The sequence below is a fragment of the Notolepis coatsorum genome (assembly GCF_963971535.1).
Source record: "Notolepis coatsorum genome assembly, chromosome: 2".
In the NCBI taxonomy this organism is placed as follows: domain Eukaryota; kingdom Metazoa; phylum Chordata; class Actinopteri; order Aulopiformes; family Paralepididae; genus Notolepis; species Notolepis coatsorum.
In genome coordinates, this window is record NC_140166.1 from 214093905 (window position 1) to 214238083 (window position 144179).

At 44.7% G+C, this 144179-nt stretch overlaps 2 protein-coding genes across 3 annotated transcripts; one reads left to right on the plus strand and one right to left on the minus strand.

The window, feature by feature from the left end:
- Positions 1–15502: 15502 nt before the first annotated feature.
- On the minus strand, positions 15503–45084 carry LOC311224374 (tetraspanin-3-like). Its single transcript, XM_084309342.1, has 7 exons — positions 45058–45084; positions 27150–27341; positions 21774–21848; positions 20664–20762; positions 18044–18196; positions 17288–17371; positions 15503–15795 (listed from the first exon to the last, which is right to left on the minus strand). Exons 2-7 carry the CDS (start codon positions 27339–27341, stop codon positions 15724–15726), a joined length of 675 nt encoding a protein of 224 aa, XP_084165468.1. The 5' UTR covers positions 45058–45084; the 3' UTR covers positions 15503–15723.
- Positions 44797–91589, plus strand: LOC311224375 (receptor expression-enhancing protein 6). Of its 2 annotated transcripts, none has more exons than XM_084309343.1 (6): positions 44797–44873; positions 44971–45112; positions 56335–56428; positions 65845–65983; positions 69639–69807; positions 91189–91589. In XM_084309343.1, exons 2-6 carry the CDS (start codon positions 44995–44997, stop codon positions 91224–91226), a joined length of 558 nt encoding a protein of 185 aa, XP_084165469.1. In that variant the 5' UTR covers positions 44797–44873; positions 44971–44994; the 3' UTR covers positions 91227–91589. The 2 variants fall into 2 exon arrangements, with proteins under 2 accessions (XP_084165469.1, XP_084165470.1); XM_084309344.1 differs by having other exon boundaries at positions 44798–44862.
- Positions 91590–144179: the final 52590 nt, after the last annotated feature.

A 144179-nucleotide genomic window follows, 5' to 3' on the forward strand; every position in this document is an offset into this window, starting at 1 on the left:
CAACCTGTGAGAGCGAGACACAGACAGAGGAGCCAGAGCTGGACACCAGAGCAAGGTGTGTAGAAACAGAGACACATCAACCCAGTGTACTTAGTACAGTCGTGCAGACAGACAGTCAGCAACCCCCAGAGGGGGCGATGACGAGGAGCACCCGAGGGTGACGTCAAGTGCCCCAAGCAGTGGGAGGTATCCCTCAAGGGAACACAAACCCCCAAAATATCTGACAGACTATGCCAGGAAAGGGAGTGACAAGGAGGACAGTACACCTGCCCCCGTTGAGTACTACTACAGGGTAGTCAGTGGGGTAAACCCGACCTTTAAAGAGGCCACATTGTCCCCTGAAGAGGGCAGACAGACAGTGGGAGGGAAATGGGTGTATTCAACCAAGTTACCAGAGGGCAGACAGACAGTGGGAGGAAAATGGGTGAATTCAATCCAGGAGGGTATTGAAGTCCACGGCAAATACAAAGTATGGTTCGTAGAAAATTGCTTAAATAATGAAGAAGGGTGACAAATTGCTTAAATGCTGAAGGAGGATACTCCAGGTTTAAATACGGGAGGAGTAGAATCCAGGTTTGAATACTGAAATAAATCCTATGTTTAATTCCACGTTTAAATACAGAAATGGGTCCCATGTTTAAGTACAGAGGTGGATGAGTTACCATGTTTAAAATACTGAAAATTGTGTGGAGGTATCCCAGAGGAGATATGTGGAAAAGCTCCTGAGATGTTTTGACTGAAGTAAGAGATGTATAGATAAACTGTGGGTAGCTTCATTTTGTTAGACCACCGGTACTCGCCCTGACTTATGTTTTTGTAGTGAGTAAGAGTGTCACAGTATTTTTGCTGACCCCACAGAGAAGCATTGAACTACGTCAAAAATATGTTTTTCGTTATACCAGAGGTGCAGCAGACGGACAGCTGTGTTTCATAAAAGACAGCAAAGGTTTAAGGCTTAAAGCCCACAGTGATACTATCAGCCTGTGAAGCTGAGTATATGTTTCTAGCTATGTCAATGCAAAATGTGTTTATCTAGAACAACTGTTCGAAGTGATGGAGAAAAGATTATGAATATATTGCTCAAAAATGTAGTAGGTAATTGAAATGTACCCTCTATGCTGAATATGGTGCTTTTGTAGATGATGGGCGTTCTGTCAACATCGTTTAAAATGATGGACATTGTGTATATATGGAGACTGTTGTTTATGAGGACAACCAGGGGACCATTGTGATTGCTAGGAACCCAATGTGTCAACATAGATGTAAACATGCCATTATAGAAAATATCATCTCATCAGGGATGTCATCAGAGAAGAAAGGATGACACTGGTTTACTGTCCAATGGACGACAGAGTAGCAGACACTATGAGGAAACCTGTTTCAAATAAAAATTGAAGGGATTTGCAAGGGTCATGTTTAATGTGAAGATATTGACTGTCATACCCTGTTGATGTCTTTGGGATTATATTATTTCCTTTGTAAAATGTTTTTCCAAGAAGTCAGCCAGTATGCTAAACCCTAAGTGGGAGTGTTGAAGGCAGAGGTGCTGTGTAGGATTGTTAGTAACTGTCTAACTGCATATATAACTGTTTACACTAGTATCTGTCTACCTGCATATATAACTGTTTCCACTAGAGGGCGCCCTAGGCAGAGACTCTCAGGAGTACTACCAGGTGGCGAGTATAAATAGCTTTGTCTCCTCCCACTTATTTCTCTCCCCCATGTCTCTCAGTGAGAGAAGACCTGTAGAACTGCTGCTCTTTATGTGAATAAATAAACCACGCCAGTTCAGGCTCAAGATAGAAACCATGCCTCTTGACCACATTATTGTCGCCCTATAGCCGAATTTTGTTAACAGGGATGCAGACCAGAGAAAGACTTTCGTCTTGTTTACATCAGGGTCCCCCATTTTCAATTCATCATAATCAGACTATAGTAGTAGTAAGTCATACTGACCAGCAGCATAACTAGTAAGAGTAGGTAAGGGTCTGCCTTATTGCAGTTTTGAACACGTTCTGATCAAACTGAGAGAGATGCATAAAAAAGTAGCAGCAAAGCCCTCCTCCAGTGACCTCTGATAATGTACTGCATAGGTTATGGGGTACTATAAAAAATGTAACCACACTATGCTCTTGACTTAAAATACATAATTCAAGAGCATGGTGCGTTTTCAGATAGTTCTTCCGGTGTTCAAACTATTCGATTTAAAGTGCTCTAAACAATCTCAGTTCAAATTAGATCCAGGGTCCATATTTACAAAGTTTCTCAATGTGGGAGTACTATCTAGAGTCAGCTACAGTCTGGTAGTTTATGTGCTCCTGGTCACTGACCCTACATCAGCCATAGACAATAAAGTAATGTCTATGGGTAAGATAATTGTAATGCTAGGTGACTATTGTTAGAATAAAGTTACACATGTTGCCATGTCTCCCATCAACACAGTTAAATTAGCGTAATAATTCCCGGGTTATAAACATAAACAATTGCCCTGTTGAGCTCCTAATCTACTGTAGCATCCTCGCTATTAAATTACTCACCGAGGCTGTTGTTGTTTCCCACTTTGTTTTTTTATTCAACAGGTCCCAGTACAAAAGACAGAGGGATGCATCACCTCTGCTTGTAATGTGTAGACTGAACTTGAACTCCCCAGTTCAGCCCTTGAACATGAACATGTTTTTGTGTACATTCAGAGCTTCTTTCGTAAAGTCCCAAACCTAAAAATATTTTTTCGGCCAGCCCTTCAACACAGAAAGATATTTCACCTTGTAGAAGAAACCTTGTTCCTGACATACAGACATGAGCAGACTCAGGAACAGCTTCTTTCCCTCAGAGGTCAACTCCCTAAACATTGCCTTTCTTTGTCTTTTCAAAAGGGCTGCCAACACAAAAGGCACATTGCACAAAAAAAAGAAAAGAAAGATAAGCATGATATTCATATTTAAAATGTTTTTGAATGTTATATTTTGATTGTTTTTAGTAAGTAAACACCCAACGAGCATTTTGAGAGTTGTCAGAGAAAAACATTAATTTATTAACGTACACTGTAGTGCACATCAGGACTTACTGTATGTTTGTTTCATATTTATTTAGTAGACAGCTATGTCAGAGTGTGAGAGACGGAAGACGAAGAGCCAGATGCAGTTGATGAAGACGAAGGGCCAGATGAAGTTGATGAAGACAAAGAGCCAGATGAAGTTGATGAAGACGAAGGGCCAGATGAAGTTGATGAAGACAAAGAGCCAGATGAAGTTGATAAAGACAAAGAGCCAGATGACATTGATGAAGACGAAGGGCCAGATGACGTTGATAAAGACGAAGAGCCAGATGAGGTTGATAAAGACGAAGAGCCAGATTACGTTGATAAAGACGAAGAGCCAGATGAGGTTGATGAAGACGAAGGGCCAGATGATGTTGACCTAGAAAGACGAAGAGCCAGATGAAGTTGATGAAGATGAAGAGCCAGCTGAAGTTGACCTAGATGAAGAGCCAGATAAATGGGAGCGTAATGTTAGATTACAGTGGAATTAGGCTGTTGTTGATCGTTATCCGCCTTCATCGCCCCTCTCCTGGCCATGTCTGCGTTGTGTGTTGTTAGTAGTTGCTTCTGTTTGCCTGGTGTGGTCGGTCTCGCTATCCCAACTCAACTGATCTCATCGGAAAAGCGCATAGCTTAAGAGTCGCTCTCTCTGTCTCTCTCTCTATGCTGAGGAATGCCGACCTAGACTGCCTAGGGCGGCGACCCGCACCACTATCTTTCTCGCTTTCGTTGTTTTGACTCCGTCCCTGGTTACTTGTTACCTATCTCGTCACCCTAGCAGCCGCTTTGACCCATATCTCTCTCCTCCTCACAGGCCCTGAACTCACACAGAACAGCTTGTCTTGAATTCTAAACACAATTAAAAGGAGTTTACCTACGTACTTTATGTACTTTCTCCTGTTATGATCATATAATGAAAACAAGTGATATCGTTCAGTAATGTGCTGAATGAACATGGTCTTGTTGTGTGCTCAAAACCAAATAAGTCACACCTAACACGTCAACATTATGGGAAATGCGATTACCGTCTTCTCCAGAGTCACACAAGGAGATAGATACCAATTACCTCTCTGTGCGTTAGCACAAATGAATGGAAGCGGATACCAGCTAGCCTAACTGTTGCCCAAAAACACCTATTTTTTCTTTTTAAATTAAGTGTATTTGAATAGGGACAGTGCACATTATTCAACAGTAATGAGACAAAGTACCACCACCGTAAATATGCCAGTGTTAGCTGGGTAGCTAGTTTTCAACTGCAGTCCCTAGAGGCAAGATGTTAAATGCCAGGTAAAAACAGAATAGAGAGAGACATTTTAAAAGCATAATTATAACAGTATTTGAATATAACAGCATAGTTAAAAGTAGTTAAGGCTATTAAATACACAATAATGTCTATTGGCAAAGTGGGGGAAATACAGAGTAGGATGGGAGAATACAATACAGAATACAGGAAAAATGCTGAGACAGAACAAGGTAAGACAGGGACAATGTAACATCAGCAACATGTAGGCATGCAAACAGGCAGACAGACATACATTAAGTGACACAGACTACGACTTAACTACTAACACACAAAGTAACACACAGACTAACAGGCACATAGAGATCAAGGCTTGAGAGGCTGGAAGTGGCAGGCTACATGCCTGGTTATCTAATAACCATGTTTTGAAAGTGTGCCTAAATTACCTGTATGGTTCGATATTGCGGATGTGCGGTGGTATGGAGGAGGTCAGCCCTATGTTCCCACAGCCCAAAGGTCCCACAGCCCTATGTTCACACATTTCTAAGATTCTTTTTCACCAAAAATTAGGCCCTATGTTCCCACAGCCCTATGTTCCCACATTTCTAAGATCTCTCTCAAAATGAGAACCTATGTTCCCACAGCCCTATGTTTCCACATTTCTAAGATTTTTCTCAAAATTAGGCCCTATGTTCCCACAGCCCAATGGTCCCACAGCCCTATGTTCCCGGACGAACCCTCTACTACCAGAGGACAATTGGATAATAGGTTGGGTGTAATTGGCTACAAAATTAAGAGAAAGGGGGATCAAATCAGATACAAATGTATGAAAAAAGGAAATGTGGGAACATATGGCTGTGGGAGCATTGGGCTGTGGGACCATTGGGCTGTGGCAACATAGAGCCTAATTTTGAGATTTTTTTTAGAAATGTGGGAACATAGGCATGCTCCTGTATGGCGATGTCGCCGCTCTGATAGAAAAGGCTTGGGGTCTCCATTCATTTGTGCTAAACTAGACTAGCTTGCAGGCGGATAACCCCCTACCGAACAAACAGAGAGGATAATAGTATCTATATTCTTTTGACTCTAGTGCAGAGCAGTCGTTCCCATAACGTAACGTAACGAGTGTTACTTTATCCCGCTTTAAAAACAGCTTCTTCCCCACTGCCATACGGACACTGAACTCCCTGTAGCACACATTGTGTATTTATGTATTTAACTGCATGTAGTATGTACGTAATGTAAGTGATGTTATATGTTCTATGTTGGAACAATGCTGTAACATGCTGCACTGAAATCAAATTCCACCAGCCTGGCTGGGTGGTCATTAAAGATAATTGAATTGAATTATAAAATAGAATAGAAGTACTTTATTAATCCCGAGGGAAATTCAGCACCACAGATGGCTCACAATAAACATTTAGGTATTCTAAAAAATAAAAATACACAGCCAAAGATATACATTCTAAAATATACAGTAAATAGATAATGTACAGGAGGATTTACAGTCCGGTGAAAGAAAAAAAATCACATTGATATGTTTGTTACTCTGACCTCTACTACTCAGTGAGGCACACTAACAATCTGATGGCTGTTGGTGTGAAGAACTTCCTGTGTCGTTCAGTGAGGCATCATGTAAAGAGCCTCAGTGTTAAAGTGGAGATGAAGCAGTGAGCAATGTGATCCTAGTTTGTTTGTTGTGTACCTTGTGTAAGACAGGGTTCTATAATCAAATGTGAAATCTATCTTATTTGTCTGAAAAATATAATATAATATCCCTGTTTTCAACATGGGCGCCGCCATTTTGTTGCTGACGTCATGGCTGACGTCATACCGTGGCTTGGGTGTATACACTCTGGTTAGCTGCCTATATTGAATGGGTCGGTCAGCAAATAAAATGTTGCCTACAAAACAACGGGACCGCGGTGGTTCTGTTTGTATTGCTCCTGGCTGTTCAAACTAATTTTACCATGTGAGAGAGAGGAAAGTTGGTTAATTTCCACAAACTACCAGTGAAAAAAACAGTGTTGTTGACATGTTGGCTCGGGCTGCCTGCACCCAGACGGCGCGACCAGCCTGTTGTACAGGGAAGGAGGATCTGCAGCGAACACTTCATTGCCTCGGATTATGTTGTTGGGGTGGGATGTTTGTCCAGAAGACCACTAATCAGCTGAAGCCGGACGCGGTTCCCTCGGTCTTCGACAGACAGACCGGCGTTAGCTCTCGGGAGCTAGTTGGCACCAGCCGGGGCCAGGCGTTAGCTCTCGCTAGCTAGCGTTAGCAACCGGAGCGTCGCGGAGCATTCAGCCTGCTGGCTACCTAGACCCACTTCAACCAGCGTCGCGGAGCATTCAGCCTGCTGGCTACCTAGACCCACTTCAACCAGCGTCGCGGAGCATTCAGCCTGCTGGCTACACAAGCTGTGTAGCCAGCAGGCTGAATGCTCCGCGACGCTCCGGTTGCTAACGCTAGCTAGCGAGAGCTAACGCCGGGCCCCGAGAGCTAACGCCGGTCTGTCTGTCGAAGACCGAGGGAACCGCGTCCGGCTTCAGCTGATTAGTGGTCTTCTGGACAAACATCCCACCCCAACAACATAATCCGAGGCAATGAAGTGTTCGCTGCAGATCCTCCTTCCCTGTACAACAGGCTGGTCGCGCCGTCTGGGTGCAGGCAGCCCGAGCCAACATGTCAACAACACTGTTTTTTTCACTGGTAGTTTGTGGAAATTAACCAACTTTCCTCTCTCTCACATGGTAAAATTAGTTTGAACAGCCAGGAGCAATACAAACAGAACCACCGCGGTCCCGTTGTTTTGTAGGCAACATTTTATTTGCTGACCGACCCATTCAATATAGGCAGCTAACCAGAGTGTATACACCCAAGCCACGGTATGACGTCAGCAACAAAATGGCCGCGCCCATAATGCTAAATGCTTCAGAAATGTACACAACAAATCGTTTTTTCTTAGAAACTGCTTATTTTTATAACGTGACTTCTTCTGTGGCTTATCTAAATACTAATGTCATGCTATGAATATGTATTTATGCTCACTGCTTCATTTCCACTTTAAAGGGAACGTGCTCCCTCTATCGGCCAAAGCCTAGATTTCTTTTTCACAATATATCAGGGGAGAGCGCGAACGCAGTCCCCCACTACCAGAAATTATGCAATCGAGATTTCTACATTTGAGAAATTCGCATAGGTCAGCACAGCCGGAGTGCAATGGCTGAGCCTCGCCATGGGTGAACCACCTTCATGATCATGGTATCTCCCTTGCCAGGTAAGTATGAGTTGTACACGTCGGGGAGAGGATAGTGCTTCGCGCACATATGAGTTTGGCTGATGGTCTTCACTATATACCGCTGGGCTATTACCATTGTTTTATTAACCCAGTGCTATAATAACCACCATTTCCCCCCTAATCAAGTCTAGATCAAATCATTTTCGTATCTTCGACATAACAGCACCAAAGATTACTAGTTGCTTTAACATGGCATTTACCCATCATGCATTGCTGCATTAGACCCACGTGACTCTGTATCATTTTTGTAAATCGCTAGTGCATTTAGGTGATATAATCTTTGTGATACATTTGATGGATTTACATTTAGCTGACGCTTTTATCCAAAGCGATTTATATGTTCTGTACGACAAGTCAGCAGGAAGGGTACAAGTCTTACAGCTGAGTAACAATGTTGATTGATTGATTGATTGATTGATTGATTGATTGATTGATTGATTGATTGATTGATTGAAAACTGTATTAACAGATTGCAGAATGGGTACAGTACAGTACAGCTCAATACACACAATTGTTAAGGGGATGCAGACCAGAGAAAGACTTTCATCTTGTTTACATCAGGGTCCCCCATTTTCAATTCATCATAACATATGACATACATGACATACAGATAGACAGTACTGCTACATCTATACATTTATGACATACCAGATTTACAAATACAGTACTGTTTGTAATACAAAAATAGTCTAAAAAAAGTTGTTCATCAAACAGTGCTGAAACTTGGGTGCTGAGTGCATAGTAGTAGAGACATAGTATACATATGTATGTATTAATAGTAAGAGTGCATGATATATAAGAAGGTTATTGTTAAAAAAGGATTGTGTGTTTTTAGTCCATGGCAAAAGATTGGTCGGGTTTCGGCTGTCCTAACTGTGGTGGGAAGTTCGTTCCACCATTGTGGAGCGAGGACCGAGAATAGCCTGCTTCTCTTTGATGACCCTCCCGGAGCTCGGATAGGAGTGGGTCTGACGGCCAGTGCATGTAGAGAGCATAGTCAATAGACCTGCCTACAACCCTCCTATATACCTACTTATACACCTGCATATAACCCATATAACTTTGTATGATAGCATGTACAATAATGCTCTATAATACGTATATATATATATATTTATTCTATACATACTTGCACATAATCATTTTACATATCTTTAGATACTATATCTATATCTGTACATATGATATGTCCCTTACCTATCTTACTAGTTATGCTGCTGGCCAGTATGACTACGACCATACTGTCTTTATACCTGTATCACTGTACATATTATACTACAACTCTGTACGTACATCTGATTAGCACTACACCCAGTAGTACTAATTTATATATTTTATATACCCAGTTTAATCACCTGTACATTGTATATTGCTGTTGCACTTTACTGCTATATTTGCACTCTGGTTAGATGTCAATGTCAAACCTCTTTTCGTTGTACTGTACTTGTGCTGAATAATAACAATACATTTTTATCTAATCTAATAAAGAAAATAAATAAAAGTCATGGAAATCCAATTGAACTGGCACAGTGGCCAGCTTCCTGCCTGATGCACAGATTCACCTGAAACATTATATTTTCATTGGCTTCCTATTGTGATTCTGTTTTATTACACGTATATGTAGATGCATACCAACTATTTCGCCTGTTTTATTCTCCACCCATCGATCATCCATAGCAACACTACTATCACCAACATCCAAGAAGGGGGATCCCTTTTATGATGAATTGAAAATGTGAGGATTGGTCCGTTGCCGCCGCACGCTTCAAGGTCAAGGTACCAATTACCGTTGCGCACCTGATGTGTGTTGTAATCAGCTCACTGGAGGCCTTCATATACTCTGGGTTTCCTAACGTTCATTGTCGGGTCGTTTTGGATTTCCACTGGCTGCTGCTTGTTTTCCCCGTGTTGTACCTCGCCTTTTTCTCTTCAGGACGTCTGTTGGAAGTCGCCGCTGTTGCTTGCTTGCCATTCTTTGGACCCCTGCCTCGTAGACCGCTTTGCGCAATTGCGCCTTGGTGAGTTTTTGGAACGTTCTTTTTTGGATACTGTTTTTCTCGTAAATTCCAGGACTCAGGACCTTTCTGTTTTTGTGTGTTTTGTTAAACACTGAAGAGGAGCCACTTGTTGTTATCACGGACTCAGCTAGTTAAACACTGAAGAGGAACCGCTTGTTGTTATCACGGACTCAGCTAAGACAATTCTGGACTGCTTGTAATCCTGTTTGCTCGTCTAGTGACATTTTCTCTCTCTCTGTTTCCCGAGTGGATCAAGGAGTAGCTGCAGAGCAGCAGAGGCAGAGGCGCCACGCCACGGTGCCTCTCAGCCCAGAAGACGCGCTGCAGAGCCGCGGACAACTCTGCCAAGAATATTCTCCCTTTGTGTTTTGTTGTTTATTAGCTCATTCCTATTTCAGAAATAAATACGCCCTAGTTTTTGGCTAACTCTGAACTACCTGTCTGTGCCGTGCTGTTGGGGTCGGTTTCAAACCATAACAGAAAATGGGGGACCCTGATGTAAACAAGACGAAAGTCTTTCTCTGGGCCCCATTCCTGGTTCAACTAAATTGATCAAAAGTCCCATTACCCAACTTAAATTAACCCGATGATCAAAGTACCAGAGCACCTCAAATAACCCCCTACCGAACGACCAGAGAGGATAATAGTATCTATATTCTTTTGACTGTAGTGCAGAGCAGTCGTTCCCATAATGTTGGAGTGTTACTTTATAGAATAGAAGTACTTTATTAATACCGAGGGAAATTCAGCACCACAGATCGCTCACAATAAACATTTAGGTATTCTAAAAAATACAAATACACAGCCAAAGATATACATTCTAAAATATACAGTAAATGGATAATGTACAGGAGGATTTACAGTCCGGTGAAAGAAAGAAAATCACATTGATATGTTTGTTACTCTGACCTCTGTACTCAGTGAGGCACACTAACAATCTGATGGCTGTTGGTGTGAAGAACTTCCCGTGTCGTTCAGTGTGGCATCATGTAAAGAGCCTCAGTGTTAAAGGGAACGTGCTCCCTCTAGCGGCCAAAGCCTAGATTTATTTTTCACAATATATCAGGGGAGAGCGCGAACGCAGTCCCCCACTACCAGAAATTATGCAATCGAGATTTCTACATTTGAGAAATTCGCATAGGTCAGCACAGCCGGAGTGCAATGGCTGAGCCTCGCCATGGGTGAACCACCTTCATGATCATGGTATCTCCCTTGCCAGGTAAGTATGAGTTGTACACGTCGGGGAGAGGATAGTGCTTCGCGCACATATGAGTTTGGCTGATGGTCTTTTTTCACTATATACCGCTGGGCTATTACCATTGTTTTATTAACCCAGTGCTATAATAACCACCATTTCCCCCCTAATCAAGTCTAGATCAAATCATTTTCGTATCTTCGACATAACAGTACCAAAGATTACTAGTTGCTTTAACATGGCATTTACCCATCATGCATTGCTGCATTAGACCCACGTGACTCTGTATCGTTTTTGTAAATCGCTAGTGCATTTAGGACAGCAGTGATATACTCTTTGGTAATACACCCAATTTGATGGATTTACATTTAGCTGATGCTTTTATCCAACGCGATTATATGTTCTGTACAACAAGTCAGCAGGAAGGGTACAAGTCTTACAGCCGACTAGCCGAGTAACAATGTTGATTGATTGATTGAAAACTTTATTAACAGATTGCAGAATGGGTACAATACAGTACAGCTCAATACACACAATTGTTAAGGGGATGCAGACCAGAGAAAGACTTTCATCTTGTTTACATCAGGGTCCCCCATTTTCAATTCCTCATAACATATGACATACACGACATACAGATAGACAGTACTGCTACATGATCTATACATTTATGACATACCATATTTACAAATACAGTACTGTTTGTAATACAGAAATAGTATAAAAAAGTTGTTCATCAAACAGTGCTGAAACTTGGGTGCTGCAGTGTTGAGTGCATAGTAGTAGAGACATAGTATACATATGTAGTAATAGTAAGAGTGCATGATATATAAGACAGTAAGAGAAGGTTATTGTTAAAAAAGGATTGTGTGTTTTTAGTCCATGGATTGGTCGGGTTTCGGCTGTCCTAACTGTGGTGGGAAGTTCGTTCCACCATTGTAGAGCGAGGACAGAGAATACCCGGCTTCTAAATTTGATGACCCTCCCGGAGCTCGGATAGGAGTGGGTCTGACGGCCAGTGCATGTAGAGAGCATAGTCAATAGACCTGCCTACAACCCTCCTATATACCTACTTATACACCTGCATATAACCCATATAACTTTGTATGATAGCATGTACAATAATGCTGTATATACGTATATATATATATATTTATTCTGTACATACCTGCACATAATCCTTTTACATATCTTTAGATACTATATCTGTACATATGTCCCTTACCTACTCTTACTAGTTATGCTGCTGGCCAGTATGACTACTACCATACTGTCTTTATACCTGTATCACTGTACATATTATACTACAACTCTGTACATCTGATTAGCACTACACCCAGTAGTACTAATTTATATATTTTATACCCAGTTTAATCATCTGTACATTTTATATTGCTGTTGCACTTTACTGCTACATTTGCACTCTGGTTAGATGTCAAACCTCTTTTTGTTGTACTGTACTTGTGCTGAATAATGACAATACATTTTAATCTAATCTAATAAAGAAAATAAATAAAAGTCATGGAAATCCAATTGAACTGTGTCGTGGCAAGTTAGGTACAGTGGCCAGCTTCCTGCCTGATGCACAGATTCGCCTGAAACATTATATTTTCATTGGCTTCCTATTGTGATTCTGTTTTATTACACGTTTATGTTTTATTACGCGTATATGTACATGCATACCAACTATTTCGCCTGTTTTATTCTCCACCCATCGATGGAGAAGAAGGGGGATCCCCCCTTGAACGGCCCTTCTAAGGTTTCTCTCCTCCACATTGCCTGTGGTGCTTTTTTCCTATTGCTAGGTTTTTAGTGAGTTTTTCCCTACCTTCGCTGGGGTATGTCTGGGAGTGTTGCATTTATTTATTTTACATTTTATTTTGGATTTCATGGTGGGTTTTTTGTTCTTGATTTATTGTGATGTTTCTTCTTGACTTGTTTAAAGAAGACTTGTCCGGCCCATGGGGACATTAACTTGTGATTGCGGGCTTTACAAATACTTTTGATTTGAGGTAGAATACAGTGCATGAACAATTATATATATATATTTTTTTTCTTTTTAATGAACTGGAGTTCATCGGTTGTGACACGCAGACTGACCTCCCATCTTGCAAAAAAATTATGTTGTGATGCAGCATCACGAAGCAAGTAAGAAATATGATGTATTGATATACCGATATTCCTAAAACCTTATTAATAAACCACCTGTGACAAGAAAGACATGTTGAATAATCTAAATTAATCTGAGTTTAAATTGGATCTCATTAGTCCTTTCTTAAATCAGTTTGAGTACAATTTACTCTGCGAAATGTACTGTGTGTATGCTAGCCATGTACAATAATACTGTATATACCATATATATATTCATCTACAACTGTTTGGACTGTTTAACTGTATACATACCTGTATATATTATATCTACGTATACCTGTGTATATATTATATCTGTATATATCCTATACTCTTAACACTGGTTAGTATCGCTTACTACCATAGGATATCTATACCTGTATCACCGTACCTAATTATACATACACCAGATTAGCATATTTACTCAATAGCTTGTTACTGTATATATATATCACATTTAATCACTTGTATATGCACTTTACTGATACATTTGCACTCTGGTTAGATGCTAACTTCCTTTCATTGTACTGCACTTGTGCTGTGCAATGACAATACATTTAAATCTAATCTATATATTTGTGGAAATTGCATTCAGGTGCTTGTTTAGGTCATATTGTCATTACTGATCAGATTAAACACTGCAAAATGAGAGACTATTATTGAACCATTCTTCTTGACGTGGTTTGATCACATTGTAAGAATCACAGGTGAATCATAATGTTTCATTATACAAAATGAGGCCTTGTTTGTCATTTTCCCAATGAGAAGCTGAAAGGTAAGTGATTCATTACAACTTGTAAACTCAGGTATCATGGAACTAGCCCCAGTTTGCCACTTATATTTATGGCTTAGTCTGCCATATGAATGCAATTTCCTGGTAGTAAATTCAGAAATGTCTGACTTTACAAATTGACGAGGACCGGCTGAACGCACCAGGTAGGCCACGCTGCCACCATTTTATAGCACGCTCCCAGGAATAAATGTTTGCTACCTAAATTTGCAATTGTTTTTACAGATCATGCCCCTACAATTCGTCCCTGTGCTCCTGTAAATATAAACGTGCTTCTTGGAAGAAATGTTGCCACAGAGCCCAGTGAAGAAGAAGAAGTCTTTATTTGTTGTGCTGATTTTTTAACACACACATGCGATGGGCGACCCACAGGGACACACACACATGCACTGAGTCGCTGATGAAATGTTCTCTGCATCGTCCTTCCCCCCAAGGGCAGCCGGGAGCAGACAAGGGCTGCAGCGTGCGCCGCGCCCGGGGACCAATCCAAGTGCTCCTGTCCGTCTTCGTCAGGGACGCGACAGCGTTAGCGATCTGTTGTGCATGTTTTTCCATTGGGTTTATCTTATCGGGAGGGGAAACCCTTGCGAGCACGGGGGGGAGAACACGCAAACTCCACACAGGAAGGCCCGGGAGATACCCCACCTGGGTACCTGGCAACACCGCAACCTGGTCCCCAAGCGGGAATCGAACCCAGGACCTTCTAGCTGTGAGGCGACAGTGTTAGCCACTACACAACCGTGCCGCCAGTGATAAGTTGACACAAGAGAAAACGCAGTGCATTACAGAGTCATCCCCTTCCTGTACCACCAGAACATCTGGAGCACATCTGTCACAGAGGTCAATTAAGAACACATTTATTATTTTCAATGATGGCCTGGCGAGAGGACAAAAGGTCCCCTCGAAGGGTAACAGGGAAAAAGGGACAAAACATTTTTTATAAAATAAAATAGAAAAGAGACAGATGGTATACATCACAGAGGTAAGGGAAATAATTAAAACACACATCAAACAAACAACCGAATAAAATTACAAGGTATGTAATACATGAAGCAGAACAGACAATTTACAGTTAAAAGGTTGGGTGACAGTTGCAGGTGCAGTGTAAACAACTCTGAGATACTGTAAGAGTCCTTAACACATTGTCTGCCAGGCATTGTGCCCATCTTATACCACTCTCTGCCACCGCTGTAAGCCTATGGAGTGGCTCACCTTCTTTGCAGGGCTATAACTTTTTAAATATTATAGCTATATCGACATTACTATGGCCCATTCAACATCGGTATCTATCGTTGTTTATAATTCCTTGATTGTCAGTAACGGCTTTTTTTAGTATGGGTTGATACGTTGATCAGATGAATTGCAGTGAAATAAATAAACAATCGAGCTGAAGATAACGTTAGATGAGTCTGGAGGAAATAAATTCCAATTATTCTATGTCGATCTGCTAGATCCATTTTCCGTTTGTATGACGCAATAAACGCCGAAATCATATTGATTCTTGCGTTTCGAAAGCGATCCAATGCACTCGAGTGTGTATTCTAGACCCACGTTACAATATATCTCTGGCGGAGGATTTTCCACGATGCACCGAGCACCACTTCCGGTTTGGCGTGGAGTGTAACTCGCCCGAAATCCACCAGGCGCCGGTATTGAGGCGTTGCAATATCAGACCAGGGTCCAGCTGCGTCCCGGAGGGAGGCTGGATGAATTATGAATGCCATGGCGAAAAAATTAAACATTGATCCCAAAAACGAGTTCCCTCGTTGTTGGCGCACAACGATTGGCGGGCAATAACGAGTATAGTCATTGTTGGCGCACAATGTGTTAAAAGTAGTGAGGGGGATCGATTTGTACATTTTCCAAGTATTTTGCATCTCGTTCCAACTGCTGGGAGCAGCAAATTGGAAGAAGGGTTGACCGAAGGAAGTGAACATCTAGCAAGATATGGTGAGCATCTCTGGTGTTATAGGGAGTAGAGGAGCATTTTAACAAGTGCATCAAAAAAGGAGGAGTCAGTCCAGTAGGCCATACTCCAGTAATGGCTGAACCTTCATCAGCTGGGCCACACTTGCAAACCCAACGATCTGTGTGAGAGGAATAACAAGAAAAAAGAAGGCTTAAAAAAAATGCTTTAAAATGCAGTTAAATAAGCATATAGCTGTAACATGGTTAATAAGTCACCTTTTATGAAGCTTGCCACTTCTACATGCACATTATTACTGGAAAGAATAGTTTCTCGTTGGGTTCCGGGTCATTTAATACTGTGAGGTACTGGTTGGGTTTTGGGTAATTTAATACTGTGAGGTACTGGTTTAAATTTTGGGCTCAGGCAGAAAATGTGGTCCCGATCAAAGTTCTAAAGCTCAGAGCAGAGCAGAAGGGCAAATGGGCTGCATTTATATAACAGCTTTTATCCAAAGCACTTACAACTTATGCCTCACATTCTCCCATTCACACACCAACGACAGAGGTGACCATGCAAGGTGCCAACCTGCTCATCAAGAGCAGTTAGAGGTCAAGTGTCTTGCTCACACTGCCGGGAGGAGCTAGAATCGAACCGGGAATGTTCAGATTACTAGACGACTGCTCTACCTCCTGAGCCACTGTCGCTCCCTTTGGAATGCCACACATGTTAAGAATTCACATAATGTTCTTCCTGTGCCCCAGGACAGTTCAGTCAGTATGTTCTTCCTGTGCCCCAGGACAGTTCAGTCAGTATGTTCTTCCTGTGCCCCAGGACAGTTCAGTCAGTATGTTCTTCCTGTGCCACAGGACAGTTCAGTCAGTATGTTCTTCCTGTGCCCCAGGACAGTTCAGTCAGTATGTTCTTCCTGTGCCCCAGGACAGTTCAATCAGTATGTTCTTCCTGTGCCCCAGGACAGTTCAGTCAGTATGTTGTTCTTCCTGTGCCACAGGACAGTTCAGTCAGTATGTTCTTCCTGTGCCCCAGGACAGTTCAGTCAGTATGTTGTTCTTCCTGTGCCCCAGGACAGTTCAGTCAGTATGTTGTTCTTCCTGTGCCCCAGGACAGTTCAGTCAGTAATTTTTGCGTTTAGTTTTCTTGCATTTTGTACATTTTAGTTTTGTATATTTTGTATAGTGTTTGGTCTCTTTACTATTTAATTTTTTTTTAAACTGTATGAAGCACAATCTTAGGAGGCTCATACAGAACCACGCGTCTCACTGTAATGTACATGTACCTTATATGTGACAAATAAAACCAAACTTGAATTTGAGTTTGTTGTATTATATAATCTGGTATATAATCCAAGAAATCCAAACAAGAAGACTCTTTTTTGTTAAATGCTCTCTTCCACGGTCTTCTTCTTTTGCAGAATTTTACAGCAAATGCACTGCCATGGAAACGGTCATCCGCTTCTCCATGCCGGCGTTATCAAATAAAAGTAGCTTGCATGAAGAAGAGGAGTTTTTTCTGAGATCTTCTGTGGCATCTTTCTAACCCCAAAACACGTACAGTAAACCCGAAAGGAATCAACCGGAGTGACCCACAACAAATGGCGTGATGCCAGCCGCCCCAAGAAGCCGTACGGGCACCATGTAGCCAGTGGTTCTCACCTCCACTGGTAGCACTATCAGAGAGGACCAGATGATGAGACTTAGCACAAACAGTAGAGCCTCCTCCAGCTTCACCTGGCAACCCTGAGAGAGAGAGAGAGAGAGAGAGAGAGAGAGAGAGTGAAAGAGATAAATAATTGGATTAGAATTGGAGAGCCAAGTTGTGTGTGTGTGTGTTGTGTCTGTCTGTCTGTCTGTCTGTCTGTCTGTCTGTCTGTCTGTCTGTCTGTCTGTCTGTCTGTGAATGTCTGTCTGTCTGTCTGTCTGTCTGTCTGTCTGTCTGTCTGTCTGTCTGTCTGTCTGTCTGTCTGTCTGTCTGTCTGTCTGTCTGTCTGTCTGTCTGTCTGTCTGTCTGTGTTGTGTCTGTGTGTTGTGTCTGTCTACCTGTGGATACAGCTGCCAGGGCTGGTCCAGGGTCTGTCCCTCATCTCTACATCTGTGTCTACCTGTGGATACAGCTGCCATGGCTGGTCCAGGATCTGTCCCTAATCTCTACATCTGTGTCTACCTGTGGATACAGCTGCCAGGGCTGGTCCAGGGTCTGTCCCTCATCTCTACATCTGTGTCTACCTGTGGATACAGCTGCCAGGGCTGGTCCAGGGTCTGTCCCTCATCTCTACATCTGTGTCTACCTGTGGATACAGCTGCCAGGGCTGGTCCAGGGTCTGTCCCTCATCTCTACATCTGTGTCTACCTGTGGATACAGCTGCCAGGGCTGGTCCAGGGTCTGTCCCTCATCTCTACACCTGTGTCTACCTGTGGATACAGCTGCCAGGGCTGGTCCAGGGTTCCGTTGCAGGACTGGAAGGTGGAGTTACAGCAGCTGTGAGGAACCCTGCGGCCCCCACTGTGGATAAACCAGGCGGTGCCCTGCCAGTCCCGGTAGTCATGGACACCACAGCACTGCAACTGGGGGGGGGGGGTTACACAAAGGTAAATGGAGCATTTATATAGTGCTTTTATCCAAAGCGCTTTTGGACAATTTTTGTTCCTCACATTTTACCCACTCACTCACACATTCACACACCGACGGCAGAGGCAGCCATGCAAGGTGCCAACCTGCTCATCAGGAGCAATGGACCTGTCTCAAAACCCTGCCCTCTTTTCTTGATCCTCCAATCACAGCTGTCGCTTACCTTGGACTTCCTCGTACGAGGAAGTCCAAGGTAAGCGACAGCTGTGATTGGAGGATCAAGAAAAGGGGCAGGGTTTGAGATAGGTCTATTAGGGGTTAAGTGTCTTTGCTCAAGGACACATCCGACACTTCGACCAGGAATCTTCCGATTACCAGACGACGGCTCTACCTCCTGGGCCACTGTCGCCCCCCCCCGTAGCATTATAGTACTGAAACATTAAAGCTGCTATAGACCTTTTCAATCACAACAACATACACGTAAATAAATAAATGGGCTACTAATCAAGGAACATGCTTTATATAGGCTTCTCCTTGTTGCTAATATCAACAGCTGGCAGGAAATAAACCTTAGCCCGAGCTGTTCCTTAGCAATGCAATTTTCCAAAACACATCTCAACACTTTGGACGCCGGAGCGATATGCGTGATGTGTTGTTAAAAGGCAGACGCTCTAAAGTATAGGAATACGTGGCGGTGTTTGCAGGGCTATAACTATATTCTATATTATAGCTATGGGTACAATACTATGGCCCATCACCTATCTATCGTTCAATATGAGAAAAAGAAATAATTTCTTCATCCATACATTCCCGTTTTATACCATGGTGAATGACTATAGTTTTAGAATAATCCTGTCTAATCCCAGAAAACGACGCTATGCAGCAATACGTGCAATTCACAAAAAATGTCTCGCCTGTACACGCTACTATTTTGAAATCACATCGATATTATCAGTATTATGTTTCATCATGAATGCATGACAGGGTGTGGGGGGTCGTTTTTTGATGCTTTGATCGTTACACACATATATTGTGATCGAAGTGAAATCATGGTTGGATCACAGCAGGATTGATACCATATAGGCCTTACCTTGTACCCCAAAAAGAATATTCCAATGATCTGATCGCGAGTCCCAGTATTGGTGTTGATCGTGTCGCCAACATAATCCGCCACACATCATGGACCGGGAGCAATTCAGGCTTCTCAATCCGATCGGGACAACCGGTCCCCTTGCCCGACCAATAGAAATCCGACCGGAGACCTCTGATCGACCCACAGGCCAAGATATCAAGTTTCAAAGGGTGCGCGATACTGCCACCTGGGTGGATGCGGCCGGTATTGCACATTGGCATTCTCAAAATGATTCCCCATGTTAACCCAGATGTCCGTGTGCCTGTAATGAATGGAAATATCGAATAAAAGAAATAACGATGAAAACCCGACTATACTCGGGTCTGGCGCTGAATGTTCGGCGAGTTAACCCGACTATCATCGGGTATGGCGTCCAAAGTGTTAATGTGGACACACCGACTCTCTACCGTCGTAGACGTAGACGTCGTCTACTGTGAGTGAAGTCTCAACGGCCAATGACATGTTCTTACTGAGTCTACATGGTCCTCATTTGAGAATCTTAGAATGTAGCAGCTTTGATACACATTCATTCACACACACACACACACACACACACACACACACACACACACACACACACACACACACACACACACACACACACACACACACACACACACACACACACACACACACACACACACACACACACACACACACACACACACACACACACACACACACACACACACACACACACACACACACACACACACACACACACACACACACACACACACACACACACACACACACACACACACACACACACACACACACACACACACACACTACCCGAAGCCTGTTTTTGGGATTCGAACTTCGTAATTTTTTTTTCTTTTTTTTGAACCTTCGTTTTTTATTTAAATCTTTTTTAATAATTCAAAAAAAAATTTAATCTTTTTATAATATATATATATATTTTATATCCTCAAACTAAATCCTCAATTTGAATAAAGTCATTAATCTGTTTTCTTTTTTATTAAATCAGCTTTCCAGCCCCAGCCCAGGGAGAAGCCCCAGCCAACTAAATCAATTAAATCAACTTTCTTTAATGAATATAACTCATCAGTTTCTTTTAATACTATAATATTAGTGTAGCCTAATCTTTATCTGCAACTGTGAAGAAAAACCCCATTGGTTTAAACAGAATTAATAGAAAAAAATATTTTAAAAAGAAAAAGAAAAAAACGTTTCTTTTTTTATAATTCTTTTTTAATTCGAATGTTGATTTAGAATTCGAATGCCAACGTAACGAACAAAGGTTCGAAGGTTCGAACGTTTGGGCTCAGCCCTAACACACACACACACACACACACACACACACAAACCTCCTCTTGTGTGGCATCCACTGCACTAGAGTCTGGGTCCTGCCTGCTGCCGGTGTATCTCTGAAACACACCTCTGAAGGGAGCTAGCTCCGAATGCACCTAAACGCACAGGGGACCAAACACACTGCATTGCCCATAATGCTTTACAATAACGGCATCACAGTATTATCGTATGGTTGTCATGACCCTTATGGAGAAAGAAATATCTATATTAATTCAAACCTTTATTTACACTCGAAAACAATTGAGGTTTCCCTCATTTTCAACTGTGTCGAGCTTAAAAGAACACGCCAACATTTGGGGAAATTAGCTTATGGTCTTCTGCAGAGAGAGAGACAAGAAGATAGATACCAGTTTTCTCTTTGTGTGTTCAGTAGAAAGCTATTTTGGGAAATTAGCTTACTTAGAGAGACAAGTAGATAGATACCAGTTTTCTCTCTGTGTGTTCAGTAGAAAGCTCTCTGGCTGCACGGTAGCCTATAGCTTAGCAATGAATGGAAGCAGACATGGTCGGTTAGCCTTCGAGAGAGGTGTTAGTTGGACAATGCCTAGGCTAACCGGCCATGTCCGCTTCCTCCCGCGTTTACACACTCACTTTAAACATTCACCTTTAACATTCACGTTACACTTTTGAACACTACCATATTTTATCTATTTATTACTAAAATATTTGCACTACATCTCTACTTTTGCATTTGATTAGCATTTTGTACTTTGTACTTTAGTTTTGTATATTGTATAGTTTGTATAGTTTTTGATCTTTATTCTTTTAACTTTTTCTACTGTATGAAGCACAATCTATATTAAATCAATATTTTATTTCATAATTATATTCTATTCTATTGTGCTTAACTGAGTTCATATTTCAATGTATTTTACTCCACCTCTTTATTGTATTATATGTCTGTTAATGTCTGTACACTAATGTCGCACCAAAAACGACCAAAGCAAATTCCTTGCATGTGAAAACGACTTCACATACAAGACCTTTCTGATTCTGATTCTGATCTCAGGAGGGTCATACAGAACCAAGCATTTCACTGTAAAGTACCTTACTGTATATATGTGACAAATAAAACACAACTTGAACTTGAAACTTGAAGTCCTTACCTTTCCAGAGTGGAACACGGCCAGAGCTGAGGCACTGCCCTGCAGGCAGAAGACCACAACCAGCATGTACACAAACTGTGGAGGGAAACACACCCATTAGCTACACCAGGGGTCAGCAACCTTTACTATCAAAAGAGCAATTTTTCCCCCTCCCACAAAATTGAATTCCTCTGGAGCCGCAAAACCAATTTACCCTTAAAATGAAGATAACACAGTGTATAACATTTTATAGTTATCCCCAAGCATACCCCACATTTAGCATAAAACGCCTGGCAATTGCATACCCAAAGTAATTTGCGATTTATTATACTTTATACTTTTACTTTTTATTGCTGTTTTTACCTGTTATAACAAAGGAAAACCTCAAACTCTTATGAAGAGGAGAAAAAATACTGGCTGTGTAGACCTATTTTTAAATTAAACACAGAAGAGGAGACAAAACACTGGTGTCTGTAGACCGACTTTGAAATAAAACCCTGAACTATTCAGGTATATTTGAGTCCTTCCCTTATTTGTGGAACATTTATAAAATAAGAAGTAGTCCACTTTGAAAAAAGACTACCATGTGTAGACCTACTTTGAAATAAAACACAGAAGAGGAGAAAAAACTAGAGGTGGGCATAGATTAATTTTTTTAATATAGATTAATCTATCTGCAATCCTGGAGTTAATCTAGATTAATCTAGATTAAAATGGCTCATTTGAAGTCTGCCGAAGGCATTCAAAATATGTGTGTTCTACCTAGGGATGGGTATCGTTAGGATTTTATCGATACTACTACTCTTATCGATACTGCTTAACGGTTCGGTACTTTATTGACATTGCTTTATTATTTATAACTTTATAAATAAATATTATTTCTTCAGCAACAGCAGCAGCAATGTTCTTTATATAACTTTATAAATAAATATAATAAATAAATATAATTTCTTCAGCAACAGCAGCAACAATGTTTTAAATGTGTCTGAATTATAGACTGTTTATAATAAACAACAAATGTAAGATTAAAAAAAAAGGATATACACTGAATGATTAGTTGTTACCTAAAGCCCTTGGACTCCACTGTAGAGAAGGGGTGCAGGCCTTTGACAACAAACTGGGTCCTGTGACACTCGTCCGCCCCCCCCCCCCCCCCCCCTACCTCTGTCATCCTTCCTAGCTGCTATAGGGTGAAGGGACTTGGTTTGGCTGTATTCGGTGGTGGAGGGAGAGGGAGGAGGCGTGGGCTATCATCTTTCAAATATATTTGTAGCTAAACAATTATATTTTATTTATTAGCCTATTCGTAATAATTCGTTATTAGCCTAGCTAACTCTGTATTATCTTGGCTTACCTGCAGTGGACGTGCATGGAGATGGAACACTGTGAGCAAAGCAGTCGAAAATGGCGCATTTCTGCAGACTAATGTTATGTTTTGACAACAGATGTTTTGACAAATTGCTTGTATTGCCACCCATACTTGCAAATGTTTTATTGCACTTGTGGCAATGTGCGTTGTCGGCATCGACTTTTGTAAAGTGTACCCAGACTTTCGTTTTGTTCTCTCCGCCATGATAATAATAATAATAATGAGCGCAGAGCTCGGTCTGTGTCCTCAGCGCTTCAACACTGAGCCACAAATAGGCCCGCCCTTAAGTACCCGTATGCAGGCCCGGACTGGCCATCGGGAGCACCGGGAGTTTTCCCGGTGGCCTGGCCTGCACAGATTTATGTTTTGACAACAGATGTTTTGACAAATTGCTTGTATTGCCACCCATACTTGCAAATGTTTTATTGCACTTGTGGCAATGTGCGTTGTCAGCATCGACTTTCGTAAAGTGTACCCAGACTTTTGTTTTGTTCTCTCCACCATGATAATAATAATAATAATGAGCGCAGAGCTCGGTCTGTGTCCTCAGCGCTTCAACACTGAGCCACAAATAGGCCCCGCCCTTAAGTACCCGTATCCGTATGTGTATGTGTGAGTGAGTGAGCGGCTCGCTTCTCGTGCAGACAGAGAGAGGAGAGGAGACCCAAGTTTGAGAAATAGATTAACGGCGTCAATTGTATTATCGCGCGATTACAGTCCGGCGTTAACGCAGCACGTTAACGCCGTTAACGGCCCAGCTCTAGAAACAACACTGCCATCTGTAGACCTACTTTGAAATAAAACCCTGAACTATGCAGGTATATTTGAGTCTTTCCCTTATTTGTGGAACATTTATAAAAAAAAATTAGTCCAATTTGAAAAAAGACTACCATGTGTAGACCTACTTTGAAATAAAACCCTGAACTATGCAGCTCTATTTGAGTCCTTCCCTTATTTGTGGAAAATCTATAAAATAAAAAGTAAATTTTTTGTTGTTCGCTAATTTCTCACCACATATCAGGCATACAGGTCAGCCTGCATCGTTAGTCATGAAAGCAAATTAATCTGTCCACGCTGAATTAAACCCTCTATTTTCCTCAGACTTTCCTTTTTTTGGATGTATCCATGGTTAGCTTACTGGGGGGGTCGCAAACTCAAGATTAGCCACTTGCAGACGGCAGGGAGAGGCGCGGGGTGTGACGTACTGTATTTTAGTTGATGAAATATTTTAGTTGATGAAATATTTTTTCATTTGAGTGTCACAGTATGACATCGATCTCCAAAATAAAAAAATACAAAATAAAGTTAAAAAAATTAATAAATAAAAACGATTATATTTTTTTTGACCAGGGAGCCGCAGCTGATTGGCTAAAGAGCCGCTTGCGGCTCCGGAGCCGCAGGTTGCCGACCCCTGAGCTACACACACCCACATACCTTTACAGTCAGTCATGCAGTCATTCATCTGACACTTTGATCCAAAACCACAACTGAGCAGGAGGGGTACATCGCTGGTGGCTAAGGGTCTGTAACATTGTTCGTCAAATAGTGTTGAACTTGAGTGCTACACTCTGAGTGCATATAGTAGTATAGACATATTACTGTAGCATGGTAGGTATTAGTAGTATAGGGATAGTAGCATAGTAGATAGTAGTATAGGCATAGTTGCATAGTACATACATAGTAGATAGTAGTATAGACATATAGCATGGTACATAGTAGTATAGGGATAGTAGCATAATACATAGTAGATAGTAGTAGAGCTGCCGCGATAACCGCATTACCGCGGTATCGCTGTTGCATCACGCTCACCGCAGAGTTAGGCTGAATACCGCGTCACCACGCTGTTTTTTATCATAATAATAAAGTTGGCTTGCGGCTCTGCAGATATACCCTACTCGGTTCCAAGCGACCCTATTGGTCCAGCCTGGCTCTGCGGCTCTGCAGATACCCCCTACTCGACGCGTCACACTTTGTAGCCTCTGAACGAAAACAGAACGCCGCGCCGCCATCTTTACTGCCTCGCTAAGGATGCATTTCATTCAGGATTTGTTTGCGAGAGAACCAAGTGCAATAAACAAAAAAGAATGGATTCACTGTGTATTCTGCCTTATTTATTGATGAAACAAAACCGACATCAACCCAATTTACCACCGAGCGGAGAGTTTAGTGTCACAACAAGATCGCTGATGTGTTAAGTTTGTTGTTGTTATTAGCCTAATGCTACCGTCAGCCGATATGTACACGAGAGGTAGCGTTAAACCCGGGTTTGCTTGGTAGAATACACAATGAGAGGTAACGTTAGCTTTGGCAGAATAGACGCAACGAGAGTCTGGTTAATGTTGTTATTGATTGATTGATTGATTGATTGAAACTGTGTTAAACTCTGGCTTGCTGCAAGCCCTCGGACATCTATGCCCAGTGCCCACGGAGCTTTCAGTGTACACAAGCGGCGCCGCCTGCGTCCCCACACGGAGACAAACGGAGTAGTATCTGGCTGCAGTGGAAAAGGAACGAAGTACCAGGTGCCTAAAGCGGGTCGAGTCGAGTAGGTACTATGCAGTGGAAAAGCGCCATTAGACTAGAGGCAGGCTATAAGAGTAGACTACTAAAAAAAAAAAAAATGCATTCAAATTTTTTTTTTTTTGTGCGCACTGTGCGGTAATACCGCGGCGGTAGAAAATATTTCGCAAATTCGTGCGGTAAGGAAAATATCAATACCGCGGCAGCTCTAGATAGTAGTAAGCATGGTAGGTAGTAGTATAGATAATTATTTTTAATTATTGATTGAAGAGGTGTGTTTTTAGTTGACAGAGGGAAATTGGGCGGGTTTCAGCTGTCCTGACTGTGATGGTTTCAGCTGTCCTGACTGTGATGGTTTCAGCTGTCCTGACTGTGATGGTTTCAGCTGTCCTGACTGTGATGGTTTCAGCTGTCCTGACTGTGATGGTTTCAGCTGTCCTGACTGTGATGGTTTCAGCTGTCCTGACTGTGATGGTTTCAGCTGTCCTGACTGTGATGGTTTCAGCTGTCCTGACTGTGATGGTTTCAGCTGTCCTGACTATGGTGGTTTCAGCTGTCCTGACTGCGATGGTTTCAGCTGTCCTGACTATGGTGGTTTCAGCTGTCCTGACTGCGATGGTTTCAGCTGTCCTGACTGTGATGGTTTCAGCTGTCCTGACTGCGATGGTTTCAGCTGTCCTGACTGTGATGGTTTACTTTCAGCTGTCCTGACTGTGATGGTTTCAGCTGTCCTGACTGCGATGGTTTCAGCTGTCCTGACTGTGATGGTTTACTTTCAGCTGTCCTGACTATGGTGGTTTCAGCTGTCCTGACTGTGATAGTTCCACCAGTTCGTTCCACCATTGTGAAGCCAGGACAGAGAATAGCCTGATTAAGTTTTGGTTTACTGTAGACTAGTTTAGCTTTTTGTAATTCACTGTAGTTTTGTTTACTGTAGTTTACTGTAGTCTACTCTAGTTTACTGTAGTTCAGCTTACTGTAGTTTAGTTTACTGTAGTTCACCGTAGTTTAGTTCACTGTAGTTAAGTTTACTGTAGTTTAGAGTTTAGTTTCAAGAGTCCCTGGTTTATTGACCAAGAGGTCATTATTGAGACTATAAATAAATATTATTGAGACTATTACGTTATCATTGACAATTAGCAGGCTCAATGTCGAGTCAATGTAACATAATAAGGAGACGGTAGCCAAAGTAATCACAACGAATATTTAATGAATAATTACCATGGATTGAACAAAGGAAAATATAAAGTAATGACAAACAAGAACACGTACTGCACAGACAGGATCAGCATCAGACAAAAGGGAAGACAGAATACTTATACATGAGGGAATGACGAAACAAGACACACCTGGGTTAATTACAAATGGGCACAGCTGGAGGGGAGAACGATAAGGACTACAAAACCACGACAGGGAACTACAGCTAGACACGACACATCACACTAGGAGCGCCTGATCAGGGCACAAAACACATAACAGAGACTAATAATAATAAAGAATTGTCTTACCACGGCCTGTAGGAGGGCAGACTCTCTAATGGACACCCAGCAGCCGATGCCTCCGCTGGCCAATAGGAATGCAGCGCTGGTGAGGGCGAGGATCGCTGGGAGGAGGATGTAGGTTTGAAGGGAGAACAGACTGCTCTGTCTGTAGTTCAACAGCAGGTAAACTCCACTCAGCCCCACCACCAACCCTACCATCTGAGAGAGAGAAACAGCACATTAAGTCCCACCATCAACCCTGCCGTCTGAGAGAGAGAAACAGCACATTAAGTCCCACCATCAACCCTGCCGTCTGAGACAGAGAAACAGCACATTAAGCCCCACCCTCAACCCTGCCGTCTGAGAGAGAGAAACAGCACATTAAGTCCCACCATCAACCCTGCCGTCTGAGACAGAGAAACAGCACATTAAGTCCCACCATCAACCCTGCCGTCTGAGAGAGAGAAACAGCACATTAAGTCCCACCATCAACCCTGCCGTCTGAGAGAGAGAAACAGCACATTAAGTCCCACCATCAACCCTGCCGTCTGAGACAGAGAAACAGCACATTAAGCCCCACCCTCAACCCTGCCGTCTGAGAGAGAGAAACAGCACATTAAGCCCCACCCTCAACCCTGCCGTCTGAGAGAGAGAAACAGCACATTAAGCCCCACCCTCAACCCTGCCGTCTGAGAGAGAGAAACAGCACATTAAGTCCCACCATCAACCCTGCCGTCTGAGACAGAGAAACAGCACATTAAGCCCCACCCTCAACCCTGCCGTCTGAGAGAGAGAAACAGCACATTAAGTCCCACCATCAACCCTGCCGTCTGAGACAGAGAAACAGCACATTAAGTCCCACCATCAACCCTGCCGTCTGAGAGAGAGAAACAGCACATTAAGTCCCACCATCAACCCTGCCGTCTGAGAGAGAAACAGCACATTAAGTCCCACCATCAACCCTGCCGTCTGAGACAGAGAAACAGCACATTAAGCCCCACCCTCAACCCTGCCGTCTGAGAGAGAGAAACAGCACATTAAGCCCCACCCTCAACCCTGCCGTCTGAGAGAGAGAAACAGCACATTAAGCCCCACCCTCAACCCTGCCGTCTGAGAGAGAGAAACAGCACATTAAGTCCCACCATCAACCCTGCCGTCTGAGACAGAGAAACAGCACACTAAGCCCCACCATCAACCCTGCCGTCTGAGAGAGAGAAACAGCACATTAAGCCCCACCCTCAACCCTGCCGTCTGAGAGAGAGAAACAGCACATTAAGCCCCACCATCAACCCTGCTGTGTACTGTGGGGCTGTGTACCATTCTGCCTTACGCTTTGTCGCGGGATGTGGCAATCGAGTGCACATTGGACCCTATAATATATTTTTGCAAGTTACCCATCTCTACAAGTACGGCGATTTTCTTGATGGCTCTCTTGTGCACAAAGCTCCGCTTAAAGGGAAAACTCCAACATTTTGGGAAATTAGCTTATTTGCCATCTACCCTGGAGTTAGACAAGAAGATACATACCTTTTTTCTTCTCTGTGCATGCAGTAGGAGTAGGAAGACACGCACTGTTAGCCTAGCTTAGCGTCAGTCACTGGAAGTAGGTTCCTCCATTAGCCTAGTTCCCAGCGTCTTCCTACTCCTACTGCATGCACAGAGAAGAAAAAGGTATGTATCTTCTTGTCTAACTCCAGGGTAGATGGCAAATAAGCTAATTTCCCAAAATGTTGGAGTGTTCCTTTAAGCGGGTTCCCTCGTACCTAAGCATGCTTATACAAGTATGCCCTTCGTTCTCAAGCTGCTCTAAAACTGGATGTTCCCTATATGAGAACTGAATTGGGAAAAAGGGCTTTTAAATAATATCCTGGAACAAGATACAGGAGGACCTAATTACCAGGACTGGTCACCCTCGGAGAATTGAATGCCATTTTAAAATCCTACGGATTCAGTTCCCTCAGACAGTGCAACTGTGTTTGATAACTTTCCTGTTTGATAACTTGCCTGAAATTGGAGCTTGCTGTGAATGTTTTATTTATCTGTATTTTATTGTGATGTTCTTTTTTTATGTTGAAACTTTCTGCTGCCTTGCTTGGCCAGCCAGATCGCTCTTGAAAAAGCATCTCAATGATGCTTATCTGGTTAAATAAAGGATTTGATTGATTGATTGATTGATTGATTGCTGTCTGAGACAGAGAAACAGCACAATGAGACAATGGTGAGAGCAGGAACAATGAGAAATGAAGATGGGTGATGATGACATGACAAGACAGAGGCTATAGCCGTGAGCTGGATTTGCACTAGAGCTGGGAGGTGCAGTCTACCATGTGAAGCTGTGACATAGAGTTACATGCTCTCAGAATGAGGCTCGGAGCAATGATGCAAGTCAAGTCTGGAAATCACCGTCTTCATGTGAATCTGCACCAGATCTCATCTGACTAATGTTCAGTCATGTGAGAAGTAATTCACTTCCCAGTTCCCGCTCTCAACCTCTGACTGTGTGAGTATGCGTGCGTGTGTGTGTGTGTGGGCATGTGTGTTCTTAAGTCTTTGGTTCCAGCGTTCCACTAGTTTAATAAGTGTTAAGAACTCACACACACACACGCACACACACACACACACACTCTAAAGTCACGTGGGTTGAGGAGCAATGTGCACAGGAAGAACATCCTGGTCATCTCTGTATCACTGTATAAAAGTAAAACTAGCAGGCCTAGATCATGCAAGTTGTCAAAAATAACACGCAATCATTTATGACACACGTGAAAGCAAATATTGTAAACTGGAGAGATTCGTTTCAGGCGAGAAAGCAATATAGGACCAACATCAGGAGAACACCTGAAAGAAAATCGCAAATTTAATGAATTTGGATCGGAAAACGTTGTTTTTCCACAACACAATTATTTTTGTTCACGTAGCCTACAAAACGATTCAAAACGATGTATAAATAACGGGATGGGCAACATCCCCTGCCCCTGCATCACATGGTCGTGTTTACAAAAGTTAAGACCAACATAATCGAACCAATACAAAACTGCAACACAAAAGCAACTTTACAATTTAGATTTTGACCATTTCAAATGAACTTGAATGAATGAATGAATTATTTTTATTTCGAATGTTTACAAATACAAATATAAATAAACAAACAAATAATTTTCCGAACATTTTTACAAATAAACAAACGAAAAGGATAGGTTTGAAGCCGAAGCCAACTTCGTGTGGCAGCTGAGCTGATCACTCTAAACTAAAGCCGTCTTACCCACAGAAGTTGACACGTTATCTGAAGAACTATTTTCAAAGCTCTTCTAGTCGCCCTCATGTTCAGTCTCTCTGCGGGGACGTCATCGGGAGTGACAGTCTCTGGAGGGCTACTAACAGCTCCCTGTAGACCAGTGGAGGAAGGCGGGCTCAGTAAGCTGTGAGGCCAGCCTGAGTGGCCAGACTGCTGTCACTCAAACTGTTCAGAGTAGAGGCTGTAATACCTACAAATGCTACTAGGTGGCGATCTCGACAAGGGTACAGACTGACTGCAGCTCAAAGTGCTTCACCACAGCAAATACAATGAACGTAAACATAAACTTAGCATACACGTGCTTGACACGTGTCATGTGAAATGTGCTATATAAATAAATCTGATTGATTGATTGATTGATTGATTGATTGATTGATTGATTGATACAGTTGACAGAACAAAAGCAATGCATAAAGTGGAGACATAAGAATAGGTATAAAAAGACAATAAAATGTGTCCATTGTAGAAAGTGCAGAGTCTGCAGACATAAGAATAGGCATACAATAAGTACAGTTGATTGATTGATTGATTGATTGATTGATTGATTGAAAATTGTATTAACAGATTGCAGAATGGGTACAATACAATACGGCTCAATACACACAATTGTTAAGGGGATGCAGACCAGAGAAAGACTTTCGTCTTGTTTACATCAGGGTCCCCCATTTTCAATTCATAATGACATTAATGACATACACAACATACTGTATATCATGACATTTCTGACATACATGACATACAGCAGGTATACAGTACTGTTACATTTGTGACATACAAAATATGCAAATATACAGTACTGGTTAAACCGAGATCCTAACAGAAAATATATACATACGAGGGGGAGAAAACTGTACATTAGGAGGGGGTGGGTGGGTGGGAGGGGGGGGGGGGAGGTTTGGACATTTATGGGGGCCATACATATATACAGATATATATCATGACATTTTTGACAGTACATGACATACAGGTATACAGTACCGTTACATTTGTGACATACAAGATATGCAAATATACATTACTGTTAAACAGAGATCCTAACACTGTGGATCATGGTGTCCTGCTCACCAAGCTTTCTCGGTACAACTTCTCCCCTAATACCATCACATACATGAAGTCTTATCTTGAAGGTAGAACTCAGAGAGTAAGGGCAAATGGTGAGCTATCCTCTGCCCTTAGCTGTGGTTTTGGTGTCCCCCAAGGATCTATATTGGGACCGCTGTTGTTTAGTTTATACATTAATGATCTTCCAGCTGTATGCAATAAGTCTGACATCCAGATGTATGCAGATGATACGGTCATTTATGTCCATGCAGAAACCAAGCAGCAAGCTGCAAACAAGTTAACAGCGGTGTTGACATCGGTCACTGAATGGTTGACTAACTCATGTCTGCATTTAAACACCAAAAAGACTGTTTGCATGTTTTTTACAAAGAGGCTGATGAATACTGTCTCACCTGATGTCTATGTCAGAGGAGAAAGGTTGACAGTTGTATCCGAATATAGATACCTTGGGATAAAAATGGACTCCAACCTTACATTTAAAAAACAAATCAAATCGGTAGTAAACAATGCAAAGTTTCACTTATCAAACTTCCGTCACATCAGAAACTCTCTGTCAACAAAAGCAGCAACACTATATTTTAATGCCATTATTATGTCACACTTAACATACTGTCTGACTAGCTGGACACAAGCCTCCTGTACAACATTACGATCTGTACAGGTAGTTTACCATCAGGCTGTGAAAGTTCTGGACAGGAAAACAAACAGCCACCACCATTGTTATAGCATAGCAAACCAGAACCTACTGAGCTGGGACAATCTTGTCAAATTTAAAGATGCCTGCCTTACCTATAAAATCCTACATGGCTTGGCTCCTCCCCCCCTCTGTACTTTCATAAAACAGAAAGCATCTGCTGATAGATATACCAGGTCTGTAGTCAGAGGGGACTGTGTAGTCCCAAACAGGAGGTCTACTTTTAGTCAGACTTTTCCGTGAGAGCAGCCCACACCTGGAACAGTCTGCCAACACGGCTCAGGGAGTATCAAAGTTACATCTCATTTAAAACTAACTTAAAATCATGGTTGAGAGATGGTTAAGTGTGCGACCATTTTAACTGAGGGGTTGTATTTTGGTGTATTTATTTGTATGTATTTTAGTGTATTGTAACCAATACTAATTCCTACTGTGTTTTAATTACTGTACTATGTTTTTTAACTGAGGGGTTGTATTTTAATGTATTTGTTTGTATGTATTTTAGTGTATTGTGGCCTATACTGATTCCTACTGTGTTTTAATTATTGTACTATGTTTTAATTATTGTTGTGCTCATGTCACCTGCCCCAGAGACTACAGTTGAAAATTTGCCAACTTGGCTAAACTGGCATATTTACAGTCAAATGTTCCTTAATATGCACTGTTTCTGTATTTTAAACCAATAAATACAAAATACAACAGATAATATATACATACGAGAGGGAAGAAACTGTACATAAGGAGGGGGGGGGGGGGTTTGGACATTTATGGGGGCCAGTTTCTAATTGCAGCCTCCCGTAGGTGCTCTTTGAGTAGGTGCTCAATGAATGCAGAATGGATGGGTTAGTGTTGCATTAGAGTCCACATTGAGCATTTTCGTACGGGTCTACTCTACATCGAACACGTTACCGCCGTGGTAACCCAGACAGTAGTAATCACCAACATCTTTGGCCTGGACACCGTTGATAGTCAGGGTGTAATCAGAACCAGATCTGGTATCACTGAATCGAGAAGGAGTCCCTGACAGGAGGGTGCTCACACCATATATTAAAGGTTTTGGAGCCTGACCAGGTTTCTAAGTACCAGCTAAGGTCAATATCAGAGCTGCCTGTAGCGCTTATGGACACAGTCCCTCCAAGACTGGCAGGTTTGGATTTGTCAGGCTGAGTTAGACATTTGTTTGCAGATGAGCCTGAAATGAAATGGTCTTATTTCATAGAGCTTTGTAGATTATGAGAAATAAGAGAAGTGACTCATTAAGTAGAAGAACAAATAACAGGAAGTAATCTGTAGAAGAATGACATTATTAACAATTTGATCAAACTGTGGCAGGGTTCTTTCTAGAACTCCTTGGAAAACTCCCACAAACAATGGCAGAGTCGGAAAAAGCATCTTGGTGTTGTTTATTCGCCGGCCTCCCACGGTGCAGAGGGGACATTATTTAAAAAAACAGTGACACAAGCGAAATAACAAAACAAAAATACACTATACTTAATATAAAATGAGTTCCACAATAACTCACAATAATAAACAGCACTAACAAAACACTTACGGAGCTTCACTATGTTACCTACTTTGTAACTGAGCAGGTGAAGCCCCATCTGCTCGGCCAAAACAGCCCTCATGTACCTGGTATAGCCTCACATCAGGCTTCACACAGGTGCCACACATCATTCATTAACAACATACAGGTGCTACACATCAATTCATTAACCTACCCAGCAAATAGAAACACCAATAAAAACCACCACCATTCACCCCTGCCCACTTTGACAACCTAGGATGGCTTAGATTCAGGGGCGGACTGGGACACAAATTCAGCCCGGGACATTCAGACGCACCAGCCCACACACCGGCCCCGAAACCGGGCCACACAATGGCCGTTATGAAACACTCGTCCAGTATTAAACAACCCAAGGCTGTGGCTAAGGAGTCAACATCAGGGAGACCAAATCTACACCCCGCCCCTAGATGTGCACTCGTGCACAGTGCACGCACGCACGCACGCACGCACACACACACACACACACACACACACACACACACACACACACACACACACACACACACACACACACACACACACACACACACACACACACACACACACACACACACACACACACACACACATATACCGTTACTACATCCTAGTGCCTCATTAGCCTAGGGGTTAAGGATACATGAAGTATTAACTACACCATAATAATATTGAGGTTTTGATCCATAGACAGGTCTGTGCTACACAATTTCAGTTAGATTAGATTTATTGTCCTTTAATTTTGCACTCATGACATTAGTTGCTTTCGGTTTAATCAACATCGAAAGACCCCCCACTTCCTCCCAGACACCCATTCCAGAAGCCTGTTCGCTTTCCAGGTCACGTGAATATTAAAGGCAACCAACTTGTGTTCAGCTTTTCGTTCAGCATTTCTCTGATTGGCCACACCGCCCTAGCACACACCCTTATCCGCGCTGTGTGTTGTTACGCGGCAGAGAGAGACGCGGCAGAGAGTGACCGCGGCCGCGCATGCGCATGAGGCTCCCCCAGGTGCTCTGAGAGGTGCCTCGTTGTGTTTGCGTTGTTGGTTAATGCCCGTTGTTGTTGGTTAATGCCATATCGCCGCATCACTTAACGCCATAACTAACTGCCTAACTAACTAACTAACTAACTAACTATTTCGCGATGGACTGATGTTATGACGTTACAAACGCGAAATAACATTATACATTATGCTCCGCGAAATAAAGAGAGCTTATTATTAATCAGTCAGCAGCCTCCACTGATGTTATGACGTTACAAACGCGAAATAACATTATACATTATGCTCCGCGAAATAACATTATACATTATGCTCCGCGCTTCATTCATTTCATAATCAGTCAGCAGCCTCCACTGATGTTATTTCATTTGGGACCTCTGCCGCTTGCAGGGACCTCTGCCGCGTTCGCGGCAAAAGGGGGCGGGGGGTCGTGGCCAATCAGAGAAAAGCTGAACACAAGTTGGTTGCCTTTAATATTCTCTCTCTCTCTCTGTCTGTGTGTGTCTCTCTCTCTCTGTCTGTGTGTCTCTCTCTCTCTCTCTCTCAGCTTGGAATGATGGAATCATCCATGATAAATTAACTTTGACTTGAATGAATGCCCATTCTTTCTCTAGAACAATACAGATTGACAAACGTTTCATTATGCACTATACAACTAAGGTTAATAAGTTATCATTAAGATATCAATTGTATAAGATTTATTTAGAATAACTAAAGACAGGACTTTACTAAAGGTTGACACTCACAGTAATTTCTTCCAGAACAAGCTTAAAATAGCAAAGGATATATGGTTGGTCATTTGTCTGTCTATATCGTGTCTGTTTGTGTGTCTCTCTCTCTCTCTCTCTCTCTCTCTCTCTCTCTCTCTCTCTCTCTCTCTCTCTCTCTCTCTCTCTCTCTCTCTCTCTCTCTCTCTCTCTCTCTCTCTCTCTCTCTCTCTCTCTCTCTCTCTCTCTCTCTCTCTCTCTCTCTCTCTCTCTCTCTCTCTCTCTCACACACCTTTGTAAAACACTCATGAGACCAAAAGAAATGCATTTGAAAACAATATGTAAAGATATATAAGATGGTATATATATACATATTGTTCACACTATGGTGAGGCATGACCCCTACGCACTGCATCTTCTGGCCGCCTCAGACCTACTCCTATCCAAGCTCCGGGAGGGTCATCAAAGAGAAGTCGCCTATTCTCAGTCCTTGCCCCACAATGGTGGAATGAACTACCCACCCCAGTTAGGACAGCCGAATCACGTCCAATCTTTCGCCGTCGACTAAAGACGCACTTCTTCAACCATTATCTGAATTAAAAAAAACAAAAAAAAAAAAAAAAATCTAACCCTAACTAACCGTACTGTCATGCACTTGTCCTAATAAACTAACGTACACTGTAGCACTCAACACTTTGATGAACATTGTTGCTCAGCTGATAGAGTTGTGCCCTTCCTGATGGCTTGTCGTACAGAACTTGTAAGTCGCTTTGGATAAAAGCGTCAGCTAAATGACTAAATGTAAATGTAAAATGTAAATGCATGAGACATGGTGTTTACACATTCAAGTGGTTAGGGCTGGGCGATATAACGATAACGATAATTATCGCAATATATTTTAATAATCGATATCGGAAGAAAAGATCTAAAAAAAAATCTGATTTTTGTTGTTGTTGTTAAACCCAGAGACAGTGGACAGACTTGTCTTTCTTGCCTGCAACTTAAAGTAATGGCTTTGCTTGTCCAAATGACAATACTGACCAAATTGAGATTTATTTTTCTCTTGTCCATTTATTTTGTTTGCTTTCTAATGTAAAATACAGTTTGAAACCGTCTGTACACAGTAGGCTATGTCATGTGTGCTAGCAGAGCTAGTCTCCAGTCACGAGTCACGGTGCACATGTGCGGTGGTTTGTCTACCAAAAAAGTGCCAAAAGATGGAAAAGAAACTAGCAGAGCCAGAACTGTTCAACTCCCCTGGAGCCACAGCCAGCAGAGAAGCCTGTTTACTTTCGCTTTCAAACCAGCTGCAGCCTGAGAACTGGAGTGTGAGGGGCTGTAACACTAAAGATAGCGGCAACGACAAAGAATTGCTGCAAAATAAACATACATCTGTTTTTATATTTTTTTAATACTTATAACAATATCAATAATTATGGATATCGCGTGATATGATATTGTTATCGATATCGTTATCGCAATATCATTTTTGGCCATATCGCCCAGCCCTACAAGTGGTTATAGTGTAACAGAGTATTTTCTGTTTCCCAAATAATAGATTCTTATCAAACTGGTGAACTACACGCCTGTAGCCCCTAAAGCTGCTAAAATACACATTTTGTTCACTGTTTTGTTTCTAGAAGTAGAGCAGGTTGGAAACCCTAAGTATTACTCTCCCCAAAACCAAGACTTCTCCCCAAGCAGAAACAATTTATGAGTAACGCATACCTACTCCAATTATGGGCGGTAAGTGTGTACACAAAGTTAAGACACAGATATACACATTCTCTCCTCAAGTAGATCATGTTTTTTTTGGGTTATCAATGAATAAACATTTTTACATGTATTAACTCTAGAATTGCCACAGTTATGTACAATAGCAACGATAAAGAAGTGCCAACCACATATTATTATAATAATTCATCCAGTTTTCTTTTAAGTGTTTTGGTTAATCAGAGTGTTTACCAATCGTATATTATCGTTTTTTTTTTGTTCCAAGTGTTATTTTTGATTACATCACTAACAAAATAATAAAAGAAAAAAGACTAATTTAATCAGATTAATCACTTTATTCAAATTGAGGATTTAGTTTGAGGATTAAAAAAATTAATAAAAAAGAAAGATTATAAAAAAGAAAATGAGAATTATTATTACATATAATTTTTTTTATTAAAAACGAAGGTTCGGACATCCGTTCGAAAAACCCTGACGAAGTTTGAATCACTTTATTCAAATTGAGGATTTAGTTTGAGGATATAATTTATATATATACAAAAAAAAGGAATTTATAAGGTTCGAACGTCCGTTCGGAGAAACCTGACGAAGTTTGAATTACAAAAACAGGCTTCTGGGACAGCCTTACCAAACATTATTTATATTATTCAAATGACACTCAAACATGTTCCGTTGTGATGTCACAGTATGATGTCATAATAGAACATTCTAGAACATTTGTGATGTCACAGTATGATGTCATAATAGCACATTCTAGAACATTTGTGTTCTATATATTATTCAAGAAGAAGAAGAGCCCATAAAAAGAATTGCGGAGGGCAGTCTTGGGGGGGCCCTCCAAAAGAGTGATTGTATGACAAGAGGAGCAGAGAAGAAGGAGACAGAGACGATAGAAATGTGTTTTGAAGATGAGAAGAAGAAGAAGAAGAGGAGTGTAAACTTTCTCAAGTGTGGGCGAAGCAAGAATTGTGGAGGGCAGTAATACGCCACGATGCGTCTACACTGCCGGAAATTCAAATAAGAAGAAGAAGAAGAAGAAGTAATACGCCACGATGCGTCTACACTGCCGGAAATTCAAATAAGAAGAAGAAGAAGATCTCATTGTGCATCTTGAGACAGGATAGATAGACTGTCTATCCTACAACACAGACTGAAACCTGCATTTCTCAACCAAGGTGCCTTGCCTACTGTTTTGCTGTGGAAAGGTGAGTGTCCACAACAGCTAGCTAGCTGTTCTACTTGAATACTGAATGTTAACACTTTGGTTGCCACTTGTTAACATGGTAAAACATGGTTGAATGCCACCACCCACTTCAATGATAGCGTTGTGAACGCATAATCTCTGTTTTAAATGATGGCTATGTGTCTAATCTGCACTTCGCTTATCAATGACTTGTTTGCAGTCAACATTGTCGAAACGGATTGTTTTTTAATCGGTTCATTTCCGTTTTATAGCATTTTGAAAAGCCCTCGTTTTCTTGAAAGTTTCAGGAAAATATATAGATTCCGTGATAAACAGCATTTACTGGAATATTCTGGAATACACAAAAAAGTTGTCATTTTTCGGCCTATTTATGAATAGTTTTCAAATAAACGCTAGATGACTCGTTTTCAAATAAACGCTAGATTATCGATAGTATATGTGTACTTATGCACGGTAGAGAAGCGATCTGAAAAATATATTCTCTCATTTCCTGATCAGCGCGCGCACACACACACACACACACACACACACACACACACACCAGACCATGTGAGCGGATCGGCGCGGGTGAGAAATCCACTCTTCGCTCTAGACGGCTTGTTCCGCTCCGCTAATCGCTCATGTTGACCCCGCCCCCAAGTCGCTCTCCGCTCGCTCACCGCTCGCTCACCGCTCGCTCACCGCTCACCTTCATTTACGAATCAAGCGCTCTCCGCTCCACATCGCTCCACAGCTCGCTCGGCAGATTTTTTTTTGGAGCATGATGTAAATTAGCTTGATTTGACCAAACTACAACAGTCTACACCCCCTGGGCCCCTTAACAATTGTTTGTATTGAGCCGTATTGTAATTGTACCCATTCTGCAATGTTAAATAACGTAATATCCATTCAACTAGCTATACTAAGCGATGGTAGCTAGCCTAGCCACAATGCTATGGTCGCTGCCATTCACGTTAGCATGTAAGCTAATAACAACAACAATGGTGGAATATATTTTTGTCTAACAGGATGTGAGTGACGGTTCACCCTTCTCATTGGTTGAAAATGGCCTTCATGTTTGTACATCGCCACCTGTTGCTTTGGCATTGTACTACATGTATATTACATCAGTGTTAAACCACTGTGAGCGGCCCGGAGACGTCAACACTTTAGGCAACCAACTTGCGTTCAGCGTTTCTCTGATTGGCCACGACGCCCATGTGACCGCGGCAGCGCGAGAGAGCGGCAGTGCGGAAATAGGCTGCATTCTATTGCCATGCTCTGCGACAAACTCTAACCTTAACCAACTCCGAAAGAATGCCTAAACTTAACCCTAACCTTAACCAACTCCGAAAGAATGCCTAAACTTAACCCTAACCTTAACCAACTCCGAAAGAATGCCTAAACTTAACCCTAACCTTAACCAACTCCGAAAGAATGCCTAAACTTAACCCTAACCTTAACCAACTCCGAAAGAATGCCTAAACTTAACCCTAACCTTAACCAACTCCGAAAGAATGCCTAAACTTAACCCTAACCTTAACCAACTCCGAAAGAATGCCTAAACTTAACCGGCGAAAGAAATATTGCCATGCTCTAAGACAAACTCTAACCTTAACCAACTCCGAAAGAATGCCTAAACTTAACCCTAACCTTAACCAACTCCGAAAGAATGCCTAAACTTAACCCTAACCTTAACCAACTCCGAAAGAATGCCTAAACTTAACCGGCGAAAGAATGCACGTTTATATAGAGAGGCGATAAATGAATTAAACGTAAAAAAAAAAAAAATTTAAGTGATTCGAACTTGTCACCAACGCACCGCAGGCTCCACAGCAAGGCGGCGAACAAGTTGAGCTAACCGTCGATGTGAAAACAGGGGGGATTACGGCTGCATAATGCCGCGGCAGAGCTCCGTGGCAGAGCTCTGCTCTGCCGCTCCGCTCTGCCGCTGCCGCGTCGCCGCGGGGGCGTGGCTAGGCGCAAGTTGGTTGCCTGAAGTAATGAAGCGGCCCGGAGCGGATTGGAGCGGAGGGGCAAACGCTCATATATCTGTGAAAACAGATCCGATTACCCCAAGACTGGTAAAATAAATTGCTTACCTCAGATGTTCTCCAAAAAGATTATTCCAATTCCTGATCGCCATTCCAAATATCGATCACGTTTATTGATTCAGCATTGGGTACTGTAAATATGTATTCCACGTTGTTTTGCAGCTCGGCGATCACTTCGGTCTCTTCAGATGGCTTGACGGAAAAGTAAAATGAGGAGGCTGGACCCCCCCCCCCATCAGTCTAATCCAATGGGGTGCAGACACAGGGAGAGGCGATAGGGGGCGGTATTTTCCCAATGGAGCTCAGAGAGAGGTTGCTGCACTAGCGTGAGGCTCGATTGATGAAATATGAATTCAAATCGCTAATAAAAAAAATAAGACAAACAAACGCTATATAGCGTTGGTGGCATTCAACAGTCGGCATGAACTAACGACAAAACGCGTCCGTGGCACTCAAAGTGTTAATATTGAATCAGACAATATTCAATACTGAATGTTAATATCAGACCATATTGAATACTGAATGTTAATTCAGGTTGACAGTTGACATCATTTGACAGTTGACAGTGGGCTGGAAAGTTGATTGGGACATGCATTATAAATGCCTTTTTTCTGTGTTTAGCATGGTTTTATAGTAATACAGGTTAGTATTAATGGGTCTGTGTCTCTAATTACCATATTGACTCATCAGTCTAGTCTCGAGTTCACGAGATCTTCCCTCACTCAACTAAGCTGTTCTGATTTGACGGTTTCTGTGACGTCGACATAGCATTGATCTGCAGTAACGCCCCCTCTATGGTTGTAGTGCAGTGTAACCCGACACTTCCTCAAACGGGTTTTCACAGGCAGAGAACGAGCGAGAGGGAGAAAGAGAGAGAGAGATAGAGAGAGAGAGAGAGAGAGAGAGAGAGAGAGAGAAAGGCCACTTTTTTCAGGCCTACCTAATTCAAGCATCAAAAATCTTCAACTCGTGCAAAATGTGGCTGCACGGATACTAACTAGAACTAGAAAATTTGATCACATCACACCAGTTTTGTCCGCCCTACACTGGCTTCCTATCCAAGCCCGTTCTGACTTTAAAGTGCTACTCCTCACCTACAAAATTTTAAATGGGCTTGCACCGCTCTATCTATCCGATCTCATCTCCCGATACTCGCCCGCTCGTGCTCTGCGCTCACAAAATGCGGGGCTTCTATCGACCCCTAGGGTTAAAAAGAAATCCGCCGGCCACAGAGCCTTTGTCTACCGCGCTCCCTACCTGTGGAACAAATTACCTGCCGTCATCAGGGGCGCCTGCTCTGTCGAAGCTTTTAAATCCCTGCTTAAGACTCATCTTTTCTCTCTCTCCTTCAACCTACCCTGATCTCACCTGGTCGGGGACTGACCTTTAGATTAATCTGTGTAGTTTAGTTATGGTACAGGGTACTACATGGTACCACTGGGTAGTTTACTACAGGGTAGTTTAGTTAGGGTACAGGGTACTACATGGTACTACATGGTACTACATGGTACTACATGGCACTACAGGGTTCTACATGGCTCTACATGGCTCTACGTGGCACTACAGGGTACCACAGGGCACTACAGGGTACTACATGACACTACAGGGTACTACAGGGTACTACAGGGTACTACATGGTACTACATGGCACTACATGGCACTACAGGGTACTATAGGGTACTACATGGCACTACGGGGTACTACATGGTACTACATGGCACTACAGGGTACTACATGTCTGCTCCTTTGCAGCACCACAAACATGGGAACTCTCTGTTAATCTGTTAACAGATTAACAGTCAATGCGGTTTCATTGCTGGGTTAAGTACTTCCATTTCTATTCACATAATACGCCTACTTCATATATCTACTCCTTTCACATATATGCCTACCACTTGTATCTATTGCTATGTCCGCCTACTACAATCTCATGAGCCGTCTAACGCCTGTCCCGTCTCCCTGTCTCCCTATGACTTGCTGTCCTGGAGTGTTGACCGGAGTGTTGGACGTCCCGTGACGAAGGCCGGGAGGTTGCGACCCCCTCTGCGTGCCCCCCTGTCTCCGGAGGTCTCGTAGTGGTGACCGGAGTGCCGGATGTCCCGCGATGATGTCGGGGAGTTCGTGACCCTCTCTGCGCCGCCCCTATCTCCCTGTCTCCGGCTGTCCCTGAGCAACGACCGGAGTGTTAAATGTCCCTTGACTAAGACGGGGAGGACGTGACCCTCTTTGCGCCGCCCCTGTGCCTCAAATAGATTGCTATCAGCTCTATCTTTAATCTTTCAAAATGTTCAGTTGCTATCGCTATTAGCTCTATCTTTAATTTTTCAAAATGTACAGTTGCTATTGCATGCACTCATCTGTGTTCCACTACACACATGAGTGCATGCTTACCAACTGTCCGTCTGCAACACTACTATCACCAACATCTAAGAAGGGAGATCCCCCCTTGAATGGCCCTTCTTTTTTTTCTTTTTTTTTTTTGTCTTTTTCCCCCTCCATTTTCCTCCGATTTTCTCCCATCCCAATGTTAGTCGTATGCCAATTCCCAGTCCCTTCCTGGTCGCTGCGCTTTACCCCCCACAGTCAGATCATTTGGGAGAGTGGAGGCTACCACGTGCTTCCTCCGACACACGTCCAGCCAATCACCGCTTCTTTTCACCTGGCAGCGCGGATTGTCATTGAGAGGGCGTAGCGTGTGGGAGGACCACACTATCCCCCTCACGTCCAATCCGCGCTTAGCAGGCGCCCCGACCGAACTGTAGGAGTCGCTGTTTACAACGACCCGGACCCACCCCGCCAGCTTCTCCCACCCTCTGATACAGCCAATTGTATCAGTGCAGACGGCCAGCCAAGCTGGTGACAACCCCGGAGCTGTGAGCTGGATTCGAACAGGCGAACCAAGCTCACAGCTCCGGGGCTGGTGACGAACGCAATCTCCGCTAAAAATGTTTGCACCTTATGGTGTTCTTGTTCTGTTCTTGACTTATTGTTATGTTTTCTTCTTGACTTGTTTAAAGAAGATCTGTACGGCCCATGGGGACATTAACGTGTGTTGTTGGGCCCTATAAATAAATTTGATTTGATTTGATTTGATTAGAGAGGGACGGCGGGAGGGACTGCAGAAGTGTGTGTAATGTAATGTCTTAGACGACAGAGTACAACAACTTGCAATGGGCCTGGTCTACAAGATTCACTACACGACTAAGGTACCCATGTACATGTCAAAATACTTCCCAAAGGTCAGTGAATACCACGATCACAACACCAGAGGGAGCTCCACAAATCATGTTAAACCCAGATTCGGCTCAAACAAGGGACTAAACACGTTTCGCAATTATGCCACATCAATGTGAAACGCCCTACCCAAAGCCATAAAGGAATGTGAATCACTACCAACTTTCAAAACCACTCTCAAAGAGCACCTACGAGAGACTTCAATTCGAAACTGGCCCCTGTAAATGTCCTAACGCAACCCCCTCCAATGTACAATAAATGTCCTATTAAACCCAATAATACACGAGACCCTCTTCTTGGGACCAAGTAAGGTTTAGTCGATAATCCAATGTACAGTTACCCCCCCCCCACCCGCCTACTCAACCCCCCCCCCACCCCACGACCTGCAATGTGCAGCCCCCCCTCCAACCAACCTCCTACCTACCAACCTCCTCCAATGTACAGTGTCTTCGTCAAATGTATATACTCTCTTTTTTTAGACTCTTCTTGTATCAAAAATAGTATTGTATTTGTAAATCTGGTATGTCATAAATGTATAGATGTAGCAGTACTGTATCTGTACCTAACAACCTCCTCCAATGTACAGTTTCTTCGTCAAATGTATATACTCTCTTTTTTTTAGACTCTTCTTGTATCAAAAACAGTACTGTATTTGTAAATCTGGTATGTCATGAATAAATGTATAGATGTAGCAGTACTGTCTATCTGTATGTCATGTATGTCATATATGATATGATGAATTGAAAATGGGGGACCCTGATGTAAACAAGACGAAAGTCTTTCTCTGGTCTGCATCCCCTTAAAAATTGTGTGTATTGAGCCGTACTGTATTGTACCCATTCTGCAATCTGTTAATACAAATTTCAATCAATCAATCAATCAATCAATCAATCAATCAATCAATCAATCAATCAATCAATCAATCAACCAATCAATCAATCAATCAATCAATCAATCAATGTATATTGACCGAACACTTTTTGTTTACATACTTTGGACTTTTTCTATTTTACACTTTTTATCTATTTTTATATAGCCCACTCCCAGGAGGAGCTCATGCTCAAAAGCATTTCACGAAAAAGTCATCTGTATTTTACTACGACCACTAATAAACAAACTCAATATTACAGAACTCTGATTGGCCCGCGTGTCTCAAAGCCCTCCCCTTCACAGACACCCAGCACGGGATCCACACACAGCAGCCAGCGTCGTGCTTTCAGGAAAAGTTACCCAAGTAAGTGAAAGGTTAGTAAACAATCACATCTTAGCTAGTAAAGATGTTCCCTGTACCGACATAATAATCACACAATGTCGTGTTGTAACTACGTGTTGCTTTGTCCAGGCGTTCACAGAGAGAGGCCAGAATATGTTGGCTCAAATGAATGACCGTTATGAGGCTCTTCTGAACCAGAAGAACTTCGTGACCGACCTGCTGTCGACGCTGGAGCAGAAGACGGGAGTCCAGAAGAAGTATCTCGCTTCAGGTAAATACATATTATTATTATTATTATTATTATTATTATTATTATTATTATTATTATTATTATTATTATTATAAGAGATGACACTGGGACTTGCCTAGGCTAGTTCGCCAACTCGGCACTTGTTGTGACATTCTCCGTTGGCTACAGTAGTTGGCGATCTGGTTAATAGTGTTCGTTGGGAAACTTAGCAGTTGGTGACCGTGGTCCTATCCGTCTGCTAATATTAGTCTACAGGCGGTTTCAATTCATTTCTGTATGATATCATAATACGCTGCATCGCCGGCTCATTTCATAACCCCCCCGCCCCCGAAATCCAAGGTTGATTGATTGATTGATTGAAAAACTTTAACAGATTGCAGAATGGGTACAATATACAGTAAGGCTCAATACACACAATTGTTATTTTTAAGGGGACGCAGACCAGAGAAAGACTTTCGTCTTGTTTACATCAGGGTCCCCCATTTTCAATTCATCATAACATACAGATAGACAGTAATACTGTTAGTTACATCCAGACATTTATGACATACCAGATCTACAAATATATACAGTACTGTTTAAGAGTACTACAACGCCTGTCACATAGACCTGCATGGCGTTGGAAACTCTGATTAGGAGACAGAGTTTTTAAAAAGAGAGTATTGTAGTGATTGTTAATGGTACATAATTCACCCACGGAACTATTGTTAGGAACAAGAGTTCCGCCCGAACATTATATGAGGTGGCACTTCCTGCCGCCACACGAGTCTTCTGCACCCAACGTAGCCGTAGCATGTTGTATTTGTGTACTGAATAAATGCTGTTCGCTCTAACTCGAGCTACCGTCTCCGACTCCCATCTCTCGGCACTACACTGGTGACCCTGACGTTGGTCTCGCTGAAGTATCAGGGACCGAACCGAACATGGCAAACGATGCCGTTATTATTCGATTGCCGGAGTTTTGGGAGCATTCTGCGGCGGCGTGGTTCGCGCAATCAGAGGCGCAGTTCGCCCTACGAGGGGTTGACGACGACGCCGCGCGATATTACCACGTCGTCTCGAGCCTCGGGAGCACTACAGCGGCGAGGACGGTAGGCTTCATAACAGCTCCGCCTGCACGGAATAAATATGAGGCGTTTAAGACGCACCTACTCAGGATTTTTGAGTTGTCACCGTCTGAGCGGGCCCGACGCTTGCTGGATATACGTGGCTTGGGAGACAGCAAGCCGTCGGCGCATATGGAGGTGATGCTGAATCTACTGGGCGCCGAGCAGCCGAACTTTTTATTTAAAGAGCTGTTCCTCAGACACATGCCGCCACGGGTACAGACGGCGCTGGCCAATACAAACATTGTGGATCCCCGTGCTTTAGCAGAAGAGGCTGACCGCTTCTACCTGGCCACTCGACACTTTGCCCCAGGGCTAATAGCCTCGACATGCGGTTACACGCCGCAGGGGGGAGGGGCGAGGAAGATCAGGAGCAGCGCTGCCGCGGGCCTGTGTTATTACCACGCACGTTTCGGCGCCAGGGCGACAAGATGCCGTTCCCCTTGCACTTTCGGCATAACGCATAAACGCAGGCACCTGCGCCCAGTAGCAGCGGTGGGCGCAGGTATGTCGAACCGGCTGCTTTTCATTAGAGACACACTCTCCGGTTGCAAATTCCTCTGCGACACCGGAGCTCAGAGGAGCGTCCTGCCGGCTACGAAAGAGGACACCGCCGGCGATGATAGAGGTCCACGCCTGACGACCGCCAACGATACCCCTATCCGCACCTACGGTACAAGGACCGTGGAGCTGTGTTTTGGGGGCCAGCGGTTCACGTGGGACTGCATCACGGCCGACATTTCGTTCCCACTACTGGGGGCAGATTTCCTGGGTGCACACGGTCTCCTCGTGGACATTAGACATGGCCGCCTAATAAACGCACAGACACGGGCTTCGTTGGCATGTGTCCGCGATGAGGCGACATACGGCGGCCTTCTTACAGCTTTCACCGACCACGAACCCCTCACGACGTCTGAGTCAAAGGTAGCGGAGCCATGGTCGGCACGACAACAGCTCACGTACGATTCAGAGTGCGCCGCGAGACACGTCGCCGAGAAGCCCAACGTCGTCGTCGGAGCTGTACAGCCGGACCTCGACTACGTCAACAGGGGCTCGGAACAGGCCTCCGACCACGACATCCAGGCCCTCGGGACTGCAGATTCCAGTCTACGCCGGGAGGACGTCGCGATTGGTCACTCGGGTCCGACGCTGCTGAATGACCTATCCACCGGACACCCTAGCCCACAGGCCCCTGAGGACTGGCGAAGGCTCGCCTTTGAGGTGGGGTACAACCACCACAAGATGGAACCCGCCCACGTAGACATTTCCCAGCCCTTAGAGCTGGCCCTCTCCCCCCGCCGAGGCCGTGCGCCGCTACCCCGGGACCCGCCAACGACGGAGCCGCCGTTGGCCTCGTCGACGTCTGTGCCCCCGGGTGTCGGGGAGGACACGGGCGCTTGCGCCGCCCCTACCTCCCCGCCCCTGGCTTTCCGCACTCACCGTGGCCGGTTCATGCCCCCGGGCGCCGTGGAGGGCGCGAGCGCTTGCACCGCGCCCCCGGTGGTCCGCTCACGCCGCGGCCGGGTCGTTGACTCTCCCCGCCGTGGAGATTTTGACCATGGTTGAATTCTGGGGGGGCTTGTGTAGTGATTGTTAATGGTACATAATTCACCCACGGAACTATTGTTAGGAACAAGAGTTCCGCCCGAACATTATATGAGGTGGCACTTCCTGCCGCCACACGAGTCTTCTGCACGCAACGTAGCCGTAGCATGTTGTATTTGTGTACTGAATAAATGCTGTTCGCTCTAACTCGAGCTACCGTCTCCGACTCCCATCTCTCGGCACTACAGTATATACATTTGAGGGGGAAGAAACTGTACGTTGGAGGGGGTTGGGGGGAGGGGGTTGGGTTTGGACATTTACAGGGGCCAGTTTCGAATTGCAGCATGATTTATTTGACATGTACATGGGTACCTTAGAAGTGGTGTGTAGTGTATCTTGTAGACCGGGTCCTAAACCATCCTAGGTTGTCAAAGTCATATAGGTCATAGAGATTGGCTTCGAAGCTGGTGGATATAAATCACTTTCTATTATGACCGCATGTATCATCAACATATTACCGGTGATTTCATCGCTGATTATTCCCCCGGTGCCAACAGCTGGTCTCGGAGCGGGTGTTTTAAATGTTTGAAGTCCTGAAATATCCAGTCTGTGGTGGCTGAGATGGAGGACGACTCTAGGGTCAGGTGACTCCACTCTGCTGTTCTCCGTTAAACGTTTTGGAGCACCGCCTGGGTGTCCCTCACGTCTGGACACCCAGGGGTGTACTGGCTACAAAAAGCAGGCCGGGAATTTGCGGTCAAGCGGCCCCCATTTGTCCGAAATAACATACAATTGAAAATGCATCAAGCTAATCAATCAACGAATCATCAAATAACAAAACACAATCCCGCTAGTTTACTTTTGTGTCAAGTCAATATGCAAAACAATGGGTCTCATGTTCTAATGTTTTTCTTTCATATATTTGTGCATGCAGACGTACGGTACAACATATCTATGCTCTAATTACTTTTTGTGCCGTTTGTTTGTACTCTGTTGTGCAGTGGCACTGGTTGGTCGTCTCGTCTCACACACACGTTTCCATCCTAGGCTACTGGCATCTCCCTCCTCCAACCTTTCCCTGTCTTTCTCTGCCTCTGGTTCACATGTTTGTTTAAATTGCATGAAACAGACATTAAGGCCCCGTTTAGACGGAAACGCTAGCAGGTGAATCCGCACAAATATTTTTTCTGATGTGCCTTTCGTTTATACGGAAACGGCGTTTTTACGGGGTGAAACCGCAAAAAAGTGAGACTACCTTCCAGGGTGGAATTCCTAGAAACGCAAAACCTTTGCGCTCTCATCTAAACTGTCAAACCGCATAAAACGATGACGAAAGGGTTGTCAAGGCTCTCGTCGCGCGTACTGCTTACATCACAGGCATGCGCCAGTAGCCTAGAAGCGTAAACAAAGCATGTCTGATTCTATCCATGGCGATCACCTGAAGGCTACATTGGCAGTACTTTTAAATACACAAGAATCTGTCCCGCGGCTATCACAACTATTATGACTGGACCCACTGTCTGTGAGTGACTCTGCTTTGGTCCAATCACATTCCCCACCCACACTCTGCGAATCAGAGGCAGAGTAGGGCGGGTCTTCACAGCACGTCATGTGACATATGCGCCAATCGTGTGACAGCGGGGCTCCGTTGTCTCGAGTTGTTACAGCGTCGTCTGCACGCAGAATTCCACCCCAAAACGCTCGTCTAAACGCAAAATTAAAAGTGAAACCGCAAGACGACTTTTGCGGTTTCTGTTCAGACTTCCATCCCAAAACGCTTGTCTAAACGTAGCCTAAGACAACATCATTTGGACAGTTGGTTGACATGTGCATCAAATATAATTGAGCATTCATGATGAATAGTCCATCTGAACATACTATGCACGTTGGGGATGGGAATCGCATTCCTAATTGTCAGATTCCTGGAATCGCATGCCTCCGTGACTATCGATGCCTCTTATCGATGCCATGTTTTTCCGACAGTTGCGCATTTTAAAACAATAACGTTAGCGCCACGCATGCAGCCATAGCAGACTATTTGATTCCTTGACTAGGAAAACCTAAATGAAAAACGAATGCTTTCACTGTATAAATATTCTCCCATTTCATCCAATTTAGATGATGACAATCAGACTGAGGCTGCAGCTAGTGGTTCTTCTCGCGCACCTCAGGAAAATCCTTTCACCCTAGCACAGCGGGGGTAAACTGACTCAGGAAAAGGTGAACGAGTGTCACCGAGCAGTCACAAAATTTGTGGTGTGTAGTGCAGAGGGATGGGAGACTGTCTAATTTCAAGTCTAGGGGGGGGGACGTGCTTTTGCGGTCACAGCCCCTGACCTCTGGAACAGCATCCCCATGTCCATTAAATCTGCCCCCTCCCATCGAGTCTTTTAAATCTAAACTCAAAACCCACCTATATCGCCTGGCCTTCCCTGACTCACTTTGACTCTTGCCTTGCTTGTTGACATGTTGTTCTGTTTTCCTTTGTCTATCAGTTTTTTTTTCTTTTTCTGTTTATGTATACTTTTCTTTGTTCTTAGCTAATAGCTATGTGAAGCACTTTGGTTGACAAGCGTCATGTCTAAATGTGCTATATAAATAAATTTGATTGATTGATTGATTGATTGAGGCGGTGTGTTGAAAGAGAACTCTGAACGTTTATTCAGCATGAGAAAACACAACAACAGTCCATCACGTTAGTAGCTAAAACAATCTACCAGTACCTGCCGACAGGAAGGCAACACTCTATAGCGTCTGTGCGTAACCAATATTCCCAACAACAGTTCCGTATGTGAATTGTGTCTAAGCACCACAGGTCAATCTCTGGGTTAATCCCAAGGAAGTACATGTCCTCTCAAGTTCATGCTCCCCAGATATGGAACATCTCCAGATCCTGTGTCGCCCGTATCACCTACCCCGTGAGTTTACCGCGGTCATTTTATCCGTCGTGTATATTCATCCACAGGCAAATACCGGCAAAGCGCTGGGGGAATTACACGACCACATCAACAAACAGCAAATCAAGCACCCGGAAGCCGCGACGATAGTGACTGGTGATTTCAACCAGGCAAACCTGAAAAAAGTGATGCCGACTTTTTTCCAGCACATCGCCTGCTCCACAAGAGGGGGAAACACACTCGACCACTGCTACACCCCGTTCAGAGCTGCCTACAAGGCTGTAGCGGCTCCGCCACTGATGGGCTCTGTAAGCGCGAGCGATCACGACTCCATCTTTTTAATCCCAGCATACAAACAGCGATCACGCGAAGCCGTCGTGTCACGTGAGACAAAAAAGTGGGCTGACGAATCAGAGGCCGAGCTCCGTGACGCGTTCAAGGATACAGACTGGGACATGTTTGAAGAAAGCGCCAGTGACGTCAGCGAGTATGCTGATACCGTTGTAAGCTACATAACAACAGTGGCAGACGGCATTGTCCCCACAAAGACGGCGCGGGTTTTCCCAAACCAGAAACCTTGGGTGGACAGCACTATAAGAACAGCCCTAAACTCACGCACCACGGCTTATAACCTGGGCAGAGAGTCAGGAAATATGGAAGAATACAAGGCTTCAGTCTACACTCTGCGCAAGGCTGTTAAACTTGCTAAGAGGACATATGCTGAGAAACTGGAGACACAAATGGCACAAAACGACACAAGAGGCTTGTGGAGGGGACTGAAGACAATAACTGACTACAAAGTCAGCGCCCCCGCAATGGGGAGCGACGACGCCTCTCTAGCGGACAAACTCAACTCCTTCTACGCTCGGTTCGGTGTAGACAGTGTCGCCGCTAGCCCTCTGGCTAGTGACGTCACTGGCGCACCGGCTGTTGTGGAGGGGGGGGGGCAACCGCGGGGGGGCGGGGGCGCTCTCTCGTTGTCGGAACACAGTGTGAGAAGAGCATTTATGCAGGTGAACACCAGGAAGGCTGCAGGCCCAGATGGTATAACAGGACGCATACTTAAGTCCTGTGCAAACCAGCTTGCCCCGGTGTTCACCGCCATATTTAATCAATCCCTGGCGGAGTCAGTAGTCCCTGCCTGCTTCAAGATGTCTACCATCATCCCTGTACCGAAGAAACCCTCCCCAACATGTCCAAATGATTACAGACCGGTGGCACTCACCTCTGTGGTCATGAAATGTTTCGAGAGGCTGGTCAAGGACCACATTTGTGCCTCTCTCCCCAGCGATATGGACCCTATGCAATTTGCATACAGGACAAACAGGTCCACTGATGACGCTGTCTCCCAGGTACTGCACAGCACTCTCTCCCACCTTGACCGTCAGAAGGGGGGCTATGTGAGACTGTTGTTCATTGACTACAGCTCAGCGTTCAACACCATAGTCCCCACCAGACTGGTGGACAAGCTGATCGAGCTAGGCCTGAGCTCCGCCCTGAGCGCCTGGGTACTGGACTTTCTGAGTGAAAGACCCCAGGCGGTCAGGGTGGGGGGTCAGACCTCCAACACCATCACCCTGAGCATCGGGTCCCCCCAGGGCTGTGTTCTAAGCCCCCTGCTGTACTCACTCTACACACACGACTGTGTGGCCAAGTTCAGCTCCAACTCCATTGTGAAGTTCGCCGACGACACGGTGGTGGTGGGGCTGATCTCGGACAACGACGAGAAGGCCTACCGGGAGGAGGTTGAGGTACTGGAACGTTGGTGCCAGGACAACAGCCTGCTCCTGAACATTGGTAAAACCAAGGAGCTGATCGTGGATTATAGGAGAGGACAGCGGGAGACACACACACCACTGAGGATTAACGGGGCTACCGTGGACAGGGTGAGCAGCTTCAAGTACCTGGGGGTCCACATCTCAGAGGACCTGACATGGTCAACACACATAGGCACAGTAGTAAAGAAAGCGAAGCAGCGCCTCTACCACCTGAGACAGTTAAGGAAGTTCAGAGTATCGGGGAAGATACTTCAGTCCTTCTACTCAGGAGCTGTAGAGAGCATCTTGACCGGAAACATCACTGCCTGGTATGGGAACAGCACGGCACAGGACAAGAAGGCCCTACAGAGTGTGGTGCGCTCAGCCGAGCGTACCACGGGTATTGCGCTACCTCCCCTGCAGGCTCTATACAACAAGAGGTGCAAATCCAGAGCCTGCAGGATAATGAAAGACCCCCACCACCCCAATAACAGCCTGTTCCAGCTGCTGAGGTCAGGCAGACGCCTGCGAATTCTAGAGACTAAGACGGAGAGGCTTAGGCTAAGCTTCTTCCCCCAGGCCATCAGAGCCTTGAACAATGAACATCGAGAGACACAGAAACTGAACTATCCACACACAAGTACATACACGACACGCACGCTGAGCACGCTCACACACTAGCAGCCACTTTAACACTCATGCCGCACACACGCACACTTATGGCCAGAGGAAAGGCCACTTAAAATAGTATAACATCAGGAACAGTGTATTGCACTACTAAAGCTAACTAGCATGTCCTATATGCTCTGTAAATACTAATGTACAGATACCGAGATGGCACACCATGTACCTGTTTATTGCACTGTTTTATTGGATTCTATTAATATGTTGTACCACTGTATTTTATTGGATTCTATTATATGTTGTACCACTGTATTGCACATCGTCGCGGGCAAGACCAGCCGCATTTCATTGTATACCTGTATGCCGTGACAATTAAAACTCTTGAATCTTGAATCTTGAATCTTGAGGTGAAAGGTTTGCACCCTTACAGATAGAAGCCTCGGAATTTCGGTAGGTGAATTGCTTTCCTAGATGTTACTTATGTGTCGGTTATGTTTTTACTTTTAACCTTTTATTTATACAGGTATACAGATTAAATTAGTTTTAAGAGAATCTCAAATACATTATTTTATTTAAGTGTATAGTTAATTTCTTTTTACAGTTTTTGTATTTTTCTGACATGGGGGCTCAACAATAAATGACAATCAGAAATGTCAAGTTGCATGTTGTTATTCTAACCAGCTTAGTTCTGTTGCATTTCCAATTTATTTATTTAAATGATACATCTAACAATTTATCAGGAATCGATAAGGGAATCGATAAAGAATCGGACCGATAAGCAGAATCGATAATGGAATCGTATCGATAAAATCGTATCAATTCCCATCCCTAATACAGTATAATATAAATATAATGTATATCTGCTCTCAACACACATATCAATCTATACTAGGTAGCTGCTGTGTAACTAACCACCCCTCCCCCCTGCAGCACCTAGCCAGGTGTGGCAGTGGGGGATTTTTTTAATTTGAGGGGTGAGATGGGGGTGAGGGTAAAAAGGACATTGCCTTGTCCAGAACACAGTAACATGAATACAGTATTTACAATTGTACATGCACGTACATGCACATACATACACATGACATGTCATAGAATTGGTAATGGATATATGGCATTTTATGTAGCCTGAGGACAAAATAGTTTCAAGAGATATGTGCGTCCAAATGAGAACACTGAAAATGCTGAAACGCACCTTGGTCAGGTCCGCAAAGTCCTGTCGGGCCCCAGTCATCTTCCGATGAATCTGAGTCTAATAAACAGGAATAATATTGTTAGTTGGCGAACTAACGTATAAATAAACATATGGACAGTATTAGTGCTGTCAATCGATTAAAATATTTAATCTGATTAATCGCATGATTGTCCATAGTTAACTCGCGATTAATCGCAAATTAATCGATTTTTTTTATTTACCTTAAACGGATATTTTTCAAGTTCCAAGTTTTAATACTCTTATCAACATGAGAGTCAACAAATGCTTGCTTTATTTAAAAAAAAATGTCAATCAATAATCTCTCTCTCAATAATCTCTCTCTCTCAATACTCAACAACGCCAACACTCTTTGATCGCTCTCTGTGTGATCGTTTATGTACCTGGGATGAAGCGGTGTACCTTTCCTAGCCATAATTTATAATAATAATTTAGGACCTGCTCCGAGGTCATCAATTGGCACACATGCGATGCATGCATGCAATTCGTATCTGCGATTAACCCATCCCGTCGTCCTTCTCCCCCAAGGGCAGCCGAGAGCAGACAGGCGTCAATGTGAGCCGCGCCAGGGGACCAATCAAAGTGCTCCTGTCCGTCTTCGTCAAGGACGCCACAGCGTTAGCGATCTTGTTGTTGTGCATGTTTTTCCATTGGGTTTATCTTATCGGGGGGGAAACCCTTGCGAGCACGGGGAGAACATGCAAACTCCACACAGAAAGGCCTGGGAGATACCCCACCTGGGTAACTGGCATCATGGAAACCTGGTCCCCAAGCGGGATTCGAACCCTGGACCTTCTTGCTGTGAGGCGACAGTGTTAACCACTACACCACCGTGCCGCATAGCCGAGATGTATTCAGGTTGCCCAAGGTGCTAAGAGCACCAGATTCCCCCTTTCTTTTTCCGTTTTTCTCACATCCCAATGTTAGTTGTTATGCCAATTCCAAATCCCCTTCCTGGTCGCTCCGCACTCTACCCCCTACCATCGGTCTGGGAGGGCAGAGACTATCACATGCTTCCTCCGACACATGTGTAGCCAGCCCACCGCTTCTTTTCACCTGGCAGCGCGGACTCTCACTGGGAGAGTGTAACGTGTGGAAGGTCACACTACCTCTCCTAGATCCTTCCCTTGCTGTGCAGGCGCCCAGACCGAACTGTAGGAGTCGCTGTTTACAACGACCAGGACCCACCCACGCCGGCTTCCCACCCGCGCTAACACTGCCAATTGTGTTAGTATGGACGGTCGGCCAAGCCGGAGGCACCACAGCCGGATTCGCTTAGTCCGCTGCACTACCCAGCCGCACCAGATTCCCTCTCTCTGTGTTACATCTGTGTTACAATATAGGGAGAGACTGCCACCTATTGGAATTCGATCGGCATTGCAATTTCAAGGTCCCAGAATGAGGCACAGATGTCCGCGTGAGTGTTTAGAATAGGAACATCGAAAAAATTTAATCTCAACCGCTGGCGAGATAACCCGAGAAATATCGGGTATGGCGGTGAATGAGTTAAGAGGTTAAACAAACACCCAACATTATGGGAAGTGCACTTACCCTCTGCTCTAAAGTCAGACAAGAAGATAGATACCAATTTCCTGCGTTCAGTAGAAAGCTATCCGCTTCCATTCAATTGTGCTAAACTAGGCTAGCTTGCAGCCAGATAGCTTTCTACTGAACGCAGCCTAATTGAGCAGTATGTGGTATGTTTCACATGCCTGTAGATTATATTTCACATGGTCACTCTATCGGTCTCTGTTTACAGGGTTCATTTTGGACACTGCAAAGTTCTGGAGTTTGGAATGTATATTATACAGGCTTGGGGAAAAAATGGAAATGCTCCATGTTCAAAGTTATAATGGAAGTCTTTTTAATAGTCTTTATTTCTTTACAACCAGTCAAGTTGTCATCATGCTCAACTGTTGGTAGAGCTATAGGTACTTTTTAATAAATAATAGCTGAAATAACAGTCCCTGCGCCTGTCCCTCTCACTTTTCATGCTAATCCTGTTTCTCTTTCTTCCATTTTCTCTGTCTGTCTGTCTGTCTGTCTGTCTGTCTGTCTGTCTGTCTGTCTGTCTGTCTGTCTGTCTCTCTCTGTCTTTCTCTAGGCATCGTGTCATTTGTTGGATTGTATCTTCTCTTTGGGTTTGGTGCCTCACTCCTTTGCAACCTGATTGGCTTCGTCTATCCAGCCCATTTCTCGTAAGTGTTGTGAAGGGCCAGATTAAACCGAATATATTTATTTATTTATATATATATATTTAATTGTATTTGTATATTCTCTAATATTCCCTGATATCCCTTGTATATTCCTTGTACAATATGCATTGAATATCCATTCTAGCCTACTGAACATCCCATAATAGTCTCCATTCTACTATTGGTCGAGACCTTGGTGCCAGGCTGCCATACCCCTCAGACCCAGTTCAAACGTACCGCTCCACATGTACGAACAAGTCCTAGTCCCGCGTAGGAATCTGGCTACCGCACCACTAATGGGACTATTTGTTCATAGTGCGTATATATACTGCGCTACTAAAGTAGGACTTTCTTTTCAGTCCAGTTTCTTACCCTCCAATAGAGTCACAGACGTAAAGCCTCCCCGCGACGCCACGTGTGGGAGTAAGGCCAAGTTCGCCTACCATCGGTATTGAGACATCGTGTATATTAATATTTGAATAGTCATATTTGGCACTATATCGTCGAGTTGGACGTAGTCTATTAAGCTAATAATAGTCTGTTAATATATAGTGCTTCGTGCGGTGAGAATACTACCGTAGTCAGTACCCCATCGTTTCGGGCAGAGAACTGGCTGCTTACCCAGGGTGGTTGACCCCATGTGAAGCTGCACCCGAGGAGCCCCAGAGCCGACGAGCGAGTGGACCTGTATACCGGATTATTCTACCGACGACAGCCCGCCTTCCCAGGCACGGATTATGCTTTGTATACTTTGATTATTCCATGGATAAAGACCCCCGACACTGCCGTGTGTTGGAACCCCCCCCCCCCTGGAGAGGACGCAAGGTGAGGAGACGCTCTGCAAGACGAGGTCGCTTCACGTCTCTCCCCCGTGGACCGGAGAGAGCCGGCCCACAAAGAGTCCACCTGCTTTCATCTGTGGTCCAAGGATCGCCGGCGCATTGAACGGCACTACAGTGGGTTCACCTGGGATACCCTTGGCCGGACGAGGCAGCCGGATTCTACCCCCCCCCCCCCCTCCTACTCCTGTCGGCTTACAAGCGACCGGATTAACCCCCTCTAGTGTATCTGGTATATAATCATTAAAGTATCATTGCTGTTATTCCTTAACTATTCCAGGTCGTATATTTACCACCTGCGCCTTCAGAGATTGGACATTCTCTATTGATATACCGACGAATACTCTTTGCCATAAAAGTGCATACTATTTCAATTCATAAATGTAATTAAGTGATTAAGTGCTTGTTCTACACACCATCGCTGTGTAGCAATAAAGACCTGTTTCGACTTCGTACATTTGTGTTGGATCCGTTTCATCTACGTGAGAGTGTTTATGATAATATATTTATGCCGTGTACTGGGTGGCTGAATATTAAGTACAAAGGTAGTGGTAGTAAGTATCATATCTAGTAATACAGTCAGGGAATTGTACCCCTCAGTTACAATTGGTCCTTCGAGCCGGATGGGTAATTAGTGTAATATTAATATAGTGTTATTAATATTGAAATGGCCTATGATGAACACTCCACGAAACGATCCTCCTAACCAACGCCCGCAGCGCGAACGACGGCTCCCTCAGTACTTAGAGGCTTACGCTGTCAGTCAACAACCTAGTCTTCTACTAACAGTAAACGCGGTAAAACTAGAAAGTAAAAGTATGTCTAACCCCAACGCCCAGACTACCCCGACCATAGAGGCCCCTACGGGCTCTAATGTAACTGACCAAGTTCACGGTGGGGACCAGTGGGAACCAGACATGACTTCACACCCCGCCAGTACTGTAGAAGTAGTCCCCGATGAGTCCCGGGAGGAATACAACGCTACCGAGAGAGAACTCGGCACGGAAGAAGACGGGGAGAGCACCGTGGAGATAGAGCTCCAAGGCTCCGCAAGGAGTACCCCGAGGGAAGGCTCCCCTATACAACCGCCTTCCCCCAGCGAGGCAGAGAGGACCCTACAGCAGGCCTTCCTCATCAGCCTGAACGCCGCTGCTGAACGCGACCGACTGCAGATCCAGCAGCGAAGCGAACACGAGCAGATACGTCTAGAAATAAGACGCATTCAGATGGAAGAGAATGTGGCCCGAGAACGAGCCGGTGCTCAACGGGACGCAGCGCGCGACAGACAGCAGTCGCAACTAATAGAACAGCTGATCAGACGGACAACACCCTCTCCCTCCGCCAGAGGCTCCAGGAACTCGTCTAGACACACCTCCAGGGCGGCATCCCCTAGCCGAGTAAACAACCCTGAACTTGACCAACAGACGAGGTCTATACCCCCCACAGACCACCTCCCCCCACCGGTCCAAGCGAGACCTAGCAACCGGGAAGGAGCAGCATATCCTGTGGAGAGGCTAAACCAGAGACTACAAGCACTGGATGACCTAACTGAAGACGAAGAGGAAGAGGAGGAGAACCACGCCCGAAGACAGCACAGTACTCTACCGGACCAGGAGGCCCGGTACAGCCCAGGCTATACTCCCGCGGAGCTGCGCTACAGACCCCCGACTCTATACCCGGGTGAGCACGACGCACGACCCGCACCGAGGAACAGCACCTGGACAAGCGGGCCATGGTACACTGCCGGTACCAGCCCATACCAAGGAGCGGGAGGAGACTCGCCTAGGAGGCCTCTCCCCCAACGCTCGCCGATGTATCCACAGTCAGCGTCATACATTGGCACGCCTATGGTACCCGACTTCACCCAAGAGAACCGGGCCCAGTATACAGAACTCCGCATGTGTCTGGAGACCATGTTGGTGGATGTATTGGATGAACGCCACAAATACGCCATCCTACTGAAGCACTTAAAGGTACCCCGCGCACATAATATAGCGCTCGCCTACGCGACTTCCACCACCCCATACACAGCAGCGCTGGTAGCATTGGACCAGAGGTATGGGCGCATATGGGATTACGTGATCCAGGAGATCCGACACATCGACCGCCTACCCCCAGCAATAGACAATCGAGCACTGGACGACCTGTCCATCAGAGTGCAGTCCCTGGTAGGGATGTTGGGAGCGCAAAGGGAGAAGGGGAGGCATGAACTTTACGCCAACTCAAATGTGGAAAGGATCCTGGAGAAGCTGCCGCCCGCTCGTCAGGAGCGCTTTAGGCGGCAGAGGGACCACAGAGACCCGAATGGCCCCGAACCGAACCTCCTCGATCTAGCAGACTTCCTGGCGAGAGAAGTCAGCAGCCTACGGCTAGATACATTCGGACGGAGCACCCCTGGCTCCAGAGAAGGAACCAGACGACTAAATGATGGAAGAAGATCGGTGACTGTGATGCACCAATCGGAGTCAGTACCGAGCAGCAGGAGCCACAGTACCCCCTCCAGAACGGAGAAGTGGAAGATAGTGTGCCCCTACTGTGAGAAAGAACACTGGCTAGCGCAATGTGACTCCTTCCCCAAGCTGAACGCGGAGGAAGCAGGTCAATGGATAAAGTCCAACAAGCGCTGTTTTCGCTGTGCGCGCTCACACATGGCAGCCGAATGCCGCTTAAAGAAAAGGTGCACCAAGTGCGATGGAGCCCATCTGGACATACTTCACGACAGTAACAGACGGCGCCCTTCACCTGCACCATCCAGCCGCAAAGCGAGCGTCATGTACATCGATCCCACCAGCAGCAGTGGAGCCCGAGTACTCCTAAAAGTAGTGCGTGTGACACTAAGCTACCAGAATAAAGTCCTGGACACTTACGCCGTCCTCGATGACGGGTCAGAGAAGACCCTGCTGCTCGCCTCCGCTGCGGCCCAGCTAGGGCTGCGGGGAAGCGAAACCCAAATGACAATTCGGACAATAAGACGAGATTTGAAGACGATAAAGGGCGAGAATGTCTCATTCTCTATCGCAGCAAGCGGCCAGCCTGAGCGACGGTACCAGATTGCAGACGCTTTCACCAGCCAAGAAATAGGACTGTCGCGGTACACATACCCCGTCGCCAAGCTGATGGAGAAATATGCACATCTGCGCAAGTTACCGATCCCGCTCATAGACAATGCTATGCCGACCCTGTTGATAGGCTCCGACCATGCAGACCTCATTGTCCCGATAGACCGGGTTCATACCGGACCCCGAGGCTGTCCTGCAGCAGTCGAGACCCGTTTGGGATGGACTCTCCAAGGCCCGCTCGCCAAATCTCTCAACCGAAGTACAGCCACTAGATGTCTCCACTCCCGAGTCACCGAGGGAGAAACCGCACTCCTGCAACACGTAGAGCGGCTATGGACCTTGGAACAAATGCCCTTTAAGAACGGAAAGAAAGACATTCGCTCTAAAGATGACATTTACGCCATTCACCTCCTCGAGACAGGGACCAAGAGAGTCCCGGTCAACGGCGTGTTGAGATACGCCACGCCACTCCTGCGGCGAGAAGGAATGCCTACTTTCCACGCCAAGACAGACGCCACAGAACGGTACCTGCTGAACACGGAGCGGCGCTTAGCCAAGAACCCCGCCCAAGAGAGTGTATACCGCGCTGAGATTGAGAAGCTCATCACAGCGGGACACGTCACAAAGATGGACATTAAAGAGGCTGACCAGACCACTGAATCGTGGTACGTGCCCCACCACAAGGTCCATCACAACGGTAAAGACCGCATAGTATTTAACTGCAGCTACCAGATCGGATCCCAAAATCTAAATAAAGAGTTACTGCCCGGTCCCACACTCGGCCCCTCCCTACTCGGCGTTCTACTCCGCTTCCGCCAGGAAAAGGTGGCCATCAGCGGGGACATTAAAGGAATGTTCCTGCAGGTGAGATTAGTAGAGGCGGACAAGCCCCTGTTACGGTTCCTATGGAGAGAGAAGCCAGGAGATGAGCACCCAGCCATCTACCAATGGGAAGTCCTCCCCTTCGGAACGACGTGCAGCCCCTGCTGTGCGACATTTGCACTACAGAAACATGTAGCAGAGGACCCAGCAGCGGACGAAGAGGTCCGACACAGCGTAAAGAACAGCTTCTACGTAGACAACTGTCTACAAAGCCTTTCAACCCAGGAAGAAGCCGAGGCTCTCCTGATTAAACTCCGCGCCTCATTGATCAAAGGCGGCTTTGATCTCAGGCAGTGGGCCAGCAGCGATCCGCAAGTACTGCGCAGCCTCTCCTCCGAGGACAAGGCAGCCAGCAGCGAGACCTGGATGGCTACAATCCCGGGAGAAGCCCAGGAGATGACCCTGGGATTGGTGTGGCGATTCAAAACAGATTCGCTTCACTACAGACACAAGCCCCTGACTACGGAGCAGGGAAGGCCGGCGGCGGCGCCGACCACCAGACGGAGTGTGTACACAACACTCGCCCGACAATATGACCCGCTAGGATGTATTCTACCGTACACCACCAGGGCAAAAATGATTGTACGAGCATTGTGGGACAAGGACCAGGGCTGGGACGACCCCATTCCCGCACACCTTGCATCCACCTGGAGAGAGTGGGAGATGGAGCTCCACTCACTCCCAGGCGTTAATATGCGCCGAAGCTACTTCCCACCCACGGTGAGGCCAGAGACATGTAAAATGGACTTACACGTCTTCAGTGACGCCTCAGAGGTCGCATACGGATCAGTAGCCTACTTGCGGGCCCAAGACCAGGGGGGAGAGATCTACACAGCATTTGTCCTCGCCCGCTCGAGAATAGCCCCACGCAAGCAACAATCTATCCCACGTCTAGAGCTCTGCGCAGCCCTAGCCGGAGCGCACCTAGCCACGCTCATCCAACGTGAGCTCACCATACCGGTGTCTAGAACAATCCTGTGGTCAGATTCCACGACGGTACTCGCCTGGATCAAATCGGACTCATGCAAGTACAAAGTCTTCGTGGGAGTCAGAGTCACCGAGATTCAAGACTTAACCGAAGAGTTAACCGGAGAAACAGAGTGGCGCTACGTTGATACAAAACAGAACCCAGCTGACGTCATCACCCGGGGGATGCCCCTGGATGACCTCACCCGTCGCAATGTCTACAGTGACGGCCCCGCATTCCTAAGACTCCCGGAAGGACAGTGGCCCATGCCTATCCCGAGGGAAGCAAGTCCAGAGGAGGTGGAAAATAAGAAGTCTGTGTTCTGTGGATTGAGCACCGTAGCCTCCACCGACCCTAACATAGACGATTGCACGTCCATAGAGAGTGCACAACAAAGAACATTCCTGCGGTACCACCCGGAGTGCAAGTCCCCCGCTGATATGTCAGCAGCTAACTACGAGGAAGCAGAATTGCTTCTACTGCAGCGAGCCCAGAGAGACTCGTTCCCCGATGAATTGGCCTGTCTACAGGGAGGAAAGCCCGTCCCATCCGACAGCAGATTAATTCATCTGGCCCCCGAGAGCGACGCTCATACCCTCATCAGAGTGGGTGGTCGCCTACGCAGGGCCCCCAATCTACCGGATGACATTAAACACTACCTACCGTCTCTACAGACCCGCCAGAAGTGGGTAAAGGAGAGAGACAATTTGACAGAAGGAACAGTCGTCATGATTATTGATCAATCACTGCCCAGAGCTATGTGGCCGGCCGGCCGCGTAAGCAAAGTGATCACCGGTGCCGACGGCAAGGTCCGAGCAGCTGAAGTGCTCGTCCAGGGTCGCACTTACACCCGTCCCGTGGCGAGGCTCATAGAACTGCCTCGACTCCCAGACACAATCGATGATGACCATGACCCTACAACCCTATGACTTTGTGAAGTTGACTGACCCCTACAGCAAACCCTTATGTGTAAATAGACAACGCGATTAATCTGTCTCTGTTTAACTGATTAGGTCTGGGACCTATTCAGGGGGTGGCTGTTGTGAAGGGCCAGATTAAACCGAATATATATATTTATTTATATATATATATTTAATTGTATTTGTATATTCTCTAATATTCCCTGATATCCCTTGTATATTCCTTGTACAATATGCATTGAATATCCATTCTAGCCTACTGAACATCCCATAATAGTCTCCATTCTACTATTGGTCGAGACCTTGGTGCCAGGCTGCCATACCCCTCAGACCCAGTTCAAACGTACCGCTCCACATGTACGAACAAGTCCTAGTCCCGCGTAGGAATCTGGCTACCGCACCACTAATGGGACTATTTGTTCATAGTGCGTATATATACTGCGCTACTAAAGTAGGACTTTCTTTTCAGTCCAGTTTCTTACCCTCCAATAGAGTCACAGACGTAAAGCCTCCCCGCGACGCCACGTGTGGGAGTAAGGCCAAGTTCGCCTACCATCGGTATTGAGACATCGTGTATATTAATATTTGAATAGTCATATTTGGCACTATATCGTCGAGTTGGACGTAGTCTATTAAGCTAATAATAGTCTGTTAATATATAGTGCTTCGTGCGGTGAGAATACTACCGTAGTCAGTACCCCATCGTTTCGGGCAGAGAACTGGCTGCTTGCCCAGGGTGGTTGACCCCATGTGAAGCTGCACCCGAGGAGCCCCAGAGCCGACGAGCGAGTGGACCTGTATACCGGATTATTCTACCGACGACAGCCCGCCTTCCCAGGCACGGATTATGCTTTTTATACTTTGATTATTCCATGGATAAAGACCCCCGACACTGCCGTGTGTTGGAACCCCCCCCCCCTGGAGAGGACGCAAGGTGAGGAGACGCTCTGCAAGACGAGGTCGCTTCACGTCTCTCCCCCGTGGACCGGAGAGAGCCGGCCCACAAAGAGTCCACCTGCTTTCATCTGTGGTCCAAGGATCGCCGGCGCATTGAACGGCACTACAGTGGGTTCACCTGGGATACCCTTGGCCGGACGAGGCAGCCGGATTCTACCCCCCCCCCCCCCCCCCCCCCTCCTACTCCTGTCGGCTTACAAGCGACCGGATTAACCCCCTCTAGTGTATCTGGTATATAATCATTAAGTATCATTGCTGTTATTCCTTAACTATTCCAGGTCGTATATTTACCACCTGCGCCTTCAGAGATTGGACATTCTCTATTGATATACCGACGAATACTCTTTGCCATAAAAGTGCATACTATTTCAATTCATAAATGTAATTAAGTGATTAAGTGCTTGTTCTACACACCATCGCTGTGTAGCAATAAAGACCTGTTTCGACTTCGTACATTTGTGTTGGATCCGTTTCATCTACGTGAGAGTGTTTATGATAATATATTTATGCCGTGTACTGGGTGGCCGAATATTAAGTACAAAGGTAGTGGTAGTAAGTATCATATCTAGTAATACAGTCAGGGAATTGTACCCCTCAGTTACAGTAAGTATTAACCGTACCTTTCCTTTTTTTTTTTTTTTGGGGGGGGGGGGGGGGGTTCTAGTATTTACATTTTACGTAACTTTATACTTTTACTCTACTGTATTTTGTTTTCTTTCACTTTTTCTCCTTATTTTTCTATTTTTCTCCCATCCCAATTTCGTGATTCCAATTCTCCCCTCCCCTGTCTTGAACGTTGCTAGACTATGCCTCCCACTGGTCGGCTGTAGTGAGGATAGAAGCCTTGCATCACGTGTCCCCTCCGGTACACGAGGAGGCAGCCTGTCTCATCTTTTCACCAGACAGCGCGGACTCTCAGTGGCGAGGAGTAACGCGTGGGAGGCTCACGCTGCCCCCGCTACTTCCTGTTTCTGCTGTACAGGCATCACACAACCGACCTGTAGGAGTCGCTGTCCACAACGTCCAATCCCCACCCACCGGCTTTCCCACCCTCTAACACTGCCAATTGTGTTAGTGTGAACGACCGGCCAAGCCGGTAGCAACGCAGAGAGCTGGGCTCTATACCAGCGTTAGTGGCGAGCGCCTTGCCCACTGCGCCACTCAGCCGCCTAACCGCACCTTTCCTACACTTTAAGGAAAGGGTACAAAAAGTAGGAATGTAGAGCATTTGAACACACTTCTAATTCTCACAGACACTAAAAGACTCCTCCTTATTGAGACTCCTCCCCTTTTGGTTTGATACTTCTCCTTTCGCTCAGTCCACTTCCGACCTCTTTGTTAAGCAGTTCTCTGTGTCACAATGGACGTTATTTATTTATTTATTTTACGACTCTTGTCAAATCAAATGGACCGCGGAAAGAGGAAACTTTTAGTTTGTTTTGGTTTTTCAGCCTAATCAGTTGAACAGTGTAGGAGAGTTGACCGCAACAGATTCCAAATGCAAATACCACACTTGAAATGAACTCTAGACCATTTATCTGCTCCTTGTAAATAATAACACACGCCTGGCCATTGAACAGCTGAGCAACCAATTGTCCAATTACTTTTATTTATATATATATATATAATTATAAATGTACTCCAGATGCATCGCATGTGTCTTTTTTGTCTTGCAACATCAAGGCTCTGGTGTACCGTTGATCATCTGACCGTTAGACATGGTGACCTTGTCCTGTCCTGTGTTATCCAATCGGCATTAACCTGGTGAACTTTATCTGTCCTGTTGTCCACTCAGCATCAAGGCCATTGAGAGCAGCAAGAAGGACGACGACACACAGTGGCTGACGTACTGGGTGGTGTACGGCTGCTTCAGCATCGTGGAGCACTTCTCCGACCTCTTCCTTTTCTGGGTTCCCTTCTACTACGCTGGCAAGGTAAACGGAAGGACTTCATCAACTGTGACGAGGCTAAACGGAGGAGTATAAACACTGTGACGAGGCTAAACGGAGGAGTATAAACACTGTGACGAGGGTCTAAACGGAGGAGTATAAACACTGTGACGAGGCTAAACGGAGGAGTATAAACACTGTGACGAGGCTAAACGGAGGAGTATAAACACTGTGACGAGGCTAAACGGAGGAGTATAAACACTGTGACGAGGCTAAACAGAGGAGTATAAACACTGTGACGAGGCTAAACGGAGGAGTATAAACACTGTGACGAGGCTAAACGGAGGAGTATAAACACTGTGACGAGGCTAAACGGAGGAGTATAAACACTGTGACCAGGGGCTAAACGGAGGAGTATAAACACTGTGACGAGGCTAAACGGAGGAGTATTTCACTGACGAGGCTAAACGGAGGCATATAAACACTGATGAGGGGCTAAAAAGAGGAGTATAAACACTGACGAGGCTAAACAGAGGAGTATAAACACTGATGATGGACTAAACTGAGGAGTATAAACACTGACGAGGCTAAGTCAAGTCAAGTCAAGAGTTTTATTTGTCACAGCATACAAGTATACAATGAAATGCGGGTGGTCTTGCCTGCAACGATGTGCAATACAGTAATACAACATATAATGGAATCCAATAAAACAACATTGTGCAATAAACAGTAACATAGTAGGGCATATCGGTATTTGTACATAAGTTATTTACAGAGCATGGAGGACATGCTAGGTCCTTTGGTAGTGCAATACACTGTTACTGTTACTATACTATTTTTAAAGTGACCTTTCCTTAGTGGCCATAAGTGTGGGCGTGTGCAGCATGAGTGTGTGCTTGCTCATGTTAAAGTGGCTGCTAGTGTGTGAGCGTGTACAGTGTGTGTATCGTGTGTGTGCTCATGTGTGCTTGAGTGTGGAGAGTTCAGTGTTCAGGGCTCTGATGGCCTGGGGGAAGAAGCTGAGCCGAAGCCTCTCTGTCCTAGTAGCTGGGGTTCGCAGGCGTCTGCCTGACCGCAGCAGCATGAACAGGCTGTTGTTGGGGTGGTGAGGGTCTTTCATTATTCTGCACTGTGATGAGGTGCTAAACAGAGGAGTATAAACACTGACAAGGCTAAACAGGAGTGTAAACACTGGGATGCGAGCGAGTGTCCATGGTATTGTATTTATTATTTTCATGTCTTTTAGTCTATTTTCATTCTGATTTAATTACCGGACTGTCATTATTGTTATTATTATTTCTGTTATTGTCCTGTGAGTTATTGTTGATTATTACTGTTACTGTATTGTTTGACTTGTTTCATTTAAAAAAAAGAGAAAATAAAAAAACATTTGTTCACAAAAAACAGTGTTACAGAGCTTGATCGGGCTTTTACAGCTAAATGTACTTTTTCTGAAAACCCAAGTAGTAGCCAAGCATACTGTTCCATAGCATACCCCTTCAGTTGATCATGACAAATCCTCTCTTACCTTGACGATTAAAAAGCCTCCATAATTTAGTAAATAGTAGCCCCATGGCATGGTGTTGAGCTGTAGCCAGCAAGCGATGCTATCAATATTAGCTAAATAATTAGCGTCACATAGCTGGCCTTTTTCTGAAAACCCAAGCACATATTGTTCCATAGCATACACCTTCAGTTGATCATGACAAATCCTCTCTTACCTTGATGATTAAAAGCCTCCATAATTTAGTAAATAAAGCTGTATCCAGCCAGCTAGTATTGATGCTATTCAAAATGCTATCCACATTATCTAAATAGCTAACCAACTAAATACAATAGACAGTGGTATTGATTGAATTGATTGAAAAGTTTATTAACAGATTGCAGAATGGGTACAGTACAGTACATCTCAATACATACAATTGTTAAGGGGATGCAGACCAGAGAAAGACTTTCGTCTTGTTTACATCAGGGTCCCCCATTTTCAATTCATCATAACATATATGACATACATGACATACAGATAGACAGTACTGCTACATCTATACATTTATGACATATCAGATTTGCAAATACAGTACTGTTTGTGATACAAAAGTGTCCAGAAAAGGAGTGTATATACATTTGGCATAGAAACTGTACATTGGAGGAGGTTGGTGGGGTGGGGTTGGGTGGGTTGGGTGAGGGCTGTACATTGGAGGTGGGGGGGGGGGGGGGGGGGGGTTGGGTAGGGGACACACACACATTTTACACTGTACATTGGAATATTGACAAAGCCTTACTTGGTCATTTACTGTACAACTAGGTTAGGACATTTGTAGGGGCCAGTTTCGAATTGCAGTCTCACGTAGGTGTTTTTTGAGTGTTTTTGAAGGTGGGTAGTGATTCACATTCCTTTACAGCTTTAGGCAGGGCGTTCCACATTGATGTGGCATAATTGCGAAACGTGTTTAGTCCCTTGTTTGAGCCGAATCTGGGTTTAACATGATTTGTGGAGCTCCCTCTGGTGTTGTGATCGTGGTATTCACTGACCTTTGGGAAGTATTTTGACATGTACATGGGTACCTTGGTCGCGTAGTGTATCTTGTAGACCAGGCCCATTGCAAGTTGCTGTACTCTGTCGTCTACTCTAAGCCATCCTAGGTTGTCAAAGTGGGCAGGGGTGAGGTGGGTTCTAGGAGTCAGGTCAAGTAGTAGTCTGACTAGCTTGTTTTGAGATGTTTGTAATTTGTTTTTTAGTGCCTTTGAGGTGCTTTGGTACCATGAGGTGCAAGCATAGTCGTAGTACCCTTGAATGAGTGCTCCTGCTAGAGTCTTCAGGGTATTCTTGTTTACCAGAGAGGAGATCCGGTACAAGAATCGCGTTCGTTGGTTGACTTTTTTTATTACATTGGATGCCATTTTGTCACAGGAAAGATTAGCCTCTAGGATGGAACCCAGGTAGGTAATTTCATCTTTCCTTGTGATAATATTGGCACCCACTGTAACCGAGAAGCCGTCGGTCTTGCTGAGTTTGTTATTTGAACCGAAGAGAATGGACTCTGTTTTGCCCATGTGTAATGATAGTTTGTTGTCGGCGAGCCATATGCAGATTTTGCCTAGTTCCGAGCTGAGGGCTTTTTCAACCTGTAACTTGTTCTTGTCAGAGACCAGCAGGGCTGAGTCGTCCGCAAACAGGAACAAGTTGCAGTCACAAGCTGACGACATGTCATTTGCATAAATTAGGAATAGTATCCTGAGGTAACGTTAAATACAACGTTTGCTAGTCGAAATGACTGGACACACACATTTAAATTTGTGGCATGCACTTATTATCTTGAGACGTTTCGTTTTTACGGAAACCTTAAAACGAAACGAAAACTAAACGGATCAAAATCGTTTTAGTCTGGACAAGGCCTTAATCTACCTTGTTTGTACCATGTGTTTCAATATTAAATCCATATTGATCATGAAGATCCGTCTACGATGCAATTGATGAGTCCAGTTCCACCACAGCACTGAGCGTCCGGCCTCAGTATGGTAGTATGGTAGTAAGGTAGTAAGGGAGTGTGTTTAAAACTGAATGTCCAGTGTTTGTGTTTCCTACTGCATGTGACGGTGCACTGAACGGTTAGTATGGATGCTTCTCTCTCTCACTCTCACTCTCACTCTCACTCTCACTCTCACTCTCTCTCTCTCTCTCTCTCTCTCCCCCCCCCAGTGTGTGTTCTTGGTGTGGTGTATGGCTCCAGTGTCTTGGAACGGTTCCTCCGTTCTGTACCAACGCGTCGTCCGTCCATTCTTCCTGAAGCACCAGACCACCATGGACACTGTGGTCACCAACCTGAGCGACAGGGCCAAGAACATGGCAGAGAGCGTCACCAAAGAGGGTGAGACACACACACCCATGATTCAAATATGTCATTCAATTTCAAACTCGAAAGGCAACTGAGGTTTCCCTCAATTACGGTCACGTCGAGTTTACATACAGAATTGAGCAAAAAAAAAAAGGCATAAAATCACAGCATATAAAGTCATAACAATAAGACAAATAATTAGAATCAGGAAGCGACGGGGGCGGTGTGTCCCTCCCACGCAGACCCTCGCCACAGAGATCGCGCTGTGCAGGTGAAAAGATGCGACGGCTGCCTCCTCGAGTACCGGAGGGGACACGTGATGCAAGGCTTTGTCTACATTGCAGCCGGCTTGTGGGAGGCATGGCCAACAACGTTCGAGACAGGGGAGGGTAGAATTGGACAATATACGAAATTGGGGAAGGGAGAAAAATAGAAAATGGGGAGAAAAAGTAGATAAAAAAAAAAAAACAATAAGACAAAAATAAATTAAACGCGCCAATGGCCTCGGGGCGCCCCGGTGGCGCACCACGTATATACGTTCTGCGTAACCGCAGCGGCCTGGGTTCGAATCCGGCCCAGGACATGTGCTGCATGTCCTCCCCATCTCTCTCTCTCTCTCCCAATTTCCAAACTGTCCTATCCACAATAAAGCAGAAAATGCCATAAAAATATAGTTAAAAAAAATAGCTGACGAGCAAAACCTCCTATCTGCATTAAAAAAGTGGGGGGAAACCAAATCTGCACTTTGTCGGTATTGTTAACACATAATATAGTAATACAGTATTGGGTATCTTTAAAGAAATTGCATTCTGCAAGAAAACTAAAAGTGCATTGTTCTGCCATCGACAACTTGATTGACAAAGGTTGGAAGGTTTGGTTTTAAACTGTGCAACAGAGGGGAGAATCTCAAGCTTTAAGGACTGTTGGAGTTCATTCCATGAGCTAGAGGGGCATCGGAGCAAAATGCAGATTTACCCTGCTCAGAGCAAACTCAGGGGACCTTAACACTTTCTCTGCCACGCTTATATCCATCAATGTTTGATCACTGCCACCAGTCTAAGCCTATGGAGATGTTTACCTTCTTTGCAGGGCTATAACTTTTTAAATTGTATTGCTATATTGACATTACTATGGCCCATTCAACATCGATTATCTATCGTTCAGGATGTAGGAACGTTTTACTTTTTCATTCACACATTCATACAAAAATACTGTCTAGAATATAAATACGTTTTTATCGTTTTCTGCAGTAAATCCTAGAACGTGAGATGTAGGCATAAATGCATATATACATTATCAAATGCCATTTGTTGCCGATACACGCTATATTAAAAATGTCAACTGTACATGGTCCTAAACGTTATGACTGATCATGCGCGGGTGAACGGAGGGGGGGGGGGGGGGGGGGGGGTCGTTTATAATTCCGTGATCGTCGTTAAATGATTTATGTAGTATGGGTGATATATAGATGGGTGATATATAGATCAGAGCAGTTTGCATCGATAATAATAAACAAAAACGCTGAAACTCACGGCAGCCTCCTCTTACCGTTGGGCGATGATACTGGAGCAAACGGATCCCAGTTATGTGATGGGGATCGAGGGGATCCATTTCCGGTTTGTATAATACTAATACACGCCCAAATCATGTCAATTATTGAGTTATGGCAGCGATCGCTACACATGGACGTGTGTCTTGAGTCCCGCAACGATAAGCGAGTGGCCGGACGGATTTCGGAGACTCTCTCTCTATAAGCCCCTGAGAGTGTGCTACATACAGTAAAAAACTTTATTAAGAAGTAAGTAAAATGTAAGTAAAGGAATGTTCAGTCAATATACATATATACAATACAGAGTAAAATGAGTAACGGTGAGGTACAATGCAGAAAGTGTCTAAAGTGAGTAGAGTGAGTGGTAAGGTGAGTGTTTGTTTAAAGTGAGTGTGTACATGTGGATGTGTGTGCAGTGAGTGTAGATGATGGGTTGTTACATAGTGCCATTGTCATTGAGCATCCTGATGGCCTGGGGATAGAAGCTCTTTCTGAGTCTCTCTGTACTGGCCATGAGACTCCGGTAGCGCTTGCCTGACCGCAGCAGTTCAAAGAGGCATTTGTTTGGGTGACTAGAGTCTTTGATTATTCTCTTAGCCTTAGCCCTGGAACGCTTGTTATAGATGTCCTGGAGAGTGGGAAGCCCACCTCCAATTGTGCGTTCGGCTGAACGGGCCACTCTCTGTAGTCTGCTGCGGTCTTGTACGGTGCTATTCCCAAACCAGGAGGTGATGTTACCAGTCAGGATGCTCTCTATTGTGCACGAGTAGAAGTTCTTGAGGATCTTCTGACTCACTTTGAACGTCCTTAGGCGCCTAAGGAAGTAGAGGTGTTGCCATGCCTTCTTCACTACACTGTCAATGTGTGTGGTCCATGTCAAGTCCTCTGATATGTGGTACTTAAAACTGTTCACTCTCTCGACCGGTGCCCCAACGATGCTGAGGGGGCTGTAGTCCCTGGCCCCGACCTCCTAAAGTCCACAACCATCTCTTTCGTTTTGCTGACGTTCAGGGAGAGGCTGTTCTCCCGACACCACCGTGCCAGGTGATGTAGTATAAGGAGGTAGCTTACCAATAATGATGTAGTATAAGGAGGTAGCTTACCAATAATGATGTAGTATAAGGAGGTAGCTTACCAATAATGATGTAGTATAAGGAAGCAGCTTACCAATAAGGGCCTTAAAAATGAACCAGTGTTTGTTGCGCCTCTCCGTCAGAGAGGGCCAACCAACCTTCTCATAAAGGACACAGTGATGAGTGTCGTATCTATCCAGGGGAGGAAACTAACTTTTTGGCTTACCAGCCAACTGGCGAGTATATGATTTTTTTTTAGCAGCCAAACAGATTTTTTACCAGCCATAAATAAATCGCTAATTGTGATAATTACTTCTTTGTATGTCTTCGTCTAAATTGATTTTCAATCATAGTAATAATCACACTGTGTCTCTACTCTTTAAAATATTTATTACCATAAAACATTAAGTGTCTCTACTCTTCACAATATTAGCATAAAACATATATTAATCACACCGTCTCTACTCTTCAAAATATTAGGATATCACATATTAACATGAAAGAGGGAACTATTCTGGACTGGGTTGGGCTCAACTGGGCAGTGAAAGATGCTGGGTTGGACTGGGTTGGGCTGGTCTAGGTTGGACTGGGTTGGGCTGGACTGGGCTGGGCAGTGAAGGAACCAAGCATTTCACTGTAATGTAATAGCTAAATAAAACAACTTGAACTTTACTTGTTACATTTGCACTCTGGTTGGATGCCAAACGTATTCCGTTGTACTGTACTTGTGCTGTATGATGACAATACATTGGAATCGAATCTCATGTCAACGCTAGGGGTTCAGCAGGTGTATTCTGAATGACAAGTATGACAACATCACCGTTGTGAAGGGCATATGGGCGAGTGGTGATATGGGGGGAAACCCGGTAATAATAAAATGTCACTCGGCTTAATTTAAGCAAAGCCGCTCACTATGTTGAACGCGCATTATGAGTAGCTTGTTGCATGCTAGGTAGCTAGCCGGCTAATGCTGGTTGACTTGAGTGAGTGGTCTGTCCACTTCCCCTAGATGGGCGGCATCTTCTAGAAAACGAGTGTTCATTGGAGGAGCTTAGAGCGCTACGATGATGTTCATTGGTTATGGATTATTATGAGGCGCAAATGGGAGGAATCATAAGGGGGGAGTCAGAGTTCGGCTTGTGCCAGTGAGCGAATAGGCAGATTGCAGAATGATTTTTTTGTTTTGTTTACTACTCGCCAGTGTGGCGAGTGATCTTCATGAATCACTCGCCAAACATAAAGAATACTCGCATTTGGCGAGAAAAATGGCCTAATTTCCTCCCCTGTATCTACTGTATCACCAGTGATTAATCTGAATCATAGTCCAGGACTGCTAAAAAGAGGCTGCACTCTTGAGGACATCTTATGGGTACAGAAGCAGGCTGCCATTGAATCCACCGGTCACTTCCTCTTCCATTCACTGCAGGTCATTAGTGCTAACTGGGCTCCTGGACTCGAATCCGTGCACCTGCTGCCAAGTGCAGTAATTCACATTAAGTTTTTTTTCTGCACTCAAGAAGATTAACTAAACAAAAGAAAAAGATGCAAATTGTGCAAAAGAAAATCCTTAGTGTACTGGAAGAGAGGAAATTGAGTGACAATACATTTTAATCTAATCTAATTCAGTTTTGAATGCTGACAATGCTCCCATTCAAAGCTGTATTAGATTAGATTAAAATGTATTGTCATTGTTCAGCACAAGTACAGTACAATGCAAATACGTTTGGCATCTAACCAGAGTGCACATAAAGTACAATGTACAGGTGATTAAACCGGATATAAAATATATAAATGAGTACCGAGTAATAATGCTAATCACATGTATGTACAGTGGTATAGTATTATTATGTACAGTGATACAGGTATAAAGACACTATGGTAGTAAGTCATACCGGCCAGCGGTATAACTAGTAAGAGTAGGTAAGGGATATATATAGATATAGTATCTACAGGTATGTAAAGAGGATTATCTGCAGGTATAGACAGACAGATAAATAAATATATATACTGTAAATATAATAATATATACAGTATATACAGCATTATTGTACATGCGATCATACAGAGTTATTTAACCCTTTAACTCTTTGACTGCCACGCTGTTTTTCCATCTTTACTCCCTGGAGCCAGATTTTTTGACCATTTTCACGATGTTTGCAGACCAGCGTTTCCGTTAGCCGGTAATTACCGGTATTTGACCGGTAAAATCTGTTGAAGTCCGACATATTTAATCTCTCCGGTCTTAATGTCCGGTGAAAATAATGCCCTCTAAGCACAATTTGATTATTTGAATTGTATTAAAATAGGCTAAAATTAAATAGCCTATGCGATGAACGAAACAATCATTACATTTGTTTCATCGTTGCTTCACCAAGCAGGTATAATAATGTTGTCAGCGAGAGCTTAGTGCTGGGTTTTGCGAGTGCATGTGTAGCTGCAGAGCCGGAGCAGCAGCGGCACAGTGCAGTACTCCAATTCAGCCATTGGCAATTCAGCTGTTGGGTGGGGGGCGCTGTTGAGCGGTCCCCAGATAGAGCCAAAAAACAGCTGAATCTGCTGCTCTGCAGCGCCATACTCTTTGCAAATAAGTCGTTGCGAGGTGGAGAGAGTCATCACGCAAACCCACGATAATGTTGCCGTCTCTCTCTGCCAAATTTCTCAGTTCTTCGCTTGATATAATTAATACAAATGTCCAATATAACGGAATTCGTTAGCTCATAAAAATGTGATTATAACAGACTGCTGTTTAATAATGTCGGGCGACTGCCCACAGACACCTATTTGATTTAAAGTCGGCAGCAGCACGGAGTCTCGGGACTTATTTTATTTGGAATATAATGATTGTATACGCGGGGGCGGAGCTGAGCGATCATGGAGTAGACGTGTTTTCACATGAGCTCCCTTCTACCGTGCTGAATATACGTTTCTCCCCATTAGTCTTTATTTTATTTTTATTTGTTTTTTATCTGTTTGCTAGGTCGTCGTGTTTAGTATACATTCATCAACTTTTTTCGACTTTCTACGATGGCGGGGGTGGAAACCAGAGCCATGAAAGAGTTAGGCACGACACCGACACCGCCGAGCATGGCCGTACCGTCTCCCGCTGTCGGGGAGTTAAGCGAAGCTGTGCTCTTGGTCATGACCAAGCTACACGCAGACTCTGAGACACGCATCGCTGAAGCACAGAAGAAAGTACACGCAGACTCTGAGGCACGCATCGCTGAAGCACAGAAGCAAGTGCTGGCGGATTTCTGTATCAGCCTCCGTCGTGAGATATCAGAAGAAATACGGCTGGCGGTAGTCCCGCTGACAGACAAGATGGAGACGATTCACGCTGCCTCATCGGCTAATGCTAACGAACTAGCCATGCTAACGACGGAGGTATCATCACAGTGTGAGAAGATGGCGGGTCTTGAATCCGCCCTGCTGGCTAGGCAGGCTGAAGTCAACAAACTACAGTCGGCGATGGAGGAGATGCAGTCCCGGGATAGACGCCACAACGTCAGGATTGTTGGAGTACCGGAGACCAGCGGTGAAGGCCGTCTCTCTGAGACCATGCCCGAACTGCTGCAGAAGATACTAGGGACGGACGTCCTCCCCTCGCCTCCTATCTGTGAGTCGGCTTACAGAGCGGGCAGGTTTTCTCCCGGCGTGAACAAAGAACCGAGGCCCATCATAGTCAAGCTGAACAGACTCCAACAGAGAGAAATCATCATGCGGTCGGCTCGTACCAGAAGGGGTACTCTGAGGTTTGGCGATCACAAAGTGGCCATTTTCGAGGACTTTACACCGGAGGTTCAAGCTCAGAGAGCCGAGTACAAGGTGGTCCTGACTAAGCTATGGAGACTAGGCCTGAGGCCCACGTTATTCGCTCCCGCGAAACTATCTGTGTTGGAGAAGGTCGGTGGTCAGCGTTTGTTTTGGTCGTTGGCTAAAGCGAAGGAATATCTCGCGAAGACACCCGAGTCTGTTGCTTGATATCTATGGAGGGTGAGTGACTTGGCGGTTTGGGCCTATATACATTGATTAGGTCGACTATTCACAAACACTTGCTGTCATGCCCAGACATGCTAACTGTCCTCTGCCCATCCAACTAGCGGGGCTTCCCAATGACTTCTGTTACTTGCTAAAGCTGACCTCATGGTCGTACTTGTGTATCGCCTCTTTGGAAGCTAACGAGCTAGCTGAACAATGTACATAGTAGGCTAACGTGCTATCCGGATTCGTCACTAGCTTACGCGCTAGCCTCGGGCTAGCCAGCGGGCTTCGACTATGGTCTGCGCTGAGACATTCGTTAATGGTTACGTATTTTGGTTGCTGTTGCTGTTCAAAGGGACATTGGTTTGCACAGTTCAAGAGTGACCGAGTCCCTAACTAACTTCTGGTATGCTTTTTATTTTTATATCCAGGTTGTTTTGAGCTTTGGTGATCCAAAGTAGATGCCAAGGTCGGTTGAATATGCATAAACAATATTTGATAACAGGTTGGGTCGGGTATGGCTTGCACTTAATGGCTATATGGTTATATGGCTTGCACTCTAGCCATTACCCTCTCTTCCTTTCTTTTTTCTTTCCTACTGTCGCTGTTTTTATGTCATCTATATGCGCGATTTAAATGTGATCCGGTTCTACCTTGGACTAACTACTGACAAGCCTTAATTTTGTTTTGAATTTTCCGTGAGGCACTTATGCTATAACGTTGATACATTAATATGCAGACTCCAGGGTAGATGGTTACAGGTTGATGCTGAGTAATTATATAATAATTAGTGTCGCTGTTTTAAGGGCAATTGAATGAGCAATTAACCTGTGACCCGAACCTGCCTTGGACTATCGGCTGGGATGCTTTAATTTAATTTTGTATTGAATTTTCCTATATGTTTTAATGGCATTTGAATGAGCAATTTAAATGTGATTCGATCCTACCTTGGACTAACTGCTCCGACCGATATCTTTATTGAAACAATGTATGATGACAGGTGGTGTCAGGTGTTGCCTATTACCATCCCCGGATTGATTAATGAATGATTGTGTTTAATTCTAATCTTACATAGGTTGGGTCATTTCAGCCGTTGTGCCTGATCAGAGGGACGGCTAAAGGGGTGCACTTTGACCATAACCTTTTTTTTCCCTTCCTCCTTTTTTTTGTCATTGTTTAATTGACACTGTTCACACAATTTTGCACAATTAACCTGTGACCCGAACCTGCCTTAGACTATCGGCTGGGATGCTTTAATTTAATTTTGTATTGAATTTTCCTATACCTTTTTGGGCTATAACAATGTGATGTTGAAGCGCAGATTCCGAAATAGAGGGCTGCAGGTTGATGCGGAGTTATTATTTAATAATGGCTATTTTTACCATTATGGTTTTCTCATGTTGGGGCCAGGGCTCAGGTGGTTTTCGACCGATATCTTTATTGAATTTTATTTTATTATTATTTGTGTTTATTGGACTAGTGGGGGTTTACTCAGGGGTTTATCTAGAGGGGGGTGGGAGTGGGAAGCGTCTTATTGATCCATGTCTCTAGTGGGAAGTGATAGGAAGATGACCATCCTCAGTGGGTGGGGCATAGGGTGGGGATTGGAGAGTGGGTATAGAGGAACTTATAGTAGGACGGGTGGGTTAGGGTTTAGAGTAGAAGGAGGGGGGGTTGTAGCTGGGGTGGTATTTTTATGTGTTCTATGTACTGTTGTCTTATATATGTGTAAGTGTTCCTCCTCTGAACTCCTGGGATTGACCGTCCGGGCCCGCCGGGATCGGCACCTCTGTACTCAGCCTGGCTGCACGGGTATGTTCTCTACGCACTTATACAAGCTCGACCATGGCTAAATTGAATATTTTAATTTGGAACGCAGGAGGGCTTAACGCCCCACACAAGCGTGCCAGTGTCCTTTGGCTATTGAAGAGGAGAAATATTGACCTTGCTCTCCTTAGTGAGACGCATTTAATGGTAGGTGACGTGTCAAGACTGGCAAATCGGCAATATCACGTTATCTCCGCATCCTCAGCCGATGATAAGACGAAAGGAGTAGTCATAGTTACAAGACGTAACCTTGATATCAAAATCTTGGATGTATGGTCGGACACGGAGGGAAGGATTACTATAGCAAAAGTTGAATTCTTGCATAGGAAGATGGCTATAATAGCATTGTATGCTCCTAACACATTTGATTCAGCGTTCTATAATACAATCACGAAGAATATGTTGGAACTTAATGGATACGCTCTCATTGTGGGTGGCGATTTTAATGCGTGCTGGGATGCGGAGATGGATAGGTCTGGGCCCTCTGAAACGAGCGACCAGAAACGGGCCTCTAAGGCCCTCAGGATGTGGGCCAAAGACACGGGGCTCTCAGACCTCTGGCGCTTATGCAACCCCACCCTCAGAGATTACTCTCACCTGTCAGCCAGACACAAAAGCTTCTCTCGAATTGACTATGCATTCGCGTCCCCTAATATGTTTGATAGTTTCGATGTCTCATTGGTTCCCTTGGCTCTCTCAGACCACAAGGGGATTTTCCTTACGGCAACCTTTGGCAGGCTCTCCGCAAGAGCTCCCAGATGGCGTTTTAATTCGACCTTGCTAAAGAACGATGACTTCTGTTCTGAGTTCAGGAGTAAACTAGCTGAATTTTTGCAGATCAACGTTGGCACAGTAGAAGACCCTAGGGTCCTGTGGAACGCATTGAAAGGATTCATCAGGGGTCATGTCACACTATTTGCCTCCAATTTGCGAAAATCCCGGTCAAAAAAGCTAGAAGGACTGGAATCATTATATGCGGACCTATACGCATCCTTGCAAACTGACTATAATGAACGACTAAACACACAACGTAAGATAGTCAAAAAAGAAATAAACTCCATACTTAAACAACAGTCTGAGTTTTTGATACATAGGACAAGACAAAATTACTATTTTCACGGCTCCAGACCTAGCCATCTATTGGCAATGAAAATACGATCAAATGATCATTTCTCAGATATCCCCTCGATTAGGACGAGCCAGGGTGCAGTCACTACTGATTCGAAAAAGATCAATGACACTTTTAAAGAGTTTTACTCACAGTTATATAGCTCAGAGGGTAATCTGGATGACTCTAGATTTGAATCGTTCATTGGCGGGCTTGAGATACCCCACATTTCTGAGGAAGAGGCCAAGGAACTGGGGAGACCGATTACTCTCGTAGAATTGAGGGAGACTATTGTTGAAATGCAGAGGGGTAAGGCGCCAGGCTGGGATGGTATTCCACCCGAAGTGTATTTAGCTTTCTGGGACCAACTGGGTCCATTGATGCTCGATATGATCAATTACGCTATCGAACAAGGGGAGTTCTCAAGAGATGTCAATATGGCGTTGATTTCTTTACTTCTCAAAAAGGACAAAGATCCCAATGATTGTGGTAGCTATAGACCCTTGAGTCTTCTCGGGGCCGATTTAAAGGTGTTTGCCAAGGTGCTGGCCCGTCGCCTGCAGAGATTTATGTCTGTATTGGTACACTGCGATCAAACTGGTTTTATCCCGGGGCGTCTGGCTGCAGATAATCTTAGGAGGCTGTTGCATGTAATCGATAACAGTAAAGACAATACAACTCCATCCACAGTTCTGTCTTTGGATGCCATGAAGGCGTTTGACAGACTTGAGTGGTCATATCTGTGGAAGGTACTTGAGGTCATGGGTCTTGGAAAGAGTTTTATTCATATGATTAAAGTCCTGTATGCCTCGCCGTCTGCGATGATACTGACAGGCAAAAACTGTTCCACACTCTTTCCAGTCTCCAGATCTTCTAGACAGGGTTGCCCTCTGAGCCCGGGACTGTTCGCGCTTTCCCTCGAACCTTTGGCCCAATTTATTAGGCAATCGGAGGACATCGTCCCCATAATGGTCAACAATACTCCACACAAAATTGCTCTCTATGCGGATGACCTGCTGATTTTCATGGACGACCCCTCCCGGTCGGCCACAAAATTATTGAGGATAATCGACGACTTTGGTAAATTGTCAGGTTTTAAGATTAACTGGAACAAATCAGCCTGCCTACCTCTTAATGAACTGGCCAAGGCGGTACGACTACCAGCTGATATCCCCATAGTAGAACATTTCAAATACCTGGGCATAGAGATATTCCCCACGCTGAACCAAACTACTAAGTACAACTTCACGGGTACTTATGATAAAATACGCCAGGATCTAGACAGGTGGTCGTCCCTTCCTAACTCCTTACAAGCCCGGGCTTCCATAATCAAAATGAACATCCTGCCTAGGATAAATTTTATTAGCTCAATGCTCCCCCTGCCCCCTCCAATAGACCACTGGCGCAAGGTACAATCGATGGTATCTAAGTTTGTCTGGAATAACAAACGCCCGAGAATCAAAAGGGCTACTACTCAACGTAGGAAACAAGATGGGGGCCTCGCAATCCCTGATTTTAAACTGTATTTCTGGTCCTTTTCACTGAGACCTTTGATGTGCTGGCTAGACCCTGTAGAGGCTGTATCGTGGCGCTCCTTAGAAGCGGCGGCGGTGTCTCCGCTAAGATTACAGGATGTAGTGTACTCCACTGTCTCTATTGCGAAATGCCGGCTGAGGTATGGACCGATCATAACTCACGTGATCCAAACATGGCGTAATGTACAGAGGTCGTGTGGGGTTAAATGCCCTTGGCACCTGGACTCTCCAATTTTTAATAACCAGCAATTACTTGTTGGACACAAGCCGGTTAATATTCCTCAATGGCAAAGGAGGGGAGTGCATACTCTGGAGGATATTTATGATAAGAACGGCCTCCGTGCGTTTCAGGACTTAAGAGAATTTTATGATCTACCCGGCGAGTCCTTCTTTCTTTACCTTCAACTAAGGTCAGCACTGAGGGCGCATGGCGTACCGTGGGCTCAAGCCTTGCACCCACACCCCTTCCTCAGGCTCATAGTGGACAGGACGACATCCAGAGGGTTTGTCTCCGACTTTTATACGCTCTTAATTCAATCCACGTATAAAAATTTATCATTGGATACAATCTGGCGTGTGGATATACCGGAGTTGGACCCCGAGTTTGACTGGGATGATGTTTGGGCAAATGTGGCATTATCTTCCCGCAACCCCAATCACCAGCAAATTAATTTTAATTATATTCATAGGACCTATCTTACACCTAGGAAGCTATTTGCTATGGGACTGATAACCGACTCTCGGTGCACTTTGTGCTCTCAAAAGGCCACTGGCACTTATATGCATATGTATTGGGATTGCCCACCAGTGGCCCGCTTCTGGAGGTCAATAACGGACAAACTTTCAGATCTGTGTGGCTTAACTATCCCATTCACAGCTGTTACGCTACTCCTGAACGATATAACGACACTACCCGCGTCCGTACAACTGAAAAGGGTTGTCCTAGCGGGCGTCACAGCAGCGAAGAAGCTAATAGCAATGAGATGGAAGGAGCCTGAGAAGCTTACAATGATTAACTGGTCCCTAACTCTATTGGATGTGATTTATCTTGAGATATCCACGGCCCGGGTGATCGGGGTAGGGCAGGCTGGAATTGACCTGTGGTTCGCAGCAGCTGAGAAGGTAAAGACCGCAGTGTGCGGCTGAGCGGGGTTGGGGCGCTTGATCGGGGGGGTCCGGCGGTCTCTGGGGAGGGGGAGGAGGAAATGTCTTGTCTGTCTTGGTTTTTGTCTTGTCCTTCTTAACTTTGACTGGGGGGATTTTAGGGGGGGTTGGTATTTAGCTATTCTGCGCTATATGTCAACTCACATGCCATCTCCCCAAGAGACTAATATTGACAGACTGATTGACCTGTCAACCAACTTGGAGGAAGAATTTCTTTCTTCTTACACTTTACCTTCTGCAAGTTTGGCAGTCTTGAACATGTGTAAGGGACCTAGGCTATCTACAGTAAATCTGCGGCAACACTCTCATAAACAATCTTTTAAGTCACTCCACTTTGTAAAGGTGGGGAAAGGTTGCCATGTTTTGAAGACCCTTTTTGTTATTGAAGTAGCCATCTATATTTGATAGGTTGGACGCTGTTTCTTTTTCTTTTTGTCTTTATAATTTATTATTCTGTATTATTATTGTTTGTTATTCTCCTGTGAAAGTTATGTTTTTTGTTACTGTGGTTATTGTGTTGTCCTGTTTCATGTAATTAATAATAAAAAAAATTTGATCAAAAAAAAAAAAATGATTGTATACGCAAAAGTAGCCTAGTTTTAAGTTAAAATATTATAAATCTACATGCCTTGAGGATGTCAATTATTTTTAAGCTCAATAAACTCTGACCGGAATTTCTCTCATTTGACCGGTAGATTTAAATCTACCGGACCCTGAGACCGGCAACAATTTTTTCTAACGGAAACCCTGTTGCAGACCCATCGTATATTCTATATTATAGCTATGGAGACAATAGTATGGCTGATTTGACAGGCACTATTTAAAAAAGTTTATTTCTACATGCCTTCGTTCGTGCACTATCCCATACTAAAAATCATCCTGTTTCAAAATAACACGTTTCACCTGGAACACGAGATATGACGTGTTTTGTGCAGCATACGCATATTCGTGCGGGTTGCTCGCCTCAAAAATCTATATTATTTCCAGGTCAAAGGTAAACACGACCATATATGGAATGTTTCTGTTCACAGGGCCACCAGGGGGGGGGGGTCTTTTTCCGACGCTGGGATAATTACAAAGGCATGTTTTATGATGGGGTTCGGTAAAATAAACGTTACCTTTGTCATCGTCATAATGATCTCCAATAGTTCGCTCTAGGCGATCGCTATTGCCGAACGTTAGCTGGCTGTATTCTGGGGTGCTCGCAACTCGCGACAGATGATGTTGCCTCCTCTGCGGTTTGACTATAGTATTTTTATGATTTACCAGAGGTGCCGAGTCCGGTGTAGTCTGGTGAAAACCCATGTTATCATCCATAAGTGTTATCGTTTTATCCTCTTTATAATAGTCTCAAGTCGCGATCGCCATAGCCATACTATTGTCTCCATAGCTCTACTCACTGCTGCTTGCTCCCTAGTGCTTTGAGTGCTCTCGGCTGCAGCGTGGGGAGGCCCCACACTAAACTAGCCACCTGTCGGGATTCAATCGTTATTTCAATTCTAACATACACGGAGGTCCCTAGAACACACACTAAGGTCCGCGTGACTGTTTAGAATAATAATAATAGGGCGGTCAGGTGGCGTAACGGAGATTGCGTTCGTCACCAAACCCCGGAGCGGCTAGATTCGCCTGTTCGAATCCAGCTCACAGCTCCGGGGTTGTCACCAGCTTGGCTGGCCGTTCACACTAATACAATTGGCAGTATTAGAGGGTGGGAGAAGCTGGCGGGGTGGGTCCGGGTCGTTGTAAACAGCGACTCCTACAGTTCGGTCGGGGCACCTGCTAAGCGCGGATAGGACTTGAGTGGGATAGTGTGATCCTTCCACACGCTACGGGGAAAAAGATCAATAAAAAAATAATTTATAATAATAATAATAATAATAATAATAATAATAATAATAATAATAATAATAATAATAATAATAATAATAATAATAATAATAATAATAATAAAAAAGGAAAAACGTAAGAAAAACAAGATATCTCGTTTTTGGCGCACAATGAGTTAACATTCACTTTAGACACGTTAAACTTTTTTTTTTACCTACTTTTTCTCCTCCTTTTTCTGTGATTTTTCTCTCATCCCAATTTCCTCTCGTACCAATTCTCCCTCCCCTGTCCTGATCGTTGCTTGCATGTGCCCCCCACTGGCCGGTCGTAGGGAGGGTAGAAGCTAGGGGTGTAACGATACGCATTCGAACCGTGTACCGTACGGTACGACCCCCATGGTTCGGGGCGTCTGTGTATCGTACGGTTAAGATGATGCGCAAATAAAAAAAAAATTGGCAGAGCCGGGAGAGGTGAGCGCTGGCTGCAGCAGTAGCAGCAGCACTGGAGGTGCTAGTCAGTTTGTGTAAAAATGGCAAGCACAATATAAATCAATCTTCATTACGACTTTAAAAACATAGCCATTAACATTACATAGGCCTACACACATCTTGCCATAGCGTTAGCAGTTTGTACAAGTTCAAGTTCAAGTTCTTTAATAGTTGTCATACAGAAGTACAGAATACTTTCATACAAAATGCTTCTTACTGTTACGCTCCAGAGACTGTGCTAGACAAGATAGTATCAAATAACATAATAACATAATATAGCATGAATTTAGAAGAAGAATGAGGTCACAGTTGTTCGGTATAGACATATGTACAATGTTCTGAGTTACCATATAATATACAATACACAATACTATGCAGTGTACTAATGTACAGTACTATCTAGTGCAAAGCAGAAATGGGATGAGGTACAATTTTAGGTACAATTTACAGTAAGGTGTACGAGTTGTAGTGCAATCCTTCATCCATAAATATAAAGTGTGGGGAGTGGGTGCTACAGTGTGTTTGTTTAAAGTGGGTGTGTGCTATAAAGTGTGTGTAGTGGGTGCTACAGTGTGTTTGTTTAAAGTGAGTGTGTGCGTGTGGATGTGTGTGCTATGTGTGTTTGGTGGTTGTTGTTGTGTAGTGTTCATTCATTGTTCGTTTAGCAGCCTGATGGCCTGGGGATAGAAGCTACTTCTGAGTCTTTCTGTGCTCGCCTTGAGACTCCTGTGTCGCTTGCCTGACGGCAGCAGTTCAAAGAGGCAGTTGTTCGGGTGGCTCGAGTCCTTAATAATTCTCTTAGCCTTCCCCTTGCAACGCTTGTTGTAAATGTTCTGGAGAGTGGGGAGCCCCCCTCCAATTGTGCGTTCGGCTGAACGTGTCACTCTTTGTAGTCTGCTTTGGTCTTTTGCAGTGCTATTCCCAAACCAGGAGGTGATGTTGCCGGTCAAGATGCTCTCTATTGTACATGAGTAGAAGTTCTTAAGGATCTTCTGGCTGACTTGGAACTTCCTTAGGCGCCTGAGGAAGTAGAGGCGTTGTCGTGCCTTCTTCACCACACTGTTAATGTGTATGGTCCATTTCAAGTCCTCGGATATGTGGGCTCCGAGGTACTTGAAGCTGTTGACTCTCTCAACCGGTGCCCCGTCGATGCTGAGGGGGCTGTAGTCCTTGACCCCCGACCTCCTGAAGTCCACAATCATCTCCTTTGTTTTGCTGACGTTCAGGGAGAGGCTGTTTTCCTGGCACCATCCCGCCAGGACCTTGACCTCTTCCAGGTAGGCCCTCTCGTCGTTGGCAGAGATCAGGCCCACCACCACTGTGTCGTCAGCAAATTTGACGATTGTATTGCTACTCCGCTGAGCCACACAGTCGTGTGTGTACAGGGAGTAGAGGAGGGGACTCAGAACACAGCCCTGGGGGGCCCCTATGTTGAGGGTGATGGATGAGGAGGTGCAGTTGCCTGCTCTCACCACCTGGGGTCTGCCAGTCAGGAAGTCCAAGACCCACTGGCAGAGGTCATAGCCCAAGCCCAGGTCCCTGAGCTTGGCTATGAGTATGGAGGGGACTATGGTATTGAATGCCGAGCTGTAGTCGATGAATAGCATTCTCACATAGTTCCCCTGCCTCTTGTCCAGGTGTGATGCTGCTGTGTGCAGCACATGGGATATGGCGTCCTCCGTGGACCTGTTGGGGCGGTATGCAAATTGCAGGGGGTCCATGTTGATGGGGAGGGAGGAGCAGATGTAGCCCTTTACTAGCTTCTCAAAGCACTTCATGGCTATGGAGGTGAGAGCTACAGGGCGGTAGTCGTTGAGGCAAGCAGGCTTGGATTTTTTGGGTACAGGGATAATAGTGGACTTCTTCAGGCAGGTGGGGATGACAGCCTGTTCTAAGGACAGGTTAAATATGTCAGTGAATACTGGGGCCAGTTGGTCGGCACAGACTTTTAGGACGCGGCCGGGGATGCCGTCCGGACCTGCTGCCTTCCTGATATTCACTTTTTTAAAGGTCCGCCTCACCTCATGCTCTGTTACCCTGAACACTGCGCCTCCATCAGCAGCCGACCCCCCCCCCCCCATTGCCGAGGCTTGTGAGCTGGTGTTGTTATTACCAGCATCAAACCTCGCATAGAAGGTATTGAGGTCGTTTGCTAAGGAGATGTCATTGTTCAGTTTGAGGGAGGCGCCTTTGTAGTCTGTCATCGTTTTGAGCCCCTGCCACATAGCTCTAGAGTCAGCTTGTTCAAACTGGAGTTCAATTTTATCCCTGTAGCGCCGTTTGGCCTCTGACACTGTCCTCCTTACGTTGTGTTGCGCCACCTTGTGGTCATTCATGTTGCCTGCCACTAGGCCGTCATTGTATGCTTTGGTGCGCTCTCTCAGAGCTTCACGGACGGATTTGTCTACCCAGGGTTTTTGATTTGGGTAAACTTTCATTTTGGTAGTGGGGATTGTTTCTTTCACCCTAGTACAGACATAGTCCAGCACTGTCTCCGTGTAGGCATTAATGTTATCTGTGTCGCGGAATACAATCCAGTCTGTGTTGTGGAACACTGACCGGATCGTATCCTCTGACGTCACATCCCATTTCTGCACCTCTCGCGAGACTACGGGAGTACTTTTAATTTTTTGTCTGTACTTTGGTGTAAGGAAAATGGATGCGTGATCTGACTTGCCAAAGCCACTATCAGAATGAGCCTTGTAGCCACCTTTAAATTGCGTGTAACAGTGATCTAGGATGTTACCGCCTCTGGTGTTGCAAGTCACATGCTGGTAGAAATCAGGCAATACCTTTCTCAGATTGGCGCTATTGAAATCTCCCAGTACTAAAATGGCGGCGTTAACGTTCGTCGCTTGTATATTATTTACCTCGTCGTGTAGTCTGGAGAGCGCGGCGTTGTTGTTGGCTTGCGGTGGAATATACACTCCGACCAGGACGATCGCCGTTAACTCCCTCGGGAGGAAGAAAGGACGACACTTGATGGTTATATATTCCAGTTCTGGGGAGCAGTAGTTGGATAATTCCTTCACATTCGTTGGATCACTCCAATTTTTGTTAAACATGAAGGCAATACCTCCACCACGTTGTTTACCGGACTCTGATTGTGTCCGATCCTTCCTATGGATAAAGAAGTGATCCGTTGGTTGAATCGCGTGATCTGGAACCTCCGGTGTTAGCCAAGTTTCGGTGAAGCAAAGGACATTGCAGTCCCTAACGTCTCTTTGATATTGAATCCTTGCTCGGATGTCATCCAGTTTATTGTCTATTGATTGTACATTGGCTAGCAATATACTGGGAAGTGGTGTACGGTGTCGTCTGGATCTCAGCCTGTTTCGGATCCCAGACCTTTTTCCTCGACGTCTTTTCCTGGGGTCTAGGAACAAAGGATCCGGTCCTAGTCTCCGGAGGATTTCTTCCGGCCATTGATGTGGTTCGGAAAGTTGATCCAGCGAGTAATCCAGTTGGTAAGTTTCCCGTAATCCAATGTCAATGATTGACTGACGGTCATACACATATAATGCACCAACAGTTGGTGCAAATAAAACTCCTAATACTATAAAAATTAACAAAATAAAGCACAGTCTCGTCGGAGCGATCAGAAAGGCAGCCATCACAGCAGCGCCAAGTGCAAAGTACAACACAACGCATGTTGAACTATGGTAGCCCGCCAGCTAATACAGTCAATGCAATGTTATCGTAGCTACTAGCTAGCAGAGGAGAAAATGGGAGTCTGAGAGGCGGGGTGTTTAAAGACAATGATAGGCGTTTATTCAACATCCAAGAAGGCTAACATACAACTGTGTTTTACTAACTCCAACCGGAACTATTGCCGCTTTTCCACTGCATGTTGATGTTATGAACTCCTCCTAACGTTACCGAAGCTGATAACGTTGACTGAGCTGAAGGTCCGTGACACTAAAATGTCCGTGCGGACCCACCAACCCATAGATGGTTCCAACTCACCGAATTACGTTAATCCACCACAGTTGCACTCAATTTAAATAATGTTAGTCTAAAGAAATGTAGACAGATAATGTACGTATTTAAAAAATAGAATGAACAGAGCAGTGTTGTTTTGAAACAGTACAGTGTGTGTGTGTTAGTTTGATGTATGCTGCAATTTATATTGATGGCCTTCTAATTTGTTTATTTATTTATTTTAAATAACAGTGACACTTTTCCCTTTGATAAGAAATCCAGCCATATTCCTTTCATTGTATTTCAAATACTGCACTTTAATTTCAAGCCGAAAACAAATCTTCCCATTAAGAACTGACAATCAGGGAATTTAAACATTGTTGACATTGTTTTTTTGTGTTTATATTAAAGAAAGGAAAGTCTAGCTAAAGTCTAGCTGAGCATATTGTTTGTTTGCACTAAGTTAATACTTTGACAAATGTAGCCTATATTTTCAGTCAGTTCGGTCTTTGTGTGCCAAACATTATTTAAGGCTGTAAACACTGTAACACTGTAAACCTTGTTTAAAAATCTTTTTAATAAATGAGAAGCATGTTTAGATTTTGAGTGTTACATTTTTTTATATATAAAAAAACAATGTATATCGAACCAAACCGAAAACCGTGACCCCAAAACCGTGATACGAACCGAACTGTCCATTTTGTGAGCCGTTCCACCCCTAGTAGAAGCCCATCACATTTCCCCTCCGATACATGTGGAGGCAGCCAGCCACTTCTTTTTCACCTGCCAGCGCGGACTCTCATTGGCGAGGTGTAACGTGTGGGAGGCTCACACTGCCCCCGCCATCTCCTGTCTTTGCTGTGCAGGCGCCCTGACCGACCTGTAGGAGTCGCTGTTTACAACAACCAGATTACCACCCATCGACTTTCCCTCCCGCTGACTGCCAATTGAGTCAGTATGACGGCCGGCCCAAGCCGGAGGCAACGCTGACAGCCGGATTCGAGACCGGTGTCTCTTGCGTTGGTGACGAGCGCAATGTCCGCTGCGCCACCCAGCCGCCAACTTTAAACACTTTTTAACACTAGACCATATTTTATTTTATATTTATTACTAAAGGATTTGCACTACTGTACCTCTACCTAATTTTTGCATTTTGTACATTTTAGTTTTGTATATTGTATATTTTGTATAGTGTTTGGTCCTTATTCTTTAACGTTTTACTGTATGAAGCACTCAGTCATACAGAACCAAGCATTTCACTATAATGTACCATAATGTGACAAATGACAACAACTTGAAACTCATCTTTTTTCATTAATTGTAAACATGTACAAACATTCAGTCATACCAGTTCATATATCAAGAAAAATAAATGTAATTTTGGTTATTTATTTAATTTAATAAACATACATTTGAATAAAGCAAGCATATCGGTCAAGAGTATTGCCATGTGGAGAAAGAAATATTATAATTAGACATTTTCGTTTTCTAAGCAGATATATACTACATATATAAACTGGGCTATTGAGGTGATGAAATCACTGCGCTTTGGTGGTGGTGTGGCAAAAAAAAATTCGGAGTATATATCTACTTAGAAAACGAAAATGTCTAATTATAAAATTTAAAAGAATTCCCACGTGGTAAATACACAGGTCACAACATGTTTACAGGAACGTTTTGGAGTGTATTTCGTGACTGTTGGGAACTAGGCTACACTGGCACACCTACTTCCAGTGAATGACGCTAAGCTAGGTTAACGGTGCGGCTGTTCCCTAAGCCTAATGCATGCACAGAGAAGAAAAGGGTATGTATCAGCTTGTCTAACTCTAGGGTAGATGGCAAATAAGCAAATTTCCCCAAAAGTTGGCGTGTTCCTTTAACAATTGTGTGTATTGACCCATACTGTATTGTACCCATTCTGTAATCTGTTAATAAAGTTTTCAATCAACAAGATTTAGCTGCTTAACCTTATGTATAATGTATATTCATTGATTCACTCATATACCAAAATACGTTTGAATAGAACATTTTAGCTTTTCGCATCAAATCAAATATGTGTTTAAAATGCGATACATTTTTATTAATTAACTATAAAGTCTTGAATTAAATCGAGTTAGATGACCGAACATGAACAATTATTAGAGAGAGAGATTCAGGGATGTCTATTCAGCTGACACTGTTGACACGCCCACTATGCAAAGCGTGCGCTCTTTCACACATACACCACTCCGGTCACGTATCCACTCAACTCATAGAAAATACGCCTCAGGCTATTATTAAGTATCGATACTAATACAATGGAGTAGGGCTGTCCCCAACTAAGGATTTGTATAGTCTACTTTGATTGGACAAAATTTGCCGATAGTCGACTGGTAGTAGAATATAAAAAGAAATGTATTAAAAGAAAAATGTGATTTTATAATATCATTCCATTTGGGCTGTGGGGGTGCTTAATGTCTGAAGGAGTCGACTGAAGGCTTCTTGTCCTCTGCAAAAGCATGCAATTGGTCCACTGATGGATACATCTTGATATTTGTCTAGTCTAGTGTGTTCATTAGACAGGTGAAATCCTCGCCCATTTTCTTAGGCAGTTAGCCTCTCTGGTATGCGCGCCATTAGTGTTAGCCACGCTTCTAGGCCTCTTTGCTTTAAGAAAGAATGAAAAAAAATATATATATGTATTATAATATAAAAAAAAAAAATAGCATTCGACTATGGTTGGCAGTTGACTACGGCTCCTTTCGATCGATTAGTCGACTATTCGACTAATCAGGGTCAGCCCTACAATGGAGTATTGAACCGTTTTTAACAGCTGGGTACCTTTTCTACTATCGGTGTACCATGCAACACTACTCTACAGACATAGTAGCAAACCTTTGAAAGTTGGCCCCCCGTCTGTGAAAGTAACCGTATTTCTGCCCTCTGTTTTCTCTCCCGTCAGCTGCCAATCTGGTCCTCAACCAGGACAAGGAACAGTGAAGGGCACGTGAAGGCTAGCGTGTGTGTGTGTGTGTGTGTCTGTGTCTGTCTGCGTCTGTCTGTGTGTGTGTCTGTTATCCCATGATGGTGAATCGATTTCGGGGGCCGTGGGATGAACTGAACTGAACCCATGCAAAATAAAACCGTTGTTTGTTCACTCGTCCCGACACTGGTACCGTCGAGGCGAGAGGACCGCGGTCTCATCCAACACAGCCAGCATTTTCAAGTCCATTTTGTCCGACCTTCTGAAAACAAAGCTTCCTTAAACTCTTAAAAGTCTTTTTTTTGGTGGTTGTTTGTTTTGTACCATCTTCATTCTCGTCTATTTATTTGTGAAGGAATAAAACTGGAATCCTGGATAAACTTAAACAGAGTTTGACTGACTTTTTGTTTCAGCCCTACGGTTTCGCACTCATTTCTCTCTCCCTTAACTTCCCTTCACCCCCTCTCCCTTCACTTGGCAAAGTGGGATTTTTTTATTTGGTCTTAAAGTGACTGTGTGTTATATTTTAAACATGTATTTGTATTTGATCTAGTTCTGGATCGTGTACAGGGAAAAGTGACACCACCGGCGCTTCAATGCGGTACCCGTCTTTGCCGTTCTAGCCTCAAATGGTCTGGTGAGACACCACACTACTCTAACACTTACACTGGTGCTCAGTGTAAGCTGTGCTTAGTGTTCTCTCACCAGCTCCAGAACTTGATTAATTAATAGAAATGTTTAAACAAAAGACATATTGTCACTTCAATGAAACTATACATGCACCAGTAGTTAGTCTGTTTACACATATTGTCACTTTAATGAAACTATACATGCATCAGTACTAGTTAGTAGTGTTTTATACATATTGTCACTTTAATTAAACTGCATCAGTAGTTAGTTTGATTTGATTTTTTGATTTGATATTTTTTATTTTCGTGTCTTACATACAGATGTATGCCCAGCCCATATGGGCTTACAAGACACATAACAATAAGTATATAATAATATACTTTACCAATTACTTAACAAATTACATAGACCAAGATGGCCATAAAAAAAGAAAAATACAAGAAAATACAATAAAACGTAATATAACACAAGCTGTACTCAATGTAAATAAACAGAAAAACAAGGTGAATTCAAATACAATTATATAGGATACAGTGTGTTTTGTCTCAGGTGCCATGCCTTCTCCAAAAATCCTGCAAAACCGAAGATGTCCTCCACAAAAAAACAGTTAGTAGTGTTTTATACATATTGTCACTTTAATGAAACTATACATGCATCAGTAGTTAGCAGTGGAGGCTGCTGACCAAATTTTTAGGTGAAGCACAAATTATTATATTATATTATATATTAAATAATATTTTTAAAACATCCCCCACTGTGTGTCAGTGGTCAGTGGACACAGATGAAAACATATTAACATTAGGTGACAGCGGACCTGACCAGATGAAAACATATTAGGTGACAGCGCACCTGACCAGATGAAATCATATTAGGTGACAGCGCACCTGACCAGATGAAATCATATTAGGTGACAGCGCACCTGACCAGATCAAAACATATTAGGTGACAGCGCACCTGATCAGATCAAAACATTTTAGGTGACAGCGCACCTGACCAGATCAAAACATATTAGGTGAAGGTGACAAGGAAGCCACAGACTCATACCCCCCCGACACTCAACTAACCGCCTCGGACAGTCCTTCATACCAGTGGCCATCAGGCTCCACAACAGTGGGCAGCGACTGCTGCCAGACATCGACCTAGAACTAATAGGAACCCAAGTAGGACAATAACACTACCTTATGCATACTGCACCTTATGTGGATACTGTGATACTGTGAATAATGAATAATGTATATTTCAGTTAGTTAGATAGTAAATTATATTGACCTATTTGTTTACACTGCTTGTGTTGTTTTCACTACCTGTACCCCCCCCCCCCTCCCCCATGCTGCTATGATGCCTGAATTTCCCCAAGGGGATCAATAAAGGAATATCTTATCTTATCTTAAAAGGAAAGATGAAGGGCGGTTAGGTGGTCGAGCGGAGATTGCGTTCGTCACCAGCCCCGGAGCTGTGAGCTTGGTTCGCCTGTTCGAATCCAGCTCACAGCTCCGGGGTTGTCACCAGCTTGGCTGGCCGTCTGCACTGATACAATTGGCTGTATCAGAGGGTGGGAGAAGCTGGCGGGGTGGGTCCGGGTCGTTGTAAACAGCGACTCCTACAGTTCGGTCGGGGCGCCTGCTAAGCGCGGATTGGACGTGAGGGGGATAGTGTGGTCCTCCCACACGCTACGCCCTCTCAATGAGAGTCCGCGCTGCCAGGTGAAAAGAAGCGGTGATTGGCTGGACGTGTGTCGGAGGAAGCACGTGGTAGCCTCCACTCTCCCAAAATGATCTGACTGTGGGGGGTAAAGCGCAGCGACCAGGAAGGGACTGGGAATTGGCATACGACTAACATTGGGATGGGAGAAAATCGGAGGAAAATGGAGGGGGAAAAAGACCAATAAAAAAAAAAAAAAAAGGAAAGATGAAATTACCTACCTGGGTTCCATCCTATAGAGGCAAATCTTTCCTGTGACAAAATGGGATCCAATGTAATAAAACTAAGTCAACCAACGAACTAGATTCCTGTACCGGATCTCCTCTCTGGTAAACAAGAATACCTTGAAGACTCTAACAGGAGCACTCATTCAAGGGTACTACGACTATGCTTGCACCTCATGGTACCAAAGCACCTCAAAGGCACTAAAAACAAGATTACAAACATCACAAAACAAACAGGTCAGACTACTGCTTGACCTTACTCCTAAAACCCACCTCACCCCTGTCCACTTTGACAACCTAGGATGGCTTAGAGTAGACGACAGAGTACAGCAACTTGCAATGGGCCTGGTCTACAAGATACACTACACCACTAAGATACCCATGTGCATGTCGAAATACTTCCCAAAGGTCAGTGAATACCACGACCACAACACCAGAGGGAGTTCCACAAATCATGTTCAACCCAGATAAAATAATTTAAAAAGTAAAAAAAAAAAAAAACGTTTTTTTTTAATAAAAGAAAATAGTCATAACTTAGAAATTAGATTGCATAGGTCTATGAATCGATATCGCGATTCTGTTTCGATTAATTGCCCAGCCCTACAGTGTGTACAGTAAGTTAGCTTGGTGATTATCATTGTGATGTAGGCTAAGCTGCCTAGCTACTGTTAGCATACAAGCACTGTAGCCTACTTAGTTTTTCATCCACAACGTTTTTTCTGATCCAGATGCATAAATCCACTTCTTCATGTTGCTCAGTTGCTGGTTTATACTTCGGTTCTAATGTTGGCGCAAAGTTTAATTTAGCCTGACTTGTTATAGCTGTACAGCTTACTAACTACTAAACAACAACTTTCTCATAGTCTCAACTTTCACATAGTCAAAATGGGCCCAGCTGCATGTCTGGAGGATAGGTTTAGCTCGGGCCAATCTCAAGTTTCTCAAGTTTCTTTATTAGTTGTCATACAGAAGTACAGAATACTTTTATACAAAATGCTTCTTTATGTTACATTTTGTATAAAAGTATTCTGTACTTCTGTATGACAACTAATAAAGAAACTTGAGAAACTTGAGATTGGCCCGAGCTAAACCTATCCTCCGGACATGCAGCTGGACCCATTTTGACTTTGCAATGCAGAAATCTCTGATTGGATTTGCAAGGCTGCCAATCATATTCAACCTCCGTGTATTGGATGTCAAGGGCTGTCAATCAATCAATCCTCCATTCAATGGCAAGAGTTTAACTGCACAGACCGTGCTTAGATGAAGTTAATAGCCTATTTTGATTCGCTGTTATTTATTATTTATTTAACAATGGGTCACACCTGTGAAGTTTTCTTCACGAATAATTACTGCAGGCAATACTGCAGTGCAGGCCTGCTCAGAGCTGTCAATTTTGGCCATTTTTGAAGAAAAAAAAATTCACTGGCATTTTTTTTTACAGAGGAGAACATTTATAATAAAAAATAATAATAATAATAATTTAAAAAAATATATAGTTTTTTTTTTTTTTTTTTTTTAAATACATAGGTATATGTAAATTAATAATAATTATGAATTATGAGTGAATTTGTGTTTCACGTGTTGTCATAGAGAAACCTCCACTGGTAGTTAGTAGTGTTTTTACACATATTGTCACTGTTGTATACTCATCTGGTTATTTAGTATAACATATAATAATGAGGAGACACGAGACACGGGTAAATTCCAGTTGACAGCTCTTTAGTGGAAAACTCAACACAGGTGATTACAATCACGGCAGTACTTATTAGCAGGGGGCGTGACGTTATCTAATAAGGGGCAAACTTAGAATGTCAATACACAACATATCCCTCCCCCTTAACTTTGAAGGTTCCCCTAAAAAGTAAGTACTTAAACATTAACAAAAAAACACCAAGTGTCACTGTGGTTTGGTATCCTTCATTCTATAATTAACTTAACAAATCATATTTAAACTTAAACTTTCATTGGCTAGTAACCTTTGCCTGAACTAGGGAAAGAGGGTAGACTACCTCAATTCCCAGACTGAACCCTGGGGATTATTCTGCCCCAATTGTAAGGGTTAGTCTATCAGGAGGGCGTCTGACTCTACTGGGGTAACGACCTGTAGGCAAGTCAGTTTCATTGTCTCTTGGGGAGGACTGTAGGAGTCCGGGTCTGGGAGAAGTGATGGCTGGGATAGGCCTAGGTGTGCCTGGGACAGGGGCCACTCTTGCAGGTTGCGTCTGGGGCTCTTCTGGTGATGAATGCTGCTCCTGGTAGGTCTCCTGCTCTGGAACAAAGGATGGCGGCTGAGGTGAGTCATCATGGAAACCAGCCGTGTGGAGCAGTTGATCGATGTGTCTTCTCCAGATGAGATTATCCCTGGTTTCTACTGTATATGACACAGGACCCGTTTTTGCAACAACTGTTGCAGGCATCCATTTGACCCCTTTTGTATAGTTCCGGGCGAGAACCCGGTCTCCAGCTGTGAAGCTCCGAAACTTTGCTTTCGCTCGCCTCTCCACTTGAGCTCTCTGTTGCATATGCACAATCTCCCTCGTCTTTTGGGGTCTCAGGAGGTCAAGTCGAGTGCGGAGTTGTCTCTTGAGCATAGCCGAGGCAGGCGAGACCTTTGTCGTAGCATGAGGTGTGTTTCGGTATGACAGCAGGAAAGCACTGAGGCGCCTGTTGATGGACTGTGTACCTTGAGAGGACTTAAGAGCTTGCTTCATGGTCTGTACGAACCTTTCAGCGAGCCCATTGGTAGCAGGGTGATAGGGTGCAGACTTGATGTGCTGAATACCATTCTCCTCCATGAATGTCTTGAACTCTTCAGACACTAGTTGTGGGCCATTATCACTAACCAGCTGTTGTGGTAGACCAAAGCGGCTGAAGATAGACCTTAGCTCTTCGATGGTCCTCATAGAGGAGGTGCCCGTCATGACGACAACCTCAGGCCATTTGCTATGAGCGTCGACTACGATTAAGAACATGTGGTTCTCCAATGGTCCAGCAAAGTCTATGTGGACTCTTTGCCATGGTTCTTCAGGCCAGTCCCACGGATGTAATGGAGCCAGCTGTGGGAGGTTTCTCACTCTCTGGCAGGCAGAACATGACTTTGCTTTCTCCTCTATAGCTGCATCCAGGCCTGGCCACCAGAAATAGCTGCGTGCAATTTCCTTCATACGCACGACCCCACAGTGTCCAGAGTGGAGCTCGTCAAGCACTTTCCCTCTCAGTGGTGGGGGAATAATGACACGATAGCCCCACAATAGGCATCCAGACTGGACCGACAACTCGTTTCGTCTCACCAGGTAAGGCTTCAAGCTTGGTGTCATCTCCCCTCCCCGTCCACGAGTGACGATGTCCATAACCTCAGACATGACCGGGTCCGTGTGTGTGTGTTTCTTCACATGAGTTGAGGTCACTGGAGCAGCGGTCACTTCCTTGAAGTAGAAGATCTCCGCTTGTGGTGTCCGATTATGTGTGACAGGCAACGGGAGCCTCGAGAGCCCGTCAGCATTCCCGTGCTGATCCGACTTCCTATACCTAATGTCATACCGGTGGGCAGACAGCAACAAAGCCCATCGCTGCATACGACTGGCCGCAAGCGATGGAATGCCTGTATGAGGACCGAAGATAGAGGTGAGAGGTCGATGGTCTGTCAGTAGCGTGAATTTCCTGCCGTAGAGATATTGATGAAATTTCTTTATTCCAAACACTATAGACAGTGCTTCACGCTCAATCTGCGCATAATTGCTTTCCGCTTTGCTCAGCGTCCGTGATGCAAAGGCGATAGGTCTCTCTTCCCCTGATGGCATGATGTGCGATACTACTGCACCCACACCATAAGGTGAGGCGTCACACGCCAGCTGAAGTGACAAGGCGGGGTCAAAGTGGGTGAGGGCTTCAGACTGAGAGAGGGCTGTCTTTGCTCCTTTGAAAGCTGCCTCACATTTGTCTGTCCAATTCCATGTTTGGGCTTTGTGTAGCAGCTCATGGAGCGGTTTCAGCCTATTGGCAAGGTCAGGCACAAACTTCGCATAGTATGTCAGCAGGCCAAGGAATGATCTCAACTGACTCACATTCGTCGGAGATGGAGCCTCCACAATAGCCTTCACCTTTGACGGTGCTTTGTGGAGTCCAGTGCTGTCAATCACGTGCCCCAGGTACTCGACAGAAGGTTGGAAAAACTCGCATTTGTCTTCCCGGACTCTAAGACCATATTCCTCCAGTCTTTGCAGTGTGGCCCCCAGGTTCCTTAAGTGCGACTGCTCATCCGGTCCTGTGATAAGCAGGTCATCCAGGTAACACTGGACCCCTCGTAGCCCACTTAGGATCTGGTCCATTGCTCTTTGGAAAAGTGCTGGAGCAGAAGTAATCCCAAAAGGAAGCCTCTGGTACCTGAATAGCCCCTTGTGTGTCACTATGGTCAACAGTTCCTGTGACTCTGGATCTACATGCATCTGGAGATATGCCTGACACAAGTCTATCTTACTAAACTTCTGTCCCCCAGCTAAACCAGAAAAGAGTTCATCAATGAGGGGTAGTGGATACTGTTCTGCAATCAAGACAGGGTTCACAGTGACTTTAAAATCACCACAGAGTCTTAGACCCCCATCCTTCTTCATGACTGGAACAATCGGCGTGGCCCATTCACTGGTGCTCACTGGCGCCAATACCCCACTCTCCACCAATCTGTCTAGTTCTGCATCTACCCTGGGTTTGATGGCATACGGAACAGGTCTAGCCTTTAAACACCTCGGTGTGCTTCCTGGTTTGACTGTCAGCTTAACAGTAATGTCCTTCATGCTACCAAGGTCTCCACCAAAAACTTTGGAGTGCTTCTTCAAAATCTCCTGTAGGGGGCCTGTGTCTCCATCCTTAACCATGAACACTTCTTGCCAGTTCAGTCTGAGTTTCTCAAGCCATCGCCGTCCTAGCAGAGCTGGACGGTTTCCACGAATGATGTACAGTGGAAGAGTCTTCTTCCGCTTGTTGTGTTCCACTGTCACATTCACAACTCCTAACACTGGAACAGCCTCTCCAGTGTAGGTCCTTAACTTCAATTTGCTCACTCGAAGAGTCAGGTGCTGCAGCTTCTCTCTGAAAACAGCCTCCGATACCATGGACACACGTGTGCCGGTGTCCACTTGCATCCGCACTGCTTTATTGTCCAACAGTGGTGTGACCCAGTATCCATCATCACTGTCCAGCACAGATAACACATGTACAGTATCATCATCATCATCATCAGACTCACAGTCACTCTGCTCGTCCTGTTCGTGCTCCATCTTATTCACACGTTTCTTCTTGTTTCTGTAGAAACCACCTTTCTTCATCTCAGTGTGCTGTTTGTATGTCTGGGTCTTCCTATTACCACAAGCACGTTCGATATGGCCTTTTATACCACAGTTTCTGCAGTCTACGTCTTTACACCAACACTCTGATGGCTGATGCCCCATTCTCCCACAGCGGTAGCATGGCTTGCCAGCTGTTGTCTTCTTGTCCTCAAAAGACAACTTGTGCACTTGGGCTGATAGACTTAGCTGCTGTGCTTCTCGGGCAGCCATTTCCATTGACGTACTTATCTCTATGGCCTTTTCCAGTCTCAGGTTAGCTTCACTCAGTAGTCGTTTCTGAATAGACTCACTGCGTAGACCACACACCAGTCTGTCACGTATGGTGTCATTGAGTGAAATACCAAATTCACAATATTCAGACAGGCGTTTAAGTACAGCTACAAACTGTGAAACAGATTCACCCTCTTCTTGGTTCCTTTTATGGAACCTGAAACGCTCTGCAATGACCAGTGGCTTAGGAGAGTAGTGATCTTTTAATATTCCCACTATGTCTTCATAGGACTTGTCCCCTGGCTTCTCTGGCTGCACCAGACTGCGCAGTAGGTTATACGTTTTTGCTCCCATAACACTTAAGAATGTAGGTACTATGATATCCTCTTCAATCTTATTAGCAAGTGCAAAATACTCAAACCTTTCGGTGTAAGAACTCCATTGTTCCGTCTCCTCGAATGGTCCAATATGTCCAAACAGTGCAGCCATCTTCCTGCAATTAGTCCTGTCCTTGTTTCGTTTGAGTTACTGTCTTTGGATCTGGCACCATCTGCCCCTCCTCATTTACTCAGTCTCCTTCCCATCGCGGAGATTTCACCTTTTCTCCGTCTCCATACGCCGCCCGCAACAGTGTCAACACAGCAGTATGCACCGTTGCCAAGTTACCGCAGCCCCGACGTCGCGCTGCACACTCGCGAAAACAAACAAACACGTCAGATGCGGACTATTGCCGACAATAACAAACACAACGTGAGATCCGTATTATCCTCGTCGCCAGTTTTGTTGTATACTCATCTGGTTATTTAGTATAACATATAATAATGAGGAGACACGAGACACGGGTAAATTCCAGTTGACAGCTCTTTAGTGGAAAACTCAACACAGGTGATTACAATCACGGCAGTACTTATTAGCAGGGGGCGTGACGTTATCTAATAAGGGGCAAACTTAGAATGTCAATACACAACAGTCACTTTAATGAAACTATACATGCACCAGTAGTTAGTCTGTTTACACTATTGTCACTTTAATTAAACTATACATGCACCAGTTGTTCGTAGTGTTTTTACACATATTGTCACTTTAATTAAACTGCATCAGTAGTTAGTAGTGTTTTATACATATTGTCACTTTAATGAAACTATACATGCATCAGTAGTTAGTAGTGTTTTTACACATATTGTCACTTTAATGAAACTATACATGCACCAGTAGTTAGTCTGTTTACACTATTGTCACTTTAATTAAACTATACATGCACCAGTTGTTAGTAGTGTTTTTACACACATATTGTCACTTTAATTAAACTATACATTCACCAGTAGTTCATAGTGTTTTTACACATATTGTCACTTTAATGAAACTATACATGCATTAGTAGTTAGTAGTCAGTGTACATGTGATGTTGGCCCCCTTTTTAGGTCCAGGTTTACTTTGAGGTTGCAGTAATTAAAATGGTTGTTTTGGATAATGTTCATGAAATGAACAATTAAAGGTGCTATAGATAAAATGTCCAGTAATCATTAGATTGATTAGAGTAATCATTAAAAAAAAAAAAAAACACATCCACAGAGCTTTTAGAACTGAAAGATATTGGTTTTCCCCCCAAAAAAACAATTGATTGGAATGCACCTGATTGGATAAATGACGTGCTGAAGCTCTAGTCAATTGTGACATCGAGTGGCTGAATGTTATCTGCAGTGTTTCTCAACTGGTGGGTCGCGACCCAAAAGTGGGTCGCGGGGCCATTTTGAGTGTGTCGCGGATGTGTGTAAAAATAAAAATAAAAAGGTAAAAAAATAATAATTTCTTTTTTTCAAAAAAACATTTTGCACTAACTATCTTTGTGAAAGTGGCTTCTTAGCTCTGGTCCAACTGAAGACAAAGCAGAGAAACAGATTGGACATTGAGTATGACCTCAGAGTTGCTTTTGTCATCACCCCAGACTTTGAGACTCTTGTCCAGGGGCGTCGTTTTGGTATGGCAAAGTATGGCACTCGCCATACCTTGCCAAATTAATATTTAAAAAAAAATTCAAAAGATTTATTAAAAAAAAAGAAAATGTGAATGTTGATTTATAATTCAAATGTCAACATTATGAACGAAGCTTCGAACTATTCGGTACAGCCCTAGCATGTTTTGATATAGTCAATTATCTCACTTTTACTTGATGACTTTTAATAGGTGCAAAGGTTTTTACTATAGGTCAAATATGCTGCCAGGGGAAAAAAGGAAAATGGACATGCAAACGTTTTTTAGTCAAAGGGCAGCAGAGACAAGTGATACAGGGACACAGGTACGGTCTTACAATGGCTTAGTGATTATAACAGTGCAGTTCAGCATTCAGTAACCCATACTTTTTGTGAACGTGTTTTTGATACTACATTCTGTTGAACACACCTCAAAACCATACCTAAAGGAAAATTGGCTCAATTGCAATAAAAATAACATAGACAGTTATGATATTACATTCTGCTCAGCATAATTTGTATGCAAAATATTGTGGTTCTCTGCTTTAGTCTGTTGGCACATTTCTATACTAAATGCTTTTGTAGTCCTGTGTCATACCTAAATGTCATATAAGTGAATTGTATAGAAATAACTCACCAAAAGTGACTATTGCACAACTGATTTGACAAAATAAAATACACCAAGGGGTTCCCCCCTTCAACCCCCCACCCTCCCTCCTTGCCATACCTTGGCTTTTACTGAAATGACGCCACTGCTCTTGTCAGGAGCAAACAACATCCCCAGTTATCCCATTAGTTCCCTGTGATGTTAAGCTAAGAAGTCTGCTAAGAAGCATATTTATTATTATTATTTTATTTCATTGGGTTTTTAGCCCTAGTTGTACTTTTGTTGCACTTTTTTGTGTTTATTTCATGTTTTTAAGTGCATGAAAGATTGTGTATTACTGCAAAAATCTTTTTTCTTTTTAAAATAAATCATAGTGGTTAAAAAAATTGGGTTGTGACTTAATGACTAAGGAAAATATTGGGTCCTGAGGCTAGACCAGTTGAGAACCGCACTGATCTATAGCACATTACGTTTTGATTTAGTTGTGTGTGTGGAGGTATTTCTGGTGTTTCACATATTCACCAGCACTCTACTGTATATTTCCTGTAAATGGTGCATTTATATATCTCTTTTATCCAAAGCGCTTTAAAATTTGTTCCTCACATTTTATCCACTCACTCACACATTCACACACCGACGGCGGAGGCGACCATGCAAGGTGCCGACCTGCTCATCGGGAACAGTTAGGGCCCAGGGTTAAGTGTCTTGCTCAAGGACACTTCAACATGCTGCCCGGGAGGAGCGGGAATCAAACCGGGAACCTCCGCTGATGTCCGTTATGATTTCTCAAGACGCTCGCCGTCTTGACACGTAACACCTTTACCTTTGACCCGCCTCCTTGAAAGAAGTATGGACTCGTATATTCAGACGGCCTAACCGGCCGTGTCTTAATCTGTGTTTGGTCCGGCGTTCACGCTCCAGGGAACAGGAATAGGAACCCTGTCGTATCCATGTCGTGGATGCAATGCCCGGGAAAACGGTGGGACAGGGTCTGGGGCAATGGTCACAGAGGGAGGGTGAGGGCACCCATCTGGAAAGGGACTTGTGAAGATGAGTCGCTTGTTTTGTCCCCTCGGCTGCTGACGGCCAATGGAAGTCGAGGGTTATTGATTTAACAGAAATGGGACACAGAAACCAATTATTGCATTGTATTATGTGAGTGTGTGTGTGCTAAGGCTGTGTATTGAGTGCAGGACCTGGTGTGTGTGCGTTTGCATGAGTGTGCCTGTGTGTATGTCCATTCTAAGGCCTCGTATTGAGTGCGGGGCATGTGTGTGCAAGCAAGCGCCTAGGCCCTATTTGTATTGAATGCAGGCCTGTAATGGTTGTGGACAGCAGCAGAACAGCTGGAGACAGGCCCCAGGGGAGGGGGGGAGGGAGGGAGGGAGATGTGTTTAGACATATCCTAGGGGTTATCCCGCCCTATCACACCACACAGACACATACAGTCATTTCTGCTATTTCAGTATTGCAAGGTGCTCCTCTCTAAGTCCAGGTCAATCGATTTAACTCAGTCTTATGGCCACATCCAGGCTGAGTTCATAATAATAATGTCTGGCCCGAGTAGTAGTGACCAACCCCGCATAATTCAGTGTCAGCGGTGTCCAATCCTCTGTTAATTATTTCTACGTGAACAATCGATAGGCCCTCTGCCTCTAATCACGCTGTCTGATCAATGCGCCATAAGCAATTCTGCAGTTCCCCCGGTTCACATGCAGAGGAAGACAAACGCCAACCTGGACGGCTGGTGAGTCATACCAAGTCCATCGTCATGCGCACACACGCGCGCACGCACACACACACACAAACGCAAGCAAGTAAGTCACGTTTCTCCGATGAGATCGGGTTCATTCGCTGAGTGACACCGGTAATGTTGAGCTCAATTACATTAACAACATTTAACGATTTATAGTGGATAGTCACTACTCCATTACGCCATCAGCACGTAAACGTTGCAGATATTTTGCTGGGCAAACAAGTGATGAGGCGGTGAGCGATCATCAACCTCGGTGGCCAACAAGGTGCGTTTAGGGTATTGCGCCGTATACTCTGTTGCCTATACTACTCAGTTTACCTGCCTACTGCCTTCACTGTCTACAACTACTGTAATCACATTCACAACTACCTACCTCAAACTACATTCTACCCATATAACACTGTAATCATACTGTACCTACCTCAAACTATATAGTCTACCCATATAACACTAATAATAACTACCTACCTCAAACTATAGGCTACCCATATAACTCTGTAGTCATAACTAATACCTCAAACTATATAGTCTACCCATATAACACTACTCATAACTACCCACCTCTAACTATAGGCTACCATAACTATGTAATCATACCTATACCTCTAACTATACCCATATCACTCTGTAATCATATACCTCAAACTATATAGGCTAAGGCTACCCATATAACTGTATGATGGCATGTACAATAATGCTGTATACTATATATATATATATATATATATATATATATATATATATATATATATATATATATATATATATATATTCATATTTACCATATATATATCCACGTCTGAATATACCTCCATATAATCCTTTTTACATACCTGTATATAATATGTATTGGCCCTCTGTTGTGTCTTCTGACATCCGGAAGGCTGGCTGTGGCCCTCTGTTGAGTCTTCTGATCCCCGGAAGGCTGGCTGTGGCCCTCTGTTGAGTCTTCTGACACCCGTAAGGCTGGCTGTGGCCCTCTGTTGAGTCTTTTGACACCCGGAAGGCTGGCTGTGGCCCTCTGTTGAGTCTTCTGACCCCCAGAAGGCTGGCTGTGGCCCTCTGTTGAGTCTTCTGACCCCCAGAAGGCTGGCTGTGGCCCTCTGTTGAGTCTCCTGACCCCCGGAAGGCTGGCTCAGGTGTGGCCCTCTGTTGAGTCTCCTGACCCCCGGAAGGCTGGCTGTGGCCCTCTGTTGAGTCTCCTGACCCCCGGAAGGCTGCGGCTGTGGACAACTGTTGAGCCGCTCTCCGTGGTCCTGAAAGATGCATGCGTCTGAAATTAAAGTAGGCCGCTGTCCGTGGTGCTGATCTTGTAAAACTGTTTAGATATAGATGGCAATATAAATAAGGTCTGGCCATATGATGCGCCGGCCTCACCCGTTGCTCCCATCAACCATAACCATAACCTAGTTTAGCATTTTAAAATGTATAGTGTCACAAAACTTCCCATGCTAGAATCTTTTTTTTGCATTCATTTTAAATGAACTTATTTATTTAATTGTATTTCAATGCTAAATGTATTTAATTGATTTATTCCTGTATCGTTTTTTTGTTTATTTATCCACAACGCTCCTCATGTGAGTTGACTGTGGCGGAAACATCCACAACAAAATATTTGTGAAATGAAAAGGGCAATTTGACCAATATGAACGTGAATTTGACCAATCCTATATGACCGTGATTTGCTCTTGAGGGGTCATCAATCAATATGTTTTTACATTGATCTTGCATGTAAGCCTAATTGCCTGAGATCCTACTGTATCACCCTGAGACCTATATGATAGAAACATATTTTAAACGCTTTTACTGTATAGCTATGACAGTATTAAGAATTGTGACCATGAATAAATAAATACATATATGTATATTTATTCATGGTCACAATTCTTAATACTGTCATATATTTGGACATCTTTATCAATGTATCAAATAAACTATGGTTTATTTAATCAGTAATGGTGATTATTATTATGATTATTTATTATTATTAAGAGTATTTTCTTTCAGCCAGGCTCTTTGCGTCAACTGTCGGCGGACAAGCAGGGAGGAGGCGACGCGAGACTCCCGAGAAAAGGCGACATACCGATAGAGGAGACAGCCTACTTGATGTCATTCGAGCACTAGAACTGTATGAAGTGAGATAATATCAAGTGTGGACAGAGGCAGAGAGAGAGGACATACTGTATAGCACCTCCCACGTCCTAGCGTTGGTATCAAGGGGCTTCAACGAGAGAGAGAGAGAGAGAGAGAGAGAGAGAGAGAGAGAGAGCACCGTGGTGTGGAAATCGGACGACATGAGCTTTACATGAATCGTGTAAAATGCTTTAATAAGACGCTTTCGGCGTTTGTCTTTCATCTGTCTCGACCGAGGACAAGCTTATATACATCGGGACTAATTCTTCACATTCAGGTATGAATATCCTATTCCAGATATGCCGTTATAGAAGATGTTGGTATTTCGTAATAACGGTGCACTATATGCCTCTTATTGCCTTCTGCCCCACTGCTGGCTCGTAGCGGGTCGCTCTCCGATTCTAATTCCGTTGTGCAGTTTTGCATCTCGCGAATCATCACGAATAATAACATCCACATTTATTTGTGTCTGATGACCTTGTCGCTTGAATCATATGTATGTTATAGGCTATAACCTACTACACAGCCATATTGTCTGTCAGCGGGAGAGAGAGAGAGGGGGCAGAGATATGAGGGTGTATAGGGATTATCATATTGCTTTGAGGAGTGGGGGGGGGGGCGCTGCGACTGTGAAATGATGGCACCACGGCGAGATGGCGATGCTTGGGTATTTATGAATGAAACGGGCAGAGTATGCTATATGCTTTAATGGCGTTGCCCACCTTCCGCATGACCAACAATGTATGTGCCACCCCATTCTTGCCTCTACTTCGTCATACGTCAACATCAGACTATAGACCACTGACGCCAGTATGACGCATAGACCCTGACTTCAGTGGCAAATCGCGTGGTTAATCCCTGTACAGTCAGTATGCCTCCACGTCCCTCTCCTCCATCTGGATCTGTGCGTCTGCTCTGGTTGATGCACTGTGTTGTTGTGTCTGTTATGGGCCTGGCCACAAACATGGCATCATGCATGCAGGACGAATTGATCCCTTGGAGAGGGTGCTGTATGCTATTGTGCTGTATGTCGATCATGCTGCACGCATGTCATGCTTCATTCAACTTGGTTGATTTGGTTGTATGCATGGCCTGCTTCAACCTGGTTAATTTGGTTGTGTGCATGGCCTGCTTCAACCTGGTTGATTTGGTTGTGTGCATGGCCTGCTTCAACTTGGTTGATTTGGTTGTGTGCATGGCCTGCTTCAACCTGGTTGATTTGGTTGTGTGCATGGCCTGCTTCAACCTGGTTAATTTGGTTGTGTGCATGGCCTGCTTCAACCTGGTTAATTTGGTTGTATGCATGGCCTGCTTCAACCTGGTTGATTTGGTTGTATGCATGGCCTGCTTCAACCTGGTTAATTTGGTTGTGTGCATGGCCTGCTTCAACCTGGTTAATTTGGTTGTGTGCATGCTTCAACTTTGTTAATTCTGATGTATGCATGGCCTGCTTCAACCTGGTTAATTTGGTTGTATGCATGCTTCAACTTTGTTAATTCTGATGTATGCATGGCCTGCTTCAACCTGGTTAATTTGGTTGTATGCATGGCCTGCTTCAACTTTGTTAATTCTGATGTATGCATGGCCTGCTTCAACCTGGTTATATCAGTTGAGCACAATGCTGTAACTTACAGGTCTCTTAATATCTGACTGCATGTACAATGTTTTGTCATTTTTGTCATACGCTTGCGCCCGTGTGTGTGTGTGTGAGAGAGAGAGAGAGAGATTAAACATGCTGTGTGTGTGTGTGTGTGTGTGTGTGTGTGTGTGTGTGTGTGTGTGCGCACTGGGTCATAGTGCGTAGTTGGGGGAGGAGAGAAAGGGGGAGAGGAGAGGAGAGATGCATGACAGTAATTCCAGTGATCAGGCTTTGAAGTGTGTATAGCAGAGAAGAGAGTAAAGAGAGATGGACTGTCTCTATCAAAGCTTTGGTGGAGCAGGGGGGGGGGTTGTGTGGGGGAGCGTCTGCCTGTCTGTCTGTCTGTCTGTCTGTCTGTCTGTCTGTCTGTCTGTCTGTCTGTCTGTCTGCCTGCCTGCCTGCCTGTCTGTCTGTCTGTCTGTCTGTCTGTCTGTCTGTCTGTCTGTCTGTCTGTCTGTCTGCCTGCCTGCCCGCCCGCCCGCCCGTCTGTCTGTCTGCCTGCCTGTCTGTCTGTCTGTCTGTCTGTCTGTCTGTCTGTCTGTCTGTCTGTCTGTCTGCCTGCCTGCCTGCCTGTCTGTCTGTCTGTCTGTCTGTCTGTCTGTCTGTCTGTCTGTCTGTCTGTCTGTCTGCCTGTCTGCCTGTCTGTCTGTCTGTCTGTCTCTGTCTGTCTGTCTGTCTGTCTGTCTGTCTGTCTGTCTGTCTGTCTGTGTTTGTCCGAGGGGAGGTAACAGTTGTGAATGGAGGATCGAGAAAAGAGGGCGGGGCTTGCGATAGGTCAATTGAAAAGTTTCAGTTTCATGAGCCATGGTATATTATATACCCACCTCTCCTCAGCACCTTAGATATCACCACAGTACAACACAAAGTGGCCAGACATTCTTAGATATCACCACAGTGCAACACAGAGTGGCCAGACATTCTTAGTGCAGTGTGTTTTTCTAATAGCATCTAAGTACTAGGATTGAATTTGTCAACATTGGAATTAGAGTGATCTTTAGGACTAAGCTCCTTTTTTTGAGGGCGAAACCACGCAGGCTCAGAGTCCGAACAGAAGATCTAGCAGCAGAAGGGACCAGGTCTTAATAGCAGCGGCATGGGTTGTGCCGAAGAGGGACCCCACTAGTTTGAGGGGCAGCATGGGTTGTGCCGAAGAGGGACCCCACTAGTTTGAGGGGCAGCATGGGTTGTGCCGAAGAGGGACCCCACTAGTTTGAGGGGCAGCATGGGTTGTGCCGAAGAGGGACCCCACTAGTTTGAGGGGCAGCATGGGTTGTGCCGAAGAGGGACCCCACTAGTTTGAGGGGCAGCATGGGTTGTGCCGAAGAGGGACCCCACTAGTTTGAGGGGCAGCATGGGTTGTGCCGAAGAGGGACCCCACTAGTTTGAGGGGCAGCATGGGTTGTGCCGAAGAGGGACCCCACTAGTTTGAGGGGCAGCATGGGTTGTGCCGAAGAGAGACCCCACTAGTTTGAGGGGCAGCATGGGTTGTGCCGAAGAGGGACCCCACTAGTTTGCGGGGCAGCATGGGTTGTGCTGATGAACAACATCATTGATAAGTAGCAAATAGGGCTATAGAGGGTTAAACATATCTAAACTATCCCTTTAAGGAGAAGGACAAGTACAGCAGTGAGGTGATGCCACCTGTCAAGATTGATGCCTGTCTGGTGGGGAATTCCCTCCTTGTCCCTGATTGAAGCCACAGTGTGGCAGACCGGGATCAGATGGTATTACAGAGGGCAGGCGCCTACTAGATCTTAACTATACTAAACTAATGGAATCTGGAGAAAAAAAACACAAACCCTGCCACCATCTGTCACTGCATGCAGGCTTTGGGAAAAAAAACACACTCCCGTCATCTGAAAGTACTTTAACCCTTTCACTACCACACTACAGAAGGTAGGGTTAATACTGAAAGGGTTAACCTTCTGTAGTGTGGTTGTGAAAGGGTTAACCCTTTGTCGTGTGGCAGTGAAAGGGTTAACCTTCTGTATTGTCGCAGTGAAAGGGTTAACCCTTTGGTAGTGTGGTTACTGTGGTAGTGAGGGGGTTAAAGTACTGTTGGAGTTGGGTCTTGGCCCGTGTAGGGTGAAAATGGTGGTTGAATGTATTATGGGATGGGGGAGGGGGTGCCCTGCCGCCAGTACTTGATTTGTTTGATCTCGCCAGTGATGTGTCCAGCAGTGTTCATTTTGTCAACTAAATTGATGACGAAAGATGTTCGTCAACGAAGGTTTTTTTCATGACGACAACGAGACGTGACATGACGTCACGTTATTGAAGACCATGTCATGCTAACGAGACTAAATCGTTTATTAAATATCGTTGACCACAACTGAGGACACAAAAATGTAATTTACAAAAACCAGGACGAAATTTCTCTTCATGTATGTTGATATTGTTGACTAAAACAAGACAAGACAAAATAATTATAACTTTTCTTAATGCCATCGTCCCGACAGAGCAGTGTGACGGGGAGCTCTGTTATTAGCATTAGCTGAAGAGCTATTTGAAAAGCTAGTTTTAGCTTTAACGTTACCTTGGCTAAAGTTGGGACTATTCATAATCCAGCTGCAGACCTGCAAGCAAAGTACAGCAAGTTGGCAAAGGAGTATTCCAAGGTAAATCACTTTTTCACCAGTAACGTTACATTATTTCCATCTAGCTCACGCTAACTGGCTAACCTAGCTCACGCTAATGTGGCTAACTGCTCGACGTCTCGCACACAATTAATGACATGTTGCGGACAGCCATACCGGTGACAATGTTTAGCTTTTAGTGCCAAATGATAAGAGTCTGAGGCGGAGTCTCAAAAGAGACTGTTGAATATTTATTGTGCATTAAAAATCACAACAGAGCCTCTGCTGCTAAACGGAGCCTTCTGGAAGCAAGTGCAACAACGTATAATGTCCGTGTGGAACCAATGTGCCAACAACCTTTCCGTGGGTGAAGCATAGTTGTCATTTAATGATACTAATACTAATCTATACAATCACCTGTTGTTGAATAAATACCATTACTTTCTAGTTATTACTAAAAAACAGTATATATAAAAACAGTAGCTGTAAAAAAGAAAAGAAAAAAAAAGTTTTATAATTTATATAATATAATTTTTTTAGTACATTAACTAAAAATAGACAAAAATGTCATCCGTTTTCGTCGACAAAATCTAGACTAAAACAAAAAAGACAAAATTGAGACAAAAACTGACTAAGACTAAAATGCTCAGACATTTAGTTGACTAAAACTGACTAAACGAAAAATAAATGAAGATGACTAAATATGATGAAAACAAAAAAGGAGCACTTGACACATGACTAAGACTAAAACTAAAATGAAAATAGCTGCCAAAATTAACACTGGTGTCCAGTGTTATGACTGATTCAAGGTCTGATTGGACAAATCAAACACATGTGACTCCACCTGTTACACCACTAGCAATCTGTTTCTCTCAGTATTGAGAGTTTTGCCACCTGTCACCCTGTTTAGGTTTATGCCAGATTGTAGTACTAACTATACCCGTTTACCCTCGGTAGTATACCTGTTTCATTTAATTTCAAACCTTCATTTATACTCAAAAAGTCAACCGAGGTTTCCCTCATTTACAGTCACGCTGAGTTAACGTGCAGAGACAAGTGACCATAAATACCGCATAGAAATCACAGCGTATGAAATCACAACGATAAGACAACGAGACGAGTGCAGACAAAAGCAAGGATAACAAATTAAAACACGTACAACTTGATCGATAATGAGATTAGTGATCGAGTTCTTGAATTCGGCAACAGAGGGGAGAATGGAGTTCATTCCATGAGCTAGAGGGGAATCATAATGAAATTCAGATTTAGCCTTTTCTGAGCAAACTAGAGGGACCTCAAGGACCAGCCAATCAACTGTGTGTGTGTGTGTGTGTGTGTGTGTGTGTGTGTGTGTGTGTGTGTGTGTGTGTGTGTGTGTGTGTGTGTGTGTGTGTGTGTGTGTGTGTGTGTGTGTGTGTGTGTGTGTGTGTGTGTGTGTGTGTGTGTGTGTGTGTGTGTGTGTGTGCGTGCGTGCGTGCGAGCGAGCGAGCGAGAGAGATAATGTATTAAGATATTAAATATCAAGAGAAATATATAAAGAAGGATACTTTAATACTGTAACAATTATCTTTTAAATATGTATTTATTTTAAACTTGCTGAGTTAAACTGAAGATACAGTAGGCTATTTGTGGGCTCTATGATAGTTTTTTTTTTTTTTTTTTTTTTAGAACTGAGAATTATTGCATAGATGTGCATGTTATATACAACATTTAGTTCTAGCTGAAACCCATGGCAGAGAGAGAGAGAGAGAGAGAGAGAGAGAGAGAGAGAGAGAGAGAGAGAGAGAGAGAGAGAGAGAGAGAGAGAGAGAGAGAGAGAGAGAGAGAGAGAGTGGGAGTAAGAGAGAGCTTAGCTGGGCCTTATGGAGAGACCAGACGAAACGACACAGGATTTCCTGTCAGACTAGTACTATTACTCAATAGTATTACACACTCTAAACACTCACCTGGCTGGCATCCTGTCCTGCGGGAATTTCCTATTTGCACGGTGGATTTAACATACCGGTGAGTTTTTGATGCTGATTAGTTAGTCTACTCTATACAAGTAACCAATCATCATTTTTACATCCAATTAGATTCAAATGTATTGTCTTCGCACAGTATAGTACAAACGAAAATAAGAGTTTGAGCCGGATTTCTGTTTGAGCTAGACTTCTGTTTGAGCTAGACTTCAGTTTGAGACAGACTTCTGTTTTAGCTAGACTTCTGTTTGAGCTAGACTTCTGTTTGAGCTAGACTTCTGTTTGAGCTAGACTTCTGTTTGAGCTAGACTTCAGTTTGAGACAGACTTCTGTTTTAGCTAGACTTCTGTTTGAGCTAGACTTCTGTTTGAGCTAGACTTCTGTTTGAGACAGATTTCTGTTTGAGCTAGACTTCTGTTTGAGCTAGACTTCTGTTTGAGCTAGACTTCTGTTTGAGACAGACTTCTGTTTGAGCTAGACTTCAGTTTGAGACAGACTTCTGTTTTAGCTACTGTAGACTTCTGTTTGAGCTAGACCTCTGTTTGAGACAGACTTCTGTTTGAGCTAGACTTCCGTTTAAGACAGATTTCTGTTTGAGCTAGACTTCTGTTTGAGCTAGACTTCTGTTTGAGCTAGACTTCCGTTTAAGACAGATTTCTGTTTGAGCTAGACTTCTGTTTGAGCTAGACTTCTGTTTGAGCTAGACTTCTGTTTGAGCTAGACTTCTGTTTGAGACAGACTTCTGTTTTAGCTAGACTTCTGTTTGAGCTAAACTTCTGTTTGAGCTAGGTTTCTGTTTGAGCTAGACTTCTGTTTGAGCTAGACTTCTGTTTGAGCTAGACTTCTGTTTGAGCTAGACTTCTGTTTGAGACAGATTTCTGTTTGAGCTAGACTTCTGTTTGAGCTAGACTTCTGTTTGAGCTAGACTTCTGTTTGAGCTAGACTTCAGTTTGAGACAGACTTCTGTTTTAGCTAGACTTCTGTTTGAGCTAGATTTCTGTTTGAGCTAGACTTCTGTTTGAGCTAGACTTCTGTTTGAGCTAGACTTCTGTTTGAGACAGACTTCTGTTTGAGCTAGACTTCTGTTTGAGCTAGACTTCTGTTTGAGCTAGACTTCTGTTTCAGCAGCAAATAAAAAATAAGAGGGAATTATTTTCACAGGACATTATGACCGGAGAGATTTAGAGATTTAGCCGGTAAAAAAAACTGTAATTACCAGCTAACGGAAACCCGGCTCTGGAGGTACATGTACTGCACTGTTAGATGTGGGAACAGGAACCCTGTCAGCCAGAAGGAGAGGCCTCTCTGGTAAAGTGTCTGGCAGGGCCTCTCCGCTGCATATCCCTCATCCCAGGCTGGATAAGCTGGTCAGGAAGGCCAGTAGCGTGGTTGGGGTGGAGCTGGACTCTCTAGCGATGGTGGCGGAGAGGAGGAGCCTTGCTAAGCTCCAGGCCATCAGGGAAAACCCCTCCCATCCACTATACACAGACCTGGCTGACAGGAGGAGCATGTTCAGTGCTAGGCTCACACTCCCTAAATGTAGCACTGAACGGCACAGGAAGTCCTTCATTCCGACAGCCATCAGACTTTACAACGCATCACTGTGCCTCACTGCATCACTGAGCACAGGGTGACAGTTACCATCTTCCTGGACTTTTACTTTTAAAACAACACTGTTCAATATTACACTTACTGTAGACTTCTGTATATTTTTACTGAATATTCTTTACTGTATATTTTATTCTATTCTTATTCTTAGGCAATTTGTTTTGTTATTCTTATTCGCGACTTTGTCTAAATGTCTAAATGTTTAATGTGAGCGATTTGTAGTGTCAAATTTCCCTCGGGATGATTAAAGTATTTCTATTCTATTCTATTCTATTCTATTCTATTCTATTCTATCCTAATCTATGCATCCCCGCAAAGCCCTTTGAACCGAAAATCCATAAAATGATGGAATCGCAGGGTCTTCTTAGATTAAAAGGAGACCTCTATCAGACAGAGACAAACGCAGAGTGCTGCAGTGGCTCTCTGTGTTGCGACTGAAATAATTCACTCGAAAACTGCAAAACGGCTTTTGCTTTTGGAGCGTCGGGGGGGGAGGAGCACCTGCATGGCGGCTGACGGTACCGCGGGCGACGTCGCAGGGTATTTGTTTACACGTAAACGAATGGCTTTAAAGTAGGCGTTAAGCATGATTCAGGGTCTGGATGCGGGCGAGAGAGGGGCGGGGGTCAGTATCTGAGGGTGGAGTGTCTCATGGAGGCTTCTGGAAACCTAAGTCCTGGGAATTGGGTCAATGCAGAGAGGTTCAGGAGTACCGGGAGGTTAAGCTCAATCATTAGCCACTAAGCCAAGACCACAGCGCTGCAATCACTCACACACACTGGTGAATGCGCGCACGCACACACGCACACACACACACACACACACACACACACACACACACACACACACACACGCACACACACACACACACACACACACACACACACACACACACACACACACACACACACACACACACACACACACACACACACAACCACACACACACACCCACCCACACACCCTATACTATATCCAAGCACATACGCCCTCATGCTAACATGCACTTGCACATGTTTATACACACACACATGCATGTGCACACACACACACACACACACACACACACACACACACACACACACAGCCTATACTACACAAAGCCTATACTTACACATACACACTTGTGTGAAAGTGCACTTATGTATACAAAGTAAACACACATATGTGTGTACACACACACACACACGCACACACACACACACACACACACACACACACACACACACACACACACACACACACACACACACACACACACACACACACACACACACACACACACCACATGCACTAAGCCCAGCTTAAAGTCAGGCAATATGTTGGGCTGGTGGAATGCAGGGGACTTTGTCCAGATGAGAATAGTAGGATATTATTAGATATTTAGGTGGAAGTCATTCCAAGCCAGTAGAATCCATACTGGTGTTATTATAATACTGGGCCTAGAATAGAATTATACGCAATAAAAATGAGGTCCCACGGATATTTGAATGGAGCGAAGTCATTTATATTCCATGCGGACTGCCAGATATTCAATCCAGCTGTCAGGATATCCAGCTGCCTGTAATGGAATCTGGCACGTGACCCACTGGTGTGCTGAGAGGCGAGCTGCACGATCACACTGGTGTGCTGAGAGGCAAGCTGTACGATCACACTGGTGTGCTGAGAGGCGAGCTGCACGATCACACTGGTGTGCTGAGAGGCGAGCTGCACGATCACACTGGTGTGCTGAGAGGCAAGCTGTACGATCTCACTGGTGTGCTGAGAGGCGAGCTGTACGATCACACTGGTGTGCTGAGAGGCGAGCTGTACGATCACACTGGTGTGCTGAGAGGCGAGCTGTACGATCACACTGGTGTGCTGAGAGGCAAGCTGTACGATCTCACTGGTGTGCTGAGAGGCGAGTTGTACGATCTCACTGGTGTGCTGAGAGGCGAGCTGTACGATCACACTGGTGTGCTGAGAGGCGAGCTGTACGATCACACTGGTGTGCTGAGAGGCGAGCTGTACGATCACACTGGTGTGCTGAGAGGCGAACTGTACGATCACACTGGTGTGCTGAGAGGCGAGCTGTACGATCACACTGGTGTGCTGAGAGGCGAGCTGTACGATCTCACTGGTGTGCTGAGAGGCAAGCTGTACGATCACACTGGTGTGCTGAGAGGCGAGCTGTACGATCACACTGGTGTGCTGAGAGGCGAGCTGTACGATCACACTGGTGTGCTGAGAGGCGAGCTGTACGATCTCACTGGTGTGCTGAGAGGCGAGCTGTACGATCACACTGGTGTGCTGAGAGGCAAGCTGTACGATCACACTGGTGTGCTGAGAGGCGAGCTGTACGATCTCACTGGTGTGCTGAGAGGCAAGCTGTACGATCACACTGGTGTGTTGAGAGGCGAGCTGTACGATCACACTGGTGTGCTGAGAGGCAAGCTGTACGATCACACTGGTGTGCTGAGAGGCGAGCTGTACGATCTCACTGGTGTCATTAGAATCATGAGAACTGAACTTTCTAATGAAGATAGAATTATCAGTAAACGTTTGAAGGAAAAACATATACAATAACCCTCTAACTTCAAAGGGTAAAAATGGGTTATTATTCCTTTGAAATAGTTATCAAAGGTTATTTTGGAATTGTATTTATTTTCAGTTCAAGACCAGCAATGTAAGTTACTGTTAGGGTTTGAAACCGACCTCAAACGCACGGCACAGACAGGTAGTTCAGAGTTAGCCAAATACTAGGGCGTATTTATTTTCAGAGTCAAAAAGGAGCAAGTAACAATCTTGAAACAAAGGGAGACTGCCCTCAGCAGGGTTATCTGCGGCTCTGCAGATCCTCTTGGTGTTCGAGGTGGGGAAACGGTATTGACGCTGAAGCGGCTCTGCAGATACTCCCAGCTTCAACTCGAGGTGGAAAAGAGAGAGAGAGAGAGAGGTAAATAACAGTCCACATCACACAGAGGCAGTGCGGTCTCCTCCTCCCTTGCTGAGTCCAGAACAAACAAAACGATATCTTCAGTGTTCACCACAACACACAATTTAGCTGAGGGTCAGTGCAAAACAAAAACGATAAACTTCTGTGTCTCTTCTAAACACACACCCCAGCTGAGTCCAGTGCAAGCAAATGATAATCTTCAGTGTCTCCTTTAACACACAACTTAGCTGAGTCAAGTGTAAGCAAAAATAGAACTCTTCAAAACACACAAAACAGAATCGTCCAAAAAAGGGTTTGGTTCAAACTCACCAAAGCGCAAGAGTAAAGCGGGTAAACGAGGCGCAGCTCAAAACGGGGGACAAGGTCTTCACCAGCGGCAATCCACAGATGTCCTGGAGGGAGAGTAGACGAGGCACAGCAACGGGGAACAACAGGCAGAAACAGAAGTATTCAAAACGACCCGACCTCGATTGAAGGGAAGTCCCAGTATAAAAAGCCTCTGGGGCGCTAATCAAAAACTATGACAGGTGCGCGCTGGAATTGATACTTGCTCCAAAAGCGTGTGGCGGGGAATGCACCAATCAACACCTTAAAGGGGCGGAGCGTGTGGCGGGGAATGCACCAATCAACACAGTACCTTAAAGGAGCGGAGCGTGTGGCAGGGAATGGACCAATCATCACAGTACCTTAAGAAGCCTGTGGCGGGGAATGAACCAATCCTCACAGTTACTATAGGATGAAGAAACTCTATATGTTTATTAAACAATATAAACAACAGGGTAATATTTGTTATATAAAAGAGTAATCTTTAAAAAAAATTATAATAATAATTATAATACATCCACATAGCTTTTAGAAAGGTGTGGAATGAAAGTATTGCTTTCCTCCCCAGGAAATGATTGATTAATGAATTGTAATTATCATTAACTCATTCACTGCCAGCCATTACCCTCATCCTGTTCTCGCTTTAAATATAGGAGTGCGTCACCTTGTTTGTAGAGCTATATCTATATTCTATATTATAGCTATGGATACAACACTATGGTCATTTGACAGTAACTATCTTCTGTCCAAGATGCAAAAAAGAATACTTTTTTTCATGAATATGTTCGCGCGTTATCTCGTGGTGAATATAAGTATAGTTTCGGGGTGATCCGGGCTAATTCCTGGGAAACTGAGTTACAGGGCGCAATGTGAATTCTACTAAAAGCATTGGCGTTTTGTCCCTGGACACGCTACTATTTCCAAATCAAATGTATATAATAGGTATTATGTAGCATGAAAGGGGGGGGGGTTCATTTCTGATGCCCCCATGTGGAATGCACCTGATTGGATAAATTACATGCTGGTGCTCTATTGCGACATCTAGTGGCTGAATGTTATCTATTTAAAAAAAGATTAACACATGATCCTGCACATACAATGTGAGACATGGACAAGGGGCGCTCCAGTAGCACACCATATAGCGTGCTGAGTTGCGAAGCGGTCGTCCCGGATTCGTTTCCCAGTCCCGGTGACCATTTGCCGCATGTCTTCCCTACCTCTCCTCCCGTTCTCCCTCTCTCCTCTATCGGTCCTGCGTGGCCAGAAAAAGCTGAAAATGCTAATATAGATAAAAAAAAAAACATGGACAACTCTTCATGGTACAAATGAAAATCTAGTTATTGATAAAGTAAGTAAATAACTAAGTAAAGTTTTTTTCTAGCGCACATCTAAACACTAAAGTGCTGTACGAAAGGACATGAACTCAATCAGCGCCAGAGGGCGCTGTGTACTGTGTGGTTAAAAGGCCAGCGTTCTAAAGTATAGGAATACGTGGCAGTGTCCGTTTTATACCGTAGTGAATATAATAAGTATGGTTTTAGAGCGGTCTAGGGTAATTCATGGGAGGCTGGTAATAGCCCCCAACGTGTATTATACTAAATGCATTGGCGTTCCGTCCCTACACACACTACAATAAAAAAAATCAAATGCATATGATAGGTATTATGTTCCATCATGAATGCATGAAAGGGTGGGGGGGGGGGGGGGGTCGTTTTTTGATGCTTTGATCGTCACCAACGGAATACATTATGGACTAGCATTACACACATACGCTCGGATCACAATGAAGGCATGCTTTGATCAACGCAAGATTGATATCATATAGCCCTTACCTTGACTAGGATGTGCCCCAAAAAGAATATTCCAATTATCTGATCGCGAGTCCCAGTATTGGTGTCGATCGTGTCGCCAACATAATCCGCCATACATCATCCATCTGGAGCTTTTGACGCTCGCCGATCTGGACAACCGCTCCCCTTGCCCGACATGGAAAAGTCCGCCCGGACCAATATAATCGACGCACAGCCCAAGACACAGAGATTCAAAGGGTGCTCGATACCGCCGCCTGGTAGGATGCGGCCAGTATTGCATTTCTCAGGGATCTCAGGGATCTCAGACTCATTCCATATGATAACACCAGGCTCCCTGGATGGATAATGAATGGAAATATCAAATAAAAGAATAAACGGCCAAAACCCGACTATACTCGGGTTTGGCGCTGAACGTTCGGCGAGTTAACCTGACTATCATCAGGTCTGGCGCGGAATGAGTTAAGATATATATAGTAATGAACACAAAGAGAGACATACAAATGACAACAATAACATACAATGACAACATAAACAACAAGGTACAAATACAGAATTACAGACATGACAACAGATTGAGAGATTAGTGGGCCAAAAAGGCCAGTAAATATAAATGTGTCTTTAGCCTGGATTTAAAAACAGATGGAGGGAGCAGATCTAATATCTTAACGGCAACTGGTTCCACAGTCATGGAAACAGCAACTGCAAGGGCACCTTTTAGTTTTAGTTGTAACCGTTGGGACATACAAGAGAGACTTGTCACCAAATCTGAGAGACCCAGGAGCTGAGTGCCTGTGAAAGAGGTCTGTTATATAAGCAACCGGTAAGATCTTAAATTGAATTGTAAAATGAACAGGGAGCCAGTGAAGAGAAGCTAGGTACCGGGCTGATGTACACACACTATTTCTAGTACCAGTCAACATCCTGGCAGCTGCATTGACTTAATGAAGAAGACTGGGGAAATGCCTAAATATAGGGAATTGCAATAGTCCAGTTGTGATGTAATGGAGACATGAATGACTTTTTCCACATCATGGAAAGACATGGAAGGTGGATTTTTTTGGTTTTGTTTGTCAGAGATACTGTAACACCCAGGTGTCTTTGTATGTGACCGCACGCTCAAGGGAATTATTTGCCACCCAGCGTTTAATGTCCTTGAAACAATCCAGTAGAGGCTGGTAGGGAATCCCTTGATTTTAATGGGAGGTACATCTGTGAATAATCAGTATAAAAAGGAGCATCGTACACACACACACATGCGAGATGGGCGACACATAGGACACACACACACTCACATGTGTCGTGTGAGTCGCTGTTGAAATGTCCTCTCTGCGCTTGACCCATCCCGTCGTCCTTCCCACCCAGTAGTAGTAGTACCAGTAGTACTGTACCCTTAACCACTAAAGGATAGGACGTCCCTCCGTATTCGGGGCGTCTTGTAGGGCTGCACGATTTTGGGAAATAATCTAATTGTGATTTTTCTGACAGATTAAATTTGCGATTATAATTTTCTTTTTAAGCAGCCCCACAGAGGTTTATTGTAAAATGCGGCTTGCATCTGGCCTACGTGGTGGGTCTTTTCAGGACACAGAGCCTGACATTTTTTCTTTTTACCTGGGAATCGATACCTGTTGTGAAGGATCAGATTAAACCGAATATATATATTTATTTATGGATATATATTTAATAGTATTTGTATATCGTTTGATATCCCTTGTATATTCTTTGTACATATACACTGAATATCCCTTTAGTCTACTACAGCCCATAATAGTTCATTCTCTCATTGGACAAGAACCTGGCGCCAGCAGACAGGCCCCTTGAGTCAAGTTCAATAGTGCCGACGAACATGTCCCAACTAGCCCCGGTTCCGCGTAGGAATACGGCTACCGAAATACGAATGGTACTATTTGTTCACCGTGCATATAAATAGGGCGCAAGTAAAGTAGAACTTCCTTTTAGTCCATTAGTCCTTTAACCACCAACCTAGTAACAGACGTGAAGCCTCACCCACGACCCACGTGTGGTGCAGTATGGCCTATTTTGGCCCCAGAATAGGCATTGAGACCTCGTGTAAATTCATAGCTGAATTGTCATAGTTTGGCACTGTACCGTCGAGTGGGACGTATTTCTATTAAGTAATAATAGTCTATTATGTATGGTGCATCGTTCGGTTAAAGTTCTAAAGTGAGCAGCACCCCCATCGTTCCTCGCGTTATCTAGAGTCTTAACCAGGCTGGGCAGACCACGCGTGGTGCTTTCATCCGAGGAGTTCTGGGCGAGGACGAGTGGACCTGCACATTGGATTACCTACCCGAACGACTGCTGAGCCTATACGGCATGGAATATCTATTTGCTTTGGGTGCTTTGAGTTGTGGAGCGGATAACAGCCAACGCCAGTGAGTGTTGGAATTACCCCCGAGAGGAGCCCAGGTGAGACGGCGCTCAACCCAGACCGAGGCCGCCTCGCTTCTCCTTCGTTGTGGACCTACAGCTACCGTCTACAAGAGGGCCCAAGTGTATTCATCTGTGGATCAAGATCCTGCGGGCACTGTTTTCTGTACCTGAATTCTCCCCAGGAATCGTTGGCCAGATGGGATGCAGCTGACGGCTCTCCAAACCCCCCCCCCCTTACTGACTTACAACCAGCAGGACCCCTTTAGTATCCCGCTATAATCCTTAAGTACCATCGCTATAGTTTCCCTAAAGAACCAGGTTGTATACTTGCTTCCTGCGTAACCAGAGATTGGACATTCAGTGTTGATTTGCCTACGAATACTCATTTGCCTTACAAGTGCATTCAAATCATAAATGTAATTAAGTGAATGTTGTATATACCTTTTGCTATATTAAACCTTCGACTGTTATATTTGTGTGGACCTGATTTCATATGTGGGAAAGTGTTCATCATACTTAGATATCGTGTACTGGATGGCCAGAAGTTAAAGTACATCAAGCGGTAGTGGTTTAATGATACCATACTTATCAATACAGTCAGGGAATTGTACCCCTCAGTTACAATTGGTCCTTCGAGCCGGAGGGTAACTAGTGTAATATTAATATAGTGTTATTAATATTGAAATGGCCTATGATGAACACTCCACGAAACGGTCCTCCTAACGTAGAACGCCCGCGGCGCAGACGACAGACACCTCAGTACTTAGAGGATTACGCTGTCAGTCAACTACCTAGCCTTCTACAGACGGTAAACGCGGTAAAAGTAGAAAGTAAAATTATGTCTGACCTTAACGACCAGGTTACCCCGACCACAGAGGCCCTAGTGGGTTCTAATGTAACTGACCAAGCTCACGGTGGGGACCAGGAGGGAACAGACATGCCTTTACCCCCCGCCAATACCGAAGAAGTAGTCCCCGACCAGCTCCGGGAGGAAGACAACCCTCCAGAGGTGGAACCCTGCACGGAACAAGATGAGGAGAGCGCCGAGGAGATAGAGCTCCAGGACTCCCCAACGAGGACAGCCAGGAGCGGCTCACCTCTACAAGCGTCTTCCCCCAGCGAGGCGGAGAGGATGCTGTCACAGGCGTTCCTCGTCAGCCTGACAGCCTCTACCGAACGCGATCGACTCCAGGGTGAACGCGATCGACTTCAGGGTGAACGCGATCGACTCCAAACACAGCAACGGAGCGAAGAAGAGCACATACGCCTGGAGATGAGACGCCTTCAGACGGAAGAGAATATGGCAAGAGACCGGTCCGACACCCAGCGCGCCGCTGACGGTGCCCAAAGAGAAGCAGAGCGCGACATCGCTCTCATCCAGCGCGAAGCCGAGCGCGACAGACTACAAGCCGAGCGCGACAGACTACAAGCGCAGCTAATGGAGCAGCTGATCACCAGGGCAACACCCTCTCCCTCCGCCAGGGGTTCAAGGGCCTCGTCGAGACAACAGTCAAGGGCAGCATCCCCTAACCGACCAAGCGACCCTGAACTTGACCACCAGAGAGAGCCTATACCCCCCGCAGACCCCCTTCCCCGACCGGTCCAAGCGAGACCCAGCTACAAGGAAGGAGCAGCATACACTGCGGAGAGGCTAAATAAACGACTACAGGATCTAGAGGACCTGACAGAAGAAGAAGAGGGAGAGGAGGAGAACCAAGCCCGACGACAGCACAGTACTCCACCGGACCAGGAGGTCCAGTACAGCCCAGGCTATACCCCCGCGGCGCTGCGCTACAGACCCCCGACTCTATTCACGGGTGAGCATGACGCACGACCAGCCCCGAGGAACAGCACCTGGACCAGCGGGCCATGGTACCCTGCCGGTACCAGCCCACAGAGAGGCGCAAGAGGAGACTCGCCTAGGAGGCCTCTCTCCCAACGCTCACCGATGTGCCAGCCATCCACGGCGTCATACATTGGCACACCGACGTTTCCAGACTTCACCCATGAGAATCGAGCACAGTACACGGAGCTCCGGATGTGCTTAGAGACAATGATGGTGGATGTCGTTGACGAACGCCACAAGTATGCAATATTACTGAAGCACCTGAAAGTACCCCGAGCGCACAATATAGCGCTAGCCTATGCCACCTCTACGACCCCATACACCGCGGCTCTAGCAGCGCTGGACCAGAGATATGGACGTATATGGGATTACGTAATCCAAGAGATAAGGCATATTGACCGCCTACCCCCAGCAACAGACAATCGCTCACTAGACGACCTGTCTATAAAAGTGCAGTCCCTGGTAGGGATGCTGGGAGCGCAACGAGAAAAGGGTATGCACGAGCTATACGCCAACTCTAACGTCGAGAGGATTTTAGAGAAGCTGCCGCCCGCCAGACAAGAGCGCTTTAGGCGGCAAAGAGACCACCGTGATCCTAGCGGTCCCGAACCATCCCTCCTCGATTTAGCCGACTTCCTGACGAGAGAAGTCAGCAGCCTACGCTTGGATACATTCGTGCGGAGCACACCAAGCTCCAGAGAGGGACCTAGGAGAGTAAACGATGGAAGAAGATCAGTGACTGTCATGCACCAATCAGAATCAGTACCGAGCAGTAAGAACCACAGTACCCCCTCGAGAAAAGAGAAGTGGAAGATGGTGTGCCCGTACTGCGAGAAGGAACACTGGCTGTCACAATGTGACCTGTTCAAGAAGATGAATGCAGAAGAAGTGAGTCAATGGATAAAGTCCAACAGGCGCTGTTACCGATGTGCGCGCAGTCACATGGCAGCCGAGTGCCGCCTAAAGAAGAGGTGCAGTCGGTGTGACGGAGCCCACCTAGATGTCCTACACGACAGTAACAGAAGAAAGCCTGCACCTGCACCATCGAGCAGCACAAAGGCAAGTGTCATGTACATTGACCCCGCCAGCAGCAGCGGCGCCCAGGTGCTCTTAAAGGTAGTCCGTGTAACATTGAGCCACCAAGATAAAGTCATGGACACTTACGCCGTCCTTGATGACGGGTCAGAGAAGACCCTTCTCCTCGCATCCGCTGCGGCCCAGCTGGGACTGCGGGGGAGCGAGAACCAGATGACGATTCGGACAATAAGAAGAGATTTAAAGACGATAAAAGGCGAGAATGTCTCCTTCACTATCGCAGCAAGCGGGCAGCCAGAGAGACGGTATAGGATTACAAATGCTTTCACCAGCCAAGAAATAGGACTATCACAGTACACCTACCCCATCGCCAAGCTGATGGATAAATATGTGCACCTGCGTCAACTACCTATCCCGCTCATAGACGGCGCCACCCCGACCCTGCTGATAGGCTCCGACCATGCAGACCTCATAGTCCCGATAGACCGGGTCCATACAGGACCCAGAGGCTGTCCTGCAGCAGTCAAGACCCGCCTAGGATGGACACTACAAGGCCCCCTCGCTAAACCTCTCAACCGAACAGCAGCCACTAGCTGCCTCCACTCCAGAGTGACAGAAGAAGACACCACTCTCCTGCAGCATGTCGAGAGGCTATGGACACTAGAGACAATGCCCTTTAAGAACGAAAAGAAAGACATTCGTTCTAAAGAAGACATTTACGCCATAAACCTCCTCGAGCAAGGGACAAAGAGAGTCACAGTCGGCGGAGTGATGAGATACGCAACTCCACTCCTGAGGCGAGAGGGAATGCCCACCTTTCACGCCACGAAAGAAGCTACGGAGCGGTATCTATTGAACACAGAGCGGCGCCTAGCCAAAGACCCCGCTCAAGAGAGTGTGTACCGCGCTGAGATTGAGAAGCTAATCACAGCGAGACACGTAATGAAGATTGACATTAAAGAGGCCGATCAGACGACCGAATCATGGTACGTGCCGCACCACAAGGTCCACCACAACGGCAAGGATCGCATTGTGTTTAACTGCAGCTACCAGATCGGATCCCAGAATCTGAATAAAGAGCTCTTGCCCGGCCCCACACTCGGCCCCTCTCTACTAGGCGTGCTACTACGCTTCCGCCAGGACAAGGTGGCTATCAGCGGGGATATCAAAGGGATGTTCCTGCAGGTGAGACTAGTGGAGGAGGATAAGCCCCTACTGCGGTTCCTATGGAGAGAGAGGATCGGAGATGAGCACCCAGCCATCTACCAATGGGAAGTCCTCCCCTTCGGAACCACATGCAGTCCGTGCTGTGCTACATTTGCACTGCAGAAACACGTCGCAGAGGACCCAGCAGCAGATGAAGAGGTCCGACACAGTGTGAAGAACAGTTTCTACGTGGACAACTGTTTACAAAGCGTTTCGACCCAAGAAGAAGCCGACGCTCTCCTACTCAAGCTACGCGCCTCCCTGATCAAAGGCGGCTTTGATCTCAGGCAGTGGGCCAGCAGCGACCCGCAAGTATTGCGCAGCCTCTCCCCCGCGGACAAGGCAGCCAGTAGCGAGACCTGGATGGCGACCATCCCAGGAGAAGCCCAAGAAATGACACTAGGACTAGTCTGGTGCTTCAAAACAGACTCGCTCCACTATAGACACAAACCCCTGACCACGGAGCAGGGAAGGTCGACGGCGATACCGACCACCAGACGGAGTGTGTACAGAACACTCGCCAGACAATATGACCCGTTGGGATGTATTCTACCTTACACCACCAGGGCAAAGATGATTGTACGAGCACTATGGGACAAGGACCAGGGCTGGGACGACCCAATACCCGCACACCTTGCCTCCACATGGAGAGAGTGGGAGACGGAACTCCGCTCACTCCCAGGCGTCAACATACGCCGCAGCTACTTCCCACCCACAGTGAGGCCAGAGACATGGAAGATGGATCTACACGTCTTCAGCGACGCCTCCGAAGTAGCCTATGGATCTGTGACCTACTTGCGTGCCCAAGAAAAGGGAGGAGAGATACACACCACTTTCATCCTGGCTCGCTCAAGAATAGCCCCACGAAAGCAACAATCTATCCCGCGTCTAGAGCTCTGCGCAGCCCTAGCAGGAGCGCATCTAGCCACGTTAATCCAACGTGAACTCACCATCCCGGTGCAAAGAACAATCTTGTGGTCAGACTCTACGACAGTACTCACATGGATCAAGTCTGATTCATGCAGATACAAGGTCTTCGTGGGAGTCAGAGTCACAGAGATTCAAGAGTTAACAGAAGCAGCGAGCTGGCGGTATGTGGACACCAAACACAACCCAGCTGACGTCATCACCCGGGGAATGTCCCTAGATGACCTTACCCGTCACAACATCTACAGTGACGGACCAGAGTTCCTCAAGCTCCCGGAAGAAGAGTGGCCTACGCCCACCCCACGGGAAGCGAGTAAAGAGGAGGCTGAAAACAAGAAACCTATGTTCTGTGGATTGAGCACAGTCGCCTCCACAGACCCCAACATAGATGATTGCCTCACCCTACAGAGTGCACAGATAAAGACATTCCTGTGGCACCACCCAGAGATTCAGCCCACCACTGACATTTCAGCAGCTGACTACGAAGAAGCAGGACTTCTTCTACTACAACGAGCCCAGAGAGACTCGTTCCCCGATGAGCTAGACTGTCTACAGGGAGGAAAGCCCGTCCCATCAGACAGCAGACTGCTCCACCTGGCACCCGAGAGTGACGCCCATAATCTCATCAGAGTGGGTGGTCGTCTGCGGAGAGCCCCCGACCTACCGGATGACGTTAAGTACCCGATAGTCTTGAACAGCCGACACAAGGTCACAGAGCTGATCATAAAGAAATACGACGAGGATGTGCACCACGCAGGAGCAGAGAGAGTCTTCGCGGAGATCAGACGTCGCTATTGGATACTTCAAGGGAGAGAAGCAGTGCGACGCTTCCAGCGAACCTGTCTAGACTGCCGAAAGTGGCGCGCGCAGCCCAGCATACCCCGGATGGCTGACCTACCTCCCTGTCGCCTCCGACTCGGCGACAAGCCCTTTCACTCCACAGGCATGGACTATTTTGGCCCGTTGTATATAAAGAAAGGAAGAGGAACCGAGAAGCGGTGGGGTATTGTATTCAAATGCATGACCACCAGAGCGATACATATCGAACTCCTTCCAACCATGAGCACAGACTCATCCCTTATGGCCTTCCGAAGATTCACAACGCGGAAAGGAAAACCGTCTACATTGTTGTCTGATCACGGGACAAACTTCAAAGGCGGAGAAAGAGAGCTGAGAGAGAGCTTCCAAGCTATGGGCCCAGAACTTAAGACCCACCTCGCTCCATCCCAGATTGACTTCCAGTTTAATCCCCCGAACGCACCCCACTTCGGTGGAACCTGGGAACGAGAAGTACGTTCTATAAAGACAGCCCTGTACGCCGTGCTTGGGGCCCAGACTGTGGCGGAAGAAGTCCTAATGACAGTCCTCACGGAGATCGAGGGAGTATTGAACTCCAAGCCCCTCGGTTACGTCTCAAGTGATGTAGCAGATGTCGACCCAGTCACCCCCAACACACTCTTGATGGGGCGGCTGGACCCCGCGCTACCCCAGACAATGTACAGGCCTGAAGAAGCGAACGGCCGAAGAATGTGGAGGTACAGTCAAGTACTGGCTGACAAGTTTTGGAATAGCTTCCTACTCCACTATCTACCGTCTCTACAGACCCGCCAGAAGTGGGTAAAAGAGAGAGACAATTTGACAGAAGGAACAGTCGTCATGATTATCGACCAGTCACTACCCAGAGCTATGTGGCCGGCTGGCCGCGTAAGCAAACTGATCACCGGTGCCGATGGCAAGGTCCGAGCAGCTGAAGTGCTCGTCCAAGGGCGAACTTACACACGACCCGTGGCGAGGCTAATAGAACTGCCAAGACTCCCAGACACTATCGATGACGACCATGACCCCATGACTTTGTGAGTTGACTGACCCTTACAGCGGACCTTGAGTGGTAGACAGTGCGGTTAATCTGTCTCTGCTTAGCTAATTAGGTGGGACTAATTAGGGGGCGGCTGTTGTGAAGGATCAGATTAAACCAAATATATATATTTATTTATGGATATATATTTAATAGTATTTGTATATCGTTTGATATCCCTTGTATATTCTTTGTACATATACACTGAATATCCCTTTAGTCTACTACAGCCCATAATAGTTCATTCTCTCATTGGACAAGAACCTGGCGCCAGCAGACAGGCCCCTTGAGTCAAGTTCAATAGTGCCGACGAACATGTCCCAACTAGCCCCGGTTCCGCGTAGGAATACGGCTACCGAAATACGAATGGTACTATTTGTTCACCGTGCATATAAATAGGGCGCAAGTAAAGTAGAACTTCCTTTTAGTCCATTAGTCCTTTACCCTCCAACCTAGTAACAGACGTGAAGCCTCACCCACGACCCACGTGTGGTGCAGTATGGCCTATTTTGGCCCCAGAATAGGCATTGAGACCTCGTGTAAATTCATAGCTGAATTGTCATAGTTTGGCATTGTACCGTCGAGTGGGACGTATTTCTATTAAGTAATAATAGTCTATTATGTATGGTGCATCGTTCGGTTAAAGTTCTAAAGTGAGCAGCACCCCCATCGTTCCTCGCGTTATCTAGAGTCTTAACCAGGCTGGGCAGACCACGCGTGGTGCTTTCATCCGAGGAGTTCTGGGCGAGGACGAGTGGACCTGCACATTGGATTACCTACCCGAACGACTGCTGAGCCTATACGGCATGGAATATCTATTTGCTTTGGGTGCTTTGAGTTGTGGAGCGGATAACAGCCAACGCCAGTGAGTGTTGGAATTACCCCCGAGAGGAGCCCAGGTGAGACGGCGCTCAACCCAGACCGAGGCCGCCTCGCTTCTCCTTCGTTGTGGACCTACAGCTACCGTCTACAAGTGGGCCCAAGTGTATTCATCTGTGGATCAAGATCCTGCGGGCACTGTTTTCTGTACCTGAATTCTCCCCAGGAATCGTTGGCCAGATGGGATGCAGCTGACGGCTCTCCAAACCCCCCCCCCCCTTACTGACTTACAACCAGCAGGACCCCTTTAGTATCCCGCTATAATCCTTAAGTACCATCGCTATAGTTTCCCTAAAGAACCAGGTTGTATACTTGCTTCCTGCGTAACCAGAGATTGGACATTCAGTGTTGATTTGCCTACGAATACTCATTTGCCTTACAAGTGCATTCAAATCATAAATGTAATTAAGTGAATGTTGTATATACCTTTTGCTATATTAAACCTTCGACTGTTATATTTGTGTGGACCTGATTTCATATGTGGGAAAGTGTTCATCATACTTAGATATCGTGTACTGGATGGCCAGAAGTTAAAGTACATCAAGCGGTAGTGGTTTAATGATACCATACTTATCAATACAGTCAGGGAATTGTACCCCTCAGTTACAATACCGGTACCCAACGGTACCTTTTTTTCTGTACTTTACTCTCCCTCTCTGAAGTCTAAACTTCACAACACACAATCTAAAACCCCTTACCTACCTCTCCCAAACGGATCTTGTATCTCAATGGGACTTCCTGGTTAAATACATTTAAAAAATATATAAAAAAAGAAAATGCGTTTTTTTTTTTTTTTTTTGCGATTTGATAATTGCATCATTCCAAATCGCGATTTCGATTTAAAATCGATTAATCGTGCAGCCCTAGCGTCTTGCACTCGCGTGCACGTCGCAGTGCTTTGCGCTCGTCTGTCGGCTCCAGGCTGTGTTTTCGCTGCCTTTCGATCGTCACCACGCTCGACCTATTGCGTGATTCCATTCTCGAGTTACAAGACGAAACATCCGGCGAGCGTCATTTGACAAGCCGTGACCACGTCCGGTTGTGAGCGGTCCTGAATTGACCAGTCACTGCTGTTGGCGAAAATGATTGACCACCGCTGTAGCCAAGGAGCGTCTGCTCCGAAAGTGATCCCAGATGAGCGCTGACAGTGGGGGAAGGTGACACAAGAAGACAAAGAAGTCCATTGTTTTGATGAGAGCCTCTGAATGAATGGGAGCGGATGGCCATTTTGGATAATCATGCCGAATCTTTACTGGTACACACATTACAAAAACCTTTGTAAAACATTCATTTCCTGTGGGATTTTTATAAACTTTTGACCTGTACTACATACGACTGCAGGCTATGGAACCATTATGCTATAAGTATAAAGTATAATAAATTGCAAATTAAATTATATAGCCCCATTTTTACCCGATCCTTAACTCATTCCCGCCGAGTTTACTCGTTATTAGGAGCCGACGCTTGAACGCCAACAAGGAGTATACTCGTTATTTGATCGTTTTTCCTTTTTTTTCTCGATATTTGTATTCATTATTCATCCAGGGACCTTGGTGTTACCATAGGGAATGATTCTGAGTTCGCCAAAGTGCAATACCGGCCGCATCCAGCTAGACGGCGGTATCGAGCACCCTTTGAAAACCTTGTATCTTGGCTTGTGTAATGGCTAAATGTCACTTTTCCTTGTCGGGCGAATGGGCACTCTTTTCGAGAAGTGTCAAAAGGATGCCATGATCCACAGTGTTGAAGGCAGCACTACGATCTAGTAAAACCACGATGGTATTTTCCCCAGAGTTAGCAGAGAGTAAGAGATCATTCGCCACCTTTAACAGAGCTGTTTCAGTGCCGTGGAGAGCTTTGAACCCCCGATTGAAACGGACAAAGGACATCATCGGTATTCAGGAACGGTCGTAGTCGTGACAGGACAATCTTTATAATTCTTTAAATTAATGGCAATTTAGATATGGGCTAATAGTTATTTAAGCTAACATCAAGGTTGTGTCTTTATGGCAGAGGGTGGATGACTGTGACATGCAGGGTCAGATCCAGAGGCGAAGGAGGAATGAATAGTAACTACAATTACATGTAAATCAAATGTATCCTTTATGATCTGGGAGGGCTGACATTTATTAAAGGTAGTCGGGCCCCCTAAGCTGTGGGGCGGGGGGTCCCAGGAGAGGGGAAGAGAGAGATGTCATAATGGTTTCAATTGTTTTCAGTAAAAAAAAAAACATAAAGGCATCCACGACACGTGTGAGATTGCTTGCCTGGTCAGTATTTTGTCTTTATTGAGACAGTAGGAAGGCTAAAAGGGAGACAGAGTAGGGGAGACACAGGAGAGAAGGTTCTTTATTAAGATGGTAGGAAGGCTGAGAGGGAGACAGAGTAGGGGAGACACAGGAGACAAGGTTCTTTATTGAGACAGTAGAAAAGCTGAGAGGGAGATAGAGTAGGAGAGACACAGAGGAGAAGGTTCTTTATTGAGACAGTAGGAAGACTGAGAGGGAGACAGAGTAGGAGAGACACAGAGGAGAAGGTTCTTTATTGAGACAGTAGAAAGGCTGGGAGGGAGACAGAGTAGGGAAGACACATGAGAGAAGAAGGTTCTTTATTAAGATGGTAGGAAGGCTGAGAGGGAGACAGAGTAGGGGAGACACAGGAGAGACGGTTATTTATTAAGATGGTAGGACGGCTGAGAGGGAGACAGAGTAGGGGAGACACAGGAGACAAGGTTCTTTATTGAGACAGTAGAAAAGCTGAGAGGGAGACAGAGTAGGGAAGACACATGAGAGAAGAAGGTTCTTTATTAAGATGGTAGGAAGGCTGAGAGGGAGACAGAGTAGGGGAGACACAGGAGACAAGTTTCTTTATTGAGACAGTAAAAAGGCTGAGAGGAAGACAGAGTAGGAGACACAGGAGAGAAGATTCTTTATTGAGACAGTAGGAAGGCTAAAAGGGAGACAGAGTAGGGGAGACACAGGAGAGAAGGTTCTTTATTGAGACAGTAGAAAGGCTGGGAGGGAGACAGAGTAGGGAAGACACATGAGAGAAGAAGGTTCTTTATTAAGATGGTAGGAAGGCTGAGAGGGAGACAGAGTAGGGGAGACACAGGAGAGAAGGTTCTTTATTAAGATGGTAGGAAGGCTGAGAGGGAGACAGAGTAGGGGAGACACAGGAGACATGGTTCTTTATTGAGACAGTAAAAAGGCTGAGAGGAAGACAGAGTAGGAGACACAGGAGAGAAGATTCTTTATTGAGACAGTAGGAAGGCTAAAAGGGAGACAGAGTAGGGGAGACACAGGAGAGAAGGTTCTTTATTGAGACAGTAGAAAGGCTGGGAGGGAGACAGAGTAGGGAAGACACATGAGAGAAGAAGGTTCTTTATTAAGATGGTAGGAAGGCTGAGAGGGAGACAGAGTAGGGGAGACACAGGAGACAAGGTTCATTATTGAGACAGTAGGAAGGCTGAGAGGGAGACAGAGTAGGGGAGACACAGGAGAGAATGATCTTTATTGAGACGGTATGAAGGCTGAGAGGGAGACAGAGTAGGGGAGACACAGGAGACAATGTTCATTATTGAGACAGTAGGAAGGCTAAAAGGGAGACAGAGTAGGGGAGACACAGGAGAGAAGGTTCTTTATTGAGACAGTAGAAAGGCTGGGATGGAGACAGAGTAGAGGAGACACAAGAGAGAAGGTTCTTAATTGAGACAGTAGGAAGGCTGAGAGGGAGACAGAGTAGGGGAGACACAGGAGAGATGGTTTTTTATTGAGACAGTAGGAAGGCTGAGAGGGAGACAGAGTAGGGGAGACACAGGAGAGAAGGTTCTTATTGAGACAATAGGAACGCTGAGAGGGAGACAGAGTAAGAGAGACACAGGAGAGAAGGTTCTTTATTGAGACAGTTTGAAGGCTGAGAAGGAGACAGTAGGGGAGACGGGAGATAAGGTCCTTTATTGAGACAGGAAGGCTGAGAGAGAGACAGTGTAGAGGAGACACAAGTTCAAGTTTCAAGTTTCTTTAATAGTTGTCATACAGAAGTACAGAATACTTTTGTACAAAATGCTTCTTACTGTTGCGCTCCAGAGACTGTGCATGACAAGATAAGTATGAAATAAAAACATAGTAAAAATTAGAAGTAAAAAAAGAGGTCACAGTGTTCAGTTTAGACATATGTACAATGTTCGTAGACGTAGTTACCATACAATATACAATACTGTGCAGTGTACTAATATACAATGCTATATAGTGCAAGGCATAAATGGACGAGGTGCAGTTTAGGTACAATTCACAGTAGGTGTACGAGTTGTAGTGCAAATCCTTTATCAATAAATATAAAGTGTAAGTGTGTTTGTGTGATCTAAAGTGTGGAGAGTGGGTGCTGCAGTGTGTTGTTTGTTTGAGTGAGTGTGTGCGTGTGGGTGTGTGTGCTGTGTGCATTTGATGGTTGTTGCATAGTGATTATTGTTCGTTTAGCGATTATTGTTCGTTTAGCAGCCTGATGGCCTGGGGATAGAAGCTCCTTCTGAGTCTTTCTGTGCTCGCCATAAGACTCCGGTATCGCTTGCCTGACGGCAGCAGTTCAAAGAGGCAGTTGTTCGGGTGGCTCGAGTCCTTAATAATTCTCTTAGCCTTCCCCTTGCACCGCTTGTTGTAAATGTTCTGGAGGGTGGGAAGCCCCCCTCTAATTGTGCGTTCGGCTGAACGTGTCACTCTTTGTAGTCTGCTACGGTCTTGTGCAGTGCTATTCCCAAACCAGGAGGTGATGTTGCCGGTCAGGATGCTCTCTATTGTACATGAGTAGAAGTTCCTAAGGATCTTCTGACTGACTTGGAACTTCCTTAGGCGCCTGAGGAAGTAGAGGCGTTGTCGTGCCTTCTTCACAACACTGTCAATGTGTGTGGTCCATGTCAAGTCCTCGGATATGTGGGCTCCGAGGTACTTGAAACTGTTCACTCTCTCAACTGGTGCCCCGTCGATGCTGAGGGGGCTGTAGTCCTTGACCCCCGACCTCCTGAAGTCCACAATCATCTCTTTTGTTTTGCTGACGTTCAGGGAGAGGCAGTTCTCCTGACACCACTGTGACAGGTTCTCTACCTCTTCCAGGTAGGCCCTTTCGTCGTTGGCAGAGATCAGGCCCACCACTACTGTGTCATCAGCAAATTTGATGATGGTGTTGTTGTTCCGCTGTGCTACGCAGTCATGTGTGTACAGGGAGTAGAGGAGGGGGCTCAGAACACAGCCCTGGGGGGCCCCTATGTTGAGCGTGATGGATGAGGAGGTGCAGTTGCCGGCTCTTACCACCTGGGGTCTGCCCGTCAGGAAGTCCAGGAGAGAAGGTTCTTATTGAGACAATAGGAAGGCTGAGAGAGAGACAGTGTAGAGGAGACACAGGAGAGAAGGTTCTTATTGAGACAATAGGAAGGCTGAGAGGGAGACCGAGTAGGAGAGACACAGGAGAGAAGGTTCTTATTGAGACATTAGGAAGGCTGAGAGGGAGACAGTGTAGGAAAGACAGGAGAGAAGAAAGTTCTTTATTGAGACAGTAGGAAGGCTGAGAAGACAGAGTAGAGGAAACACAGGAGAGGAGGTTCTTTATTGAGACAGTAGGAAGGCTGAGAGGGAGACAGAGTAAGAGAGACACAGGAGATAAGGTCCTTTATTGAGACAGTAGGAAGGCTGAGAGGGAGACAGAGTAGAGGAGACACAGGAGAGAAGGTTCTTTATTGAGGCAATAGGAAGGCTGAGAGGGAGTCAGAGTAAGAGAGACACAGGAGAGAAGGTTCTTTATTGAGACAGTTTGAAGGCTGAGAAGGAGACAGTAGGGGAGACGGGAGATAAGGTCCTTTATTGAGACAGGAAGGCTGAGAGAGAGACAGTGTAGAGGAGACACAGGAGAGAAGGTTCTTATTGAGACAATAGGAAGGCTGAGAGGGAGACCGAGTAGGAGAGACACAGGAGAGAAGGTTCTTATTGAGACATTAGGATGGCTGAGAGGGAGACAGTGTAGGAAAGACAGGAGAGAAGAAAGTTCTTTATTGAGACAGTAGGAAGGCTGAGAAGACAGAGTAGAGGAAACACAGGAGAGGAGGTTCTTTATTGAGACAGTAGGAAGGCTGAGAGGGAGACAGAGTAAGAGAGACACAGGAGAGAAGGTTCTTTATTGAGACAGTTTGAAGGCTGAGAGGGAGACAGAGTAGGGGAGACAGAAGAGAAGGTTCTTATTGAGACAGTTTGAAGGCTGAGAGGGAGACAGAGTAGGGGAGACACAAGAGAGAAGGTTCTTATTGAGACAATAGGAAGGCTGAGAGGGAGACCGAGTAGGAGAGACACAGGAGAGAAGGTTCTTATTGAGACATTAGGAAGGCTGAGAGGGAGACAGTGTAGGAAAGACAGGAGAGAAGAAAGTTCTTTATTGAGACAGTAGGAAGGCTGAGAAGACAGAGTAGAGGAAACACAGGAGAGGAGGTTCTTTATTGAGACAGTAGGAAGGCTGAGAGGGAGACAGAGTAAGAGAGACACAGGAGATAAGGTCCTTTATTGAGACAGTAGGAAGGCTGAGAGGGAGACAGAGTAGAGGAGACACAGGAGAGAAGGTTCTTTATTGAGGCAATAGGAAGGCTGAGAGGGAGTCAGAGTAAGAGAGACACAGGAGAGAAGGTTCTTTATTGAGACAGTTTGAAGGCTGAGAAGGAGACAGTAGGGGAGACGGGAGATAAGGTCCTTTATTGAGACAGGAAGGCTGAGAGAGAGACAGTGTAGAGGAGACACAGGAGAGAAGGTTCTTATTGAGACAATAGGAAGGCTGAGAGGGAGACCGAGTAGGAGAGACACAGGAGAGAAGGTTCTTATTGAGACATTAGGATGGCTGAGAGGGAGACAGTGTAGGAAAGACAGGAGAGAAGAAAGTTCTTTATTGAGACAGTAGGAAGGCTGAGAAGACAGAGTAGAGGAAACACAGGAGAGGAGGTTCTTTATTGAGACAGTAGGAAGGCTGAGAGGGAGACAGAGTAAGAGAGACACAGGAGAGAAGGTTCTTTATTGAGACAGTTTGAAGGCTGAGAGGGAGACAGAGTAGGGGAGACAGAAGATAAGGTCCTTTATTGAGACAGTTTGAAGGCTGAGAGGGAGACAGAGTAGGGGAGACACAAGAGAGAAGGTTCTTTATTGAGACAGTAGGAAGGCTGAGAGGGAGACAGTGCAGATGATACACAGGAGAGAAGGTTCTTATTGAGACAATAGGAAGGCTGTGAAGGAGACAGAGTAGGAGAGACACAGGAGAGAAGGTTCTTATTGAGACAGTAGGAAGGCTGAGAGGGAGACAGAGTAGAGGAGACACAGGAGATACGGTTCTTTATTGAAACAGTAGGAAGGCTGTGAAGGAGACAGAGTAGGAGAGACACAGGAGAGAAGAAGGTCCTTTATTGAGACAGTAGGAAGGCTGAGAGGGAGACAGTGTAGAGGAGACACAGGAGAGAAGAAGGTTCTTTATTGAGACAGTAGGAAGGCTGAAAGGGAGACATATATAGGAAAGACAGGAGAGAAGAAAGTTCTTTATTGAGACAGTAGGAAGGCTGAGAGGGAGACACAGTAGAGGAGACACAGGAGAGACAGGTCTTTATTGAGACAGTAGGAAGGCTGAGAGGGAGACAGAGTAGAGGAGACACAGGAGAGACAGGTCTGTATTGAGACAGTAGGAAGGCTGAGAGGGAGACAGAGTAGGGGAGACACAGGAGAGAAGGTTCTTATTGAGACAATAGGAACGCTGAGAGGGGGATTTGAACCAGGCCCAGCGAGGTGGTACCAGAGACAGCAGTTTTAATCACAATGCCAGACCTCGACACAGGCTGCGATGTTCTGAGATGAAAATACTTATCATGCAGTATATGATTCAATTATAGGAATATCCTTAAAATAATGCCTCACCAGGAGGTTTGAAAAACCATGCTGTTGGTCATCCATGCTGTATATTTAACCCTTTCACTACCACACTACCAACGGGTTAACCCTTTTCACTGCGGCAATACAGAAGGTTAACCCTTTCACTGCCACAGGACAAAGGTTTAACCCTTTCACAACCACACTACAGAAGGTTAACCCTTTCACCACCATACTACATTTACATTTACAATTTTAGCTGACGCTTTTATCCAAAGCGACTTACAAGTTCTGTACGACAAGTCATCAGGAAGGGTACAACTCTATCAGCTGAGTAACAATGTTCATCAAAGTGTTGCGTGCTACAGTGTAGGTTAGTATATTAGGACAAGTGCATGACAATAAGGTTAGTTAGGGTTAGATTTGATTTATTATTATTTTAGAATTTTTTTAGTATGGTCTCAAGTTAACATATAATTTGCAGAAGGAGCCTCTATGCTTTACACATTAGAAAGTATTGTTCCAATGGTCAGTTAAATCAATAATTCAGTCAGACGACTCGCGTATTGAAATGAAATATATTTATTTGAGAATTAATGTAAACAGATTTAATTTTGGCATCAAAGCTCTGTTTCTACACACCCTGCTATGCATAATTGAAAGCCAGCCAGACATAAGAGCAGGTAGTGATCAATTACAAAACATAAGAGCAGGTAGTGATCAATTACAAAAACATAAGGGCAGGTAGTGATCAATTACAAAACATAAGAGCAGGTAGTGATCAATTACAAAACATAAGGGCAGGTAGTGATCAATTACAAAAACATAAGAGCAGGTAGTGATCAATTACAAAAACATAAGAGCAGGTAGTGATCAATTACAAAACATGAGGGCAGGTATTGATCAATTACAAAAACATAAGAGCAGGTAGTGATCAATTACAAAACATAAGGGCAGGTAGTGATCAATTACAAAACATAAGGGCAGGTAGTGATCAATTACAAAACATAAGGGCAGGTAGTGATCAATTACAAAACATAGTGATCTATTACAAAAACATAAGAGCAGGTAGTTATCAATTACAAAAGAAAACCTTGTCCTTCTTGGATCTCAGAGAAACAGAGCCCACAGGTGGACTGGATGCTGGTTGGGAGGAAATATAGAGCTCATCTCTATATCATATCTCAGCCCCTCAAAGAAAATGTCTTCAACCCCATGTGGAAAAAGTGGAAAATAAAGAGAATTGTATCACAAAAAAAAGAAAAGAAAACAGCTCTAGAAGTTGGATAGACAACTGTAGGAGTTGTTAGATAGTACTAGACAGCTCTAGACAGCTCTAGGAGTTAGATAGTACTAGACAGCTCTAGACAGCTGTAGGAGTTAGATAGTACTAGACAGCTCTAGACAGCTGTAGGAGTTAGATAGTAGTAGACAGCTCTAGGAGTTAGATAGTACTAGACAGTTCTAGACAGCTGTAGGAGTTAGATAGTAGTAGACAGCTGTAGGAGTTAGATAGTAGTAGACAGCTGTAGGAGTTAGATAGTACTAGACAGCTCTAGACAACTGTAGGAGTTAGATAGTAGTAGACAGCTCTAGGGGTTTGTGGGTGGGTGCATATTTAAAGAGCTTGCATTTCACACACACATTTTACACTGTACATTGGAATATTGACAAAGCCTTACTTGGTCATTTACTGTACAACTAGGTTAGGACATTTGTAGGGGCCAGTTTCGAATTGCAGTCTCACGTAGGTGTTTTTTGAGAGTGTTTTTGAAAGTGGGTAGTGATTCACATTCCTTTACAGCTTTAGGCAGGGCGTTCCACATTGATGTGGCATAATTGCGAAACGTGTTTAGTCCCTTGTTTGAGCCGAATCTGGGTTTTACATGATTTGTGGAGCTCCCTCTGGTGTTGTGATCGTGGTATTCACTGACCTTTGGGAAGTATTTTGACATGTACATGGGTACCTTGGTCGCGTAGTGTATCTTGTAGACCAGGCCCATTGCAAGTTGCTGTACTCTGTCGTCTACTCTAAGCCATCCTAGGTTGTCAAAGTGGGCAGGGGTGAGGTGGGTTCTAGGAGTCAGGTCAAGTAGTAGTCTGACTAGCTTGTTTTGAGATGTTTGTAATTTGTTTTTTAGTGCCTTTGAGGTGCTTTGGTACCATGAGTGTGTGTGTGTGTGTGTGTGTGTGTGTGTGTGTGTGTGTGTGTGTGTGTGTGTGTGTGTGTGTGTGTGTGTGTGTGTGTGTGTGTGTGTGTGTGTGTGTGTGTGTGTGTGTGTGTGTGTGTGTGTGTGTGTGTGTGTGTGTGTGTGTGTGTGTGTGTGTGTGTGTGTGTGTGTGTGTGTGTGTGTGTGTGTGTGTGTGTGTGTGTGTGTGTGTGTGTGTGTGTGTGTGTGTGCGCGCGTGGGTCTATTTGTGTGGGTCTATTTGTGTGGGTCTATTTGTGTGTGTGTGTGTGTGTTGTAATAGATTTGGAAGGTTGTGGTTGCATGTGGTTGCACAGAGAGGCAGACAGCTAATTTTGGCACAGGTGGGGGGGAGAGGGAGGGTAGAGTGAGGGGAAAAAGAGAGACGGAGGACAGAGTGAGAAGAGAGAGAGAGAGAGAGAGAGAGAGAGAGAGAGAGAGAGAGAGAGAGAGAGAGAGAGAGAGAGAGAGAGAGAGAGAGAGAGAGAGAGAGAGAGAGAGAGAGAGGGGGGGGGGGGGCAGAGTGAAAGGAGGGGGAGAGAAGGGAGAGAGAGGAGGGAGCAGACAGTCACAGAGACAGACAGACAGACAGACAGACTGACTGTCTGTCTGACTGACATACTGACTGACTGACTGACTGATTGATGACAGACAGACAGACAGACAGACAGACAGACAGACAGACAGACAGACAGACAGACAGACAGACAGACAGACAGACAGACAGACAGACAGACAGACAGACAGACAGACAGACAGACAGACAGACAGACAGCTGGGGCCATCGATAAAAACCACATTGTCATCAGTTTATTGATCAACCAACATAGAGAGGGAGAGAGAGAGGGGGGGGGCACAGGAAAAGGGTCAACGGTTAAGAAAGTATGTTTACAGAATATGCTGATTGAAGGGTGGAAGAGATACAGAGAGAAAGAGATACAGAGGGAGACAGAGGGAGAGATACAAAGAGACAGAGAGACATTTACATTTAGTCATTTAGCTGACGCTTTTATCCAAAGCGACTTACAAGTTCTGTACGACAAGTCATCAGGAAGGGCACAAATCTATCAGCTGAGTAACAATGTTCATCAAAGTGTTGAGTGCTACAGTGTAGGTTAGTATATTAGGACAAGTGCATGACAATAAGGTTAGTTAGGGTTAGATTTCATTTATTATTATTATTTATTTTTTTTAGATAATGGTTGAAGAAGTGCGTCTTTAGTTGACAGCGAAAGATTGGACGGGTTTCGGCTGTCCTAACTGTGGTGGGCAGTTCGTTCCACCATTGTCGGGCAAAGACTCAGAATAGGTGGCTTCTCCATGATGACCCTCCTGGGGCTCGGATAGGAGTGGGTCTGAGTGTGTAGTTAGAGACCATTGACCGGAGGTAGGCGGGAGCGGTTCCCTTTGCTGCACGGTATGCCAGGTCGATGGCCTTGAAGCGGATTTGTGCGGCAATGGGGAGCCAGTGCAGGTCCCTAAGAAGTGGGGTGACATGGGCTTACTTCAGTAGGTTTGAGCTCAGGCGGGCCGCTGCGTTCTGAATGAGTTGTCGAGGCTTGGTGGCAGTGGCCGGAAGGCCAGCAAGCAGTGCGTTGCAGTAGTCGAGGCGGGAGATGACTGTTGATTGGACGAGGAGTTGGGTGGCCTGTTTTGTCAGGAAGGGGCGGATCCTTCTGACGTTGCTCAGGAGGAATCTACAGGTTCTGGTTGTCGCTGCGATGTGATCGGAGAAGTTCAACTGGTCGTCGAGGACAACACCAAGGTTCTTGGCGGTCGGGGACACGGTCACAGCTGCATTCTCGACTGTGATGTGGTCGGTCAGGGGTGAGGATTTGGCCGGCAGGTGGAGCAATTCTGTTTTGCTTAGGTTCAGTTTGAGGTGGTTGGTCATCATCCAGGCGGAGCTGTCGGACAGACAGGCCGAGATCCGCTCAGAGATGTGGAAGACATACAGAGAGAGAGAGATACAGATACTTTTCTTTTTCTCTTTTTGTCTACTTTATTTTTCATTTATTTTATGTATTGTGTGGTTATATGTAGTCATGTATTGTATGTATGTTTGTATGTATGTATATAATGTTGTTGTTGAACCTTAAAAAAAACAATAAAACAATTTAAATAAGAGAGAGAGATACAGGGAGAGAGATGAACAAAGAGACAGACAGAGAGAGATGGACAGAGAGACAGACAGAGAGAAAAATGAACAGATAGACAGGCAGAAATAGGAATACAGGGAGAGAGATGAACAGAGAGACAGACAGACAGAGGGATACAGGGAGAGAGATGAACAGAGAGACAGACAGGGAGAGAGATGAACAGAGAGACAGGGAGAGAGAGGGATACAGGGAGAGAGCTGAACAGAGGGACAGACAGAGAGAGATGAACAGAGAGACAGACAGAGAGAGCGATGCACAGAGAGACAGGGAGAGAGAGGGATGAACAGAGAGACAGACAGAGAGAGATGAACAGAGAGACAGACAGAGAGAGATGAACAGAGAGACAGGGATAGAGAGGGATACAGGGAGAGAGCTGAACAGAAGGACAGACAGAGAGAGAGAGCGATGCACAGAGAGACAGGGAGAGAGAGGGATGAACAGAGAGACAGACAGAGAGAGATGAACAGAGAGACATACATGGAGAGAGATGGACAGAGAGAGGGATGAACAGAGAGACAGACAGAGAGAGAGATGGACAGAGAGACACACAGAGAGAGGGATGAACAGAGAGACAGACAACGAGAGAAATGAACAGAGAGAGATGGACAGAGAGAAGGATGAACAGAGAGACAGACAGAGAGAGAAATGAACAGAAAGACAGACAGAGGGAGAGACAGACAGATAGAGAAATTAACAGAGAGACAGACAGAGAGAGATGAACAGAGAGAGAGAGACAGGGATTTACTAACTATAGACCAGTGTCACTACTGTCACAATTCTCCAAAATATTGAAAAGCTATTTGTAGAAAAATTAGACCAGTTCATTGAAAATAATATGTTACTGAGTGAGAGTCAGTATGGATTTCGGTCAATAGATCCACTGCTTCAGCTGTGACAGACATAGTGGAGGACATAGCAACAGCTATGGATAACAAAATGTTCACTATAGGGCTGTTTATTGATCTCAAGAAAGCTTTTGATACGATAGACCATTCCATACTATTGTCAAAGCTTCACTCATATGGGGTGAGAGGAATAGTGCTAGACTGGCTAAAAAGTTACTCAGTTTGTGAACTTCGCTGGAAACGTATCTGAACATATGCACATTGAATGTGGAATTCCACAAGGTTCAGTTTTAGGACCTAAACACCAACATATTATTTATTAATTCTGGATTATTGAAATCGCGAGAGCTAGTTAAGTTACAGACATTAGTAGTTATGCACAAGGCCAAAAGTAAAGCATTACCAGCCAATCTACAAAACAGGTTTGTCCTCATATCACAGAATGGAGAGCATAGAAGGGAAGGTCATTTAAAACATCAGTGTGCTGCACGGACAACCCTGACACAGATGTGTATATCAGTGGTGGGAGTCAAACTCTGGAATTCTCTTTATAATGAGTTGAAGTACTAAAAAATACTTTTAAAGACAGAACAATGAGAACATATGAACAGCAGGTATAAATGTCTCTGTATCTGATTTTATTTATTTTCCTTTTCCATGCATCTGAGGCTCGTGACGCAGGTTTTTTTGTTTGTTTATTGGTATCTAGCAATATTATTATTATTATTATTGTTATTATTATTACCGTTATTATTGTTATTATTATTATTATTATTATTATTATTATTATTATTATTATTATTATTATTATTATTATTATTATTATTATTATTATTATTATTATTATTATTATTATTATTATTATTATTATGGTAATGATTATTATTATTATATTATTATTATTATTATTATTATTATTATTATTATTATTTATTATTGTTATTATTGTTATTATTATTATTATTATTATTATTATTATTATTATTATTATTATTATTATTATTATTATTATTATTATTATTATTATTATTATTATTATTATTATTATAATAATAATAATAATAATAATAATATGGTATGAAGCTGTAAGGTTCACTTGAGCTGACCATTATGTTAAAATAAATATGAAGTTTGGAAGAGGGCAGGAAACATATACGTTTTCTTCATCCTGCTCCTTTTCGGCCATGGGTGTATCATGTTAAAAAAATATATATATATGTTGGTGATATTGTGCAAAGATGAACTGTACCCCCATGTACGAAACAAAATCAAATGAATGAATGAGAGATGAACAGAGAAACAGACAGGGAGATAGATGAACAGAGAGACAGACAGGGAGAGATGAACAGAGAGACAGACAGAGAGAGGGATACAGGGAGAGAGATGAACAGAGAGACAGACAGAGAGAGATGGACAGAATACAAGGTTGCCAGAGAGAGAAAACAAACAGAACCAAAAAAAACACTGATTGAGCTTGACACAATTTTGTGTTTCTGTGTGTTCCTAAGGGCACCCCTGTGTGTGTGTGTGTGTGTGTGTGTGTGTGTGTGTGTGTGTGTGTGTGTGTGTGTGTGTGTGTGTGTGTGTGTGTGTGTGTATATGTGTGTGTCTGCGGAGGGGGATGCTCAAGCATGCTTATGTGTGCGTGCATGTGTTGCCGTATGTGTGTGTGTGTGTGTGTGTGTGTGTGTTGTTCTCTCTTCTCTCTCTCTGATCTAACAGTAAACAGGGTTAAGTACCCCAAGTCTTTCCAGCTACAGCATATAGAATTGTGTCTGGCTGGAAAGGTCATGGTATATAAAGATCATTATGAGACAATTGGGAGTCTCACAGGTGGCTATCACTGCTCTCGTCTCTCCTGCAGCCACAGGAAAGTGAATGGACTATTAATAGATGGCTACAGGGGCGGACCTTCCTACAGGCGATATAGGCGGTCGCCTAGAGCGCCACCCAGAGGGGGGCGCCAAAAAAAAAAAAAAAAAAAAAAGGGTTTTTTTTAAAAACAATAAAAAATTTTAAATTTTTTTTTTTTTTTCCTGTGCAGTTTTGGCGCCCGCCTCTATATCTGCAACCATTATTTTTACATAAAAAAAATTCTAACATAAGGGAAAATGAGCCAAAAATCTAAAACGGTTGGTCGGTCTGAGCCTCAGCTTTAGGTGTTCACAGTCAGAACATGCTAGAGTGCTGTGCATTGATGGGTATCGGTCAAGTGTTTATAGAATTGAGCGTTATGTTTAAATTTTTTTAAATTTTTTTTTTTTTTCCTGTGCAGTTTTGGCGCCCGCCTCTATATCTGCAACCATTATTTTTACATAAAAAAAATTC

Coding starts and splice junctions, on each gene's coding strand:
- LOC311224375 (XM_084309343.1), top strand. CDS start 44,995: ATGTTGGCTCAAATGAATGACCGTTATGAGGCTCTTCTGAACCAGAAG. Junction 65,984..69,638: donor CCTTCTACTACGCTGGCAAG/GTAAACGGAAGG, acceptor TCCCCCCCCCAG/TGTGTGTTCTTGGTGTGGTG. Junction 69,808..91,188: donor AGAGAGCGTCACCAAAGAGG/GTGAGACACACA, acceptor CTCTCCCGTCAG/CTGCCAATCTGGTCCTCAAC.
- LOC311224374 (XM_084309342.1), bottom strand. CDS start 27,341: ATGGTAGGGTTGGTGGTGGGGCTGAGTGGAGTTTACCTGCTGTTGAAC. Junction 18,197..20,663: donor TGGATGCCACACAAGAGGAG/GTTTGTGTGTGT, acceptor CCCCCCCCCCAG/TTGCAGTGCTGTGGTGTCCA. Junction 15,796..17,287: donor TGATAGTGCTACCAGTGGAG/GTGAGAACCACT, acceptor CCTCTCACACAG/ATCGTTGGGTTTGCAAGTGT.